This window comes from Arachis stenosperma, chromosome 8 (assembly GCF_014773155.1).
Source record: "Arachis stenosperma cultivar V10309 chromosome 8, arast.V10309.gnm1.PFL2, whole genome shotgun sequence".
NCBI classification, from domain to species: domain Eukaryota; kingdom Viridiplantae; phylum Streptophyta; class Magnoliopsida; order Fabales; family Fabaceae; genus Arachis; species Arachis stenosperma.
Window position 1 is genome coordinate 50759258 of NC_080384.1, and position 120797 is coordinate 50880054.

The 120797-nt window shown below is 30.3% G+C and overlaps 7 protein-coding genes and 1 pseudogene across 9 annotated transcripts; 5 read left to right on the plus strand and 3 right to left on the minus strand.

Moving 5' to 3' along the window:
• Window positions 1-3872: 3872 nt before the first annotated feature.
• Window positions 3873-4540, plus strand: LOC130946630 (defensin Ec-AMP-D2-like). Its single transcript, XM_057875435.1, has 2 exons — window positions 3873-3996; window positions 4126-4540. The coding sequence occupies exons 1-2, from the start codon at window positions 3942-3944 to the stop codon at window positions 4290-4292; spliced, it is 222 nt and encodes a 73-aa protein (XP_057731418.1). The 5' UTR covers window positions 3873-3941; the 3' UTR covers window positions 4293-4540.
• Window positions 4541-12330: 7790 nt separating this feature from the next.
• Window positions 12331-13801, plus strand: LOC130946815 (myb-related protein 308-like). Its single transcript, XM_057875673.1, has 3 exons — window positions 12331-12581; window positions 12664-12793; window positions 13089-13801. The coding sequence occupies exons 1-3, from the start codon at window positions 12449-12451 to the stop codon at window positions 13780-13782; spliced, it is 957 nt and encodes a 318-aa protein (XP_057731656.1). The 5' UTR covers window positions 12331-12448; the 3' UTR covers window positions 13783-13801.
• A 15329-nt stretch (window positions 13802-29130) lies between these two features.
• Window positions 29131-33735, minus strand: LOC130943991 (uncharacterized). The gene is made up of 3 exons (XM_057872104.1): window positions 33339-33735; window positions 31832-31903; window positions 29131-31434 (listed from the first exon to the last, which is right to left on the minus strand). The coding sequence occupies exons 1-3, from the start codon at window positions 33346-33348 to the stop codon at window positions 29303-29305; spliced, it is 2214 nt and encodes a 737-aa protein (XP_057728087.1). The 5' UTR covers window positions 33349-33735; the 3' UTR covers window positions 29131-29302.
• A 7274-nt stretch (window positions 33736-41009) lies between these two features.
• LOC130946164 (uncharacterized) lies at window positions 41010-62568 on the minus strand. The gene is made up of 6 exons (XM_057874837.1): window positions 62054-62568; window positions 60996-61043; window positions 60712-60784; window positions 53201-53279; window positions 53018-53083; window positions 41010-41378 (listed from the first exon to the last, which is right to left on the minus strand). The coding sequence occupies exons 1-6, from the start codon at window positions 62566-62568 to the stop codon at window positions 41356-41358; spliced, it is 804 nt and encodes a 267-aa protein (XP_057730820.1). The 3' UTR covers window positions 41010-41355.
• Window positions 62569-76977: 14409 nt separating this feature from the next.
• LOC130943560 (probable manganese-transporting ATPase PDR2) lies at window positions 76978-88538 on the plus strand. 2 transcript variants are annotated; one of them, XM_057871484.1, is made up of 21 exons: window positions 76978-77433; window positions 77528-77620; window positions 79304-79506; window positions 80025-80097; window positions 80193-80365; window positions 80449-80620; window positions 81441-81545; window positions 81649-81759; window positions 81857-81943; window positions 82045-82227; window positions 82337-82387; window positions 82467-82592; window positions 82866-82945; window positions 83301-83409; window positions 84253-84381; window positions 84570-84635; window positions 84716-84808; window positions 85881-86032; window positions 86271-86382; window positions 86475-86591; window positions 87106-88538. In XM_057871484.1, exons 1-21 carry the CDS (start codon window positions 77185-77187, stop codon window positions 88189-88191), a joined length of 3570 nt encoding a protein of 1189 aa, XP_057727467.1. In that variant the 5' UTR covers window positions 76978-77184; the 3' UTR covers window positions 88192-88538. The 2 variants fall into 2 exon arrangements, with proteins under 2 accessions (XP_057727467.1, XP_057727468.1); XM_057871485.1 differs by having other exon boundaries at window positions 84737-84808.
• Window positions 88539-90479: 1941 nt separating this feature from the next.
• LOC130943321 (protein DYAD) lies at window positions 90480-94363 on the plus strand. 2 transcript variants are annotated; one of them, XM_057871150.1, is made up of 9 exons: window positions 90544-90723; window positions 91502-91639; window positions 91905-92253; window positions 92335-92718; window positions 92803-92860; window positions 92943-93026; window positions 93155-93441; window positions 93618-93732; window positions 93831-94363. In XM_057871150.1, exons 3-9 carry the CDS (start codon window positions 91967-91969, stop codon window positions 93924-93926), a joined length of 1311 nt encoding a protein of 436 aa, XP_057727133.1. In that variant the 5' UTR covers window positions 90544-90723; window positions 91502-91639; window positions 91905-91966; the 3' UTR covers window positions 93927-94363. The 2 variants fall into 2 exon arrangements, with proteins under 2 accessions (XP_057727132.1, XP_057727133.1); XM_057871149.1 differs by lacking the exon at window positions 91502-91639 and having other exon boundaries at window positions 90480-90723; window positions 93831-94362.
• A 2585-nt stretch (window positions 94364-96948) lies between these two features.
• LOC130943506 (protein DYAD-like) lies at window positions 96949-100818 on the plus strand (annotated as a pseudogene).
• Window positions 100819-102309: 1491 nt separating this feature from the next.
• Window positions 102310-116104, minus strand: LOC130944883 (uncharacterized). Its single transcript, XM_057873464.1, has 20 exons — window positions 115661-116104; window positions 115411-115549; window positions 114597-114928; window positions 113941-114022; window positions 113577-113868; window positions 113157-113215; window positions 112814-112903; window positions 112344-112435; window positions 112080-112178; window positions 111903-111980; window positions 106074-106158; window positions 105885-105943; window positions 105688-105757; window positions 105260-105351; window positions 104626-104688; window positions 104404-104470; window positions 103963-104232; window positions 103610-103732; window positions 103311-103463; window positions 102310-103054 (listed from the first exon to the last, which is right to left on the minus strand). Exons 1-20 carry the CDS (start codon window positions 116074-116076, stop codon window positions 102959-102961), a joined length of 2757 nt encoding a protein of 918 aa, XP_057729447.1. The 5' UTR covers window positions 116077-116104; the 3' UTR covers window positions 102310-102958.
• Window positions 116105-120797: the final 4693 nt, after the last annotated feature.

Sequence of the window (120797 nt, forward strand, 5' to 3'; positions counted from 1 at the left end):
TAATTTATATTTTAAAATTTGAATAATTTATTTATGAAAAATATTCATGAAAATAAATAAAAATAAACATAACTTCTTAAAATTGATTATATTTTATGATAAAATATATAAAAAAAATATTATATAAAGGTATTAGAAAATATATGAGTTATATTTAAAAAGAGACCAACTTCACAAAACTTTTGTTATTATTGTTGTTTATTTTTATTTGTTTTTTATTTTTAAATAATTATATTAAATTATACACAAATTTTAAATTTTTTTATAAATGAGTCTTTAAATTTAATATTAATCTATATATTATCTAATTAATTTATAAACAATATAATATTTTTAAATTTATAATATATAGTATAATTGATTTACGAATCTTAATCTAATTACTATAACTCTATTAGTAAACCCTAACCAAAAACCAAAAATTCTATTTCTACCACCATACTTTAAAAAATACTTTTTCTATTCTGGAAAATCAATGATCAATGATTTCATCTAAAACAAAAACTAATTGTCATCTCACATTTCATGATATGCCTATTAAATTAAACTAAACCGAACTCTCTTACTAACTTTTATATTTTCATCATAATCATGAATCAATATAACAATAATAATTCCCTTCATGCCACATTCATTGGTAATGATAAATAAAACAAAAACCCAATAAATTATCCTTTATGGCCCTTATATACATTTCAAAATATGAGTTCCTAAGCCCACAAATCAATGGCCCATTAGCCTAACACCTAATTATAAAACTAATTCATGTATAATTAATACTTTTCCTATTCCACTGTGTCTCACAACCATTTCTACCCCCACGTGTCATTTTTTAGTATTGCCAAGCATACTATACTGAAAACATGTATAAGCACGGTAGAATTTTCCTTATGAATAATCTCAAGTTATCTTTCAAATGTTTATGAAAATCATTTTGAAAATTTATGAAATTTGATTATCATAAAAAAAAATTGATGTACTGAAACAAAGGACTAAAATTTATAATTTCTATGCACCCATAAATATTAAGAGTAAGTGAAGAGATCAAATGATTCGAGAACATCGCTCTTAGTAAGGTCTTGTATCCACAAGGACATATAGGATTAATCCTCAAAATTAGGAATCGATTTACACTCTATTTATATTATAAGCCTCTCATTTCGATCATATATAACTCGATTTAAAAAATATATATTTTTATTTAAATATAATATTTTATCTTTTCATATTTCATAATATATATTAAATATTATTTATGTATTATAAATAAATTAAATTACTAACTTGGTGAATATTCGTGGTGCAGATAATGCTGCCTGTCCTAGATACATGCCAATACGTGTATGCACCAAATTAATATAAAAACAAAAATCATTATATATATAGAAGATAGTAATTAATAATCTGTGATTAAAAAATCTCACATTATTTTACAATATATTAAATAAATTTTAAATAATGTAAAGGACTTATAAATCTATTTATATATAGTGTTAAAATCTTTTATTAAAATTATTATAAAATTATATATCTAAAATATTTAAATTAGAGAGATACATAAAAAATAAAAAATATGTTTTTTTCTTTTTATTTGTCATATTCTAAATGTTGTTTTAGATAATAATAATAATAATAATAATAATAATAATAATAATAATAATAATAATTAAATTTTAGACAATTTAGTGATAGAATATCATGTCATAAAAGTGTTTATCTAAAAAATTTTAAAGTGATAGAAAAAGTTAATAATTATATCTCAAATTAAAAAAAAAACGTCTCATGTTATAATTTAATTTTAATTATTTTTCAACTAATTTATTATTCATTTAAAATATCTACCAATATTCAGCTATTTTTCCAATTACTTTTTTCCTCCAATTAACCAAATTGCCATTTGAGTTAGATAGAGATATTATATAGAGAATAATACACTTTAATATTTTCTCACACATTTTAAAAGTGTTCTTGGATGGTAGTTCAAGTAGTTTTCTCATACTTTTTATTTAACTCTGAAATTATTTGGACTATCATCCAAAAATATTTTTAAAGTGTGTGAGGAAATATTAAAATATATTATTCTCTATATAATATCTGATAAAAACTCAATTGTAGTCGATTTTATATGAAGTTGATAGTTAAGAATCGTTAGATAAAAATTTAGTCAAATCAATCAAATTATTTAATAATTTTCAATTATCAACTTCAAGATTTAGTCAAATCAATCAAATTATTTAATAATTTTCAATTATCAACTTCACGTAAAATCGACTGTATATGAATTTCTACCGTAATATCTCTATCTAACTCATGTTATTTGTGTTAGGAATTGAATAAAGTTAGCATCACCGACCCACGCTAGCTTTACCCACTCTTGCATTGTGATGTGTTCTCAATTCTGATCCTACTTTCAGAATTCCAAACAAATATTTTTCTTTTTTCACCCTATGAGCATCAGTGCATGTAAGCTCTGTATTCGATGAAAATTTCAATTTAAATAATGTAAAGAGATATATTATTTCCTTTTACATAAATTACCCAAAATACACTTCAAATATTCAACCACACAAGAGAATAATAATAATAATAATAATAATAATAATAATAATAATAATAATAATAATAATAATAATAATAGATAAAAAAATTGAAAAATTAGTATTAGTTTGATAAAAATGTCTAAATATAAGAGACATTCTTTCAAAAGGCTCTAAAATTCGATTGTAACTTATTATGTTGCAAGTATATATATAATTTGAATTTAAACTTTATTTATTGCACCTTATTTATATGTTGTCTTTTTAAATTTGTTTAAAATAAGTTACTTAACAATGAAATACTGGAAGATTATTTTAGTGCTGTATCTAGATATTTGTACAACAATTTTCGTCATTTATTTATACATACTTCCAACCGAAAAGAAATTAAAGTGAAGAAATTACAAAGATGAGTAGATACCTCGAAACAAAAGGCATTTTGACTATTACCTTAAATAATAATTTTATTTTGTTTTTATTTTTAAATGAAATTTATTAAATAAAAAATTACTTATATATCTATATTATATTGCATTTTGCTGACCAGTCTAATTTTGCATACTCTGACTACTATTAAGACATAGTATCATAATTTTATATTTAAAAAATTTAGAATTTAATTTTTGATAAAAAAACATAAGATAAATAAAAAATAAAAAAATTTATACAAAAAAATTCAAACTGATCTAGAAGAAATTCTTACTTAAAGAAACATATTATTGATATAACTCTTTATATTACTTTCTCTCATTAGCTTAATTTTTAAGAAAAGTAGTATTATGATACTATGCAAAATTGAATTATTGTATGTAAAATTGCCATATAATACACAAAAACATAAACTCTTCTGTTATTACATAAATTAATAACTAAAATTTTTTATTTAAATTATTAAATAATCATGAATATTTAAAAATATATATTAAAATATATTGTTAAATTAATAAATTAAAAAATAGATTAATAATTAAAATTAATAGACAAAAAGAATAAATTTTAATTATCTTCTGACAAAAAAAAAAAAACCCTGTTACTTTGTCTTGTATGTATTGAAAGTTTGAAACAGAAATGATTGTCATCATAAAAACTAAAAAGTTAAACCAAACCCCATAGAATGACGCTCCCCCTTCACGTGAACACTGAGTAGAGATTCTCTATATGTCACTGTACCCAAGTAAATCAAAGTACATGTAACTCATACCATATACACTACTTAATTTAATTTATTTTATTTTATTTTTAATATATATTTTATATTACTTAATATAATTGTATAAATATATGAATCCATGACCCCGCAACCTACTTGTTCATTTTTTCTTATATATACAAGAAATCAGATTAACATACATACTCTTATTAGCTTGTATCAAATTTATTTTGAGTGTTTAGGTCCAAAGAATCATGGAGAGGACACGATTTGGGCTTTTCTTCTTCCTTCTCTTTCTCCTTGCTTCTCGTAAGCCTCTCTAATAATTTATTATTTTTTTTCTTTTCATGTTAGTTGTGTATACATATGTAAATTAATTAATTGATTAATTATTAGTAATATAATGTAATTAATTATCAATTAATGTGGCGTGTGTAGAGATGGTGGTGCAAAGCGAGGGAAGGCACTGCGAGTCAAAGAGCCACCGGTTTAAAGGAATGTGCGTTCACGAACGCAACTGTGCTTCGGTTTGTAACTTAGAAGGTTTCTCCGGCGAAAAGTGCCGCGGCTTCCGTCGACGCTGCTTCTGCACCAGGCATTGCTAACACGGTTTAAACCTAAGATCTGAGATTTTATATTATTTGAGTCAGCTCGTTAGTAGTCGTAGTAATGTTAAGTAATAAAATATGTACTAATTAATTGGTACATGCAATCTATGCATGCATGGTGCTAATTAATTAATTAATTAATTACAAGTACCAACTATGTATGTTTTATTTCTGTGGTTTCATTATATTTATTTCGCCTATTTCTAGCTAGGATAAATTTAATTTGTAACGAATAATCTTGTTCTTCTTTGTCGTGTTGTGTTGTGTATTTCACTATTTCCTTTAGTTATATGTTGGTTGATTTTAGGAGTCTCACAAATTTAAACCATTAAAATTATTTTGTTGTTGGTATAAAAGTAAAATTAATAATGTTTAATGGTTTTATTTTTTTTAATTATATGAAGTATTTAAGCTCTTTTTATTTGTATAATAATCATCAATACATACAATTTATAAACAGCGCATGCCAACCATATATGATTAAATATATTTACATGTGGATCTATTTAGGTGTACTTAGAGGTATTTTGAAAAAATTCAATAAACCTTTATCCATTGAGACTATCTGGACTTCCATTGCGAGCTTCCTTTTTAAGATTATTTTGGGCCTTAACGAATGCGTCATTTCGGTAATGGGCCGAACTACTTTAACTTTTCAGTCCAATTTAAGCCCAAGTTTTTTACCAGACATAAAAAAGGCTTGTTGTGTATGTTGTTCTATTTTTGAAGGATCCGTTGACCAAACAGAACACTTCCTCACCAAAATAAAAAAGACAAGAACACTTCTATAGCATTAAAGAAAATCTTATTCTTAATCAAGTTAGGTTGGTTTAGTGATTAGTTTATTAATCTACTTAAATAAGTGTCGGGGTTCGAATCCCGCCAAAAACATCTACCATGCTATGTCAAAGAGTATTTTCTTAATAAAAGATTAAAGTTGTTCTTTTTATAGTAGAAAAACAAATAAATAAACTAAACACATATATAATATAATATATATTTTCTTAAAAAATTTAATTGCAATCTCTACTCTTTATGAAAGAAATGTCTTAAATCAACAAGAATGTTTAGTAGTTCTTTTCTTCATCACCTTTTAACAAGGATTGGTGAAGCATATTTTTTGCGTCAGTGTTTAACAGAATTACTATTTTAAAAATTTTGTGTAATGTTAGAGATTTTTTTTAAAATAAAAAAAAATTAGAAACCATTTTAATTTTCAGCCAAAACCCTGATGAATAAAATTGTACTTGAGCAAAAATCACTTATTTTATATTGCAATGGATTTCTTAGGTCATTTTACCAGGGGAAAATTTACAAATAATTTGTCAAGAATTCTCTCTCCTAAAAGCATAAATTGTTAGATAAAAACAAACAAATAGTTATATATCTCACACAAGATTTTTTTTTTATCTAGAAGCGTAAATTATATATATATATATATATATATGGATTTATTTTTGTTTTTTATATACTAAAATTATATAATATCTTTAGTTAAAAGAATATGGCAATAATAATGATTAAATTCTAAACTTTTTGGTAATAAAAGTTTTGATATAATGTTGAGAATTATTTTTTAAAAAAAAATTATTTTATTAGATAAAAATATATGAATAGTTATATATTGAACAACTCATCTATAATCAATAAATTATCAAATAGAGAATGATTATATATATCTAGCTACTCCCAAAATATTAGTTCAATTTAGGCCTTAAATAACACAAATATTTGTATAATAAAATACCGAATTCCGCTTTATAACAATTTATTGTTCAACAACAAATTATTAAATAAAACTTAAATTTGTGATAAATTACTTAGTTCTTAATTTGTCGGATTAAAGAATACTGTAAAAAAAAAATATTTTTGGAGTATATAAATTTTATCCATCGAATTTTTATTTTTTCTGTTTGTTTGTCCTTTTTTTGTCAGTAGGTCAAGAACACCAAAAACTATACTATATATTTTTCAACACTCTGATTTTAACAAGTTGGAATCCGATTCTGCATATCTATTTCGGTGGTTAAAAAGATTTTACAAAAGATATATATTTATATAAAAACATATCCATTCTTTGAAGAAACGAGAATGAATATATGACATGTCCGAATTAGGCACTTTAATTAAAAGACATGAACACACAACACATTCATGGATTGGTTGTCAACGTGGAAGAAAGTTTCAACGAAATTATGATGCTCTCTTAATCATTTTAGAATTATTATTATTATTATTTATTATTAATATTATTATGGAATATATGCCACATGCCTTTGAACTGTTTGAGAATTTATATTGCTACCATCACTTTATAATGATTTTTTTATTATTTTCGGTGTTCCCTAATCTAATCTTCATCACGTGGACCCACATCAGAAAATCTCTCGTTCAGTGGTGACAAATTAATAGACTCATGGTTACAGTCAAAATGCCACAAGATAAGAATAATTCCAAATTTCCAATTGCACAAAACATTTTATTTTATTTTATTTTAGTATTTTGGGTATAACTCCATAACCTTTTTAATAACAACTGAAGCTAGCTAGCTAGGATAACAAGGGTTGGTTTTTAGGGTTAAAATAGTTATTCATGGATAATTATATATATATATATATATATATATATATATATATATATAGAAATATTATAATTAATAATACTTGAAATGAATTCAACACCAATTATTTATTTACAATATGTTATCAGAGTACTCAACGAATGTTTATAAATTATTTATGAATTGAAAGAACTCATATATATATATATATATATATATATATATATATATATATATATTGCCTACTGTATTTTTATAATTCGTCACAAATCTAAAGTCTAATTTTTAATTGCTGCATATACAAAATAGAATTTGAATATCCGACACTTATTTAAATAAATAAGTGACACTCGACCAACTCAATTTGATTAAAAATTAAAAAAATATATTTTTTACTACTTATCAGAGTTGGTTTAATTGGTAACTACCAAACCCATATATCAACGAATAACGATTTAATTTTGGCAATTGATACAAAAAATTTTGGAAAAAATATTATTGATTTTATCTCTAATGTTTAATTATATTTTAAAAAATTCTCCTAATAATTTTTTTGCATTAATATATTATATTTAAGTATTTTATTTTATTTATATTTTTTTATTTCTCATCATATTTTTTCAGATAAAAAACTTATTTGTTACAAATCTTATCAATGAATTGATTTATATACAAAACATAATTTAAATTTAAATATTTGTTTTAATAGACAAATAGACTAATCACTCGATCAATTTAAATTGATTTTTCATTCTATTACGTTTATTTAACATAATTTCAAACTTAGGAAAAAGGATGATACTAAGTGAATTACATGAAATATTTTAAGTGTAAATACTTTATCCAAACCTAATTGATTGGGTGATTCTCATATATCCACCAACATACCTAATTTTTTTTCCTTCTTAAAAATAGAAATAATAATGAAGCTAGGTAGAGAACATGAAAAGCATGAGAGTATGTTATAGAGTGTGGAGTGGGGCAAACAAAACGAATGGACCAGCTCATTCCAAATAGATCATGAGGTGGGAAAATATCCATGGATGAGGGAGAAAAATGAGGTGGGTCACCAAACCTCACAGATTCTTCACGTTATTTTTAAGTTATATTAATTCTTTTTATATTTATTTTTTTAATTTTTTTCTCTATATATATATATATATATATATATATATAGTGCTTCTAGAAGCAAAAAAAAAAAAAAAAAAACTATGGTAGGAAGGTGAGGCTTACCAACCATGTCCATAAAAATTGACATGCTCAGCTTAAAATGACATAACTGTGTTGGATGAGATAGAGAGGTTGGTTGAAGTTTGAAAATGACAAATATAGGTGAAGATACCCATCATCATTACCTATATAAATATATTTATTTTTTTAATTTTATATAAAATATTTCTAAAAATTTAAAGGAATCATGTATTATTGTTGTGACCTCATATACTACCATACTACACCATAACCATATCTTATATCTTATCTATTTTATTCTAATGGTGATTTTTGTTTTCATGAGAGATTATCTCACATTATACTCCACCCATGAAGGAAGGTAAGGTAAGGTAATGGGACCACTCCAAAAGGAAAAATAACCAAATTCATTTCTCATTATTTGCAGTAATAATACCAATCATCTTATGTATATTGTACTGATGTACACAAAAATAATGTATGTATTTAATATTTTATAAACATTTAACTTTTTATCTTACCAATATAAATAAATTTAATTATTTATTTTTATGGCAGGATTTATTATTTTATTATAATAATTTTGGTTATTCTTGTGATAAATTATTTAGTTAAAAAAATATGTATGTAAAATTAATATATATATATATATATATATATATTAAATATATAGTATTTTTTTGGTGCAATAAGAAAAGAAAAAAAAAGAAAAAAATAACAATTTGTGCTAGAGAATTCAGTTCGAAAAATAAACTCCATTAGATAACCAATATCTAACCGCTAATTATTGGCCAACTTGTCATTAATTGGTAATCCTAATTTTTTAAATTATTATTAATTAGTAATTATTTAAACTTGATTGATTAAAAATTATTTATCTATATGTTTTTCTCAAAAAAATACATAAATAATTAGAGATTTTTTGGGCACTTCTAGTCAACCAGTGACTATCACAATTACACAAAACACAACCATAATTCGTCCTTCTTAAATCATGAAAAACGCTTCTAGCTTAGCACAGTTAACTTTCACAAAATCCATATTATGAGGTATCCACTTAAGCCACCATGGTTTATTTTAGTTTATGCAGAATATTTTTATAATAATAATATGAAAAAAAAACTCTTCTATTATAGCTAGCCCCATACACTTGTATTTTTGTAAGTGTTTTCTAAATCTAAAGATTATGGCCTTTTGGTTTATTTTATTTAGTGGTATTCATGCAAGGTGATTTCTCTAGTGGTAGGTTTGGTAGGATCTCTTGTAATTTTTTAAATGTATTATTATTTGGTTTGTTTGTCCTTTCAAAATTATTGAAGTTTTTGGTATATCAAATTTTATGAGATTATATATAGAATAGCATGATACAAGATTGCCATGTTTTGAGATGGAACTTAATTAGTCAAATTGTTAACTTTAAGTAATATTTTATTTATTTATATATAATTTGGCTAGTGGGTGGGGGAAAATTAGAAGAAAAGGATAGTACTATTGATGATGAGCACTAGTGCTAATATAATCCCAACCATGGATGGTTGGGGAAGTTAGTTACTCATATCCAACTTGAATTGACATGAGCAAGTGGAGTGAGTTGAGAATGCTTCTAGAATCCTTTAATTTATTTGGGGACCAACATTATGTATCATATAATATAATATAATAAATAAAACAGGTAGTTAGAACTTATATTAGAAGAACAGCACTTAAGAAGATTTGAAAGTTACAGACATGTTTGTTTTGGAAACAATTTTCCGTTTCTATTTTTATTTTAAAATTTATTTATTTATTTTTGTTACAAAGAAAACAAAAATGTAAAAGGAAATTAATTAAATACAAATCAAATCGCCATAAATATTTAAAACCTATACAACAAAAATTCAGCAAAGTCCAAGGGTGAGTTTTTTTTTTTTTTTTGGAAAGTGGTGAAGTAGTTTGGTATGCATTGCCTAATTTTAATTAATACTTCTCAATCAATGAATCATATGAATGTGGGCATAAGAAGCTTTTTGCTCTGGTAGGTCCTTTATTTTTTCTAAATTTATTATTTACAATTTGGTCCTTACACTATAGTTTTTTATACAAAAAGTAATAAGGTGCGTGCGGCTTTAAGCCTTAAGGTCATATTCGACTTATAATTGTGTGATAATTGATGCTTTAACGGATTAATTAACATTAATAGTCGAGCACAATACATACTAATATTAACGTGCTATTTAGATAAAGACAACTAAAATATTTTTTAGTAATTAAAATTTATTACATATTATCAACTAAATCGTATTATTTTGTTAAAATTAAACCGTACAAATCGATTTAACTAAAAAATTCGATAAATCAAACTTTAAACAGATATAAATTAATATTTTTTTTATAAAAAATATTACAATATTTCTATTATAGAAAATAACTAAAATATTTCTATTATATATATAATAAGAAAAATTTTGTTATTTTTTTTAATAAGAGTATTGTAATTATTTTCTGTAAAAAAATATTAATTTAAATCAATTCAAAATTTAGTTTATTAATTTTTTATTATATTAATTTGTCTAGTCTAATTTTAACCAAAATAATATAGTTTAATTAATTATATATGTTGAATTTTAATTATTAAAAATATCTTTATTTTAGAAACATTTTAATTTTTAAGCATTTTTATCTAAATGGTGATATTATTGTTTCCAACTTTCTTTTTTTTTTCTTCTTCATTTAATAACTACCGTGAATAACACACTTTGTTCAACAGGAGAATTATATAACAGTACACCCCGTTTCCAAAATAAATAAAAATTTAATTAGGAAGCCAATTTTATCATTTTTAAAAAGTCAAAATCTCATTTCTTTATTTCTTTCAAAATTATTTTATAAAAAATATCAGCCACAATCTACTTTAACCTACAACAATCAATTTATTTCTTGGTGAGTTGTTTTATGCTTTTCATAATAAGTTTCAAAAAATGATTTCTTTCATCTGTGTGTGACTTTCCTTTTACTAAATGCAAGGAAATTAAACCAAATTAGCTAAAAGTTTGAACCAGTTTTATCTTAAGGAAATAGAGTTTAAATTTTCTAAAGGGAGATAAAATGCAAGTAATTAATGAGAAGAAAAACAACATATTTCAATTTTGTTCAGATGGAAAATTGTTAATTTTTTTGGAAATTTGAATTAATTTTAAAATGCAACAACTGGTTTTAAAAAATTAAATCAATTTAATTTCACGTTTATATTTATTATTGGAAAGCAGCATTTTGTACAGTGAGAACTGAGAAGAACACCCAATATAATACAAATTTGTATATGGGTCAGTGGGACACACACTTTTGATTCCATCATATCTGTAGAGCAAGACAGAGGCACATGTAAAATAAATTAAATTATATCATATCATATAATATAATATGATGAAGAACAATGTTTTATAATTAAAAATTACTATACTATTTCAGATAAATTAAAATTAAAAGTATTTATTTATTAAAAGTTCAAGCTTTTTTGTTCTATTAATAATTAAAAACATTTACCCAGATTTATATCTTATACAACCACATAGTAAATCTATGAATTAATCGTTTTTATTTATATGAAAATACATACTTAAATATTAATGTAACAATATATAACATAATTAACTTCATTTATTAATTAATATAATAAAAGAACTAAACGACATTTTATTTGTATACACATCATATATATAATTAGCAAATGAATTAACGAATTATTAAATTTTATAATTATTATTCGATATTTAAGATATAATCACTAATTTAATTTAGTTAGTTTTCAAAAGATCATCACTTAGACCATTATTTAATCCTCAAAAGATATTAATTATTCTTTATATAATTATATTCATCATTCATGAAATAACTTCCCTTTTAATGAAGTTTTATTAGCAAATACATATATTAAGAAGTTACTAAACCGGAACAAGTATTAATTAATATTTTACCGCTGCGTGACTATATTTGTCTGTTATAATAATATTTTTTTATTTATTTTTAAATTTCTTTCAATTTTTTCATTATATCAATATAAAAAGATAAAAAATGGATACTCGCAAAAAAATAGAGATTTGTGAGAAATAAAAATGAGATAATATTCTTTCACTACAAAAATTAAGACAAAAACAGAAAATAAAAAGATATCTCCCGACTGCCATCCTTAATAGAGATAAGGAAAAGGAGAATTAATAAGGGGAGAGGGGTAGAGGTGATAAATAAAAGAATATAGGATGAAAATGCAAAAAGGAAGAAAGCACATGAAAAGTAGAGCTACCTACCAAATCCAGCACTAACTTAAATTGTAACCACTCGTCTTTCTCTACCAACTCGGTCAAATAATTATACACCTCCTCCCATTTTATATATTCATTCCCCTTTCTCTCTTCCACTTTCCATCATGGGTAGATCTCCTTGTTGTGAGAAAGAACACACAAACAAAGGAGCTTGGACCAAAGAGGAAGATGAACGCCTCATCAACTACATCAAGATTCATGGTGAAGGTTGTTGGAGATCTCTTCCCAAAGCTGCTGGTAATTATTAATTATTATATAATTCATTTAATTAAATATAAATAATTATATCTCTAACTCTGTACTTCTTACGTGTCTTCAGGTTTATTGAGATGTGGAAAGAGTTGCAGATTGAGATGGATAAATTACCTGAGGCCTGATCTAAAGAGAGGAAACTTCACTGAAGAAGAAGATGAACTCATCATCAACCTTCATAGCTTACTTGGAAACAAGTATGAACAAACACACACTACTATTTCATTGCATTTCATTTCTTTACAATTATCTCAAATATTTTCAATATAATTAGCTACTAATAATACCATCATATTAATTACTCTCATGTTTTATATAAATGTCACATCATATATAGAACCAAAAAAATATTAATATTCTAATAATTTTATTCGTTAATTTTAATAACTTCAATCATATGAAATTAAAGATTAACAGTTAAAATTTTTTTCATAATATATATGTACATATATATACTTGTTTTTTATATTATTATTTTTTTTTGAAATTCAGGTGGTCTTTAATAGCTGCAAGGTTACCCGGAAGGACAGATAACGAAATAAAAAATTATTGGAACACTCACATCAAAAGAAAACTCTACAGCCGGGGAATTGATCCTCAAACTCACCGGCCGCTTAATGCGACCGGAATCACAGCCACAGCCACAGTCGCAACCACAAACAATAAGAAAAGCAAGGAAAAAAACGATAGCATTATTTTAAGCACCAACATTATTAATGACAACAATAATAACAAGTTTCAATTGGTGAGTGAATTGGTTTGTGAAGATTCATCAAATAGTAGCAGTGGTGTTACCACCATTGAAGAACAAACATACCCTCTTCATAATCATCAAAATAGTAATAATAATAATCATCATCATCGCCAACTCAACTTGGATCTTTCCATTGGTCTTCCCTCTCAACAAAATAACCAAGCTTCTTCAAATTCCATGAACCAAGAAAACAACAAGAAGTTGAAGCAAGAACAAGAAGAAGCGCATGGTGTTTTCTATCATCATCAATGGTATGGCAATAGTGATAATAATAATAATAGTAAGAGTGTGTGCTTGTGTTATGGTCTAGGGTTTCAAAGTAACAATAACAAAGTGTGTAGCTGCAAAGGTGCCATTGTTGGTGGTACGGCGGTTACTACAACCGCCGCAGATAATAGCTTGTATAGATTTTATAGACCTATGAATATATAGTTTTATTTATTTATTTATTTATTATTAGAGCTAATATTATTTGATTCGGAGCTTTTAACTTTTAAGTGTAATATGTTTGTGACTGTTCTGAATTTCTTAATTAGTTGATTAATATGGAAATATATAGTGGTGGAAAGAAAACGGGCAAACTTTTGATAAATTTATATATATATATGAATGTATAAAAATATTTTTTTTATGCTAAAATAAGTCATTATATATTTATAGGTGTATTTTATTATATTAATAATTATTTTTGTGATTGATTAATTTTGGTATATACCTAGCGTGATTGATGAATTTTAACTTAATTTTGTTTCAAATGTTTAAAATCTTTCATATTTTTATCGTTTTAATTTATGATTTATCTATTTTTGTCACGATATTAATTTATTGAGAAAATATTTATATTATCATTTCACCAAAAATCACTACTTGATCAAGGGCTTTTTGTTTATCATTTGTTGTTAACTAAAATAAAATATAGCTTTCTTATTTAGAAAGTAAAATTGAATTCTTATTAATAAAAACATGGTGTGTACAATTCGAGTAGAATATTTTGAACTTCTTGCATGCTTCCATATATCTTTAAATAATTAAGTTAGAATTATATATTTTATTTGAATTATGTGATATTTAATACTGCTTAATTAATTATTTATATATCTAAAATAACCCTCTAATTAAACTTTAGTGGGTAGGAATGTGAGTTGTTAGGCATTAACTATGTTTGGTAAATTACAGTAAGTTTAAGAAGATATGTATATGCTCAATTATTAACACACAGCAGTTACTGGTCCTGAATATAGCGAACCCTTATGATAATAAATAATATGATAAATTATCTAATATATTAACATATATTATTGATGTTAGAGAGTTTAGGTAGGAGACACATATGCAGATTTTGAATGCACAAACCTACCACTTACAGTGTCACAAGAAGAACAAGACAATATGGGAACACTGGACTACATGACAAATAAACTTTCTTTATAAGGTTAGAATAAATTATTCAAAATATTTTTGAATTATTAAAATTGTTGATAAAAATGTTTTTTAAATTTGATAAGGATAAAAATATTCTTAAAATATTTTAAAACATGATCGAAAAATGCAAATTTTTTAGTAAGTGACTAATGACTTTTTTATTTAGCAAATTATTTGTGTATTTCATCTGAATTTTTGTAAGAATATTAAGATAATTATTTAAATTAAAGTACATGAAAAAATTATATCAAAATCCAATTATTATGTTTTCTTCATCTTTTAGAAACATTTTTTGCCATTGACAAAAAGAAAATTTACTTGGTATAACACCAAATTTAAAGATACAAAATAATTTTTTTACTACAAGAGAAACGGAATTTAGCGACAATTTTTATAAGGATTAGTGGTGTAAAACGAGTTATCAGCGCTTCGAGATACATTACCGTTGGGGTATGAAAATTTAATTTTGCGGTGGTTTTACTGAACTACTGGCACAATAGTAACGAAATCTCTTAAATAGTATTAGTTGATTTAGCGACAGTTTAGAACCGCCGTTATTTAACCTTAATAATATATTTAAAAATTTTGTATTTTTATCAGAAATTTGATAATCTAAAAGCTTTTTTTATTAGGTTTACCCTTAATTAAAGTTATTATTAATTATTGATCTGTATACGATATGCTAATTTTATAATTTAAAACTCTTTTACAATTTAATTTAAAAATAACTATATTAATAACTACTTCTAAAACAAAAAAAGAGAAGTACAATAATATATGTCATTACTCATTACGAAAAAGATATATCATTTATCCGTTATAACTCCACTTGATCTATTATTTATAATAAGTTATAACTCGATTGGTATTTATTGTATATGATGGGTTATAATTTGCCTTTGATTATGGTTTATTTTTAGTTTGTAACCGTCGACATTATTAGTCATGATTACTAACTTATTGAAATACTAATCATAATATCAATATCATTTCTAATTTAATTGTTATATAAGTCATTATTTATCTCTATTTATTATCTCATTCCCGAATATTAAAAATATTATAAATACAAAAATTAATAACTAAATTAGTCATCGTATATTTATTTATATGTTATATATTATACATATATATAAAAATTCACAATCAATCAACCACCGTATAGGAATGCATATTTGGTGATTCATAAATTTTTTTATTTTATTATTTGTTCCTGCGTAAAAAGAGTTTTTCGAGGTATAGCCTGTTCTATTAGTACTTGAACTTGCTTTCCTTAGAACTAAGAGAGATGAACTTGTAAGGACGATGGTGTTGGGCACCTGCAAAGGGACTCCCACGCTCAAGTTAGTAAGAATATAAGATAAATATGAATTATTCAGAATGAATAACGTACCTCTTTCATGTCAGGAGTGAATATATTTATAGAATTATTGTGCTACAAGCGGTTACTTAATGGATCTAATATTGTGGAGTTATTTGGGTGATAACTGCTCTTTAGTGCTCTTCTTTAGAGAGATTTACGAAAAAATTCCTGTACTCATCTGAGTTGGCACGTAGTTATTTAATTTTATAGGATAAATTCGTTAGAAAAGTAAAATATGTACTCTTCACGTATTCCTGATATAATACGTGTGTATTTAATTTTAACCGGATTCTAATTTATAATTTTACCTGAGTTGAATTATAGCCCACGAACGGATTATTACTATAAAATAATTTGATTATTTGTTTATTGGAGGTTAGATTATCTCATTGTGACAAGTTTATTTTAATGGTTAATTATTAGAAAAATATGTAAATTAATATGAATAAATATACACATGCTTTTTAGTGTATATATATAATCTTTTGTGAATATATAAATGTCTTATTTTATATATTTTTAATATGAATTTTGTATTTTAATATGTATTTTATATTAATAATTAATTTGATAACAGATTTTAGTGTAAATATATATTGTTGAAAACAAATATATAACAAGATGATATATACTAGTAGAAATTAAAAAAAAGTGTTATTTTATCTGGTATAGTTGTATTTTATCTTATTTGTTATTTTAGTTTTTAATTAAATTCGTTCTTTAAAAATTTTAAGTTAGTTATTTTAATTATTCTGTTACTTGTATTCGTTAATTGCATTAAAATTTATTAATATGACACATTAAATAATGTTACAATACATACTTAGTAATCTTATAATTTCTTCTCTTTGCTTGAAAGGCTATATTGAGGCATAGCATTGAGTATTGGACCTGGAGGTTTCTGTTTTTGTATGGCAGCCCACTGTTTCTCCTTCGTTTTAAAGAGGGTTAAGCACGATTTTGTCTTTTAACGTAGAGGTCGAAAATTTATTTTATTTTTTTTGTCTTTTTTCTGCTATAAAATAGTCTCAAAGCTTTAACTTAATTTTAAAATCGTCTTTCAAACAAAAATACCATCTTCCGCTCTTCCCCAAAATCAACCAAAAAGCAGAATAGAAGCTAAAGCTGAAGCTGAACCAGAACCCACCACCACCATCATCATCATTAGAAGAACAATAGATAATGACATTGTAAGAAGAAATATGAGAAGAACAACAACAATAATAAATAATAGAATCATAAGAAGAAACATCAGAATTCAGAATCCACCACCACTCCCCTCCCACCCACTACCACTCCATCACCATCTGCATCTTCCTCTTTCATTAACAAAATTTAGATGCAATTATAATAATAAAAAATCCCCAAATTCATCTTTAATTACAAGAACAAAAAATCCATAAATATAATTACCAAAACAAACGACGAGACGAGGTGCGACGGCGAGGCGATGACGTCAGCAAAGGTGGGGAGAAAGAGCAGAAACGGCTCGCGGCGCGCGACGTCCACCCTCATGGTGAGATCCAACGGCGAGGACTGAACGGCGAGGAATAAGAGCGGTGGCGACTTCCCCTTTCTCTTAATCAGTGTTTTTTTTTCTTTTTTTTTTATTTTTTATTTAATTTTTTTAGTTAAGAGTATTTTCGAAATAAAAATAAAAAATTTAGTTAAAAGAACGATTTTAAAATTAAGTTAAATTTTTGGGATTATTTTATAGCAAAAAAAAAAGTCGAAGACAAAATAAATTTTCAATCTCTACTTTAGATATCAAAATCGTACTTAACCCTTCTAAATATCTTTTGGTTTAGCTATATATAAAGCATTATAAAATTATATGTCTCTTAATATGCTGCATTTGAGTTCAAACTTTGACAAATATTCTAAACATTGAATATAAGCCTTTTAGTATTATGTAGATAAATATGTATTGATACTTAAAATTAGAACTCGTCCAATCCATCTTAAAAAAACTTTGTATAATAACGGTAATGTACAATAGATAATATGCTACATTATAGAGTAATATGAGTTGGGGTTTTTCTCTCTGTTTTAGTGGTATTTATCTTGGGTCTATTACTTTTGTAATATAGTATCATGTCCATCCCCTCTCTCTATCTCTCTCTGGATTCTATTTTTAAATTTATTTAGATTATTTAAAAATAATAAAAAATGAGAATTTTGAATAAGAGATTCTATTTTCTAATTAATACTAAGTGATGATTATTGCTAATTATTGATTTATTGTTAATTATTTTTAAAAAATTCATGCAATTGATGAAGATTTTCATTAAATTTGTTGTTAATTTTTTGAGAGAAAACAGTTTTGGTTAGAATTTAAAATTTTTTAAATGAGAAAGTTGATAAAATAGTATAATGAATGATTAATTATCATTAATTTTATAATTTCTATAAAATATATATTACACTATTTTAATTTAAGAGTAATTAACTTCACATTTTATCATTTTGTCAACTTTTTTACTTCAGAGGATATTAATCGTTTGAGCTAAGAGATTGATAGTAATAACGAATAAGGAGTGTGGTTAAAAATACAAGAAGCACGTTTAATTTTTTTGAACGCAAGAATTTTTTGTTTGAAAAACTTTTTTCTCTAAATACAAAAAGAATTTTGGATTTTAATTCCTGTTCACCAAAAATAACAAATTCTAACTTTTGCGTTCAATTATTAAATTAAAAAATTAATTAATTTTTTTCAATTTTATCATTTAATCTCATTTGTAATAAAATATACTAATAAACAATCATCAGAATTCTTGAATTTTTTTATGGCTATGCCTTAGAAATAAATAATTTTTTAATATCATTGTTAATTTTCTTTGTTAAGTTTTGATTTTTTATCAATTTTTTATTTTTTTTCATAATATAGATATTTTTGTTTATATTTTTTTATATTTATTGATGTATATTATTGTATTTTTAATAGAATTTTTAGTATTTATTGTTTATATAATTTTATATAATTTTTACTATGCATTCTTAAATTAGTATATATTTTATTTACTATTGTTATTTTTTGTAGTATAAATTATTGATTTTAGTAAAAAAAATTAATTAAATATAAAAAAAGTGCTAAAGAAGAGTATTAAAAAATTATGATTAAGAGAATACTAAATTTCAACATATAAATGTAAGTTGTTTTAAAAAAAATAATTAAGTAGTATTAAAATAATCAAATCTGCTACACATCCAAACAGGTCCAACACCAATAAAAATCGCTTTCATAGTACACGCGCTCAAAATTTTCCGAACAAATACCATTACTCTTCGTGCTCTTATTGCCGCTTTTTCTTTTTCTTCTTCTTTCAGATTCATGCACCGCAAGTTCTTCTTCTTCCCTCCTTCTTCTCCTCCTCTTCCTCCTTCTCATTTCTCTTTGATGCGGTGTCTTCTTCTTCTTCTTTTCTTTTTTCGTTATCTTTTTTTTTTGTTATCGTCATCACTAACAACACCAATATTTTGCTAATATCTTTATTGATTCTAATTCTCTGTGGTGACATCATTAAATAATTTTGGAACCGAAAATATTATCAAAACAAAACCATTATATAATACCAAATGAACAAAAAATTGTTCATTATATAAATTCGAATTCAGAAACACCTGCATCTCGAATGAACCGAAAATATTATTAAAAAAATCGTTGTATAATACCAAATGAACCAAAAATAGTGTTCATAAACAACTGGATTTAGCAATTGCATTCCATTCCATTCAACTCAAAATTGAATAATCCAAACCTCGTCCACTTGATTTCGATTCAGAAGAAAAATCCAAATCGCTCTCATTCAACTTATTTAAACTTGAATCATTTATTGTTTTGATACGCTATTGAAATCTGAAAACGAAGAAGAAATCTAAAATCTGAAAACTAAAAACGAAGAAGAAAACAAAAAAATATAAATGCAATACAGATCAAAGTCTGAAAACGAAAAAAATCAGAAAAATCATAATAGAGAAAAACTACGAAAAGCTTTACGTTAAAGAAGAGAAGTTCTATGTTGAGAAAGAAGAACGAAGAAAAACTTTACATCAAAAAAGAGAAGCTTTACGTTAAGAAAGGAGTTTTACGTTAAAAGATGACAAGCGCATAAAGCAAAAACAATTTTATTGACTTGGTTAAAGAAAATACATAAATACAAAGTATTAATCTAAAACAATATAATTTTAAATGATATAAATTTTATGTTTTTTCTAATAATTTTTATTTAAATATAAATTTAAATAATAAAATTCAAATAATATTTATTTTATTATAATTTATTTTAATATAAAATTAATAAATATAAATAAAATTAACACCAACTTATTTTTTATCAAAATCAAATTTATAAAATTAATTTAATATAAACTCTCGTTTACAGATTTAATCATACACTAAATAATAACTACTAACAAAATAAGACTACTAACAAGATAGAAAGCTATTTGGTAGAAGGTAGGACTCACAAGAAAGAGAAGAGAACGGTAAATAATGCCATAGTTTATAAGAAAATAGATTTTTTTATTTTTTAAAAATAAAATGTAATTTTTTATTATTAATTTTATAAATAAAATAAAAAATATAAAAATATATTAAAAAGTTAAATATCATATTTTTATTTTTTAATTAAAAAAATTGAAAGAACTCATTTTCGATTTATAGCGATTTGGTAGGTAGAGATGTTGGGTACGTATGCTGCCACAACCACCTTTTTGTCTTTTCTCATAAGTTCCCCTCTTCCCTCTTTGTTTCATTCCTCCAGTTACTCCATTCATTATTCTATTTATTTTTTCGGACTTCTTATTAATACAACTGTTTTAACAGTATTTATTAATGACATCAAAAATAGAAAACTTATACTGGTTATTAAATATATTACTTTCTATTAAAAAATTATTATTTTTAAATATTATTTTCATTAGATTTAAATGTTAGATTTATAAATATATACTTGGCTAATTAATTTATAAATACCTCAATAGATAAACATTTGCCATACTATGTAATTAGTGATGATGAAGATAAGGATGTGAAGGTTTGGGAAAAAAGGGTAGATAATAATTAAGGAAAAAAAAAAAGTAGTGGGAGTTAACGTTAATGGCACCTAATTCCTAATTCTTTCGCTTTCAACAATGTGACAATTCTTGTTTCAACAGTTCCACGCTACATCATATACACTCATACTATCTCTCTCTCTACGATTATTGTAGTTTGGTCTTATCTCTCCCACTCTATTTTATTGTTATTACATGTGTTTTTGCTTCATCATCATTCAATCCATCACTCTTTTTTTATCAATTCTTGTCCTTTCCCAGCCGAAATAATAATGCATAGTGAAATCATCATCATAACCATCACATATGTTATTGGTGAAAACTCAACTCCAGTTGACTTTATATGAAGTTGATAATTGAAAATTGTTAGATAAAAATTTAGTCTAATCAATCAAACCATCTAACCACTCTCAATTATCAACTTCACGTGAAGTTGAATATATCTGAGTTTCTTATTACTACTAGTCTACTACTACAACTATTTATTCATCTTATTCACTACTAATCTTATTAGATATATATTTATTTATATATTTTTTAATTTAAATTTAAAAGAATTATAATATAAGGTTAAAATATTATAACTTAAAGCTAAAGATTTTAAAATTTGATTAATAAAAAAATTTCAGTATAATATTAATAAAAAAATTTATACAAATCTAAAAGAAATTCTTATATGATGAGAAAGGTCAGACTATTAGAAATCGATATAATTATTTATATATTTTTTGTTCAAGTAAAATTTTTTTTAAAATAATTTCATGATGAATTTTATCTTCAAAACTATATATATATATTCAAAGAGAGAGGGAGTAATTTATTTTATTTACTTAGCTAGTGATGATCATGAGTCAATAATGTATAAACACTTATAATTATTTAATGAGTATATATGGAAGAACTAAATTAAGGATAACGTTGTAAACATTTTGTGATTCGTTGCGTGTGGAATGGTTTGATTAGAAACTACACATGATTTTGATGGTTATCCATTTCATTCAAAAGTAGTTTAAATTGATCGATGAGTAAGAATTCTTTTTAAATTTAAATAAATTTTTATATAGATTTTTTTTCTTTTATTGGTATTATGCTAATAATTTTTTTGTGTGGATCAATAATAATAATCAAATTTTAAATTTTTAAATTATAAAAATTTTAATAATATATATTATAATACTACTTTTTAAAAAAATTTAAACTAATAAAAAATTACATAAATAATTATATCTCTAGTATCAATACCCAATTTAAATAAAGAGAACTCATCAATCATTATAATATATCGTTAAATTTTGTTAGAAGGATCGGATGACATTGTTATGTGTGAATAAATATGTTATATGCATCTTTTTTGAAATCTATACTTTGCTTCTTCATATTATAAAACTATTTTTATTATAATAACATTTATAATAAATTAATAATACATATACATGATATGAAGATATTAAAAGAATATTATAGTTGTCTATTATATATGGTTGGACATGTAGTGATGATGTAGGAGTTTCCACTTTCCAGAACCTGGAATTTATGTGCTTAATCACATGTTGCACACAACATTATATTTGACTCTAAAATTAATTAATTAATTAGTTGTCTGTGTAACACATGTTATACATTGCTCCACCTTTTGAGTTTGACCACAACATTATATAATTCGGAATACCGAATTCTACCCAAAAATTAGGTTGATATTGTCCTTTTTCCTCAATATAAAAATAATCAGAAGTCGGTGTATATAATTTTACATTAAAATTTTTTTCCCTTTTATATATAATATTATTGGTTCAAATGAAAAGTGTTTTTAATTTTGTACATTTGAAATAATAAACATATTTTAGACATCAATCTTGCTGAATAATGAATTGTATTTTAAATTTATTAACTATTTAAAATAAAAAAATTATTTAATTAATTTTAAATTTAATTTTTAAAATTATTTTTTTTAATTTATTATTTAAGTTATCCCAAAAAATTGTTATTCTCCAATACTTTCTCTCTAGACATAGTTGATGCTTGATGGTCATTTATTATCTTTCATTTTTCAACATCATCAATTGCAACACAAAATCGGCATTCCATGTCTATCTCTAATACGTGTCATGTATAGAGACAATAGTTGGTTGAAATTTGTACTCATAAATTTTATTTTATTTTATTTTTTATTTTTTATATATATATATTTTTTGGTGTGTGTTATGGTTCAAATACCATTACTTATTTATAGACTTGTTAGTGATGATATATGTACCATATTATATAATAATAATCTCTTTCAAATATTCTATAAAAGATTGAGGAATTTTCAATAATGATTGAACAAATGGTTGACATTTAAAGTTTGGATAATACACTATGATAAAAAAAAATAAAAATAAAAATAATTTCTTTTAGTAAAAAAAGTTTATATTATGAAAAAAAATTATCACATATAATAACATATTCTTTATAAATTTAATAAATATTTTTACCCTTTATCTAATTATACTCTTTACTAAAAAAACTTCCTTAAGATTTATATGAAATAGAACAATTAATCCTTCATAAACAAATTCTATATATAGATACAACTTACAAGACTTAAAGATAAAAGAAATAATATATGTAACTCTATGCTATACGTACAAATTAAAGCCTGCAAACATAAAATACAATCACAACTAAACAGTATATATATTACACAAAAATTGTTTGAAATCCTTATGCTTATACTTTATAGTCATGGTTGACTTCCAAAGGTTAAAATTATAAACATTTTTTAAATTAAACAAAAAATATAATCAAAATAAATAAGACTCGTTGGACTCAATTTACATAGAGTGAATTAGATCTAAACCATATTTTTAGTGTTTTGTCATTTTCACTCAATATCATTTTTGTTACGGATTCAAGTCATATTTAAGATAAATCCAATCTAAACTGAAGTTATATTTTACAATTAAAATATATATTTTATGTTAAAATTAATAATAAAATATTATATTTTTATATTTCAATTAATACTTTTATAATGTTTGGTATTTTTTGTTTAAAATAATTTATTTTAGTATAAACATTATATAATATTTATTAAATTCAATCTTACAAATAAAATTTTATTATTAATTTGTTATATAAAATTTTGAGAAAAGGATAAATAGGTCCTTAATTTTTTGTCCTGCGGACATTTTTGTCCCTGACCATTGAAAAATACTTTTAAGTCCCTAACCTTCACAAAACTTGGACAAATCAGTCAAAGTTTTAATAGGCATTTGGACGGAAGGACTGATCCGTCAAAGTTTTGTGAAAGTCAGGGACTTAAAAGTATTTTTCAATGGTCAGGGACAAAAATATCTGCGGGGCAAAAGATCAGGAACCTATTTGTCATTTTCTCTAAAATTTTTAAATTACATATTCTAATTATGTATCAAATCAATCAGGTTTAACATTATTTATTTCGGATTAATTTAAGGTCAAATTTAAAATTTTAAAATGGACTTTATAAAGTACTTAAATTAAGTCTAGATCTAAACTCTGGTCTGTGTACACAATTAAAATAAATTATCATTTTGATCACTAAAAAAAGTTAATTTTTGACAAAGCAGGTTTAAAAAGAAGACCTTTCTTCAAATATGGATTATTATTGTATTAAAAGTTAAATTTTTTATAAAATGCATTAAAGTGTGTTTTATTTATTTAGTTACACTTTAAAAAAAATAATATTTTTATAACATATCAAAATTAAATCCTACAATTTATTATTTAATGATAAAAAATATCTTTACATAAAGACAATTAAAAATTTTTATAGTAATATCTATCATATTAATAAGCTTTTAGCATTTTGGTTTTCTTTTTTTTTAATTAAAAAAAGTCGTAATAATAAGTTTTTTGAAGGAAAGACAGAATCAGTTCCTTGCAAGTTGCAGCAATTGAACACCGACCGTTTTTTTACATTCTGTCTATTAATAACGTGGCTAATTTTCCTGTTTAAAATGTCATTATTCTCTTTATAAGCCACTACTGTGAATGTTCTAAAAAGTTTGGAAAATATGAATAAAGTTCTAGCCAATATAATAATATGTGAGCCAAAAAAAAAAAGTGTCACTCTTAAAGTTTTATAATTGAGAATTCAATTATATTCCTAATGCATCAAAAATTTTGTAAATGCACACTTTTTAAAACTTTTTATGTATTATTCTCTTGGAAAAAAAAAGTAATACTTAGGAGTTCTAATTAATGACTGATATTCGTTCTCTTATTCTTAAATGAGTAAAATTTAAATAAATATTTTATTTTATAAAAAATAAAAAAATCTAAAACTATTTATTTAGAAATTTAGGAGAATAATTAAGAGGATAATATGTTATGATTCTTAATTATTTTTTTTAAATATACTAATATACTATTTTAACTTATTGAATTCTTCAGTTTACAATACATAAATTTTCTCAAAGTATATATCATCTTTATAAATTTAAAAAATTAGGATTAAATGAGCTCCTTAGTAAACTTACTCCCTAAATCACCTTAGATAATAATAATAATTAAAAAAACCACCGAGTATATTTAATTATGAGTGGTACTATTGCATGTACAAATCGTTTTGTAACAAAATTCAATTAAGTCCAACGAAAAAATTATATGCATACACATTATTATTTCTTTTTTACAGTTTTTGTAACACACAAATTTTTGTTGGAGAACACAAAAATTTATTAACATGGTACACAAATTTTTGAAGACACCCAAAATTTTACACATAATATAAACTTATCGATATAACATATAAATTTTTACTCATAATACATATATTTTTGCACAAAGTATAAATTTTTGTTGCGAATGTATTTTGTTAGTTGGGTGAGTCAATATTTTAGATATGTGTAGTCCTTCAAAAATTTTAATGTTGCACATCAAAAATTCTATACTATACAACAAGATTTTTGTGTTGTTCAAAAAAAATTATGTGTTGTACGTATTTCATTGGTTATGTGTCAATATTTTGGGCATGTGGTCTTTAAAAAAATTTTATGCTGTATACTAAAATTTGTGTTGTGCATCAAAATTTATGTGTTATATATTAAAATTTTTATGCTCTAATTTTCAGATTATTTATAAGAGAAGAAGATGAAGACGATGATAATGATAATAAGAGAGGATAAAGAGGAAAAAAAAGAAGAAACTAAAGAAGAAGAAGATAATGGTGGTGACGATAGCAGTGATGATAGTGACGACGACAACGACATTAAAAAAGAAAGAATAACCATAAGAAGAAGAAGTGACATGCAAATATATCTTTATTTTTTAACAACTTAGTTAAATTTAGGTACTTAAAAAACTTAGACACCTAACATTTTTATTTAATTATTATTACAGAATTGATTGCTACTATATTTTTTCGGCATGAAATATACAATGTAGCACACAATTTAATTAAGGATATGATTAACTTCATTATCCATGTATGATTCCATAGGAACAAATTAAGGGCACTCTTTTTTTTTTTTTTTTTCTATTCTTTATTTTATTTTATTTTATTTGAAAATGTATAAAACATGTGGTTGAGGAGGTGAGCTGAAAAAAAGAATAAAGTAATGTCTACTGAAGTCAACAAGATGAAAAATTCTATTATCAAATCCATAAACTATATATTGGTACCATTTATATGCTGATGACGTTTGATTTATATTAGAAGAACAAAAGTACTTATTCTACTTATCAGTTCTTTTTTTTTTCTTTTTTCAATTAGATGTGATTAAATCTCTTCAATTCGAAATAATACAGGTTGTCTTACCTATAAATAAATAAATAAATAACATCAGAATATTTAAACTTTTTGTCTCTCTGATCTTAAGAATGCGGTTTGTCGTCTATTATAAGATCTTTATTCTTCCCTTGACTTATTATATTCCTGCCACACTTAAAACTTTTTTTTCTTTAGTTTTTTGTTTGATATCTTTATTGTTTATAAGAGAAAAATACAATTTTACCTATTTGAATTTCAATGACTTATTATATTTAGTAAATTTTGAGAATATAAGTAGTATAAACACAATCTATTTTGTATCAAATAATTTAATATATATATATATATATTATTCAATTAAATAGTTAATACAATAAAATACTTAATTAAATTTAAATATTTATTATTAAAATAATAATTATAATATTGTGAGATACATTTTTTATAATTTAATTTAAATTCAAACAAATTAATATATATTTTTATTGGATAAAAATTAATAAATCTTATTTATTAAATTATATATATAAATTGTGCATATAGACAGGGACGGACCCAGGGTATATAGGAGGGGGGCACTTGCCCCACTAAAATAACAAAAAAATAATAATTCTATATATATATATATATATTTTTAATATAATTATATTTTTTGCAACACAAAAATTTATAAAATTTTGTGTTGAGATTTATGTTAAAAATAATTTTTTATTAAATTAAATATGTAATAATATTTATTTTGTTAAATTTGATTTAATATAAAAATAAAAATAAGTAAATAAATTAACCCAATAAAAAATTAATGAATAGTACTAATATAATTTTTAAAACTAATTAATTAGTTAATTACTAAACTAAAATTCAATTTTCTAAATATAAGTAAATTATTAATTTTTTTTCAAAAATTAGTTGAAATAAGAAAAAATAATATCTATCTACTAGTAATTAATATTCTTTATTTTAAAATTATATAATACTTTTTAATTTTATCTCTTAAATAATCTTACTTGCAACAATTATTTTAAATTAAAAAGTATTTTATGTCATAAATATTATAATAAATAAACTTTCTAATCCAATGAATGGTAATTAATATTTGAAAATTATAATGAGTAGTAGAACAATTATTTAAAAATATAGAAGTTAATTTTGATATGTTAAAATATGTATATTATTTTACATAATCATTTAATTATATTTATTCTTTTAGATAACTATTTAGGTGATAAATGTAAAAAATTATATTTTTTAATTATAATACATAATTAAATAGATATATAAAATCTTTAATCTGACAGTATATCAAAATTAAATTAAAAAATATATAAAAATATAATTATTTAAAAAAAATTATAAATTAAGTTTTTATTATTTTATATAAACATACTTTTTATATATAGTTTTTTTTGGTATTTACTATTTATATATAAATCTAATTTCAAATTATAAATATTAGTGTATCAATAAGTGCTAACATGCCAACTAATTTACTCTTTTTCTTATTGAATGTATAAAAATAAATAAAAGTAAAGTTAGTTAGAATGACAAGTTATTTAAAATTTAATTAAGATGTTTTAAGTTTAAAATGACAAGTTAGTTAATTAGATATTTTTGCCTTCTTAAGTTTTTCTGGATCCGTCACTGCATATAGAGATATGACAAGTGAACTGATTTACTGTACTCATTGCAGAACTGATTTACTGTACTCATTGCAAGACATATATGATAACCACTAGACCAAGATTTTGCATGCCAAATTACTTTTTTTAATAAAAAATATCTTACAATTTTTTTTTAAAAGTCCAATCCAAATGCACCCTTTATTTTATTCTACATTGATTTGAGTCCTGATCTTAATAAGTTCAAATACAAGAACCAAAAACAGTTATCAGCATTAGAGTGCTTTAATCTTTAATACAATAATTCTAATCAACCAGATAAGTAAACTAGTTACTACATTGATTTTCTTTTGTTATTCACATCCACTTTGCAAAGTACTAATAACATGCTCCAATTACAAGGTCTTACTATATATCTGTCCAATTAAACTTTCATTAATCTTGCAACACAAAAATCACCATCATGATAACAAAATTAGTCATGAACTAGAACATATTTTTTTATATATAAAAAAAAGAAAAAAAGAAAAAATGCATGAACTTTGTTATTACATTTTATGCAGATAAAAAAAAAAAACCAGTTAACACCCCAAAGTAAACCTTGCCAAAGAAGATACCAAAACAATAAGATATGAACCATTTTAACCTGAAAAGTCATACATATATAAAATGCATTTGGATTTCCCAATTGCACTTTACAAAAATTAAGCAATTAATTTCTTTAAAAAGAAAAATAAATAAATAAAACTCTCCAACAAGAAATTAAGAGCCAGAAGCTCCTGAAGACTCTGCAGCATCCTCTAATCTCAAAGTTATGGCCACTTCTTCAATCATTTTACCCTTATCTGCTGAACCTTCCACAGCCTTATTCAACCTTTTCAACCATATATCATAGTCTACAGGGTATGGTGTTCCGCAAAGGCTATCGACATAGTCGGCGAAAGCTTTCAATAGAGCCGAAACCTCGCCGAGATATTGCTGGATCACTCTCTTCTCCCAGCTTCTCTCCCTCCATTGTAATGCAGATTCAATGGAATCTTGTTGCTGCATGGTTCCTCCACAAATAAAATAAAGGAGGTAAACAATGCTTTCAGCATCTGAAGAAGGACACAGCTTCCCATGCTGAAGTGCATGAGATGATGAGAATTGCAAGTTTATGGCAGGGCTGTCCCTATCTTCTAAGACAGCACGGCCCCACGAAACAGGAATAAACATAACTTGGTTTCTAGTCCCTTGTCTTTCGATGACACGTATTATGTTCTCGGGGCAGATATCGCCATGCTGGACATTAGCCATGGCTGCACTTCTTAGAGCAGCTAGGCAGTCCCGGCATAGGCGAATCGCTTCTTCGGCCGAAAATGACCCCTCATTAGCAATTACAGATGAAAGCAGCTCCCCTACTGGAGATGTCACTAGTATTGGAGCTCCACACCAAGGATGATCACACCTTCCTCCAGGGCTCTCTTTCGTGCATGGACCGGAATGTAGAATCCTACCGGAGGCAATGATTTCCGGTAAATATTTGCTCAAGATTCCTTGGTTTCGCAAGATGTTTAGAACTTTCGTTTGGCGTTGAACTTGGTACCAGAGGCTCATATCCTCCCATGAAGGTTCAAGTCTAGAAGGATGTGAACCAACATATAAAGTCAACAACTGTGAGGGATGATCAAGACACATTGCACTATACAGATAATAGTTCCCTCCGACGAGCGATTCGTGAATTTGGAAACTTTTCTGTCCTTGTTGGGGATCATCCAAGATCAATATGTCATTATGCTTGAGCTTTAGGCGCCATGCTCTCTTTTCAGAAGATAACTCATCTGGGTCATATTCAACAATCTCAGTTCCTCCTTGATAAGGAACCAGTGCATTTTCAGCTTCAACAATGCAGCATTCTGCCCTGCGTTTCTGAAGCCGGAGACTATGATCGGAGATCAATGAAGCAACTGACTTTCGTGGCGGTCCACTCCACTGAGCAATGGAGTAGAATGTTGCTAATAGTACCTGCAGGGTCCCTATATCCCCCCAGTTTGCATTTCCCAATCGGTTCCATATCGGTTCCACACGGGTGAGACTAATTTCAGCATGTGTTTTGAACCATTCAGCCACAGATAGATATGGATTGCTGGAGTTCAGCAAATCAAGTTTGCCAAGGTCACCGCTGAACTTCATCACTGCTCCACACTTGGAATCTAGAATTAGAAGGAAGACAGAGTCACTATTGACTGAACTAATCTTACTCAAGCTCCGAGAAACAAGAATATGGAACCCATAAAGGAGAGCTTCACAAATAGTGCCGGCCGATACTTTGAAAACATTGTCCAATAATGTTTCTGGCTTGAATAAGGCAAACTCTACTACTTGATCCCATTTAGTCTTTAGTTCATTCTCACTTTTAGATATCAAAGCTAAACCGCGCAGTTCCCTCGCCCTGCTCCTCGATATTGCCTTTTCGACACTACAGAACTTTGAACCAACATAAGAAGGGCAGGACACACATATTGGCAAGGGTCCACTTCTATGCCAAAATGTGCGCCAGAGGCCGATGATAACAGCATGAAGGAAATCTTCTGCTGCAAGATACTGATCTTCTAGAAGGTCATCACAATCATCGGAGAAGACCGGCATTCGGACTAGCTGCTGAAATGGAACTCCCTCCAATGCTATATCAAGCTTGTGCAACTCATCAGTTGTGAAAGGTGAACTAAATCTTTGCCTCCCATCTGCCGAATCGCCATTTAGATTCTCCGAGATCCACTCCTCAAGATACTGTGTAAATAACTCGAGGTCAACCAGTTTCCTTCCATAGTCCTTGAGCCCCTTTAACACTCTTCTGGAAATAGGAGCAAACTTCGCCAATCCCGATGCACCAGAGACGGTGCTGGCAGAAATAACTGCAACATAGCAAACCTAACCGTGTTATAAGAAATACTAACAACTATATATTTGACTAATATGGGACAAAACCTGCATGCTTGTACATGGTAAAGCTACTTCTAGATTCATTTCAAGAAAGACTAAGTTAATAAAGCCTCAAAAGAAGAGAGATTCCAACGAAAACAATCCATACAGTACATAAGAAATGTTACAGAAGGTTGCTAGAATCACACAAGAAATTCTGGATAGTATATGCACTATTACCAAGCTTTTGTAACACTTAGTTAGCTCCTTAAATATCAATAGATCAATTTTCATGAAGATATTAAAACAAGTTCATATGAAACTTTATCAGAGAACACAAACAAGACACAAAATCTCCAGTTCTGAAGAAAGTTTAAAGAAGATACAAACCGGAGCTAGACTTCCTGAAACTTCCATCAACACTTTTCGCTGGAGACGAGTCCAATCCATTTTGCAGAAAACCTGAGTTGCGTGATCAATAAGGTTAAGCATTACTGGATTAGATAAATCTGTAAAAACAAATATTTTCTGATATTATAACTAATTTAGCATCCTAAAAAAGTTATATGTAAATTATATAAAAAAAATTATATCTCCGAAGTTGAAGAAACAAAAGTATTCAAAGGGCATATGTAATCTTTCCAATTTTCCTTCAAATATAACCCTCAATATATTCCTTTTTCTGTTAAGGAAACAGGTGAGGATACCGAGGTAGCCATTGTGGTGGGAGAGCCTATGGCCCTATAAACCCGAAACCGGAATTCATACTTCCAAAGTGTAACTATAGATTAGATCCTAACTGAGGAAAACATAACATGAATCAATTTATTCAATCTTATGTCCAGCGACTCCTCGCATTTCACAGCCAGATTACAATTGTTGAGGGTTTAGCAGACCAAACTCATCGGTTATCAGACGAGGTGCTTTTCTCTCCTATTGTTCTGTTTTCCCTATTTGACCTACATTTTGTAATTGGCATCTAAAAGCTTCTTGTTCATTTTTTTTTTTTTCTGGTCTTTTCCATTGGTATCCAAACTATTACTCGAAATCTGATGTAATTCAGCTGTAGGAATTGCGATCGCCTCTTCAAATACAGGTTTCTTATCATCTCTACATCTCAAACTCAAAAAATATATTCATCACAAAACAATTCTAGAAAGGTCATCACACCAAGACACACCCTCCCATCTCCTAACAATTCTAACCCACAGAAGGACAAACTTAAGGACCAAAATCCAAATTGCAAGTTCATAAAATCACACCCAAAGTGATTCCAGATAATGCATGACAAATGAAGCATTCATGTAACAGAGGACATAAGATGTTCACATCAAAACATCTACCAGCATTGCCTCTAACTCCTAACTGGTGCCGCGATCATTATCGATATGTGCCACCAAAAATTAACAATGATTACCACAAAGAATAAACTACAACCAAAGAATGGAAGTTTGAACACCAACTTAGCTAAGTTTGGAAATTGAAAGAACAATAGATGATGTCAATCAGCAAATCACTCAAAAAACATTGTTTAAGCTTGTTTCATCACAAATCCAATCAAGAAGAGGTATACACTACATAGTAGAAACCATAAACAGCTGAAATTGTTATCATTTCAGCATAAATAAACTCCCTTTAGTAAATCACAAAAAAGTGAAAAACCTCTAAATTAAACCCCAACAGAGAATTAACAATTAGCAATACCATACAAATCAATTAGTCAATCTCAAATTTTGCCACATTTCCCCCTAAAACAGAAAATGGGGGTAGGAACACATAAGATAAAAGAGGCATATATATACCAAAAAGAACCCAAAAACAGAAAAAAAAAAAGCTTAAAATTTTAAAAAAAGAAAATTAAAAAAAAAAACACTATAAAGCCATAAGTTGAACTCACCTAATTGCATTGCGATTCTGAAAAAAAACACACAACTCAAAAGCTGAAAACACTCTCAAGGACCCAAGATTTCTAAGATCCCCAGAAAACCTTCAAAAGCCAAAAACAACAAAATCAACATCCTTCAAGCCACACGAGGCAATGGCTGTCGTGGAAGGTGACAATGAAATCCAAAAGAAGAAGGAAAACGTGTGAAAGTGAGAATGGAGAACGTGAGAGATGATAATGAGGTTGTCATCTTGTTGAAACTGAAGAAACAAGAAAGACAGAAACTTTAACGTTTTTTTGAATACCCTTTGAGAAGAAAACAAAGAAAAGTGGGAACTTTGCTATTGGGTAAGTGTGAGTGTGTTGTTATGGGATGTTGCAAGTTTGAAGCATGAGAACTTTTTCTGAGTGTTGGGAGATTCAGACAAAGAAAGAAAGAAAGAAAAGAAAAATGAGTGTGCTGTTGTGGCTTTGAAGACAAGTAGGAACGACAAAGATTGATTGGGAAGCAGTAAATTAAAAATAAAATAAAATAAAAATGAAAATCTTTTTTATTTATTTTCTCTTTTCTCTTTAGATTTAGACAAATATTTATACAAAATTATTATATACACAAAAAATTAATTATTAAATCAATCTTTTGAAATGTGTACAAATATATATATATTTATTTTAATATATATTTTATATGCATATAGTATAATTAATATTTATATATATTTAGAATTTATTATTTTTTTATTATAAAAATTTATTTTAAATGATACGTATATTCAATTATATAATATTATATTAATAAAAATAATTATTTTTTATATTAACTGCATAAATAATTATCCAAGAGAACAAATATAATCTTACAATTATGTAAAACGTTTTACATAAACTCTTATCATAAATAAAATGTATTAATTGAAAAATATAGTCTATATACTCTATATTTTGTTGACAAAAATAATAACTCTTAAGTAAATATAAAAAAAAAAAAAAAAAGCTGCGGAAAACCAATGACCATGTCTGACCGGCTGACCGAAGGGGTGTTTCATGGGCAGTTGGTCCTCTCAATAGAAAATGACGTGTCTATGCATCTTACTATGTTCTGGCGCGTTGATTCCAATCCCTCACGGGTCATTTGACTTTCAACAAATGACTCTTACCACTTTCTTTAATTAACTTCCATTTTCTCTTTGGAAAATGGAAAGGATGTGTGACTTCATTTATTGAATTTAGTTTTAATAAAGCATCGGTATAAAGAAAAAGTATACAATTATTTAATTAAATTTATTTGGTTAGATAATTTTTTAAATAACAAATTTAAAATTTAATTAATTTTTATGGTTTGACAATATATAATTGATTATAATTATTAATGTATAGAAGAGTTTATATAGTTAGTCTATAAATATTAAATTTTTATTTATTTTTACTTAGAAAAATTATTTGAAATTTAAATGTTTTTAATTATTTTTTAAATGTTTTAATGAATATGTTCTTTTATATTTTCAAAATTAAAATATATATTTAAATTTTTTTATTTAAAAATATGAGGATTAATTAGAACTTTTAAATTTTAATTATAATACTCTATGTTCTATTATCCTCTCTAAAAATTAAGGATTTTTTTAAAAAAAAAAATACTAGGTACATAAATTATTTTTGTAATTAAACTAAGTTTTTCTTCTTATACATCTTCTTTTTCTCTTTTTTTCCTCAAATAAATTTTTAAATAATCAATCCTTAAATTAATTATTTGACTAATTTAATTGAATTTAGCTATTTAAATAACTTACTCATGTAAACATATTCTTCTCTAAATATATATTCTCTTTCTTTTTAAATAATTTTAGGGTTAATAGTTAAATTAGTCCTTAAAAAATAAAACATTTTTTAAATTCGTCTCTAAAATTTTGTTTAATCAAATTGGTCCTTCAAATATTACAAATTAATTATATTTATTCTTCAGTTACTCCACTCACAATTTTCATCAACGATTGATGATATGAAATGCTAACTAATAGCATATATGATACATAACATGTACAATTAGACGTTAACTAAATATTTTTTTATGAAAATCTATTAATTTAGTCACTATGTCATATCAGGAATAGAATTTTTGTAATTGAGAAAAATAATTAAATTAATAAATTTTCATAAATATATTTAATCAATATCCAATTAGACATATCAAGTATTATATATGTTATCAATTAACGTTTTACAATATCAATCTTTAAAAAAAAATTGTTAATAAAGTAACTGGAAGACAAATATAATTAATTCGTAATTTTTAAATGACTAATTTAATTAAAAAAATTTAAAAAATGAATTTAAAAAATGTCTTATTTTTAAAAAACTAATTTGATTATTAACTCTAATTATACAATTGAAGTATTGAACAAAGTAAAATGTTTTAAAACTAATGTACATAGACAAAAATTAATAAAGTAGCTAACTTGTTTATTACCATGACTTCCACTTTCCTATTTAGAGGATCAACTTAAATATGCACATACCCTCTCTATTATTATTGTATATAATAACCAGAAATAAATATACAAAGATCAGAAGAAAGAATTTCAGTGGAATAATTATTAGTACTATTTAGTATTTGTATTAAGTTAAGTCGTTAAAGGTAGGTGTGGCACAGATTCTCCTTTTGGAGCGTTAAGCGTTGAAGTTGATTATGAAATTTGGTAGCATGTTATGCTAATTGCTATCTCTATTATATGTGAATTTTATAATGAGTGTCTTGGTTGATCTGTCAGTTATTTTTTACGCTGCATTTTTGGGAATATTTATAGGTTATGGACCCTCTTCTTCCAAGGCAAGAAAAGACCAAAACTTTTTGGGTGGGTGCTTAGACCTAGAATATTATTATATTTCTTATTCCATAGTCTTTGCATTATTATTATACTTCCTTCTTTTTAAAATAAATATTTTTTTCTTTAGTTTTATCCTTTTATTAAATGAAATATCATTTTTAAATTTTAAAAATTTATTAGTTAATTTATATTTTTTAAATTCTTCAAGTATTTATTAAAAAGAGAATATTAATAGATATTATAATTAAATTAATTTTTAAGATTAAATTAAATTTATTTCATTTTTAATATAGTATTTGTTTAAAAAAAATATTATTGAACTATCTTCATTACATACACAATTCCAAATTTAACAAAAAAATGTATTAAGTCACATATTCTCTTAAATTAAAAGCATATTATTGTGGTTTATTTAGTTTTATGTTTTGTTGTTTGTATATTTTATTTTGTTATGTTGAATATTTTCTACTCCATATAAGCTTTTTATTAAGAAGTAATTTAAATATTAATTATATTTAATTTGTATACATGTGTATGTATTATGTAAGATTATAAGTAGATAATAATTATATACTCATACAATCATCATCACTAAATGTATATTCAGTGACATTTATTAATATCAATTACACTACATAAAAAATAAAATAAAATAAAATAAAATAATATTTTTTTTGTATTTTTTGGATAAAAAATAATAAATTTATTAATTAGATTCTTATATACGTATTTATAATATAAAAATGGCTTTTGCATAAAAAAAAGTATATATATATATATATATATATATATATAGTTACTTAATAATAATTATAATAATAATAATAGTAGTAGTAGCAATATTGTTCAATAAAGTTAGAGATTATTTTACGAGAAATTTAAAGTTGAAACTATTTGATTTTTTTATATTTAATATTATTTAATTTGATGTGAAGAGATAGGTAGAAATTAAGTATCAAATTTATTCTTCTATTTTTACTTAAATATCAATTTGATCATTAAATTATCAATTGACTTAAAAAGTTAACTGAATTTTGACTTTATAATTAGCCTAACTTAACATATACATTCATGTGACACAAACATATTATTTTTCTTTAATTTATAATGTACGTAAAAATTATGTTAACAAAAAAAGTGTGCCAAATTTGCAACATTGCCAACAAGAATCGGACAATGTCCTATTTTAAAAAAATATATTTATATTAAAAGAAAATATTTTAATTTAAAATTTAAAATATTATTATTCACTTTAATTATTTGTTTTTAACAAAAATAATATATCAATATATTAGTATCATCATTCACATACACAAAGTTAATCTAATAATAATAAAGATTGACATATAATAAAAGTAAAACAAATATTTTATCTTATTAAGATATAAATTTAAAATAACTCTCCTACAAGTTATTAACTTATTAAGTCTCATCTACTAAAAATAGAATTTTCATTTTAAATGAAAAATACTATGTTTAGTTATTAGTATGATTTTATCTTTTTTTACCATAAAATAATAAAAGGTTATATATTTTATAAAATAATTTATTCTATTATTTGATTTATCATGCAATATTTAATTTATTAAATATATATCATAAAATTTAAACTAAAAGTTATCACGTTATTTATTTTATCATGAAATTTTAATTAAATAAATTAAACACATATTTCTCATTTAAAATAGGGCTTCAATATATTCTTAAAAAATACCATTTATTATTATTAAAAAATAACCCAACATTCATTTCAATATTTAATTGAAAAATACCAAATCTCCATTTTAATGGCCATTTGAATAATAAAAAAAAAGTAAAGCTAAACAAGTCCTGTGTTGATATGTGAATGGTGAATAAAAAGCCAGGAAAATTACCTTCCTTTTTATAAAGATTTATATATACAAGTTGTCATTGAATCTGAAGATATGTCTAAATTTTAATAGGTTGAATAATGTTATGTATAATAATATTGTGTAAAAAAAGTTCACTATAATTTACCCATTTTTACGTTCTTCTTGAACTTGAATTATGGTACATACGGTCAAAAATTCGATGAATGAAATAATATTTTGTTTTTAACTAAATTCGATTCGTCTAGTAATTAGTTTATTAGTTTGCTTAAATAAGGATTGGGGTTCAAATTTTGCTTTATGCATGCAACAATTTATTAGTCAGCAATAAATTCTTAAATAGAGTTTAGTATTACAGCAAATTAGTCTTTAGTCTGTTGGATTAAAAGATACCGTAAAAAATATATATATTTTTTGTTTGTTGTTATTTTAGTGAATGGTTTTTTAATGTAATCACGTTAGCCACAAAGTTAATGTGGACCTTGATAGTCCACTTTTTTGCCAAAGGCCAATGAAGATATGATGTTGGAAAAACAATTATAATGGCGTGCAAAGTTGCCCACCATGCCCTACCTGCCCTCTAGCTCGTAGCGGAAAATATTTTTTTTTATATTATTATTATTTACCAATATAAAAAAATTAATTATCAAATTAATTATTATAAATTTATATATATTTAATTTTATATTTTTCATATCATGGAAAAATAATTAATTTTTTTATAGAATCATAATTAAATATTTTTATAATATTAATTATGTATTATTATATAACAGTTAATTAATGACTGATTTTTTATGTTTATAAATCATCATTATATTTTTATTATATTTTTTTTATGTTTGTATGGTACAAAAATATGCACAAATTGATTGACTTCTTTCTTAATGATTCATTAATATTTAGAGTTTGATATTTTTTTTTTAATTTTGGGATAATTCTCCTTTTCATCAACTAGTCGTTTTTTTAATTCGTGCAACAGCTGTCTATTAAGAAGGAAAATTTTTTCTTATTTAATTTACATTGTGCAATTGCTTCTTGTGATTAAGATCTGATTTGGAGAGTTTTTTTTTTTGTGTTGTATTGATAGTGTAGAATAATCTTTTCTATCATAGTTCAATTTCATCTATAATAATATTCCCATTAATGTAGATGATTTGGCATTATTCTAGGTTATTTGATTAATTATCCTTGATTAATTTTTACATTGTTCATCATGAAGATTATAATAGGAAGTGTTCAACCACCCTCGTTGTGAAATCAGATATGCTTTGATTTTAGATAGTTTTGCATTGGCACCCTCAAAATAAGGGGTACTTAGTCTTTTCTGTTGTTGGAATTTTGGTTTTCTCTAATTTGCGATTTTTGTCTCTCCTCTTTCACCAAAAAAAAAAAAAAAAAAAAACCTTGTCTCGATAATCTCTCTTTTGATGACAAATATGATTAAACATAATTAAAAAGAGAGTGTATGAATAATTTGTCTCAAAATTCAGCAAACTCTTTCCTATTTATGATTATCTATTAATCAAGTTTAATAGCTTAAAACTGTGAAACTTAATCATTTACAAAAACACCAAACATATGCCAAAGAAATATTAGAAATAGTTTGAGATGTATGACCATTAAGTATCAAAGCAATATGATAAAATATATCGGAGCAACAAACAAACATATATAAAGTATATATCAGATCTTAATCAAGAGAGATATCAAAAATTAAAATAATAAATTAATAAGTTCATAAGATCATAAAATACATAAATCAAATAATAGCTTAGTTTAATCTTTATTTTTTTTCCTTTTTTATCATTAAAGAGGAAAATAAAAAAAATTTCAAACATAGTGAAAAAACTATGAAAGATTTAGAGACATTTATAATTGATGTAAGATTAAAATCTATCTATTCTATTATATAAAAATTGGGTTTTTGCACTTAATGATAGAGCTGATGTGGCATGCTCCGGAGAGTATTTTTCGATTTAATTATTTTAACTCATTCAATACAATTTATTGCAATGACTTAATTATTTCAACTAATTGATTTGATTAAATATTTAAATATGAATATAATTTATTATAATATGTATTACTTAATTAATTATACTACAATAATTGTAATTCATTATATTAGTGAATTGGATTTTTCATTTATGAAGTCTAAAATAAAATAAATAATTTATTATTTATTCTAATTAAATTCATTAAATTTAATTATATATTATATATGAATTAACGTTAATTTATAAATTATTTTATATTATAATATTCAATCAAATAAATTATAAATTACTTTAAATTATATATGCACCGAAAAATAGATTTAAATGTGGTTTATATAGTATAGATAGTATTTAATTAAGAACAGTACATTTTTAAGTGTTTTAATATGACTTAATTATATCAGCTAATTAATTTGATTAGATATTTAAATATTAATATAATTTATTATCGTATATAATACTTGATTAATTATACTACATTAATTGTAATTCCTTATATTAGTTAATTGGTTTATTCATTTATAAAGTCTGAAATAAAATAAATAATTTATTGTTTATTTTAATTAAATTCATTAAATTTAATTATATTATATATAAATTAAAGATAATTTATAAATCACCTTATTTCCTTAGCTTTTTATATTCTGTAGATTGTTAAATTTTAAGTTTTATATTTTCGTAAGTAAAAGTAATATAAAGCAAAACTTTCTTCATTCTAAACAGAATTATTCTATATATTATTAACTAATATCATTAGATTTGATTTATTAAAAATATAAAATAATTTTATATAACAAATTATTAATTAAACTCATTCTAAAACATAAGCAAAATAAATTAATTTTCTAGATGGCCCAATATAGATCCATGATTTATACAACAATCAAACAAAGCATAGAACTTGTGAATTGTAATAAAAAGGGAATAAAAAAGTAGGGTCCACACCATGTTCGCTTGCTTGCCTCCATTGCATCTTAACAAAACATGGGCCTACAGAGACTAATCCCAATTCTAAGTTGGACAGATAGAAAACCTATACAGATCTCATACAATTAATTTCAACCCGCACCCAAAGTTCTCTTTTAGTATTTTTGGGTCTTCTCTCTCCCAGCAAGCAAGCATATATGCCACCAATGGAGACAGCGTTTTGGCACTAGCAATTTCAGAACAGCGAAGATGAGAAGATTGATTGCTCATACGGCGACGGGATGATGATAGGACTGTGCCGGCGAGGAGGTCGACGACTATCGAAGATGCTAATGTGAGCAGAAAGGTTAGATAGCGGACCGATAAGAGGAGACTTTCACTAATGTTGTTGTCGTTTAGATCGCTGTCGCACCGGGACGCTCCCTATCTATAACTGATGGAGGTAAGCTGCTGCAAGAAAGGCATAGATTCAGATCTTGTTTTCATACCCTTTTTTTACTCAGTACATTTTGATTTGCCAATATTTATGATGTAGAATAAGTGTTTTATTTTCAATTCAAATTTTTTTTCGTTTTTTAAATCATCAAGACAAATTTTTTCTTCTTTTGGATTATGGATGATATGTGATTTTGGATGCACTTCGATTTTAAAATGATTTACTCAAAAATGTACCTCTTCTTAGTTGCTAAAAAATCCTAAGAGATGTGGTCCTACAATTTTACCATACATACTTGTTAGAATTTACGTTTGCTCTTATTTTTTCATTAGAGAAAAATAGTTAGGCGATATGATTTGTTGGAGATGATTGCACCGCCAAAAAAATGTTGGAAGATTCATGTCAGAGTAATAAGACTTTGGTCTTTACCGAGATTCAAAGATCCCAAATTCATTAGCTCCATTAAAATGGTGTTGATGGATGAGCAGGTATTTCTAATTTTATTCATACATACAATTGTTTCTTTGTTTTCATACACTTAGTGTCATATTTCTATGATCCTCACCTCATAATTGTCATAATTTTAACCTCAACAGTTTATACTTTTCTTGAGACTATTCATTTAAAAATAGAACAAGAACAAAATTCAATTATGTGTTTTCCTGCAATAAAACATAAGCTTTTCATCATAAAAAAAATTCTATAGTCAAAAACGGATTTAATATATAGCTCATGTTGTATTCAGCCAATAAAGAGAGGGATTGGGAAACTTTTAACAAGATTTTCATAGACAGTTATATAAAATTATAAATTTTAGCTTGCAAGCAAAGACATGCACTAATGCCAAGATACATAATCACTAAATAATGTGGATTAGATATAAGAGTTTATGCCAAAAAAGAAATTTGAGTCACTCTTACTTTCACATCTCAAAAAAGCATAATGTATATCTTTGATAAGAAATAATAAGCACATCACAATAAAATTGAAAATCATATTATTCTTTACTTTTTTTATTATTCTCATCTAGAATACTTAAATTTTCTCCTCGTGTATGGGTGACAACTAACAAGAGAGGTTTGTATTAGAAAAATTTGTGCCAACATCTCCAAGTAGTGTTGACTGTTGGGAACCAAACAGTATAATCTCCACTGATTTAACATTCAAAATTTTAGACTAAATCAATCACATTAAACAAAGATGTATATGAAGGGGAAAAATAGAGAAAAATAATAAGAGCATGACTAACACATATGCATCATTGTCGTTAATCTTAATCCTCTTCTACATAACACTTAATTCTCATGCATAATTTCCATTGTCGTTAATCTTAATCCTCTTCTACATAATACTTAATTCTCATGCATAATTGCCATCACAAATTTTTTCTTTTAAATACCTATGGTTAAAAAAATAAATCAAAAATTTTCTCAACCTGTTTTTCATATGAGTTGCGTGAAAAAAAAAAGTCAAGTACAAAAATTTTATGCTCAAATGAAAGTCACTAAACAATAAAATTAGTCATTTTAAATTGAATATTTTAATTATTGTGTTAATATATAATTAAATTTTTGTGTAAAAGATAATTATAGTATACATTAAAGTATTAAATATTTAAATCCATTATATGTATATTCTTCCTTTTGGTGAATATAAATTCGTTAGTTAATACTTAATACTTAATATTTTGGAATTAAATCATATTTTTAATTTATTCAGTTATTTTTGTTGCAAAAAAATATTTCATATAAATTTTGTTTGTTTATTTAGTTGAACTTTATTGATACCGTGTGTAGAAAGTGAATAATAAAATAATTTGTTTTGTGAAAAAATAGAGAATAACTATGCATGCTTTTGTAGGTAAGGATCTGATATATGTGTTTGAATCATTGATATCGGAGGGAGCTATGTATGTTTTTACATTCTTTGGAGTTAGCAACAATTGTGGATTTTACCGCATAACATCACATCATTTTTTATTATTTTTTCAAAAAAAAAACTACTGTCTTGTCCTCTTTCTGTGATGCAATACCATTATATGGTATTAAGTTGGTCCCTTTTAGAAAAATTATGGGATACTCTCCTCAACATCATTTTTTGGTTGGTAAGTGTATGATTTATGACAAGTACATAAGTTAATTTTTCTTTTGTTTTTATGACAAAATATCACTAAGACGGGTGATTTGTGTACAATCTTCTATTTGATATTTATTTTAGACGTTGCTCGAGTTATGACCGGTGTAGAGGGCGAGAGAAAATATGTGAATGATAGCAAACTTATTGACATATCGGTCATTCATATTGAGAATAACGGGTACATTTTTTCGATATCCTTACTCCGCACTTAATATGTTTATATAAATAATTTTTTTATTTTTTAAATAATTTATATTTTCTCTGTCGTTTAAAGCTTAATATTACTGTTCTTGGAGAGATAGTGGACCGGATCAAGGGTCTTGTGGCAGCGGGTGAGCAACAGCTACTGGTAGTTATTTTTTAATTTGCAAGAGTAAAGAATTTTCGAGGTTTGTGAGGATTTGACCACTATCGAATGGTTATATTTTATTGTAACTATTTCTACAAATTATTGGGATGCAATTCAATAGGTATCTTTAGTTTTAAAATTTTATGGTGTGATGTTATATATAATAGTAATTTTTTTGTTTTTAAATTTTAGAGTGTGATACTACATGTCGTGGAAGTAAAATTATAAGTACTGTATTTTGTGTTTTAATACTTTTGATCTTGTGAAATTACAAGTGAAATTATAAAAAACACTAATAACAATTCCAGTAAATGGTTGGCGTTCTAAAAATTAAAATTTGAAATGATAAAAAATATTATTATATACACGTGGATAAATTGTATCACCAGTTTTTTATTTTTTTATTATAAATTATATGTTGAATTACTCAACAATTAATTAATCAATATATAATTTCAAATTATATTTTTTTATTATATAATACTTTTTATTATTTTATATTTACAATAAATATTTTTTGTATAGCTCATTGCTAAAACAGAAAATTTTATTAATTAATTAGGTTCACAAAAATTCAAAATATTTCGTCAATTAAAAAAAAATAGATCAGCAACATCTTGCAGAATCCTCCTATACCTTTAGTTGCAGCATATTGTCTAGTGCTATTTCAAACTTCTATATCATATGAAATGTTATTTTTTCGATGGCTATAATTTTTTTTTTTTCATTATCTCCGAAAATTACAATCCACTATCATATTCACTTAGGTTGATGAAGAATATAATGTAGACTTTTGATGAAGTGTCTTGAACATCTATTATCAAAATACTAAATGTTTTTGTTCCTTTTTGAATGTAAGGCAAGTTTATAATACTTTCAAGAAGTTTTAGATATTTAAACGAACTTTGATTCTTTGATGTTAATTTTTCTTAATTTCCAAGAGCATTATAATCATAAACAATATTATAAAAAAATTACTAACTAACTTTTTGTAAATAAAATATCGAGGTGAAGAATGTCCATCTCTATTATAATTTGAACAAATATTACTTCTTGCTAGAATTTGTGAATGATAAGGAGGATTCTTGGTTTTGAAAGAGGTGGTCTTGTGATTTTTATTAAAAACAAATTCAGCCTTTTTTGTTTTAGTAGAAAAGGGTTGAAAATCATTTTTTAAAATTGGGTTTCTCTCTTCCACAAATTGAAGACCTGATTTTATAAAAAGAGGCATTTAATTAGATAGAATTTTGTTCAAATTTTTAAAACTTTAAGCAAACTTTGTTAAATTAATGTTTAAGTTCTTAATTTTCTCACAATTTTTTATTTTCGGCAAGAACATCATTTATAGTAGTAGCCAAATTTCTCATTTTTAAATCTTCTATTTCTGTTTTTGAAAACTCATTTTCGTGTTTCAAATCGTTAAAGGATTTAGCTTTGCTTAATTATTCCTTGAGTTTGCCATTCTCCAATTTCGAAACTTCATTTCCTTTTTACATTTACTATATTTTTTAAAAAATTTTGCAGATTTTTTAATTAAATATTCAATAATAAAATGTAATTGGTCAATTATAAGTTTAGTAAAATCTACCTCATCATAATTGATTTGATCTGTCATGAGACAAATTTAGACTTTATGATCAAAATCATCTTTCTCAGTATCATTTTTGAGATCCTCCCATGATGCTATTAGCACCTTATTCTTCTCCCTTTTGTTGGTGTCTTTTCTTTTTTATGGATAGTCAAATTGATAATGGTCGGATTCTTTGCAGTAATAACAGATAATCTTAGTGTGGTCTCTTTTAAAATCCTTTGAAGAAGATTCTTTTTGTTTTTCACTTTATCTCATTATTCTCTTAAACCTTCTAGCGAAGGAAATGAGCTCATCATCAGAGAGAATATCTTCTGATTCTTCATTTTGGATGAGATCTTGGATTTTAGTGCAAGATCCTTTTTCTTTGGTTCATGATGAGTTGTTTCATATATCAACGATTTTTCTCTCATCATCGTAAGAGATTTTTTTCATATCATTGCCTTCAGCAATCACTATGCTCTTGGTTTCCATTCTTTGGTGAGACTTCTTAGAATCTTTCTCACAAGCTCTTCTTGAGTGTGTTTTTTCTCCATAACATCAAGATTATTAATGATTACAAAGAGTGAAAAGACAAGGATAAAATAGACTTTTTTCTTTACTTTCAAATAAGTCATAAAGAGCATTTAATGCTCTCAGCACGGATATCAAAATGACTCCCCTAGTAATGATTGGGGGCATCTCACGCACACTAAAGGCGTGGATCTCGTCAACAGAACCAGAGGCAGAGGAGAACCATTACCCGGGAAGATACGAGTAATTTGAACGTACCAACCATGAGCCTCACGGCTTGTCATGTTGGGGCACTGTTCAGGCCCAACCCAATAAGGGACAGGGGTCCATTCTACAGACTACCAACCCGACAAGTCCTCGACCCGTACACAAAAAAGTGACCCACGCGTCACTTTACCTATCAATAAAGACCTGAACAGTTGGCAGAAGTTTTCAGACGGACCAGCTCAAGTCAAAGGGCCCACTCGAATACAAGGTATAAATGGGGAGGGACTTACCCCTTCCCAGAGGTACGTCACCTTTACCCTAATTGGTCGCCTCATCATACGGACGCTTACCTTAGTATGGGAATATTCTTATAGGTGGCCCTATCCGTCGATCCACTGACGATCAGGACAACACCTCTTCTCGTAGAGATCGCGCCCAAATCCAAAATCCTTCCTACTCAACCCGTTGCTCACAATTCGATATCCATCTGACCCCTCATTCTAACGAGCAACCGAACAATTTTAAAATAAATAAAAAAAACAATATAACACATTAACTTAAATAAGATATTATAATAGAGTAAAGAACTAAATGTTTTGTCCAATAGTTAATTTGTTTATTATTTTTATCTGTAATAATTAGGACTTTTATATATGTTATTTAATATACAAATTTTGGCAAAAATTTAAAATTTAAAAAATAATCAATTATATAAAGAGAAATTTTATATAGCCGGTCCCAAGCCCGGATAAAGGAGGAGGGTTGTGTTAGGTTTTCGGCAACCAACATAAAAATATAGCCGAACCCCCATGACATGAATCAAAGATATTATTGCGCTAAAGCTAGGTCGTTGTCCGGAAGTAACGCGCCGTATGGCTCGAGTACGGTGTCAAAGTAAGAGCCGCTGCATCGGTGCCTAGATGTAGTGTTAAATGAGCAAGAGTTCTCGCATTTTCGTGAACGAACGAGGGTAAATAAGCTAGTTCACAAAGTAAAAGGTAATGCTCGAAGTGACAAAATGTTGAGATATGGGAAATGGAACATAGGCACTCTAACAGGAAAGTCCATGGAGATGGTGGATACCATGACAAGGAGGAAGATTAACATTATATGCCTACAAGAAATGAAATGCGTTGGTGCAAAGGATAGGGAGTTGGATACTTCTGGTTTCAAACTTTGGTATACAGGAGAGGTGAAGAATAGGAATAGGGTTGGAATAATTGTGGATAAGCAGTGGAAGAAGGACGCAGTGGATGTCAAGAGGGTGGGAGATCGGATAATCTCTATCAAACTTGTAGTGGAGGGAGGTACTTTCCATGTGATTAGCGTCTATGCACCGCAAGTGGGTTCGGACGAACAACACAAGATAAGGTTTTGGGAGGATTTAGAGAGTTTGGTTCAAGGCATACCTTTGGGAGATAAGATTTTCTTAGGAGGAGATTTAAATGGCCATGTTGGGATAGAAGTGACTGGATATGGGAGTATTCACGGAGGTCATGGTTTCGGGGTGATCAATACTGAGGGTAAAACTATTTTAGACTTTTCCTCAACCTTTGATATTCTCATTGCAAATACATGTTTTAAAAAGAGAAACGAACATCTTATAACTTATAAGAGTGGCATGACAAGCTCTCAAATCGACTTCTTCTTGTTGAGGAGAGTTGACCGAAAATTTTGCATTAATTGTAAAATTATCTCGGGAGAGAGTTTGACAACACAACATAGGGTGCTTGTCATGGATTTTCGCGTTGAGCAAAAGTTGATGAAAAGACATCATACGAAGAACCCAAGGACGAGGTGGTGGCGGATGAAAGGTAAGGAACAAAGAAGCTTCCTAAGACGGGTAGGAGAAGAGGCAAAGTGGGAAGGGAATGAAAGTGCGAAAGAGATGTGGAGGGAGATAGCAGAAGTTATCAGAAGAACAGCAAAAGAAAGTTTTTGTGAATCTAAAGGAATAGAACAAAGAGACAAGGAGTCCTGGTGGTGAAATGCGAGTATACAAGAAAAGATATAGATAAAAAGGGAATGCTTTAAAGAGTGGTCTTTATGCCACAATGCAGATAATTGGGAAAAATATAAGGCAGCTAAGAAAGAGACAAAAGTGGCTGTAAGTGAAGCAAGAACAAGAGCATATGAGGGTCTCTACCAGTCTTTGGGCACGAAAGAAGTAGAAAAAGGTATATATAGAATCTCAAAGAGCCGAAAAAGAAGAACGAGAGATTTGGATCAGGTTAAGTGCATAAAGGATAAGGATAGAAAGGTGTTGGCTCAAGAGGAGAAGATTAATAAAAGGTGGAAGAGCTACTTCTACGAGTTATTTAATGAGGGACAGAAGACTTTTCCGAGCCTTGGTCGATTATGCACAAGGGAAGAAGATCAAAACTTTGACTACTATCGAAGTATTCGATACTTCGAGGTAAAAGAGGCTCTAAAGCAGATGAAAATGGCAGGGCAGTAGGACCTGATAATATCCCGATTGAGGTTTGGAAGGGTCTTGGAGAAAAAGGCATCAACTGATTAACCAAGCTTTTTAATGAGATTTTAAGGTCAAAGAAGATGCCTGATGAGTGGAGAAAAAACACCTTGGTACCTATCTACAAGAATAAGGGGATATACAAAGTTGCGGAAACTATAGAGGGATTAAGCTTATGAGTCATACGATGAAGTTATGGGAAAGGGTGATAGAACGGAGGTTGAGAAAAGAGACACAAGTAACAGAAAACCAATTTGGATTTATGCCAGGAAGATCTACCACTGAAGCGATATACCTATTAAAAAGGATGATGGAGAGGTATCGTAGTAATAAAAGGGATCTACATATGGTGTTTATTGATTTGGAAAAAGCGTATGATAGGATACCAAGGGAGGTCTTATGGAAGGTTTTAGAAAAGAGGATAGTAAGGATCGCATATATTCGGGCAATTAAAGACATGTATGATGGGGCCACAACTAGTGTGAAGACTCAAGGTGGTGTGACAGAGGAATTCCCTATTGGTATAGGATTACACCAGGGATCATCCTTAAGTCCATACCTTTTCACATTAGTCTTGGAAGTACTCACAGAGCACATCCAGAGCCTGTGCCATGGTGTATGCTTTTTGCCAATGATATCATCCTTATGGGAGAGTTAAGGGAAGACCTAAATAAGAAGTTGGAGTTATGGAGAGAAGCTTTAGAAATGTATGGTCTGCGCATAAGCTGTAGCAAGACGGAATATATGGAATGTAAGTTCAGTTTGAGAAAGGAAACCCCCAATATAGAGGTGAAGATTGGAGAAAACATCCTACGAAAAGTTAAAAGTTTTAATTATCTTAGGTGCATCATACAGGATAATGGAGAGATTGAACAGGATGTAAATCATAGGATCCAAGCAGGTTGGTCAAAATGACGGAGTGCATCTGGTTTTATATGCGACAAAAAAGTGCCTTTAAAACTTAAAGGTAAATTCTATCGCATCGCTATAAGACCGACTATGCTGTATGGTACGGAGTGTTGGGCGGCTAAATGGGAGCACGAATATAAGCTGAGTGTGGCAGAGATGAAGATGTTGAGATGGATGAGTGGTCATACGCGATTGGATAAAATAAGGAATGAAGATATAAGGGAGAGAGTTGGAGTAGCACCCATTGTGGAAAAGATGGTTGAATCGCGTCTCAGGTGGTTTGGACATGTGAGAAGAAGACCGATAGAACATCCAGTCAGGAAGGTGGATGAGATGGAAGATGGACAAAGGGCGAAAGGCATAGAAAAACCTAAGAAGACCATCCAGGAGGTGGTCAAACGAGATCTACATGTAAACGGTCTCTCTGTAGACATGATACATGATAGAGCACAATGACGTCGTTTGATTCATGTAGCCGACTCCACTTAGTGGGACAAGACTTTGTTGTTGTTGTTTATATAAAGAGAAATTTTACATAGGATCTATTGGCTCCTCATACTTTCCATTTTACATAAATAGAATACTCCTTACTTAAAAGGAAAACTAATTAGTGTTACCATAATTATTAGAACTGAACGGTTAATTGAGATCGAATTATCGGGTTACTAATTTAACCAATATATCATTAATTTATTCGATTGGTCTGGTCATAATTAAAATAAAATATAAAATTATAAATAAAATTAAAATCAATAATTAAAATATGTCTTTATATATATATATATATATATATATATATATATATATATATTATAACAATTAAGTATTAATTTATAAATATAATTAATAATACAAAAATAGATAATAAATTAGTTACTAGTATAAAATATTTTCTTAATTTAAATGAATAAAAAATAACAAAGGATAATAGTATAATACCATCGTTAAAATTAAATAGTATAATTTTTTCATATTCACTTAAGAGTTGAAGAGTTCAAATCTTTTTTTTTTTTGGTAAAAAAAAATACAATGGATAAATCAAATACAAAAAGTGATCTCAAAGTCAGCTTCATAGGATAAATTTGGAGGTTGACCACATTTTCCTCAACAAACTAAACCAAATTTAAATCTATTTTTACAACAGTAAATTCATCTCATTGAAATTTTTTTTAACAATAAATTTAAAGTTTAATTATTCTATTGGTCCTATAGTTTCGCACAATTTTTAATTAGGTTTCTGTACTTTTTTTCTTTTTAATTAAGTCCTTACACCAATTTTTTTTAATTGCATCTCTACATTTTTTTTTCTGTACCAATTTTTTTTAATTGAGTCCCTATAAAATTAAGTCAATTATTGTTAAGAGTGACCTAATTAAAAAAAATTGGTGCAGGGACGACCCAATTAAAAAGAAAAAGGTATAGGGACCTAATTAAAAATTTCGCAAAACTATAAGGACCAACGGAGTAATTAAACCTAAATTTAACTATGAGAATTTTCAGCAACAAAAAAGTTTAGCTAAGTAATTATTCAATAAGATAGAAACAACTCAAATTCAACCACAAACAAATTTAATTAAGATAAATGATTATTTTGGTAAGACAATAGCAAATTTAAAATTTAAATTTCTGCGTCACATTCAACTTTCGGTAACAAAATCGGGAATACATGAATTTCATGAATTACAACAATAAAATTAAAATACAAAAAACAAAAAACAAAAATATTTGTGACAGACATAGAACAACTACCAACCAGCCCCTGTTGTTGCTTCTGCTTTATCATTATGAGTGTCTTTAACTTGACAATTTGATTTAATTTAATGCATTATTCTTGTTGTATGATTCCATTAACTAATTTATTACTTTACTTTATTTGATTTGCACTTGAAGCCGTTTGATTACTACTTCACATCATGGTTAATTGGTTAGGTTTGGTTAAAGATTTAATTTCTATTCTTTTTCTAACGAAATAAATGTAAAATTCTCAGTATATTTGGATAATTGGATAATAGAGAACGTTGTTGACATGACATAGTTGTTATCTTCCATTGTCTTCTTTATACTCTATTCTTTGATGATTAGAAAATATTTTAACTAAAACAGAATTCATATTATGTATGGATCAGACTCAAACATTATTCCCAAGTCATGTTGTATGAAGTTATATAGTCCTTTGAAGTTAAGTTTAGATTGATGTGATAACTTATAAAAGAGTGTAAGGTGGAATTGAAGAAAGAAGAATCAAATGCATAATCCCATAAGAAAACAAAACATTATTCTTATCTATGGTGAAGCTATCTAAAGTATTAAAAAATATTTTCCATCTCACTCTTTTTGTTTATATGATGCTATTAATAAAACTTTTTTTATTAATGTTATAAACCAGAATAAGCGACTTTTGTTAGCTGAGAAAAAAATTTAGAAATAAATTCTATATTTAAAACCCTATTTCCAAAACATAGGCTATATAATGTTAAAAATCATTGGAACCACTACAAGAAAAAGGCGCATTTGTAACAAAAAATATTGTTACAAAACGTCGAAATTTTGAAACAAAAGTTTTTTGTAACAAAAAAAAGGGTCCATTGCAGTAAGTTCCGTTACAAAAAGTTTTTGTAACGAAAAAATGGAACTGTTATAATTCAATACCATATTTTGTAACAATTTTTTCTGATACAAAAAACCAAAAGCCGTTACAAAAGTGGTAACAAATTTTGATCTTGAAGGTATTTATCGTGCCAGTCAATTTTTTTCCTATCAAAAAATTTTGTTACAAAATATAACATGATTTTGTAACATTTTTTTTCTTTAATTATGAAAGTAAATTAATTATTTTGTAACTTTTTTATTACAAATTACATGCATAATTTATTAAATTATTTTTTAAATTAACTAATATATTAACGATTTTAATAAGCAATTTTACATGTATATAATATGCAAAAACATACATAAGTCAAACAAGATCCTTTTAGCTAAAATTGTCTTGAAACAAAATAACATTAGCTAGTGAGTACATTGATTAGTTCAATCAAAACATAAAAGTTCTAACATAAAAGTTCAACCAAAACATAAAAGTTCTAACATAGATTAATGTCTCTATGCATCAAAACATTCTTGAGCTCTCAAGGTAGAAACAAAAAAGTTAGAAACAAAAAAGTTAGAAACAAGATATAACACTAATTATAATTTTTACACTAAGTTTTATCCAAAATGTTTAGAAAAATTTCGGCAAAACCTCCCCTAAAATTTGGATATCTCCACCGTCCACGGTTCCAACAAACACAACCAATTCACAACTTATTTCTCAGCCAATACACAACCAAATTTATCAAACCAAATAATAGGACATTTGTGATTTCTCAACCATGACACAAGTAAAATGTGATAAATAGATCCATATACAAATTAAACTATACTAATAATATAGGAATCATCTAGGAAAATATATTAAAACCATAAGCAATTTTATGAGTACCTTTAGGGTCTATTAGCATTTGAAACCCATGCGCAACAACATCCAACAATTTCTTCAGTACGTGTTCTGAAATTTCAGTTTCCAGGCACATTCTTAAAAAACAATTAATTCTAATGCATATCTGGTTTAAAAATTAAGAAAAGCTAATATAATACCAAAGCTGCATGGTGGTATGCCACTTACCTATGAACCATATTATAGCAGCAAGAAAGAAAATGGATGTTAAACAAAGTGCTGTTTTCCTCCAGTTATTAATATGATCCTGTGCAGAAAAACTGTTTTGTTTAGAATAAAAACAAATGTTAAAACAGGAACAAATACAGGCAAAAGGTTGGAACAGCCAACAATGTAAAGCAGGTCAGTAAATCATGAGTATGGCTGCATCAAAATGTAAAACATAAGGCAGCACAGTTCTTGTTACTAGTTTTGTCAACTTCTTTTCCATATATGTTAATTCAAGAGGGATGTTGAAAGTTGCCTAAACAAACTAAGATGTGAAACCCTTTTACATCAAAGGGAGAGATGAGAAAGAGAGAACAATTTGGCTAAGTGAGGTGTAACTAAAAGTAACCTGCAGGATGCCAACAATATCAGGAAAAATGAGGTGTAACCTGCAGGATGCCAACAAGTGGTGAGGAAGGCACATCACCAAAGATATGGATTGAAACTGTAGATATTGCCATGGACAGCGCCCTCAAAATTGGTTTTACACAATGAAGAGAAACATAATTTATAGGAGCTTACAAAAGGGGACACAAATTTAAGACTAGAGTTTTATGTTATATATCATTATCGGGTTCTTATGAACATGCAGTAGCATGCAAGAAGATGAAATACCAACCATCTGCATCTAGAACAGCTATAATATTACCTATGTCGCAAAAATCAGCAGTTCATCAATAGAAAAGAGTACTATGAAACCAGATAAGCTCCTAAAATAGAATGCAATCAAGCAGAAGATAGCACCTAAAAATGTTGCTCCAGAAAGAAGTTGTCATGAAGAAAGGGAACCAAAGAAGAAAAGAAACAAAATATGATAAAAGATCATGAAGAGTAGAACTTCCAAATGAAAGATGTATGTAAAATTCATGATAAAGATTCAACTCAAATGAAAGAGTAGAACTTAACCAAAATCTTAGCAATATTGACCCCAAAACACATAGAGTATGTTTTATTTATAAAATTCCAGTTCTCTTATGATATGTTCACCCAAAAATTCTGCTCCATGTAGTTTCCAATTATCACAATTTATCCTTATACTTTTAGAGTAACTGTTTTTATCTCTAAATTCAGATTTCATAAAAAGGTCAATTTAATAACAAGCTTCAATCTTTTAACAGTTCTCAAACGTAATTCTAATTAATCATGAACCAACATTAACAACTACCAAAACCAATTCCAACCAGTCACAAGTCAATTTCACGGCCATTCCGACATGTAAGAATACCAAAATCAACAGCAAACGCTTATTCTCAATAATCAAAATACAGCCACAACTCAAACCATCATTACAATAATCCCAAACCAAATACTCAGTTCATCAAATATCGATACAACAACTTTTCAAATTTCAATTTAACAAGTATTATCAAATGAATCACCATTCACAACCACATTTCTACCAATTCAGCAATATCACATAAGATCAGAATTTTCAACAAATTCATCAAAATCAGAAAACCAATATCAGTCACAACATTAACCAAAATTAACCTTGTCAAATTAATTACTCACAATAACAAAACCCAGCAACATTTACAGCCATAACCTAAACTCAATAAACTAATTAAAACACTAGAATATCATCTCAATACCAAACTTAATCCGAATTTCACAACCTCAAACCAAGCTTATTCCTATCAATTAATCGTATTCATGAATTATTTGCAATTACTCACTAAACCTCATTGGCATTCATAAGTTAAAACTGTTAATTTTAAAATAAATCTCCTACCTCAAAGTCGAAACTCACAAAAATTGACAAACATAGCAGCTCTGATAGAAGTTCCAACACTCAGTTTCATTACCTGGGCAGCAACCAAAGTGGTTCTGGGCAGTTCCAATATTGGTTTCCGGTGGCAGAGGGCTCCGATAACAACGAAACCTGAAGCAGAGGCTGAACAGAGCAGCACAGAGTAGTTCAGCAGCAGTTTCTTCTGTCAATAGCTACTTCCCGGGCAAGCTTCAATGGTGACAATGGCAGCGTCCTCCTCCAACCGCGGCATGATGAGACGCGGCAGCAACAGAGTGTGACAACGGCGGGGCTGCAACTCAGTAGCGGCGACGCGGTGGCAGCTCGTGAGGATGGCGACGGTAACCTGCGGCACTGACGGCGACAAGGCTGGTCGCGGGCTTCTCTTTGTGCGTCTCTCTCTTCGCGATTCTGTCCCCTCGACGACGGCTTGTGGACGGATCGGCACTAACGCAAGCTTGTGGGTCCATGGACGGGACGGCGCCGTGAAGCAGCTCGACAGCGAGCTCCAGGGCGGCGACGGTGACGGCAGACAGCATCTCTTCTCTCTCGGACGCAGCCTCTCTCCTCTCCACCCTTCACGCTTGACGGCGACGGTGACGGCGGCGAGGCCCCAGACAGCGCCGTCTCCCTTCTCTTCCCTCTCTTTCTCAAATCTCTTCCTCTCTGTTTCCCCATTTCTTCAGTTTGTATGCGTTTGTTATGTTGAAGGAAGGTGAGGCTGCGGCGGAAATGGATCCTCTCCAGTGCAATTTCTCACCTTTGATTTTAATAGTGGGACCAAAAATAAATAAGAGAGAGAAAATAATGAATAGTTAGATTAAACACTGCACACCATCCAGTTTTTTATTCACTGGAGAGGATCCACTCCCGGCTGCGGCTGTAAGGGTTAGGAATTGGGAAATTAGTGTTCTGAGTTAATTTTGGGAATTAGGGTTAAAAATTAGGGATTTTATAAAATAATATGAATATATATAAATAAATATTTTGATAAAATTGGAGGATAGAATAATTTTAAAATCAAATATATTCTATTAAAAATATTTAGAAATATTATTTATCAACATATTACTAAGTTCAATCAATTATTTTTAATTTAAATTATAAAATAAATATATTAATCACATTTTTATAAAATATAATTTAAACTCAATTTTAATTATTCAAATTAAATGATGGCTCCGACGGCTCCGCGACGCAACCTCTTCTCTCTTCCTCGCGAGTTCGTCTCTCTCCTGATGCTCTTGTCGACGACAACGAGACAATGGTAAGACATGATGGCAAGCTGAACGCGATGACACGACATCAAATCCCGCGGGCCATCTCTTCCGTTCTCTTGGAGGCGCAGAAACGAAGTTGAATGAGGCTTAGAACCTCAGAGTAAAGGAGTGATAAATTATGGTTTTTCTTTTTGTACAGCTTTACATTTTTTTTATACATTTTGTCTTTTGATTTCTTAGTTTTTTCTATCTTTTATATTTAATTATTATTGTTTATATTTATGATTTAATTAAATTTTTGTAAGTTTTACAAATTAATTTTTAGTTAACATTAAAAATTTTATTATTAATAAAATTTATATATTAATTTTTTAAAAAATATAAAATAATATCTATAAATTTTAAAAATTAATTAGTATAAACAATATTTAAAAAAATTTAATTTTTGAAACAAAATAAAATTATTCTAAAAAGAATTATATAAATAATTTTTTTTACTCTTAAAGTGTTTAACAGTTTAAAATAAATATTTTTGTTATAAAATATACTTATATTTTGTGACAAACAAATAATTTGTTATAAACAATGTTAAATTTTGTGACAAATTAATTTTTTGTTACTAAACAATTAGAGTTTTTGAAATAAAAAGATATTTTGTTACAAAATATTTCGAATTTTTGCAACTACTTTATTCTTTGTTGCAAAATATTATAATATTTTGTAACAAAACACCAATTCGTTACAAAAACTAACATAATTTGTAACAAAAAAAAGCAAGTTGTTATAAAATATTAGCATGTTTTGTAACAACTTGTAATGTTGTTACAAAACATTATTCTTCTGTAACAATTACCAATTATTATTACAAAAAATCATTTTTTGTTAATAATTTTAAATTTGATACAAATTTTTTGTTATAAATGTTTCATTTTCTTGTAGTGAACTGTGGAAAAGATGGGAAATATGTGCCAAATGAGAAAAAAAAAAAGTCAAAAAACATCCGAGTAAAGTAATACTATGTAAAAATCAGAACTCAACATATTCAAAGAGTGATCACTTATATTATAGGAACATATAACATATAATATATTTATTAAGTAGTTGATTCATGTATAGTGCAAGAATAAAATTAGTAGTAGGTATAACAAGAACATATGTTTGTGGTGTCATGAATCATTGTAATCTTCTTACTAGTTGGGTCAAAATGTAACACAAACTAAAAAAAAAAAAATTTACAATAAAAATGATTTATTTAAAGGCAGTTACTATATTTTTTCTCATTTTTTATTTTACTAAAACCATATTCAAAATAAGATGATAAATCAAAACAAGAATATATATATATATACCTGTGATCATGATGGACTGAAATGATAAATAATAGTAATAACATATATATATATCAACTAATTTAAAAAGCAATGTTTTCGGTAAAGCAAAGACATTATATGGTTTAAAGACATATAATCATCATTATTATTATGATTGGAATCTCCAAGGGTGAAAGTTGTTGAATCTAAAGATTCTACCAATCTAGGTATCCAAACAGCCTCTCTTACTTGCTTCAATGTTTGTATCTGCGATAAGCTTTCACCCATGCATAAGATATCAATCTACACTCAACAAAATTCAAGTTTATTTAGAATTAACTAACTAACATCAATTAATTAGACATTGTCTAATAAAACATCAATTTAATTTTGATGCACCGTGAGTGCAAAATAATAATTTTACACGTACATTCAATTACATAAAGTTATATAGTAAAAATAACTACTTTTTATATTAACAATGTGAATGATCATTTAAAAAGATAAATATAATTATACAATTGTACAAAATGCATTACACTATCAATGCATCAAAATTAAACTCATATATAAAACATATTTACAATATGTAATTGAAATATAAGAAAGATTTGACATATAACCTTCTTTTCTAAAATATGTTTTATTTTATTCAATTCATAAAACAAACTACTATTTGTAATGTTTGAATCTAAAATTTTTAGTTAGAATGAAAAAATATTTATCATCTTAATTAATCTCATTTATTATTATTATTTAAAAGGTAGATCAATAGATGCTAATATGTTTATTAATACACTAGCATATACATAGACAAGGACCCCATGCATGAAATTTGGTTAATTGACTTCATAATGGAACTAACATTTCAAAGTTTTATTTGAAGATTTTAAAACTTGGTTAATTTAATTGCAGCGATTAAAATATAAAAAATTGAATTATTATTGGGAATTAAATTTTATTATAAATTTATTTATTTCAAAATTTTAATCTGTTAGAAAAAAAACATATAAATTATTAGTATAATTCGACCTAATAAGCTCAACTACAATCAAACGAACCGAGTATACCTATAGAAAAGTTTATATCTAAGAAAATTGACTCGATTCTGTTTTACAGAGTTACACAACTATCTATTGTGAAAAAATCATTTCTTATTTGAACTAATAATTTATTAACACGATAAAAATTAGATTAAAAAAAGAGAAAAATACAAAAAGAAATTGATTAAATTTAATTACAAAAAAAACTTAGGCACATAACATTTCTTAAAATCTAATTCCACCACAGCTTAACAAATTCATTTTCCTTTAATTAGTTTATATTCTAGATCGTTTGCTTTGATTTATGTATTGTTTCTCGGTTTCTTATTAGATCCATTGCTCAATTATAAGAAGGAAAAAAATGCAATTACCATGGATGGATGTTGAAATCTAGATTTTAGACATATATAGTCATGTTCCTAACTCATCAGCATTTCCATTTGTTATAACTTTTTCATCACCCGATCGAGAAATACTTCACTTCAAACTTCGAGGCTTAAAAAAAAAGTAGACGAAACATTTCAATTTAAACCTTACCCTTCATATATATCCTAATATGGCATATCATTAACTATAATAAGCACTTGCTATGAAACTATATATATGAAAGATATAGTTATTGTTAATTATAATCATTCCGAAAAAAGATATATTTTTATATTACATCTAATTTTTTAGATAACTATTATAAAATGTAATTATTTTTATTATCATATTAATTATACGTAATTAGATAAACTCATAAACATATAAAACTGATTTATGAATTAAAAAATATTTATTATATATAGAATAATATTAAAAAACTTTTTTTTTATGTTAAAGTCAATCAATTTTTTTAAATTTATTTGATTTATTTTAAATTCTTAAACTTCCCCCCGGGGCTTACTCTCTCTTTCTCCTTCCCTTAGTTTAACCAGTAATTAACTCAACTAACAAAACATGAAAGAAAATTAAACACTTTTTTTTTTCCTCATGCTTCATTTGAACAAGTCTAGCTAGCTAGTAATATCTCATCCAAGTGATTTCCGTATATATACTCATCCAAGTGATTTTCATATATAATTATGCTATGTGGGTATAAAAATCAATTATTAAAATTAGCTACCAATATAAAATATATATTAAAATATAAATATATATTAAAAATAAATTAAATTATATATATATTTATACATAAATATATTAATAATTAATTTTAATATATAAATAATATTTTTAATATATATATATATTAAAAATATTATTAATATATATTAACATCAACTATTAATATATTTTTAATATTTATATATAAATATATTAATAACTAATTTTAATATACTCGTAACATAATCCTATTAATATAGGGGCTCTCATGCCATATAATAACCACATCTATGAGCTGAGAGAGGCTATACTCATAAAGAGTTTCGTATTTTCACTGATAGACTTCTTTATTATCAAGTGAAAAGTGATGATATATATATACATGAAATTAATACATTTCTCACCTTCTTTAATGAAGGTCATTATTAATCATGTGTAAAAGTATCTAGTATATATATTCATAAGAAAGAACTTTATTGTTCTCAAAACTTAATAATAAATTGTGTAAATAGTATATATTAGTATAAATTAAATATGGCAAGTAATAAATTAAAGTACTAGTACTACTATACTACTCTGTCATGAGTGACCTATGCTCGGCGCTATATGTACACTACCAGTACTATAAAGTATTTAATTAATTAAACCCTATTTTTTCAAGGATTATTGTGTAGTTATGAAGTATATATTATATTATTATGATAATTAAGAAAATAACATTTAGAGTTCATTATTATTTTTTATGTTAACCTTTAAAATTAAAATATCACTCAATAAGGGGTCATAATACTTTATGAACCCTATAATTTTGTGACCTACCTTAATTATTATTACAGAAAATTTCTCAACACTTGAATCTGACAATGCATGCTAGAAGATAGATCGATATATCATATGATCACATAACATGACACATGTAATGATGAGAAATTGTCATTTCATCACTGACCAAATGCATGCATGCTTTTGCTTTTTGTTAATTAATAATCAAAGTAATAATTAAAAATGGAATTTAATTAATTAATTAAATTAAATAAGAGTAAGGGAGAAAAAGTTCTACCTCAGCTTCGTTGGAGAGACCAAGTTTTCTAACAAGATATTTTTTAACCATGAAGACCGTCATGTTTTCGTCCCTTTTCCAACACAAGCATATATAAAAATTATTAAAAAGAAAAGTTGATAAAAATAAATAATTAAAAAAGGAAAATAATAAAGCCAAGGTTAGCTTTTTTTACCCCCTCATTTCAATGGACAGCATAATTATTGATTAGCAATGTGGAAAAATTGTGATGATGATGGATGTGATAAGTTATGCATGCTAACTTACACCATTATTATCATTACCTGATTCTAATGTACGCCTTTGGTATCTGAGGCAAAGCTTCTCCTCTTCTGACATAGTTGAAAGTTGAAACACCATCCATATATATTCAAATAATTAATATAACTAACACTCTAATAATACTAATAATCAAGTGTAATTTCTTATATATATATATATATATATATATTATTTAGTATCTTATGTGATGAGACCAGGAATACAGAATATACAAGTGAAAACATTGAACAATATATGAGTAATAATTATATATATTCACAAATTAATCAAATTCTATTGAGTGTGACTCGTAGTAATTCTTTATTAAAAAATAACTCTGATGATCAATGAGTAATTAAATAAAATAAAATAGTTTATTCAAAAAAAATTTATTAATTTTATTTTTCAGTTATTTAATCTTCATATTTTATTAAATTTTATATTAGTCAAATTAGTAGACATTTATATAAATTAAAGTAACATCTATCTTATTAGAAATTTAGAATCCTACACTCAATATATACACATATAAATAATTTTTATATATTAATAATAACAAAATAACAATGCTACATGATGTATAAATATTATTTTTTATCAACTTTAATAAATTTTGAATTCTAAACCTAATAGATAGTATAAAAATAAAATACTAACTCAAACTATTAGCTAGAATTGATAAAAAATATTGAGCCAAATATTTCTCAAAAAAAAAACACTAAATATACAATATATCTAGAAAAATTAAAATTGAACCGAAACATCTATATCAAATATTGGAAAAGTATTTTTTTCTTTTTTAATGAGAACCAAAACAATATATATATATATATATATATATATATATATATATATATATATATATATATATATATAAGAATATAAAGAGAGTAGGGTGTGATTGAAGATTGATGAACTCTTGTAGCAAGGTAGCAACTACCAAAAATAACTAGTATAAATAAGATGGAAACGAGTAGTGCAATAAATAAGAAATTAATTGTTTTATTTAGTACTTATCTCTTAATTGATGATGATGAGTTGAATTAGATTGAAGAGTATTTAAAGAAAAACATTCACTCACCGGTTGGTAGATGAACGTAGCGTAAACCACAATCCACACTTGTTGTAATGATGAAAATCACCACCACCACCACAAGTTGAATCAATTTGCCATGATGATCCATTTTCATCATCATCATCATTATTAGTAGGTTCAATCATCATCTTCTCCTCCATAGATCCTAATAACATTGAATCTTGTTGAAACCCTAACCCTAACCCTAATTTCAGCATTTCTTGTTGATGATGATGATGTTCACCATGGCTTCCTATATGGGATGATGAGGAATCAGAACATAATAAGACTTGTGGATTATTGTTTGATCCATGATGATGATGATGATGAACTACTTGATTATTGAATGATGATGTGTTGATGATGTCATCATTTCTTCCTAGCCCCAACCCTAACTTGAGCCAATTTTCTTCTTCTTGTTGTTGTACATGTCTTTGAGAGTTATGTTCCTTTTCTTGCTCCACAAAATTGTTGGTATTTTTGAAGTGGTTATGGGGGTGGGAGTGAGAAGAGGAAGCCATGGAAGAAGGAATTGAAAGGTATATAGCTATGGCTACTAATAACTATTTTACCTTATAAAGCAACCTTGGCTTGTTTGGTGAAAGATTAAAAAAAGGGTTGTGGTTAGGTTTGGTCCTTTTATGGAACCGGATGCTTTTCCACTCTTCTCTCATCTCAACTTCTCAACCCACCATTGCACACATACTTTTTTTTCTTTTTTGAGTATATCGGTATATTAATATTTTAATAATTTTTTAATCGTTAATCTTCTTAATTATAAAAAATATATAATATATATAAATAAAATTAACGGTTAAAATTTACTGAAACATTGATATATCAATATATTTAAAATTTTTTTAATAATATATCTACTACTACTCATACTCTTTGCTATATATGCACAATTAACAAAGAAGATTAATAATAAGAGTTTGGTGTATATACCTTTTCCCGTATTTTTATCTTATTATTTGGATTTAGCATTAGGACTCATATTAAAATTATTACTTTTAAAAGTTTACATCATTAAAAAATTATTTAATAATTTGCACATACAATCTTAACTAAAATTTTTTCTTCTATATATTTTCTTAGTTCGTTAGAGTAGTATAAGGTAATTTCAAATTAATTAATTAATTAATCTTGTATATATTTATGACTATATATGCACACACTGAATAAATAAAAAATAATATTAATTTACTCATATCAAATGAGAAATAATAAATTGCTACTAAATTTGTATTTATAAAATGTTAGAACACTAATAAATTTATTTATGAATAAATGAAATTAATTTTCTATTCATAAAAAAATATTATTTTTATTTATAAAAATTTAGAATATTAACAAATTTAATGACGACTGAAATTAATATTTACAACTTTTGTCAATAAACTAAACTAATTTTTACATTCGCAAAATTAATTTCGTATATTTATGAATAAATTTTTATTAACATTTTGAATTTTAGACATAATAATTTATTCTATTTTTTTACCTGATAATTTTTTGAAAACCTTGAGTTGTTACAGCAAAAAATAAAACATTTTACAACATATTAATTGTACGTCAAAAATCAATTATCAATTCGATTATTTGTATAAAAATATATTTTAAAATATAAAATATATATTAAAAATAAATTAAATAATATATATATATTTATTTATACGTATAACTGATTTTTAATGCGTAGGTAATATTTTTGAACATTATTATACATCTTTCCCTCGTAACATATATAGTAAATTTCTCAGCAAAATCCTTTAAAGAGTTGAAAGTAAAATTTGCATTGTTTTTATTGCTTTTTTATGTCAGTAAGTGTAAATTATTGGATATTAGTTGATTGAGAAGCCAAATAATTCCTAATTTTATAAGTCATCTTTATTCAATAAATAGAAGATTGACCACAAAATTTATGATATATTTATGATATATATGTTAGTTGTCTTTAAAAATCAAACTTGAGACATAATATATATTTAATCATTTTAAAGAATTATTGTTTATATTCAATCTTATAATTTATTTTAAGATTATTTTAATTATGACATTAAATTAAATATTAATATATCTTACTAAATATTAATCAATAATTTTTATATTTTTTATTTGACTATTAAATACATGTTAAAGCTCTTTTATTAAAAAATATTAATAATTACTTCATGTGTTTTAAATTAAACATTTAAAGTGGTTCTTAGGAGATTTTAAATTGAATCTTTTAAAATTAATTTAAATATATACTTTATTATCTATTGTGTTTAAATTAATATAAGTTAACTTTGAATTTTTTTTTTTGAGCTAAATATATTATTCTTCCTTTGTTATTTCAGGAGCTGCCATATTTACTTGGGTTTCGGGTTGCGCTGCTCCTCGGGATTCAAAAATAAAAGAAACAGAGAATAAATTTAGATGAATGTCATGGGGTTTAAAAAGTGGTATTTATTTATTAAAAAAAATAAAAAATTAATATTTAATTTAAAATATAAAGTAAATAACTTTTAAAAAATTAAAATTTATTATAAAAATTAAATTAGTAAGAAATTAAATACTAATTCATAAATATTAAATTAGATAAAATTTAAATACTAATTTATAAATACTATAAAATTAATCATAAAATAAAAAATTTTGTTATTTTGTGTCTTAAGAATATATATTATTAAATATTCATAAAAAGATATTTTAATATTATTTATTATAAAAATATTTTTTATATTTTTAAAATATAAAATAATAAATAATATTAAAATAGTTTTTTTGTATGTTTAATATATATTTTTAAAACATAACCTAACAAAATTTTAAAATAAAAAAAATTCAACAAAATTAATTTAATAATTATTTTATTAAATTATTTAAATAAATATTAAAAATTTAAATTTTATTTTATAAATATAATAATTTAATTCAATTTATAATTAATTAATTTTTGATCTGTCGAATTAAGAAATATTTAGCGCACATGAAAGGAGAGGAAAGGAAGGCGGGTGGGGAAGGTGAGATATGAATAAATAGGAGGTAATGTGGTTCTTTTCCAAGGCAGCAGGAGGCAGAGAGGTGTGTGCTGCATGCTTCTTTTCTTCTTGTCTCGTCACCGTGTGCCCTGATTGGCAGATAGCTTCTGCCACCACTCCTACCTCTTCACGCAAACGAATATTATTCTCTCTTCTCTTTTTTCATCTGCCTCTTCCCTTTTCGCTACTACTTTTGTAATTTTGTACGGACCAACTGCTTTTCCTTTCGAGAACCTTCTTTCTCTCGTGTTTACCGAGGCGGTTAAAATATCAAAACCAAATTGGGAATGGATAACTTACATGCTGAATGGATTATAATTCGATTATTAATTAAATAATTATATAAGATTTAATTTAATTTTTTATTTTTATAATAAATATTTTTTATATTAAATTACTTATTATTTTTAAATTTTAATAATTTGTCGATTAATCTATATTCGTTATATTCTTTAAGTATTTATAAAAATATAAAAATAATAATCATAAAAATAAAAAATATTCTGACTATTAAAATACTCTTAGATTTATTAGATAAAGACCAATTACTTTATTCGATTTAAACGAACGAATTTTTCTAGTTATAAAACATTAAATGGGCTTAGTAATTTTATATTTCAGATAACTTAAGACCCAATTCAACCCAGCTAACACGTTTAATCCTGATTAAAAAAAAAGCTGTGAATTAGTGTACTGATACTAATTTAAACAAAAAAGGGGGTTTATATGGAATTTTTTTTTCTTTGGAAAATTAACCTGTTTTCCACTTTTTTAATTAAATAAATTTGAGGAAGCCCGTATGATTTGTCGAGCTGATGTTAAATGAAATCAAACTTAAAATTAAAAATCTAAAATCACTTGATATAGGACATGTCGGTTTAAATGAATTAGGCCGGTAGATTGAAAAGGTTCTAGTACTTGCCATTTTCATTCTCTTTTAGACTTTGTTTGGATATAGAAAAAAAAAAAGAAAAAAAAATAAAAAATAATAAAAAAATAAAGTTATTTATCATTTTTTTATTTTTAATATGAAAAAGAGTATAGGATGATACAGTGTTATGAAAAATAGATGTGCTTTTCTAGCATATGGTGTCAGAAAGGCTGAAATTGGACTGAAAAATTTAGAGCAAGGAACTCGGACGATCGGGTATCTACAAAAAAAATATTTTTTAATAAAACTCGGAAGGTCCGTTTTGATTCTTAAAAAAAAAGTCTAAAAAACGGAGGGTCCATTTTCATTTTAAGAAAAAATTAAAAAAATCAAAATTCTAAACGGAGGTCCGTTTTCAGTTTAAGAAAAAAAAACCGTAAACAGAGAGTTCGATTTGATTTAAAAAAAAAAAACTAATCGAATGGTTCGATTTGTGGTCAACGAATTTTTTAACGAAGAATTCAGACAGTCCGATTTCTCCTTGCCATTGTTCAAAAAAACATGTTCCACACCTGTGTCTAACACCTGTATACACCATAACCAAGTACAACGCACACACTCCTCCAATATAAAAAAATGAGTCATTATTTATGTGTTGTTTAAATGAAGAGAAAATAGATGAAAAGAAAATAGGAAGAAAATTTTCTTTTGTTTGGATGGGAAAAAAAAGTAAAAAAAAAAGAAAATTATAATAGTATAAAATTATATTAATACCCTTATAATAAAATAAAATAAAATAAAAATATTTTTATTTATTTATATTTTATCGCATTTTATAAATATTTAAAATATTATAATTTTATATATTTAATTTGAATTATTTATTTAATACATATATAATATTTAAATATTAATCTTTATTATAATAATATATTAAAACTATTAAAATTAAATTTATATTAATAATTATTATTAATAATATAACTATGGTAATATTGTAAATACACAAAAAATAATCTTTCTCTCCTTGTTTTCTTGCTTGTTGTGAATGATCCACAAAAAAATTTTCCTTTCTTTCCATTTTTTTTGGATCCAAACAAAAGAAAATAACATTTTTTATTTATTTTTATTCCATCTTTTTTTTTTCTCTTATTTTTCCTTAAACCAAACATAGTGTTAAGCCTTTACACTTTGTTTGGATGTTAGAAAGAAAATGGAAGGAAAAAAATAGAAAGAAAGAAAATAAGAGAAAAAAAATAGAAGGAAAAATTGAGTTATTTGTATGTTGTTTAGATGAAAAGAAAATAGAGTGAAAATTTTCTTTTGTTTAGATGGAAATAAAAGTGAGAAGAAAGAAAATCATAATAGTATAAAATTATTGTTGGGTGTGACTAAGGGTAGAAATAGGTCAAGCAGCTGAGTCTATAACTTGGCTTATTATAAAATAGACACAAATTCAGACTTTTATAAAGGTCTTAATATGTTAATAAGCCAAGTTCAGACTCGTTAATTAGCTTTATTGATCTGTCATATCTGGACCTGTTAACACATAATTGCATATATAAATAATTTTTTATTATTAATAAAATTATGAGATATTTTAAATTTATTATATTTAATTATAAATATTTTTGTATATTTTAAATACTTTAAAATTTAAAATTCTTATAAATATTAAATATGACATATTACAATAAATATTTTATAAAAAATAGTTTTTTCTTAAATAATATTTGTATTTTAAAAAAAAATTATCAGAATTTTTAACAGATTTTAAGTCAAGCCAAGTTGAATAACAGGCTTAATACTTTAAAAAAAGTCTATAGCAGACTGAAGAGCAGACTTAGACCAATTAACTACATAATAGATCAAGTCTGTTAAGAGTAAAGTTTGGCCTGACCTGACCTATTTCCACTCCTAAGTGTGACTAATTTTTTGAAAGAAAAATAAAAAATTATAATTTAAATTTTCTAATTTTTATCTTATATGAATTTATTATTATAATTTAAAAATAATAAGTTTTTACTTTTTATATTTTAACATCTTTGTTTAGAAAAATTGATCCAAGTTTTTTACTTACAAACCTTCAATTTTGTTAAATGTATTTGAATCAAGAGAAAAGAAAACAAAAACTGAAAAGAGAGAAAATTAAAAATATGTAAATATAAGATATAACCTTATTATATGACAAAATATAAATATTACATATATTTGTATTTTAATTTAATTTCAAAAGTTATATAAATTAATTTTATAATAAATACTAATTTAGTTTTTAATTTTACTCTCTTGTATTTAATATAATTAGTTTATTTACTTATTTATTTATTTATTTTATTACTACTTATAAAAGTCATGAAAAATATTTATCAAATGAAAAATAAAGAACATAAATAATAGGGTAAAATACCTAAACAAACTAAATGAAAACCAATATTACATGATAGTCTTAAATGATATAATGTTATATTCATGTTCGATTTTGACAATAAAATTATATATATCGAAGTATATCAACTCAATTTAACCTTCCTCCATGTAAATCGAATTTAATGAATTAGATTTATCCATCCTCTATGTAAATCAAATTAATATAGTTCGATTTAGCCCTATAATATATAAATTAAATTTAATCAATTTAATTTAGCACTAGAACACATAAATCGATATTAATGGATTCAATTTACGTGAATAGGGTTTTGCATGGTTAAATCGAATCAAATATATTTGATTTACTGCATGTGGTGTTACATATATATAGTTGAGTTAAATATCAAAGTAGTTCTTGAATTTGCACTCAAGTCTCAAAGTAATCCTTGAAGTTAATAACTACTCAAATTCGTTTTCAAAATTGTCCTCTGAGACTCATAGTAGTCCCTAAAATAATTTCCGTCCATCCTTACCATTGGAGACCATTGAAACGACATCGTTTTGTATTTATTAAAAAAACGAGTCTCCCTTTCCCCTTCACATCCAAATTGTATTCATTCGCAAATTCCTCTCTATTGTTTAATTGTAACACACTAACGCTAAAGATTCAAGTACAATAATTGAATCAAATTAGTTAAGCTTGTGATGATCATTGAAAAAAAACAGCACATGCAAGATTCACATGAATAAAACAAAATTCACCTCATCATTTAATGGAGCCTGAGAACCAAAAACATTATAGAAGACTGAAAGTGCATAATTTTGTTCCTTGTTTAATGGGAGAGAAGGCAATACGGCCTTACAGAAGAAAACCATAACTTACATCTGATAGGAAGATAGGCTATGACTGTAACCTTTCTCTCTTCTGCTACCTCATCTCAGAAGAGGACGACAATTCTTTCCATCTTTCATGATCTCTCTGTGAATTAACAAATTATTATTTTGTTTCTTCTGAATTGCTTAAATAGTTATAAAGTACTGATTTTTATTGACAGTGATTATGAAAAAAAAAGGAAAGGAGAACTGGAGATGGGTTGGAGAAGGAAAAAAGGGAGCGTGGAAGAGAAAAAGAGAGGAAACTGGAGAAGGGAAAAGGGACCATGGAAGAAAAAAGGAAAGGAGAACTGAAAATGGGAAAGGGGTTGGAAAAAGGGAAATGGAGTATAGAAGAGAAAGGGAAAAAAGGATTGAGGAAGGGGGTGTTTTTCTTTAAAAAAAAAATAAAACGATGTCGTTTTTTGTGTTCCGATGAATGGAAAACACCTTGGGGATTAGTATCAGTTCTGGAGTACAAATTTGGGGATAAAATTGAATAACTATTAATTTCAAGAACCACTTTGAGGCTCGATTATAACTTCAGGGACCACTCTAAGGCTATATAAATAGGAGCTGAACGTAAAATCCTCATCATAGTGGGATTCAAAATGGCTAATGATGATAGTTTTTACACTATAGAGAGTCGATTAAAAAAAATGCGATCGGGAATAAAATTTACTAATAAGGATCCGTTGAATGTCTTCAACAAACCTTCTAAGAGTTTCATTGTGTTTCAAAATACTATAATCCAAAAACTGTGACTGTATGACATCAAACGGGTGAAAAAATTATTCTATAGAATTTTAATTTTTGTTTTACGTATGGTGTGAAGTACAATTCTTTCGTCATAAATAGTAACGAAGATTCGCAAGTTATGTTCCACTGTCATCATCAGTTTTTTGAGGAAATGACCCCCGAGCTATTGACCAAGCTTGTAGACGTGCTATGTAGTTCGGGAGGATTGAACCAAAATCCTCACTCTACTGTAATGCCTGCTGCATCTAGTTCAATGCCTGTTGGTTCTTCATCATCTCTGCCTGTGATTGAACCTGAAGCATTTTTCTCCGTCCTTTGCAGCTGATCTAAACCCATGTGTGACGGAGAAATAGGTGATAATCAACTCTTCGATGAGCTTACTATTGCGTTGGCAGGTACTCTTGTTATGATCCTGATTTTCGAGGAGGGTGGAGCACCAGATGGTGTTGAAGATGTACTGTGTGATAATGATGATGATGACGTAGAGCCCGACACGATTGCTAATGATAGTAATGATGATATATCGATGAGTATTCCAGTTGAGGGTGATGGAGCGTCTAGTTCAAGAACTCATCAGTATCCACCGTACTTTTCAACTTTAAATTTGGAGGCCATCATACAGCATGGGTTACCTGGAGTAACTTATGGATTTGGGGTCAGATATACACAGGATATAGGAGGTCTAGCTAAGTTCTAAGTTGGCCAACAGTTTCAGAAAAAAGAGGAGGTCGTCTTAAGCGTAAGGACTTATAGCATCCGCTGTGGGATCGAGTACAGAGTATTGGAATCTAATATTTGCAAGTACCATGGGAAGTGCAAGGATTTTGGCAACGATTGCACATGGTTGATTCGGATCACTCTCCGCCAATGAAAGGGTATTTGGGAGGTAAGACAGTACAATGGACCTCAGACTTGTTTGGCCACGTCGATACTAATGATCATAGGATACTTGATTATCATGTTATTCGGCTTTCATACTCCCTACGGTTAGAGCTGATGCTGCCGTGTCGATCAAGGTATTGTAGAATGCAAAAGAGGCACATTTTAGATTCATACCGACTTATAAGACGGTTTGGTTTGCTAAGTAGAAGGTCGTTGCATAGATTTACAGAGATTGAAAAGAGTCGTTAATGAGCTGCCGAGATGGATACTGGGTGTGCAGATAACGATGTCAGGTAGTGTTGCAGTGTTGAAGACGAGTCCTATGCAAGTTGGTGGGCAAGTCGACAAGTCATCAGGATATTTCCATCGGCTTTTTTGGACATCTCCCCGTGTATCGAGGCCTTCAGGCATTGTAAGTCATTGGTTAGTATTGACACTACAAGGAAAACGCTAAGTATCGTCAGAAACAATCAGACAGTATAAACCTCGCTGGTAAATATTTACTATTTAAATTTTTTCGTCCGATGGTAATTAATGTCGGAAATGGCGACGGATTATCGTCTCAGAAAACCAATTGGTTACCGGCAAATTCATCCAACGACATTATTAGCGCTAAAAAATGTTGTTTCGCGCACTATTATCGTCGGATTATTCTTACAGTAATTCCGACAGTAATGTCAATTTTTATCTTTTTTTAATTTGAAATAAATGGTCAAATTTAATTTTAAACTTAAATCTTTTTCACACAGTTAGTAGTCCATTCATAAATAATGAAAAAATTTTATTTAAAATAAATAATGAAATGTTCAAATAAATTAAAAGTTAAGTACATCAAATAAATACAATGAAACAATAAAATAAAAAACTAAAAACTACAGATCTAGGTAGTCGTTGTCGTCGGTACCATGGCCCTAGTTGGCGGCGCAGAAGGTGGTGATATCCCTATGCTACCAGCAGGAGAGTTGCCACCCACAGTAGAACCGCTGCCACTTGCAGGACTGCTGCCACCAGCAGGGTTGATACCAGCGGTATCTAGGCCTGGTACACCTCCATCTGAGCCTCTATACACTGCATCCGCTCAAGAGACTCCCTCCACTCCAGTATGAGCTCATCTATAGACGTCACGTAGGTGAGAATCTACTGATACCTCTCCCGATAATCATTAACCTCCTAAGCTTGCTGCTTTAGAGCTCATGCACTTACAGCTCCAAATCCACGCCTTCCTTGGGCTCGATGACTCGATTGGTGGCAGAGCCTGACGACGATTTGAATGTGGATGTGCGGAGACTGCTGGCGAAGAACGACCTCATCTCGTATATGCGGTTCTTGTTTGGTGCTAAGGCGGTCTCGTGCCAAATCGCATCGGGATTGACGACAACAGTTGCAAAGCCATCTACGGTATCCTCCCCACCTTGCTGAGACTGCTGAGTTGTGGCCTTTAGTCTTTGTATGTAGGACTCCTGTGTAATTAACACAAGTTATTGTGATTAGTACGCCACATATATACATTTAATCTCTAATAATTTTATAGTAGAAGATAATTAGATGTATATTTACTCACATAATGGTCCTGAGATTGCTGATCAGCAAATATCTCTTTGTTCTCCTTGAGCATGTGGGTGTACTTGAACATCTCTGCCAACGTTGCCTCACTATCCAACAACTTCAACTACACATGTTGCATTGAAACAATATGATTAGGATGTCGAGTATTGGTATGCAAAAGAATATAACTAAGTTATTAACAAAATTAAAGTCACTTTACATACCAGCTTGTCCTTCGTCTTCATGAAGATTGCTGAGCCGCCGGTACACTCGGACGACCTAGCGATGCCCTATTAGCTCTGTTGGTGAGACTCCGATACCGGAATTTCTCATCGGTCTCCCAAGGAATAAACACCTTCTTTTTGTCCGGTCGGAGCCACTGCGTCCGGTGGTCCCGCTCCTGATGAACATCATCCAGCATCTGCTGGAGCCGCCGACCTATTTTATGGTGGAATATCTTCCTGATGGTAAGGTTGTGTTCAGCGTCCCACATAAAGTGTAGCTACAACAAAGAAACTTTAAAATTAGTTAAGTAAGATAGAAGATATAAACTAGATAAAAAGGTTTGAACATAAAAAGTATTAATTACCGCCCATTTTTGAAACCGTCGCTCTTTGGTCTCAGCGGGGATCTTTGTGTAGTTGGGCCTGGGATGGTCGTACATCAGCTTGATGACATTGGTCATCTCCTAAGTACACGCGTTGTTATTGGTGCAAACCTAACAACCCACAAACAATAATTATTGAAACTTAAAAACAAAAGCCAGCCAACCAAATCAACCTAAATCCACTAAAAAAGAATCTATTTTTAGGAACTTTCAGCAACAACCATAATCATTGAAACAGAAAACACTAAACACGCAACCAAATTTACCTAAATCCACTAAACAGGAATCAATTAGCAGGATCTTTTATCAACAAAATTAATCATAATTTTTGAAACTTAAAAATATAAGCCAGCCAACCAAATCAACCTAAATCCACTAAGAAGGGATCTATTTTCAGGAACTTTCAGTAACATTCATAATCATTGAAACAGGAAACACTAAACAGACAACCAAAATAAACCTAAATCCACTATACAAGAATCAATTAGCAGGAACTTTCATCAATAAATTTAATCATAATCATTGAAACTTAAAAACACAAGTCAACCAACCAAATCAACATAAATCCACTAAAAAGGAATCTATTTCCAGGAACTTTCAGCAACAACCATAATCATTGAAACATGAAACACTAAACAGGCAACCAAATAAATCTAAATCCACTTGACATGAATCAATTATTAGGAACTTTTAGCAACAACGTTAATCATAATCATTGAAACTTAAAAACCCTAACCAGCATTTAAACCTACATCTGCTAAACTAGAATAAATTTTCAGGTACTTTTAGTGATAACCAATAAACACGAAGTCACGAAATACATGAGACTCAAATTGATATTTACCCCCATGTCGCCATCAGGTCAAATCTTCAACCGTACAATGAGAGGTGATAGTGGGGCATCAGTTGCTGACTCACTGCCATGGTTGGAATCCGGGACTACAGCATCTGTCACTGGAGGCGGCGTCAACATGGATGCGGGATGCTGAGCAGTAGGAGGCGGCGTCATTGCCGTAGAAGAAGGAGCGTAGTTGGGGTTAGGGACGATAATGAACGGTTGGTCCGCCAAATCTGCAACTTGTGGCGTCATCGAGGTAGTCAGAGTCGAGGGAGAGGAGGCCAAAATCCCGGGATTACTAGAAAAATCCTCCCTCTATCTCGGCCACGGCTAAGACCACGACTAGCAACCTGATTTGTAGCACCTCTACCTATCGATATATCTACAAATATCTCATTATCAAACAATTTCTCAGTAAAAGAGTCATCAACACAATAATTAATACAATTAGATAATTCCAAACACTTCAACAATTCAAAATTAAAAACTAAATCCACTAAGATTAGAAAACTAAACTGAACAAACTTTAAAACTGATTGAAAATTAAAATTAAAATTCTAATCAAATCTAAACTGAATTAAACTAAAATTAAACAAATCAAATTCCATAAGGTTCAGTGTATCAAACTTGCAATATTAAGTAACAAACCTCAAACGTTCAAAATTCAAAAACGTCGGTCAATGGGAAAACAAATAAATTTCATCATTGCAAATAGTCAAAACAAGAGGAGAACAAGTAATGATTTCAAGAGATTGACCAAAATTTTTAATAAAAAGCTTTTTGAGGTATATTTACAAACATTGGCCATCCAAAGTCATAAACAACATAACTTAGCATTAACAAATAATCTTTGCAACACCAATTCGCAAAATTCAACATCAATGACACCAAAAAAAAGTCAACATCATTGATCACAAATTCATTATATAGTAATCTAATTAATTCAAAATAGCAAAACAACAAAACAACATTTAACACAATGAATGAGCACAATAAAAAAATTAACCAAATACACTCAGCAACAATTTGTCCATTAATTAAACCAGCAAACTGAGAATAATTTCAAACACTTTCAGCAACAATTTAGAACCTGTGAATCTAAACTAAACTATCCTAACTACCTAAATCTACTAAAATAAAAATTAAACTAGCTAAACTAATTAAACCAATCTAATGGACTAAAACTAACTAACAGGATTTGAAAAGAAAAAAGTCCAAATAAAGAACCTTGAATGTAGGGTGTAGAAGGAAATAGAGAAGGAGGGAGGAAGGCAACGACACAAAATTGTTACCGACGCTAGAGGTGGCGGTCGTGAAATGCCAGAGCAGGGAGCTGCAGGCTATGGGCTGAGAAGGGCGAAAGGATAAGGAGAAAATGATCGCGGTGACGTTGAGAGAGAAGGGAAGAAGGAGAAGAAGGCAACATTGGCAGTGGGGGTTGATGGCGACGAAGAGGGTGGCGACGGCGGTGGTCTCTGTGGCGGCGGCTGGAGCGCAAGAGGGAAAGGGATGGTGGTGATGTTGGTGAGGGTTCGAATGAAGGGGAAAGGGTGCATGATTTGAATTTACGCCATCTTTACCATCAGAAAATTTCGACGGTAAACTATTGCGGGTTACCAAAACGCATTGTTTCACTAAATCGAATCAACTTGATTCGATTTATATGTAAATAGCATAAATCGAGTCAATTTGATTTGATTTATATAGAAATGTTCAGGACAAGGTGTGCAACCAAATCTAATTTAGAACATCTGTGTAATTTTGAACTCCATTCATTTTATTAGCGTAAATGACCTTTTTTATTGGAATATTATCTGTTCAGTTTGACTTGGTTCAGATTATTCCTACTAGAATTAAAAATCAAACCAAACTAAAAAAATTGCAAAATATTAATCTTTTAATTTTTTTATTTTGATCTATTTTATTTTATTTGTTCAATTAATCGATTTTGGTCTAATTGAATCGATCTTGAAAATCCGTGTATTTACAATTTTAATTTAGAGAAAGTGTTGGGGACAATGCTAATTGTGAATAACGTAAACAACGGGTCAAAAAAGAATGTTAAATTGAATTCAAAAATTAGATTTTAATTTAATTAGGAATAATCATATTTTTAAATTTGAATAATTAGGATTAGGCAACCTAACTTCTTCTAAATACACTTTCACACTACGTTCCGTTTTTTCTCATCCCACCGTCACACCGCATCCTGTCTCTGCCTCCACAGTTCTCCGTCGCTGCCAGAGAGAGTTCTGATGCGAGGTGCACGTTAAAAAGAAACATCCAGTATAGTTTATGACTATATGGATAGGAAAGAAATATTCGGTGTATATAAAAAGAAACATCTAGTATCTTATATACATGGAAAGAAACATCCATGGTATATAAAAAGAAGCATACAGTTTTATTTTCTCTGTAACATAAACCCCGAACTATATACTAACCTACTATATACCAATGGAGTGAACGAACACCTGCGACGCGCGGTGGAAGACAAGGAATACTCGATGGCGCGATGTGGAGGCTTGGCCAGAGATGCAGCATCAGAACAATTGCAGAACGAAAATTTCGACGCGTCGAGGTAGAAGAAGAGGTGCACATTTCGCGGGCTTCAACAGCGGATAAAGAGTGGCGCGGCGTGGAGGGAGAGGTAGCGATGTAGCGTCGAGCAGCGACGACAAACCATGTAGATGGAGCGGCAGCGGCGCAAAGAAGTTTCGTGACTGGTGACGGTGGACGACAGTACAGGGGGAGATAGCGCTGGGAAAGATGAAATTAGGGTTTAGTGCAGGTAAACGGTAAAAGTGAAAATAAGGATGGGTAATTAGGTTGAGATTATTGGACCTGAGAGTGTAGCTCATTATTTATATTATTCGTAATTTTTGTTATCTCCCTAGCAGAATTCTTTAATTTAAGGTTATATATAGGACCATTTATGTGAACAAAATTTTTGAAAATCTTAAAAAGTAAAAAAATTTTACAAACTTAAATGTTCAATCCAAAATCTGTTGAGATCAAATTGGAATCTAAAATAAATTAAAATGCTAAAATGTTAAGAATCAAAGAATTTGTGCAAGGTTAATTTAGAACAAGAAACAAGCAATGCAGCTTTACTAGTTAAGTTACTAAAATCATCGTAGTAACCGCAGTAATCAGTAATCAGTAATCAGCCCCAAAAAAGCTGGGAACTGAGGACACTTTTCTCTAACTTTCTTCGAAAACCTCAAAACCCCGAACTTATCTTTTCCCCAAATCTCAGTTTCCTCTAATTCCCTTCAGATCTGAACTCAAAAACCCTAATCATCCTTCGATCTTACGATTCGATTCCTCAGCTGCCGTAACCGTTTATTCTTCGGCTGCGGCGCAATGTCGAGCTTCCACGTCGGCGGCAAGGTGGTTGACCGCGTCGATTTGATGCGGAAGAAACAACTGCCGTGGCGACTCGACGTTTGGCCCTTCGCTGTTCTCTACGGCGTATGGCTCGCCTCGATCCTCCCGAGCCTGGACTTCGTCGACGCCGCCATCGTTTTCGGCGGCCTCGTTGCTCTCCATATCCTCGTTTGGCTTTTCACCGGTTGGTCCGTTGATTTCAAGTGTTTTGCACATTTCAGCAAGGTACGGCACGCGCGTGTTCTAGACGCTGTTGCTTTGCGTTGATGATCAGCGGAGTTTTTTTTATATCTTTTTCTTTGTGTGTTTTTGCATTCAGGTCAGAGATATTCACCAAGCTGATTCTTGCAAGATAACGCCGGCGAAGTTTTCCGGTTCCAAAGAGGTCGTGCCGCTCAGGTTTCGGAAAATTGTAAGCTTGCGGTTTAGGATCAATTTATTTTTTGTTTGAAATGGATGTACTTGTTATTATCTGAAGTAGTGTTTGCTAGACTTGCCTTTAAGTGTTTGACTGCGTTTTGAGTGATTGGGGATGAATTGAACTGCAGTTGTTAGACCTGATTTTGCGGTTTTGTTTTGTGATGAGAAGTGAGGTATACATTGGGATGTGCATTTCTTGGTGTTGTTGACTTGAATGAGGACAGTGTTACTGGATGGAAGACTTAAAGGTATATTTGGAATTCGACTGTGTGATAATTGAACACTGTTCGTGTCCTTATATTTGGACTATAGGATGGATGGGAGTGACTGTTTCTCTTCTTCTGGATATCTGTATTGCTTTATCTGGGAATTTGTGTTTATCGATACAAAATAATGAACTGGAGAATTTGGATGGTAGTTTGGTGAGTTGTGGAGTTTGTATGTGGAATTTACCTTGTAAGCTGGTTGGTTTTGAGTGAACTGGGATGGAAAATGGTTGGGTGCAAACTTGAATGAGAATGCAGGTCCCCAGGGGAAAAAGGGGGGAGGGGTTTGATTTATTTTATGTATTTTGGCATGTGGCTGTAGTGCAGGTATGGTTACTACTTACTAGAAGTCTAGAACTAATACAAGTTGTATACATCCAGGGATTTATTGCAACTCCTCATATGCTGATATATAGGTTTTGAGAGGTGTAGAAGACAGAGCTTTGATAAGTGTTATGCATTAACCAGATGCTTATGTTTTGTAAAGGAAGGCCAGAATTTTCAATGTCAGTTTTTTCTGTTACCTTGTTTACAGCATGGGTGATCATCTTAGATTCTTTATGATGTTGGGATGATGGTTATTTTAGAGGGTGTGCCTTGATCCTGGCATACGGTTGTTACATTGTGAATTAGAGGTCATGGGTTCAAATCCTAAAAGTAGCCTCTCCGACTTGTGAGGGTAGGGTCACGTATATCTACATTGGATCCCTCCCTCCCCACCCCACACAAAACGGCCATGCAAACCAAAAAAAATTCGAAGTGTTTTTAAGCAATTGATAGGGAATCACGATTTTCAGGTTTGAAAAGAATAGACAATCCTATTTGTGCAATTGTAGCTTAGTTTGTTTGACACATGCTTGTTATTGCATATCGGTATTTAGTGATCTTTGTTGTGCACTATTGTGAATTCTTACTTTGATAATTCTCCATATATCTAAAGTAGAATGCACCTTGAATATGCACGAGGTACTTGGTTGTCTTATTCTCTTTTTTCTTTGTTTCTTAAGGAACCAGCAGGTTAGCTTTTTTGGGTAAGAAAGGAATAAGTAGATGTGCCTATATGTACATATTTGCTTACCTTATATCTGAAATGCGTGTTTTGATATCATATTTGTATTTGCTAATTGTAGTTGTGCCCACTTGTGATTCCTTACTTTGATATTTCTCAACATGTCTAAAGCAGACTGCACTGTGAATATGCAATGCATCCTTTTGCTTGATATTTAAAATCAGCTTGTTGCATGCTAGCTCTGCTTACTAGTTTTGAGGTGTGCATGCTCTGAATCCATCTATCTGTTGCCTCCTGGACTTTCAGATGGAGTTTTTATTTTGTTTTACCCGTTTCATCTTTTAGATGCTCTTGGTTTGGTTGCCTACAAGGTTAAGTGTTTGCATCAATGCATCTGTAGCCTGCAGGTTCTTCATCGGCGACGGATCTGGAGGAGATTTACTTTGAGTTTAGAAAACAGTGTTTTGTATTTTCAAATGAGAAGGGAACATTTTGCAAACTTTCTTATCCTACAAAGGAAACATTTGGACATTATCTCAAGTGTAGTGGGCATGGCTCTGAAGCTAAAATCCTTGCTGCTACAGAGAAATGGGGGCGGAATGTGTGAGTTTCCTTTTACTTTGTCCTTTATTATAAATTGGCAAGTATGCTTTTTGTCCCTAACGTTTGTAATTTTTTTCAAAAGTACTCCTAACGTTTAATTTCATTTAATTTTGTTCCTAACTTTTTTGATTCATTCAATTTTGTCCCTAATGTTTTTGATTTGTTTCAAAACTACCCCATACGTTTTCAATTTTGTTCCTAATATTTTAGATGGATTCAACGTCCATGGGTAATTTTGATGCAAATAAAAAACATTTGTGTCAAAATTGAGTGCAATTAAACGTTAGGGGTATTTTTGAAGAAAATCACAAACGTTAGGGACATAAAACATACTTTACCCTTGTAAATTTCATTTGCATCTACTGCCCCGCATAACAATTTGTGGTGCTGAACTTAACTACAATTGATGCAATGGCCTACTTTTGACAATCTTGATTACTTTTTACTTTTTAATCCGTGCTCTAATCATTTTGTTTATTAGTATTGCCCTCTATAATGTCTGCATATCGATATTGCAGATTTGATTATCCTCAGCCAACCTTTCAGAAATTGATGAAAGAGCATTGCATGGAGCCTTTTTTTGTTTTTCAGGTATTCGTTCTGTATTGCTTTATTTCTTCATTTCTCTTTTATGTCTATATTTTCCTTGCTAACTCTTAACTAGTTTCTGCTTCTATCTTGATCAGGTTTTCTGTGTGGGTCTCTGGTGTTTGGATGAATATTGGTATTACAGTTTGTTCACTCTATTTATGCTGTTTATGTTTGAATCAACCATGGCAAAGAGTCGGTTGAAGACTCTTACTGAGTTAAGGCGTGTTAGAGTGGATAGTCAGATCCTTATGGTCCATCGTGGTGGCAAGTATGTTGTCTCATTTTGTAAACTCAATATTTAGTTTCAATGGAGTAAATTTTATTTTTCCTTACATATTGTGTGGATTATAGGTGGGTTAAACTCTCTGGTACGGATCTTTTGCCTGGGGATGTTGTCTCTATAGGACGCTCTTCTGGTCAGAATGGCGAGGAGAAGTCTGTACCTGCAGACATGCTTATATTGGCTGGAAATGCAATTGTGAATGAAGCTATTCTGACAGGCGAGTCTACTCCTCAATGGAAGGTGTTTCTCTTTTCTGATCTACTCTCTATGGATATATGATATTTAAAAATATAAAGTCATTTGTTGGGGTTGGTGATTATATTTTTTTTAACTGAGTAGATGACCCCTTACCTGTTTGGCAAATTGGAACATCTATTTCTTTCCTGGTTTAGACATTGTTGCCTGCTGTAGTAGTAATTTGTTGACGGCCCCTTGGAAATGGCATACAATTCTGCTGGTTATATATCCTGTTTGATAGACAATTATGAAAATTCAGTTTTAACATGTATGCTGAGCAACTTGTTTAGATGGATATTACTGGTATGATGTGGTTTGTTGCCCAGCCTCCTTTGCAAACTGCTAAGCTCTAATTGAGTTTTAACTTTTAAGCTGATCAACTTGTTTAGATGGATATTACTGATATGATAGAAAATTTTGCTCAATATGTGGTTTCTTGTCCAGCCTTCTGTGCAAACTAATTGAGAAACCTGTAAGCTGAGTAACTTCTTTAGTCGGATGTTTCTGATATGATCAAATATTCTGCTCAATATGTAGTTTGTTGGCCAGTGTCCTATGCGACCTGCTGTGTCTGATTGGATCGCCCCTGTTTTCATGTCCATTTTTCTATATATAACAGTGTTGATCCTATGCAGTTTATGATTTTGTTCTTTCATAATTTTGAATATCTATGCATGTCCAGCTGTCCATGTTTACTTGTGACAATGTATCTGACTATGAGGATTCATTATTGTCCCCGGCCCAAACGTTCCCATGAAAGAGAGAGTGCTGGATCATACATTGTTCATGGATGATTCTCATTTAGATTTGAACATCCTTGTAGGTTTCAATCACGGGAAGGGGAAACGAGGAGAAGTTGTCAATAAGGCGAGATAAAAGTCATGTCTTATTTGGTGGAACCAAAATACTGCAGCACACTCCAGATAAGGTGATTTCAGGCTAGGAAATTTATACATTTTCGATTGATGTGAAGGTGGTTATTCTCATGCTTTCTGATCTTGTTTCTTTTTGGCAAATCTTGCTGGATTCAGACTTTCCCTCTGAAAACGCCTGATGGTGGCTGCCTGGCTGTTGTGCTTAGAACGGGGTTCGAAACTAGTCAAGGAAAGTTGATGCGAACAATCTTATTCTCCACAGAAAGGGTAAATTGATGCAGTTTATTTTGCCCAAGCTTGTAACCCCAGTGCCTTTTTTTATGAATTGATGTATTTTCTTGGCTTTCTAAATTTTATATCACAGGTTACTGCCAATAGCTGGGAAAGTGGACTGTTCATCTTATTCTTGGTTGTATTTGCTCTGATTGCTGCTGGTTATGTGCTTATCAAGGTTTCCCCCTCTCCTCTTCACTTCTTATACGAGAACTGAAAGGTCACAGTTGACATGGCTTGGTCTGAATAGTGAATTGTGATGTTAATTGTATGGTGCAGGGATTAGAGGATCCCACAAGAAGCAAGTACAAACTTATACTAAGTTGTTCACTTATTGTTACTTCTGTGATTCCGCCCGAGTTACCGATGGAGTTATCAATTGCTGTAAATACTTCCTTGATTGCATTGGCGCGACGTGGGATTTTTTGCACAGAGCCTTTCCGAATACCATTTGCTGGGAAGGTACCTGGAGTATTGCCACTATTTTTTCTGCTCTTGTACATCCTTTCCTTGTTATATGTGGCTTATATATTCACAGTGGTACTTGTTGAATTTTTGAACTTGCCAATAGGTTGATATATGTTGTTTTGACAAGACTGGGACACTGACATCTGATGACATGGTATGCTATCAGCGGTGGTATTTACCTAGCAATTGAGACCATACTCTGTTCCATAACTTTTCTCCCCACTATGATGTAGGAATTTTCTGGAGTTGTTGGTTTGAATGGAACCACGGATTTGGAATCTGACATGAGTAGAGTGCCAGTGCGAACTGTGGAAATCCTGGCTTCTTGCCATGCTTTGGTATTTGTTGATAATAAGCTGGTATGCATCTCTCTCTCTCTCTCTCTCTCTCTCTCTGTCTGTTCTAGTGCTTAGTAAAATACAGTAGCTTGTCACATTTCAGAGAGAGAGTGTGTTTGTATATATAATGTAGATTTTTGTAAGTAAACTTGATCATTATTAGTTTTTTTTAACGTTATCTTTCATAATTCTGGATAGAGAGCTAGCAGGACTTGTATATATGTTTATTTATCCTTTCTATTGTTTTTTGTTTACTATGTTCAACATTCCTATGCATTCCTTAATGTTCCACAGGTTGGTGATCCTCTTGAGAAGGCTGCACTTAAGGGAATTGATTGGAGTTATAAATCTGATGAGAAGGCTATTCCAAAAAAGTAAGTTAAATCTATTTTTGCTGTTCAATTCTGCATGTCCTCTCTATGATTTAGATAAATAATTTTTCAGTTCAGTTGTCTTTTTAATTCATGTGAGATTTATGACATAGAAACTTTTTATGATTGGGTTGATACAGTTACGATAGAACAATGACATAGTTTTTTTTTTCTTTGACTGGAATGACATATAGTTATTGTAAAAGATTATGTGATTGTGTGATTATGTTACAAATAGCCTTTATGATATCTTTTGGTTTATATTCATGTTTTCTCAGATTTTGTGCTTTTCCTTTGTAACTTTTGCAGCTCTCTATACATTGTGTTTGATTTGTCATGATATGTTTTCAAATTGTAGGGGTAGTGGCCAACCTGTCCAAATTGTTCAGCGGTACCATTTTGCATCTCACTTAAAACGAATGGCTGTTATTGTTCGCATTCAGGAGGAGTTTTTTGCCTTTGTGAAGGTTTGCTGGTTGCTTATCGTCCTGTTTTAATATCTGTAATATTCTATTCATGCATGTTACATAATCAAATCCTTTCGATTTAAGTTGGGGCACGTCTCTTTTGATTCTAGAATAGGATGATGATAATACCCACTGTTGTTTCTTTAGTTCTTTTGTTGTTTTCTTGGGTCAAAGTGTTGGTTGCCAGTTAAATATAACATGTTTCACTATTTTCGGTTATTGCAATATTTTTGTTTTATATATGCTGATACTATTGTAAAAAAGTTATTGTAAAAAAATTCACATAAATCTTTGGCCATCCTGTCTTGATTGAATTATATTTACATGTATTAGCGCTTATTATATGTTTATTTTAAAATTAAACCCTACTATTTGATTACAAAACGCTCATTTTCTATTGTTTCTCTCTTTTGCTACCTGAACTTATAACTAATCCATTCATGTTGAATGCTGCAGTAAGTGTTGGTAAATAATAGTTAATGTCATCACTGCAATTATTTATCTTGTTTTGGTGGAATGGGGTTTGGCAGTTGGGTCTATTGATTTTGGCTGACCAGTAAACTTAACCTGATTTATGTAGAGCTTTTATGGATGTGGCATTCTACAATGAAGTATGTGTAGGAACTGGTGCCAGTGCCATTCAAAATCCTGGAGTCTTTTCATTCTGATTTCCAAGTTTTTTTGTTCCTTTATTTTTTCCCTATTACTCTTTATTGCTTGGTTGGTCAACAATGAACCTTACTGTGCATGCATCTTTATGTTATGGAAGATGTTTAAACTCTAGGAACTAGTGTGCTTTGGCCTTTAACGAATCCATCTAATGAAGTCATTATGGACTTTCAGGGTGCCCCAGAAATTATTCAAGATAGGCTCATTGACGTACCACCATCATATGTTGAAACCTACAAGAAGTATACGCGTCAGGGGTCTCGTGTTCTTGCTTTGGCCTACAAGTCTCTTCCTGACATGACAGTATGAATCTCATGGGTTCACTCTTTTGACATATATCCAACTTTCTTTTTTGTTTCATGTTAATAAGTGTATTGGACATTCCTTTTTCCCCATTCTGCTTCTCCTCCGCTCTCCCTTTGTTTTCCTTCATCATTAGCTACCACCTTTATGCTTTCAACTGTTGCTAACTATATCTTTAATTCTTGAAGGTCAGTGAAGCTAGAGGCTTGGATAGGGATGGAGTAGAGAGTGGACTTACTTTTGCTGGTTTTGTGGTAATTAATCTACCTCCTCCTCATATTCATTAATCATTATCGTCAATGCACATAATTTTTCTTGTTGACATGATACTAAGTTGGTATCAAGTTATTTTCAGGTATTTAATTGTCCTATAAGGTCAGATTCGGCCATTGTTTTATCCGAACTGAAAGGGTCTTCACATGACTTGGTAAGTAGGCTTTGATTCATCAACTTCTCTTGGAAAAACGCTAGTTCATTCTTGGCTGTGAAAGACTTCCTTGTAGACAACCTAAAAGCTCAAGTATCTAGTGGGAGTCAGCTTCCCTTCTTGAAAATTCGCTATTTTGTTTTATGGTGTCAATATCTGTGTCAGAGGTGCTTCGGATTATTGATTGATTTGTATATGATCAACAAATTTGGAATTGAGCACATTCAGGCCAGTAGAATCCATTATTTAACTTTCTTGTAGTAAGGCTCTATCAATAACACCTTAAAAGGACAGAATCATACACATGAATATATCAAGGTGGATGGGCACACCAAGTTCAGTAAGAATAATAAGATTAGAGATTAGATCATTAAAGAGAATGAAGTGTTTATAATAGAACATCATAACATTGTTTTATCCGTGTAATTAACCATAAGTGAGATAAAACTGGGGTTTGTGGATACAAGGTTGGGGTAGCTCGTATAAAATAGAAGACATTAATAATGCGAAGTCAATAACAGATGATGTGGAAATGTGAAACTGTTCATGGGTAGAGGGAAACCATTAAAGATGTGATGTTGAACCATTAGGAATTAGTCTTTTAGCAGGACCAAATCCTTGTTAATTTTTTTATTGTTCAAGTAACTTGCATCAAAATAACTTTGTTGCGCTCTCCCCCTCCCCTTTTTCTTTTTTGTGTTTCTGTGTGTGTATAACCCATTGAGGAATAGTAGAAATTTGAACTCCAAAAATTTTTAGTACAAAAGTTTTATGATTAGAGTTCAATCAAGAATGGAAATACTGCCACTCAATTACTTAAATAAACACTCATACATTTTTATTGGGGTATTGTCTTTTGGTTAGCTTGCCTGCTTTTTTTAATAATACTTGAGGATTTTGGTAAGCAATGTTTGATCTATTGTATTCTATTGATTTATGTTAACCACCTCTGAACCCCCTTCTTTTTTGGGTGGGGCAGATGGATAGCTTGGTATGCTATATTTAGGAGCTTCTTGGTCCTTACTTAACTGTAACAACTAACCAAAGACATCTTTCTCTACGGAATTGATAGGTGATGATTACTGGTGACCAAGCTCTGACAGCTTGCCATGTTGCCAGCCAAGTTCATATTATATCAAAACCTACATTAATCCTTGGCCCAGCAAGTGATGGTGTGGGATATAAATGGATGTCCCCTGATGAGACTGCAAATATTCCCTACAGGTACTTTTCTCATTTTTCCTGGTTGCACTATCTTCTCTCTGATTTTTTGTTGCGTTGTTTTTAACTTCTATAATTTGCTTTCTTAGTTAGTTTTCTGTGTTTTGTGATAAAGGTATATTATATCCGTCTCTCTGCCAAATAATTAAACTCTAGTTCTTGGACCCTACCGTTTCCAAGCTTATTTTAGAAGTCATGCGTATCTCATATTCTAAAACGATCACATATTAATTGATTTCAGCGAGAAAGAGGTTGAGTCTTTATCGGAAACTCATGATCTGTGTGTTGGAGGTGATTGCTTTGAAATGTTGCAACAGTCATCAGCTCATCTTCGAGTTATTCCTTATGTGAAGGTTCTGATCTATTTTTAATGACTAAACATTAGAGCTGAGTTTTTGGTACTGCAATTATCATGAGTCATGACATTGTTGAATTGTTATTTCAGGTGTTTGCTAGAGTTGCACCTGAACAGAAAGAACTTATCCTGACCACTTACAAGACAGTGGGACGGATAACTTTGATGTGTGGGGATGGAACCAATGATGTTGGGGCATTGAAACAGGTTATTGGTGTTTATAGCTTTTTCCCCCCCATGATTTTGCTAAGAAAAATGACAAGAGAAAATATAGAAAGCACTGAAAATAAAAACAAAAACCAATCAGGCCCTAAGTTTTCAGTCTGTTGACAAATTACAACTTCTGCATCTACCAAGAAATCAAGCATATTCAAAAACCTCATATGGAAGTAACTGCAACTATTTTTGGATATCTAAATGAGATTGCTTTCTTTTAATAAATCTCTTGCATTAAGACAATATGTCTGCATGGTTTGTTTTGGATTTAAAACAGCTTATAATCACAAGTTTTTTTAGATGGATTTTGAAAGTAAGTGATTATGACCGCTCTGATATTTTTCTTAGTTAGTCAAATATATGTTTGCATCGACATTCTATATATTATCATTGGTTGTAACCTGTGATACTAATAGTCTCATACTCGCATCATAATAGCTCTTTAGTAACTTGCAAGTATCTTTTACCAAGAAGCTGAATAACTCAAGTCTAACTTATAATTTAGGCCCATGTAGGAGTTGCTCTTCTAAATGTGATGCCTCCAACTCAAAGTGGAAACTCCTCTAAAGAGTCAGCTGGGGAAGAAGGTTCAAAATCTGTCAAAACGAAGAAATCCAGGCCTGCACTAGAAGCGCCTGGAAAGAGTGGAGAAGGCACTTCAAAAGCCACAGTTGTTTCAAAATCAGATCCTATCAACCGTCATCAGGCAGCTGTTGATATGCAACGACAGAAGCTCAAGAAGATGTTTGAAGAGCTTAACGAGGAAGATGGCCGTGCCCCCGTTGTCAAGCTTGGTGATGCGTCAATGGCATCCCCTTTCACTGCAAAGCATGCATCTGTTGCTCCCACCACTGACATAATTCGTCAAGGTCGGAGTACCCTGGTGACAACCCTCCAGATGTTTAAAATTTTGGGCCTCAACTGCCTTGCTACTGCATACGTGTTGAGTGTCATGTATCTGGATGGTGTCAAACTAGGTGATGTGCAGGCCACAATAAGTGGTGTCTTCACTGCTGCGTTTTTCCTCTTTATCTCCCATGCCCGCCCTCTTCCCACCCTCTCAGCTGAACGTCCCCACCCCAATATCTTCTGTGCTTATGTTTTCCTTTCCCTTATGGGGCAATTTGCCATTCACTTATTATTCTTGATCTCATCTGTGAAAGAGGCTGAAAAATACATGCCAGATGAATGCATCGAACCAGATGCAGATTTTCATCCCAACTTGGTCAACACTGTTTCATACATGGTCAGCATGATGCTTCAGGTTGCTACTTTTGCCGTGAACTACATGGGCCATCCCTTCAACCAGAGTATCTCAGAAAACAAGCCGTTCCGGTACGCTCTTATAGCAGCCGTAGGTTTCTTTACAGCGATTACATCTGATCTCTTCAGGGACTTAAATGACTGGTTGAAGTTGGTGCCACTGCCAGTGGGATTGAGGGACAAACTATTAATATGGGCACTTCTAATGTTTTTGATATGCTACTCATGGGAGAGACTATTGAGATGGGCCTTCCCTGGCAAGATCCCTGCATGGAAGAAGCGCCAAAGGCACGCGGTATCTAACTTTGAAAAGAAAAAAGAGGTCTAAGTGGTGGAGAGATGTGATAAAAGAATACGGTTACCATGGGCAATGCAGTGATGGTTAGGTCAGAGACTTGAGCTAGTTAGGAGAAATACTTGGCACGATGAATTTTGTTAGTCTCATAGTTATTTTCCCATTTGATGGACGGAGAGATTATCTAATGTCAAAATCATTTTTGGGAGAAAGGTATGGATTTTAGAGCTCGTGCCCTCCCTAGTTATCTCAGATGTTTTGCTTAGTACAGGAGTTTTTTATTGTTTAAATGCTACTATTCATTTTACCAAACACAGGAACGAACTTAAACTAATTTTCCTTTGCAACTTCTTACCAAGTTAAACGAGTTTATTTGAATATTTGGATCAATGATAAGAACGTGTTTAATTGCATTTGTTAAGTATGGTGTTAGAGATTTACTTCTAGCTTGGTGGAAATTACAAGACCTATTTTGAAATATGTGAACATGAGAATTCGATTATATAGACATTTGTATAAACATTTTTTATTTTGGGTGTTATAAAGAGAGAAATAAAGCAAAGTAACTAGGCAAAGTATTTGACCAGGTTGTGTTAATAATTGCTGAAGAACCCCTGGTCCTATATAAGTATATAATAATGTCTACATTACTGGTTTACAACATCTACAATTCTACCTGCAAAAGATGAGGAACACTGTTGAGAGGAATGCTCCGTCCTCACATTTGAGCAGAGATTCCGTGCCAATAGGAATTTGGAAAGAAAAATACCATTTGGATTCTCAAAAGGATTTAATTTTAATTTTTGGCAAAATAATTTTGAAAGGAAAGTAATGATATTTTAGTTTTTCAAAAACAATCTCAATTTGACAAATTGCACTAATCACTAATTATAGAGATATTCAAAATAGGAGTTTAGGGATTATATTTTGAGGCGATTTTTTTGTAGAACTGCTTTGAAAAATAATTTTATGTCAGAGTGAATGTTTTTTTGTTAGTTTTTATGTGAGTCGTAAAAAAAAAAGGTTGAAAATAAGATGCAAAGATCAATTTTTGTATGTATCTTCTAAATCTTTTTTTATATATTTTAATAAAAAATTGGAAGTCATGTCACTTATGAAAAAAAGTGATGTATTTTGTCACAACAATTTTTGGATGACAAAATGTCATTTTTTAAGGGATTATTTCATAAAATATAGAATCTTTTGTAGATAAAAATATAGTTTACTTGGATCAAAACATGCTCAATTCACATATATGATGAGATTACGTGAATAATATTAAATTGACTAATTTTAGGATTTGTTTGGGTGAGTTTTTAAAAAAAGATTTTTTTTTAGAGTTATCTTTTTTTAAAAAAATTTATAGAAAAGTAAAAATAATTTTATGTTTGGATATCTTATACAAAAATATCTTTTTATTTATCAATTATATGTTTAGATATAATGATATAAAAGTACTTATTTATTTATTTATTATATAAAAAATATCTTTTTTTAAAAAAAAATCTTTTAAAAGAAATATAAATTACAATTTTTTAAAAAAGATATATTTTTTTATTTTTGTAATATTTTTACTTTTACTATTAAAAATTTATCAAATATATTAAAAAATAAATTGTTTTTATCAAAATAATAATGCACAAATAAACATTTAATGTGTTAAGAATGTTATTAGGTCAATTTATCATTTATTGAGTTAAAAGTTAAAACAGGCTAACCCAACCCACGTGTTATAATTCGTATATACATTTACTCATAAAACTTGTGGTATTAAACTTTATTATGTATAATAAAAAGTACATAACTCGTAATTTTACATAAGAAATAAACAATTTTATTGTTTTTGTCATGCAAAAGTAATTATATAATAATTATTGAATGTACATTTCCTATATATAATAATTATTATATTATTTTATATAAATTCTTAATCAAATACCAAGTAATAATTATTTATAACTAATTTTAGTCAGGATAATAATAATGAAATCCACGTTGAAAATTTGAAATAGAATAAACTCAACTCTACGGATCCTCCCGAAATGTGAAAAAGGAGAGAGAGCACCGCAGGCGAATGCGGCACCGTTTCGCAATTTTGGCGAAGGAAAAGGGCTTTTACTATAAATAAAATAAAATTTTCTGCGGAAACGCCACACGCCATTAACAAGAGTCCAAAGCAAGTGGACCCCACACTCAGTGCTGATTAATGATTTCAAGCTTTTGTGGGGTTTTGGCGGTTAGGGTTTAGTTTCGGTATTTATTTAAAAGGGAGCCAGAGAGAGTGAGAGAGAGTGCGAAAAAAAAAAAAAGAAAAGAAAAAAGAGTAAGTGTGAAAACTCTCTGAAAAGTGAAAACCCCAAAAAACCCACAAGAAAAAAAAAAAACCTTAAAAACAATGACACAATAAAGAGAAAGAGGATTCGTTTTCTCCAAACGTTATTATTTGTAGCAGCGGCTGCAACAACAATTGGGGTTTCTTTCGTTTCGTTTCGTTTACTTGGACACTGTCACTCTCTCTCTCTCTCTCTCTCTCTGAGCTTCAATGTTTCGTTGATGCACCGATTGGTAGGGTTTCTCTTTCTCATCTTTCGTTTTCTATTTTGATTTCACGTTGTGTGATTTCGATTGTTAGGTTTTCTTTTGGTTTTAAACATCTGATTTTCGTGATTGGGAGTTTGGATTTGGGGGTTTTCGGTGTTCCGATGCAGTTAACTCGTTGCATTGTGTTTGAATCCGAAATTCTATTTTCCTACTTTTTCTTTTCAAGTTCTTTTTTTTATGTGGATTTGTGTTCTGACTTCTGAGATTTGATGTTGCTGCCAATGTGTTTTGGACTTTTGTGTAGGTAAATTTTGTTTCTTAAACTTTAGAACTTAGGGTGGGGTTTTGCTGAACCCTTGAATTTTTTACCGTTTGATTTGGTTGTTAGGGAATGTGTGCTAGATTGGGATGGAGTTGATAGATCTTGAGTTAGGGTTTGTTCACCTGCTCTTTTGGTTTCGGATGCGTAATTTAACAGTTATGGAAGCTGGTTGGGGCAACCTTGTGTGTCAAGAAACCTGTTGTTCTTCTTCAGTGGAAAGTTAGTGTTACTTAAGGTATGGGCTACTGGGTATGCTTTGCTTTCCGGGGTTTCTTTGTTTTAAGGTTTGTGAATTGTGAGCATGATTTATATTGCTAGCGAAAAATTGTTGTGAGGATCGACTTAAATGAAAACCTGTCATTGTTAAATGCTGGTTGTTGATCAGGTTTTTTTAATCATCACTGTTGACCGTTTTTATGACTTTATGTTGATAAAATTCCCTTTTATTTGTTTGCCGCTCGTCATATCCGGTGCTGTCAGGTTATTAGATGGTCAACATTGATGCCTATCGATCATTATGGAATGAGGTCATTATGGGGGTGATGATGAGACGATCTGATCCCACTTCCCATATGTCTCGTATAGAATCTCAGGGCTAAAACTTCTCTTTTGGCCGAGGTGATTAATTTACAAAAATTATCGTCCTGATTGGTCAAATTTGTTTTTCCTTTGTTTATTTGTGCTCTCCCCCCCCCCCCCCCCCCCCCCCTCCCCCTTCTCTCTCCCCTCTCCTCCTCTCCGTCTCCCAAAACGCCAAAATCCCTTGTATGCTTGCACATGTTGAATAGTAAGGACACTTCCTTGCATTAACATTAGGGATTTCAACATGGACGAACACTCACTCAATCCTTTCTCTGAATTAAACATTTATGTGCATATGCAGTGTACAGAACTTCCGAGGGGCCTAACAGAACAATTGAGATAGTTTAACGGATACCTAGTGAGATGGCACAGTGGGGTGTTCGTCATCGATTGCCATTCATAGGTCAGCACGAGGATGAGGGATATGAAAGTCAGCTTCCCGACTTCCCTAAGGAAGAGGAATCTAATGATGAAGAAGGAGAAGAAAAAATCATTAATACTGAGTCGTTATTTTTGTCAGAAACTAAGAAGAGGAAGCGAATTAGCCTTAGTCAGCTCAGAGAGGTAAAAGAGGAGCCATGTGGGAGGCAAAGTAGTCGCAAGCTTAAGACAAAAAAGCCTGACAGTAAGGATAGATGGTCAACTGAGAGGTAAAAGAAGACAATAATCTTTTCTGTTGTGTGCTTTTATTAGCAAGATATATTAAGTTTTGATGCAGTTATGTAACTCAGGTATAAATTGGCTGAGCAAAGTATGTGGGAGGTGTTAAAGGCTGAAGGTGCAACTTTTGAAAAGCCAATAACCCGACCTGCATTAAGAATGGCAGCACGTAAGCACATTGGTGATACTGGACTCTTGGACCACTTATTGAAGCACATTGATGGTAAAGTGGCACCTGGAGGTACTGAGCGCTTCCGAAGATGGTTCAACACCAAAGGAATCATGGAGTATTGGTTGGAAAGTGCTGACTTGGATGATGTCCGCCAGCTGGCAGGGGTGCAGGATCCTTACTGGATACCACCGCTAGCAATTAGGGCTGGCGGTGCCCCTTCTCAGAAGACTGATTCGTCTGATGAATTGAAACTACTTAAAATGGAAATGGCCCAACTGAAGAAGTATAGAACTTGGAAACTGAAATCCCAAAATATTTTTCTCTAGTTGCTATTATATTTTCTTTAATGATTTTATTTGCACAACAGAGATATGCAGCAGCTCATTGCCAAGCAGCAACTGAAAAGTGAAGTTAGTCTCATGGAGGTAAATATTTAATAATTTAAAAGCTCTTTGATTTGCATCTCTCATATCACGTTGTGTAGTTCTTATTGAACATCATTTTCAGGAGTCTCACAAGGAATTGGTGAAGTGGAGATCTGGTATTGATCATCACCTTACTGAAATCATGGCATCTCTGAAGGGTGTGCAGGTAACTAATTGTGTATCACCTCCAGTTTTCAGCCTGTTTAATAGGATTCAATGAGAAACATGCATGTTGAACTTCTGTCATATTTGAGTTTTACATTTTTGCAATTTGATGAATTCATATATATTCAGGGCAAGTATGGTGAATTTGCAATTTGGAAAACTAAAGTTGAGCAACAGTTTGCCGAAATAACAAATAAATTGAGTGATCTCAAAGCATCAAGGGAATGTGTTCCCCCTAGTTCTCCTTCAGACAGGTGGAAAGATTGGATAGAAAATACTAACCTACCGGAAGATGAATTTGCAACTTGGATTGGAAGTTCTGAGCTGCTTAATGTTCCACCAGAGATGGTACTTGATGACCCCAACACATCCCTCCCGACGCACTTACTTAGCGAAGGATTGGTTAACAAGCGGAGGTAATACTTTTTTAGTCAATTTTTATAAATAATGAAACAAGCCTCTTTATTTGAATTCAAACTCCAGTCCCCTCCCACTCTCACCTTGCCCAACTTTGGGTGGGAAAAAAATTGAACTGAACCAAAGTGTTTTTTCTACCTATGTATTCCTCATTTTCTGGCTTCCAAAACATTAGTGATTTGCTGGAGGTGGTGCCTTTCAAACAAGAAGATCCTCCTAATGTGACCCCTGACTCGTCTACGACTGTTAATTCTAAGTCAGACCATGACAACTCAATGATGATGTTTCAGGTGATAGTCCGTACATTCTGCTAAAATATTAAATAAATTTTTGAATTTTTTTTCAGTAGCATATATATTCATGATTATTTTATAATCTTCCCCCTCAGGAGATGTACATGGATATATTCAAATGGAAAGAACAAATTGATAAGCAGATGATGGAGTTATCAAACACTGTATACGGTATGCTGGCAATGAAGTAGACATCATTTTCAAAGCCTAGGATAGGATTATAACCACCTCGTCCATATGTTTTTTTCCTCCACTGTGAAAAATGGTAGAGTTTAGAAATTGTACAGCATTAACAATCTGATCCTGAAAAATCTTTGCTAAACCTCCAAAGTTAATAGAAGAGGTTCTAGGTCTCACTCTCACATGCTTAACGAGCTGCAAATCATTGAAATTTTATTGGCATTTTGCATTAGGGTAATCAATCTAGATAGGGTACTCATTGGAGCTTCTATTTTAATGTTACTGTTTTCTTATTGACTTGATTAATGATTATGCCAATTTCTTTAGTTTAGTTTAGGGTTTACCGTATTTAACTAATTAGCTACTACAACGATCTTTCTTCAAAACTTGTACTTCAGATATTTGAGGGACAAGTTGTCTCATATTTATATATACAGTTTCTATAGTATCGCTGATCACATATTTGTACTCTTAATTTTAATTTGCCCATAATTCTTTGCTCAACTCCCCTGCTTCTATCAATAGAATGAGTGATGGAAGAAAGTTTGTTTCTGCATTTTAAAAAATTAAAGGTAAATGAAAATTTTGTTATTATTGAAAAATGTTTGAATTAATGTTTAAGTTTAAAATTAAAAAATAAATATGGTTCTTACATAACTAGCCTTTCTGCCAGGAATTGTCAACATCAGTTTACATTTTTATTAACTATTCCCCTAATCCCTTCCCCATTTTTTCAACATTGGAAGTTGTGTTTGTGTTGTGTCACGATCTTTTGAAGGTATTTGCTTAGACGACGCTTGAAGAAGGAAGGTTTTTTTTTTCCTTCTCCTGTATTTAGATTTCCATTCCCTCTCATTTAATCTAATTATATAATAAATAATCAGTTTGAGATAATTTTTGTTCCATTTTTCTCCATAGCTATTTTTCTCTGATGTTAATGTAATCATTATTGGCAATAATCTAATTAAGGCACAACATGGACGTATCGTTGGAATTATTAGTTATTGTTATTATTATTATTGGGATCTAGCTATCATGTCTTCTTAAGGCATAAATTAAGATTATTATTAGTATAAAAATTTACATATTAGATGATTTGATATATTTTGACTAAATATAAAAAATAAATATAAAAAAAAATTGTATGTGAACAAATTTTAAATATTTTTTTAATAGATGTACAATAATTGTATTGAAAATTAAATTTTGTACAATTTTTTATAATAAATTTTTTTATTAGTAGTTTTAATATTATTAACTAGACTCATTATTATTATTGGACATCTAGACAAGACTTAACGACGTTGACAAATGCATAGGAGATTAATGTATTCATATTTCCTATGTTGAAGCTCCATCAGAAATTGAAGCAATAAAGCCAATAAGATTGAGAGAGAAGCAAAGAACAGTAGCATAGAAGCTTTCAAATAGACATTTTTTTTATGTGATATATTCAAGTTTTTTTTATAATTATATTTAATTAAGTTGGTCTAAACTCAATAAATAAATTTTATTAGTGGAACTTGAATACACATTTTAATTATGTGAAACGGTTTTTGTGTTCTCCTTCTCCTTTGGGGGCTAATATGAGTAAGGTCTAATTTGGGTAGAGAGTTTAATTAAATTTTTTTAAAAAAAATCGTATAAATAATAAATATTTATATTTTTAAAAGAAATGTGATAAAACGTTTTTTATTATGAGAGAAGTCATTTTTTTAATTTCTCTATAAGCTCTTAAATAGCTTCTTAGAAATAGGGGTGGCAACGGGACCCGTGCTGTCGTACAACAATTCGCATAGAATTTGTCCCGCTTCTACTCACAGATAGTAAAACGTTGAACTCTTATCCGTCCTACCCCTACCTGCCCCTATAATTATTAAAATCTAATAAATAAAATTAAATTTCAAAATTTATATAACCATTATCACATAAATAACATAAATTAAAGTAAAAATTTAAATATAATATAATATTATTAATTATTTACTAATTATTTTACATATATTATACATATTATATATTAAAATTATATATATTATATATATAGCGGGGTGGGTATTACCTAAATCTGACCTCGTCCCGTCCCGCTAAAAATCTGCCCCGCTCCATCTCGAACAGGGTAGGGGTGGGGTGGGTACTCGCAGGTTCGGATGGTATTGCCATCCCTACTTAAAAAATTACAATTTAATTTTAAAAATTGCATCAGATATTAATACTCCTACTTTTCATAAGTCAAAAGTTTAAAAGAGTTACTTTTAAAGCTTTCCAAATGAGTCTTAACTATTGTAAATTTTATGAATTGAGTCAACTGTAATTTTAAAAGTCAATTTGAAATCCAACCTTAAATTTCAGAGATCAAATTGAATATTAACTCTATTATAATTACAATTAATAATTTTAAGCTAAAAAATAGTTTACAAGCGAAAGCATTATTTTGAAGTAAGGATTATAAATACAAGCTTATGTTTTTGAATTGTAATAATTCTATTGATTTTAACAGTTGATCATAAGTATAAAATATTAAATAGTATAAACAATTATTTTGTACTTATTTTTGTAATTATATTATTTAAGAATTTTTTTTATATATTCCAAATTAAAAGATTACTTAGCTAAAGTTCCTAACTTAATTTCATTGAGTGGGTAGTTTATTTATTTCTTAAGTAAGTTTTAAGAGATTCAAAATATACACTAGAACTAAATTTAAAAAATTATTCTTTACATTGAACTATAGTCTAATTTTCGATCTTCAGAGAGAAAATACTACAATATTATGGTGAAGGTAATTATGCATTGAAAAAAATAGAGTTAAGTGCATTTTGAAAATTAACATGTTATTAAAAATAATAAAAATAAAAAATAAAATATTTTAACTTCAAAATACTAAAATTTAAAATATTATATAAAATATCTTTTTTTCCCCCTTCGAATAAAGAGAAACAAAACACAGCATAATAATAATAATAATAATAATAATAATAATAATAATAATAATAATAATAATACGTTAAAAGATTATTGAAACTTTTTTTGGTGCTATTATTGAAACTTACAAAAAAAGCTTCACCGTCTTCTCTTTCTTTCTTCGCTTCCTTGCTGCACCGATTGGTAGGGTTCTTACTTTTATGTTCGTTGCCACTATTTTTTCTTCGATTCACGTTTCGTGCCTTACTGTATTAGGTTTTTAGATGCGTTTATTCCAATAAATTTGGGGGATATCCGTGTTCCGATGCAATGAACTTGTTGCATTTTGTGTGAATCGGCTACATTTTCTTATTCCTTCTTTTTTCAGCTGCATAAGCTTTTGTTGCATTGCATTTCTTTGTTTTCCTGTGAAGATTAACCTTGTTTTAATCATTAGTCCGTCCTGCTGATTTTTTCTTATCAGTTTAATGTTTGATTTGGTTGTTGTTGATGCCTGAGAGACTTTGGTAGAGTGAGAGATATTGATTTTAGGGTTTGTTACCTTGTTTTGCGTTTTGCTTAAGTGCGTGATCTTGTTCTGTGTGTTTTGGTGGTGTTACTTAAGGTATGGGATGTATGCTTTGCTTTATTTACTGTTTTCTTCGTTGAAATGTACTTTGGTTGGCGAGAATGATTTGTAAATATACTGAAAATGGCTGTGTCCGTTTCAATTTTGTTGAAGGTAGCAGATCCTATTTTGTTGACTCAATCATGTTAAAATGCTCATGCTTGATCCGGTTTTTTTTAGTTGAACAATGCTTATCATGTTTGCGTCATGTTTCATTCTCACCATTCACTTATCTATTGTGTTTGAAATTTTTATTTATTATGAGCAAGCATTTTGATGACTGATGAGTGTTGAGTGATGTCTACTATTATGACATCTTTTAATTTAACGTTCTTAGTTGTACGAATATTTTAGCCAATATGTCAAGTTGGTGGCCATCTATTTGTGTACTATTGTTTTGTTATGAACAAAATTTTGGTATTTCAGTGTTTTCTCTAATGTCCATAATGTATACACACAGAATAGTACTGATACTTGCGCTTAAGAACTAAGATTAGGGAATTGGAGTTGTAACTGAGGAACCTTTTGGAATAGAACTATTTCCACCCTTAAGAAATCTCCCCTAAATTGGAATCTTTTGGAATCTTAAGAACTATTTGGTTTAACGCATAATATTTTTGGATATAATACAAAACAATGAGTTATTGTGGTCATCATTTGGTACTAGCCAAATTTATTTAACTCGTAAGAAATGATGCCATGTTGCAGTATCTTAGATTCATAACATGAAATCTTAAATTAAATTAACCTATATCACCTGATGTATTACTGAACAGAACTTTTAGGTTTGTTTAATTATTATTATGGTTCTAATCCTAATGCAGATTTACTGATCTCAAGATCCATATTTTTAGCAATATACTGATCTGGCGAAGGATGGTTTAATTGATAGCTGTTAAGATGGAACGATTGGGTGTTCGTCATCGAATGATGTTCACTGGTCAGCATGAGGATGAGGGATATGAAAGTCAAAGTTCTCTTGATACTTGCGAGGATGAGTTACTGAATGATGAAGAAGAAGAAGAAATTATTAACAATAAAATTTTGCCAGAAATTAAGAAAAGGAAGCGACTTAGCCTTAGTGAGCTTAGGGAGGTGAAGGAGTCATGTCAGAGGCAAAGTATTAGCAAGCTTAAGACTCACAACTATGAAAGTAAGAATAGATGGACATCTCAGAGGTATGAAAATATGGTATTATTTTTATTGTGTTCAATAACAATGTATACTAAGTTAATGCAGTTATGTAATTTAGGTATAAAGTGGCTGAGCTAAGAATGTGGGAGATTTTAAAGGCTGAAGGTGCTACTTTTGAACATCCAATAACTCGACCTGCATTAAGAATGGCTGCTCGAAAGCACATTAGTGATACTGGACTGTTAGACCACTTGCTGAAACACATTGACGGTAAAGTGGCACCTGGTGGGACTGAGCGGTTCCGTAGGTGCTTCAATACCAACAGAATCATTGAGTATTGGTTGGAGAGTGCTGACTTTGGAAGGCTGTACCTCCTCTTCGGCTTCTAATTCATCTGATGAACTGAAACTTCTTAAAATAGAAATGGCCCAACTGAAGAAGTATAAAACTTGGAAACTTAATTTTAAAATACTTTTGCATGTTAGCTACTTTATTTTCGTTAGTGATTTTTATTGTTGCAGATGTATGCAGGAGCTCATTGCTGAGCAGCAACAAAAAACTGAAACCAGTTTGATACAGGTAAATGTTGAATAATTTGGTGTCCAATGATTTACTCTTTTATAAATCACTTCATGGTGTTACGTTGCTTATGTGTTGTGATTCAGTTTCAAGAGATTCGCAAGGGATTTGTGAAGTGGAAAGTTGTGATTGATCGTCATGTAAAGGAAATCATGGCTTCTCTGAAGGATGTCCAGGTAACTAATTGCATAGTTGGTTGCGCTATCACACAAGGAGACAGATTTTTCCTTATTTATTTTTTATCTTTCTTCGTTGCTCATAACATAATATTATTAAGGTTTATGAAGTTCATGTTGAACATATACACTCCTCAATACTCTAAAGCAAGAGGGACTTGCTTTTACATTCAATTTCTTTATGAGGAGTTGAGTTTTTCCTTTGCATGCTACTTTTTTTTTTTTTTTGCTCAACTAATATTTTATTGTGAGATTTGTAACACAAGCGACTCTTATCTATCCTGTATTAATTAATTATTTATATTTTTGTGTTTCAATTTTTTTCTTTTAAAAAATAATTTTACCAATAGTGACATTAATTTAAAATTATTTATCGTATGTTAATTAAGACTCTCAACTTACTTCAGCTAAACATGTTTAAGTACTTTAGATCCATTAAGATTTAATGGGCCTCGTGTTTTGTTCAGTGAGTTCAATTTTGGATTGTTTGTCCATGTGATTTCTGCCTTACTGCAGTGTTGTGTATTGTATTGAAAGGGCAAGTATGGTGATTTAGTGGTTTGGAAAACTAAAGTTGAGCAACAGCTAGCAGAAATAACAAATAAATTGAACGATCTCAAAGACTCAAAGGAATGTCCAACTTTTCATCCTCAAGAAATCTGGAAAGATTGGATAGGGAGTTCCAATCTAGACCATATTCATGGAGACAAATTTGCTCCTTGGATTAGGAGTTCTGGGGTGCTTAATGTTCAACAAGAGGTCATACATGAAGATCCTAACTCTACCCTGCCAATCCAGCAGCTTAGTGAAGATCTAACCTACGCAAAGAGGTAACAATGAAGTCAAACTCTTAAAATCCGTTCCCCGAGTCCTCGCCCTCTTTCAAGTTGGAAAATTTATCCAACCAAAAGACATGTTCTTGTGCTTTCGATAATTTTTTTCCCTCTCAAAATGGTAGTAATTTGATGGAATTGATTCACAGGAAACAAGATCAACCAAATGTGACCCCTGATTCATCTACTACTGTTAACTCGAAGTCAGAGCTTGACAACTCGTTGGTGATGTTTCAGGTGATGTTGATAGTGTGTACATGCCACTTTAATAATGTTTATAAATGGTTTTTCAGCAGAATATTTTCATTTTTTATCATCTTTTCTCACAGGAGATGTATAAGGATATATTCAAATGGAGAGAAAGAATTGAGCAGCAGCTATTGGAGGTCTCAAATGCTATATTTAGTCTGCTGGCAATGAAATAGAGATCAATTCCATCTATGAAAGCTAAGGTAGGATTATAAGAGCATAGTTATTCTTTGTTGAACTTAAAGTTGTTATAGTTTAGAAATTGTACGGCTTTAAGAGTCTGATTCCACAAATATTTTGCTAACCACTTACCTTCAAAGAGGTTCTGATGTTCACATTTTTGTTGTAAAATCGGTTATAGTATGTAGATCTTCTGTCTTCAGTGTGGTTACCAATCAAATTGGCTATTTTCTTCGCCTACTTAATATTATGATAAATAAATTGTGTGACAACAAACAACGACAAAATCTTATACCACTAGTTGAGTCGGCTATATGGATTAGAAGACAGCATTGAATTTTATCTTGTAAAAATCAAAATACGTGCATAATTTTTCGTATATCACACCACGACAATTGATCGAAGTTCTAAAATTAGATTTTTTTTGTGGGACTTGTAAAATGAGATGTTTAATATCAACTTTTAGAAATGAACCCTATACCCCTACGGATGTTGTCATCGGAAAGGATATGTAGCTATCATTATTCGTAATTTTCAGTCCTTCGCATGAGTGAGTCTAAAATATTTCGAAATTCATTTCTTTCTTTTTAAAGTTCTTCAACCATTCCTTACAACTCTCCATGTCTGCTAGGATTTGTTGAGGTGAGAGTGAAAATTTCAATGGCCAGCTTTTAGTTAAATAACCTATTTTGATAATTTTATCAGAATTTCTTCTAGAGTAGTATTTGGATTATACTATTCAAAAAGAACATTTTATGGTATATAAGACATTTTCTATCCTCTCACTTTTTTATCAATCATTTTTAATACTAAACATAAAAAGGTGTATAAAACAGTTGTATACAGATGGACTTGAGAAAAAGGCATATGGCTTCGACGGGATTTAAGATCTTCATAAATCATGTGTCAATCTTTCTCGTGTTGAGTTTTGCTAGTGAACAAACCATATTAGTATCTACTAGTATATTTATGTTTTTCTGAGAGTTAAACTTAACTCTAACCAAACCACGCATTGATTGAACGTTTAGTACCATATATCCCAGCAGCAGCTATTCTTGCAATCTAATGTGAAAAATACAAGTCTTAGGGCTTGTTTGGATGGAAAGATGGAGATAGAAAGGAAAGAAAAGAAAGGAAAGAATTTGAATGTATTTTTATTTTTTCTTGAGTTGTTTAGATGAAAGAAAAATGAAAAAAAAGAAAAGAAAAGAAAGAATAATTTTCTTTGTTTGGTTAGAAAGAAAATTAGGAAGAAAGAAGAATAAATTATTAGTAAATAATATTTTTGTCCTTATATTTATAAAAATGGTATTTTATGTATATGATTTAGGAAAGGACAAATATGGAATAATGTTTTTGAGTTTCATTTTCCTCTTAGTTTTCCGTCCATAGTTGGGAGGAAAAATTTTGAGTGGAACCCACTCTTAATTTTAAACTGTTTTAATTTTCCACTCAAAATTTCATTCCAAACAAACAAGGAAAAATAAACGTTTTCTCTCTCATTTCCTTCCTTTTATTTTCTTTCCCTTGATTTTCAGTCCAAACAAACAATACCTACGTGTCTTACTGTCTTTGTTATATAGAACAAAAATTCGAAGAAACGTTGGCAAATATGTCTATAAAGAGAAGAGGGGTTGCTGCTGAAAACTGGATGTTACTAATGAATATATGTATTTGCTCTAAGCTTTGCTATGTTTTTATTATGCGGTTTCTGTTTCGGACCTTACCAAGCTCTTGCTTGGTTTTTATCTCCACTATGTATGAGTTTCTATCGTGTATAGTACTTATGTCCCTAATTCTTCATATGTATGGATGTTTGGTCAGGCAGAGGAAAGAGTAAGGATGAATGCATGATAACGAGGATTCTAAAATATAATGCATGGCAAATTGGCAACAATGTATACCTTGATCTTTAGATTATAAGTGTGCACTCTTTAGTTCATTTTCTCAAATTGCAGATTTTGTGTGTATTGCAACCTTCACCAACTGAATATCAAAAACACGTCTTTACTGTTTATTAAAAATCATCTACATTGAGTATTATAACTCTCTTCATGTAATTTAGTGATAAAGATAATCATGCTATTACAACATGTAACATTGTTACAATAAGAAGATATGAATTTTGCATCTATAAACATCACAAAACATAACGCTTCTCTCACTTTTAAATAGAACATACATGATATGATACATAGGCACACCTTGATTACTTTCAGCATATATCATCCAAATCAAGGATTCTATAATCAAGCTTTAGAGTTTAGACTACTTCTGTTGATGGGTTAGCCTCTAATCTTAGGAATACCAATGAAACCTTAGAAACAACTTATTTATTTGATCATGTTTCCACTAGTATTTTAGGTAGGCGTTGAATTCGATTGGAGTTTGATCTTCACTTCTTCATGGAAAGCCTGAAGATCCCTAAACTCTTCTGTATCAGAGAAGCTCTGAGCCTGAGAATATAAATAATAAATTAAAAAACTTTAGAGGATGAGCAACATGCTGGAAAAGCATATTTCTATATGTAACATGAAAGCGGGCAGAGCCCATAAACTAAAAAATGTTGTCCAGTTTCTATTTTCAGGTTTCAAAGGGCTTGTTTGTATTTGTAATGCCATTGGATCTTGCAACATACAACTGAAACTGCGAAACCATGGCTTATATGTGGTAAAGAAGAACTTGATATTAACTTCAGAATAAGCATCTTGCCTGTTTGATGATGTTCTTCAGATGCATGTCAGCTGTATATAACTCTTTAGTTCTGCCGGCAGATGAGGAAATTTCCATGTACACCTTGCAAAGTTCCAAGGATGCTATTGCAAACTTCTTGAAGCGATCTCTGTCTTTCCAAGTATCAGATCCCTAAGAAAACATAATATTATGATAAAATTGAATTTCACCATAGTTGTAGCGATACAAATGCACAGATTCTTTGATACCGGACATAGGTATATAACTCTTACTCTTGCGTAAAGGTGGAACTATCTAACCAACCATGTGAGACATACCTGGAGTGATCTAACTTGCTTTAAAAGGGCTTCAGAACACATAATGAGATCTCCATTCATTCTATGCCATTTTGCATATAAGCCCCAGATATCAGGTCCATATCCACTCCCACTTTTAACTATCTGCATCAGAGAATTAAATATTAAACTGAACATTTCTGTGTGCTAACTATCCCCTGCATCAACTTTTGAACATTCATAGGAAACATTATTACAGTTCAATACTATTTATAATAAGCAGATGATCCACTTTTCCCATGTCCCCATCTGGAGGTGTTGGCAGTGCATATTGGCCACACTCTTCGTTGAGTAAAAGGAATCTACATAAACAGAAGATTAATATAATCGTATACCTGCTGTAGAACTCTTCCAAGTAACAACATCAATTGCTCAGTTTCACGTGATCTTCCATCATCAGAAGCTTGTGATTGCTCTTGAAGTTCTAATTGAGAATCATCTAACTGAAGTTTATCTGTACTATGTGTAATATCAGTTGCAACAGAAGGCACCGAATTACTTATTGAGCGCCTCTTTTCAACCTCCGTTCTGATCCTTTCTAGTAGTTCTGTATCTACTCTTTTATTGTTGGACATTTCCAAAACCATCTGCACACCTTCCAGAGCCTAAAAGAATTCTTAAAACTTGATGAGTGACAAAGAACAAAAGATAATGGAACAGCAGAGAAAACAAATCTCATCTTTCATACTTCTTGTTACATAGAAGACGATATCCATATGTAATGAAAACTAATACTGGTTTTGATCAACAGAAGAATATGGGAAAGCAGCAAATACCTGACTGATATTGCCAACATCAATAGCAACATGACTATAGTTCTCCCAGAGTTGCCAGCTGTTCCGTCTGTCATCAAGTATCATTATGTTACTATGAACCCCAAATTTTAATGATTGTGAACTAATACACATGCTATGCTGTATACACACAACCGGGTATACGAGCATATTTTTTCCAGAAATATCTTTAAAGCAGTTTAATAAAAGGGATGAATATAATACTTGAATTTCAAGGCTTCTTTAAATGCAATGAAGGCCTCCTTGTTCTTTTTCTTGATCATATGCCTGCATGTAAAGTGAAATGCATAATAAGTAAACTCTAGAAGAAAAATAATTAATGAACCACTTTTGAATCTCTCTCTTTTTTTTTTCTGAAAAAGAGTTCTGTTCGTACAGATCACAACAATGAAACCATGGTAAAAAGCAGTTTGAAAATGAAAAATTACTACAATGTCAAACTCACTTCGGAACAGTTAGATTGACTTTGTATATATTAGTTAGGTAGCTCAAACTATAAGGATGCAAAAAGGAAAAGATACTTATGCACATGTTGTAAATGCGAGCGCATTTGCTGGAAAACAAGTCATGAAACAAACTAAGAGTTAACTCGGATTCAGAAAACATTTTCTATTTTCATTTTATGTTTCCAATTAATGATAAAAATGCACATTTTTCTTTCATTTTGCTTTATATGTTTAAGATTTTTGAAAGAGAATACTGAGAATTAATAATTATTATTTATTCCTTCACAAACTACTAAATAAGACACCGAAGGGGAAAAAAAAGGCACTCAAACTAAACAGGCTTAAGCTGTTTTATAATTTGTAAATATGACAAGAAAGCTAGAATTCCATACAAGCAAGCAATGTTATTCCAAGCTTCCCCATTTTCAGGATCAAGTTGAACCGCACGGGTAAATGCATCCAGAGCTTTTTCAATATCCCGTGCCTGTAAAATTTCATGGTTAGTTTAAAGTACATGAGATACCAAAAATGTTTTTTTTTTCTTGTTTCTTTTGTTTTGGGTGGGGGAGGAGGGAACAAGCCTAGTCAGCATAACAAATGCATGTGAGTAGTTTTGTTCCCATCCTAACAGGCCAAACAGGTGATGCCACAGATATACAATTGCATACACAACCATACACAGTTATGCAAGTGCTACTGTGCTAATCTGTGCACACATGCAACTAATTGTCAAATTATCCAAAGCTAGCCTAATACTAGTAGATTGTCGCCACATGTCAATGGAGGCAATAGCCACTACAATTATTAGTATTTCATTCACCTTCAATGCAGCAGCCCCAAATGCGAACCAACCATCTGGAAACATAGAGTTCATTGACATTGCAGACTCCCTGAAATTAGTGAACAAAAGCACGTCACACTAAATAGCAATGTTGTCAAAACACCAAAAACTATAAATATAATAATAGTTGACAAAGGCAAGGATCATAGGGAAAAGCTTCAGGTTACAGCACACACCACAAAATTTTAGATGTCTCGTAGTCTCCTCTATTGTATGCGCTGCGAGCCAGAGAACGCTATCGATCAAAGAATAACGAAATTTGTTAAAAAGATAATAATCTTAGTTTAAAATTTTCTAATATGGCATAAGAAAGTTTGTAGAGCACACAGGCAGCAACGAGCAAAAGAATGTAAACACAGGAGCACCTTAGCTCTAGCAGACCTACTATTTGAAACTTCCAGAGCCTTTTCGTAACAGGTGTCATTATTCGTAATGTCACCCAATGAACACCTAGAAATTAGAAATTGTTAGCACTAGCTGAAATAAATTATGCATAAAATCTTGTATAGTGCCAGCTAGCATGTCACCCATCATGATTGATTCATGATTGAATCGAATAAAAAACTCAATAACAAGATGAGCCAAATAATCTTTAACAAATATCTTCGGACCAACAAAAAGTACAGGCCATATGTAATCTAAATACAAGTCAGTACTCCATTAAAGCTTCCTATTTTGGGATATCTAAAAATTATGGGTGAGCAACTTCTGTTATAATAAGACTTCCTTTTCATAAATAGACGAACCAAAAAAAAAAAGACACAATGAGTGGGGAGAGCGGGGGAGAGCGCAGCGAGGGTGACAGGGTGAGAGTCTTGGAAGGAAAGGGTATCGATGATCATGGAGTGAAAGGTTAGAATGTTTTGGAGGAAGGTGGAGGGTCTGGAATCACGAAGGATGGGAGGCGAGAAGCAGTACTGGGTATGGGAAATGGAGAGAAGATTCTGAAGGACAAAGAGGCTTTCAAGGTCTCTTTTCGAGACAAAGTGGTGGGTGACTCCTCAGCTAGGGTTTCTCATGTGGTGGATTCTCTTGATGCAGACAAAATAGCAGTCATCACAGACGGGGAGATCCCTAGTGTGGAATTCACTGTAGAGGCGAGAGAGATCCTTTCCACACCTTATCGGGATGCCATTATCATTAAGGTCCTTGGCAAAACTCAGTTACACAGCCATTACTCACAAGCTGAGGGGAGTTTGGAGGACCAAAGGCGGCTATGAGGTGTTGGATGTGGGTTACGGCTATTTTTTCATCAAGTTCGACTTGTGGGAGGATAGAGAGTGACTTTTGCTTGGGGGGCCTTGGATGATCAGAGGGAACTACGTGGCGGCTAAGCCATGATGCTCTTCTTTCAAACTGTGTGAAGATACCTTTGGTTCTACTCTAGTATGGATAAGAATTACAGAGCTTAATATCTGGTACTACAGTAAGAAGGCTATTTTAAACATAGCAAAAACGGTGGGGAAACCTATGAAGGTTGATTTGGCCACCAAATCTGCAGAGCGTGGTAAATATGCACGAGCATGCAAATCAATCTTGGACGGCCAGTGAAGCGGAAGATTATGATCGATGGCTTTGAGTATAACATTGAGTATGAGAACTTGCATCTTATTTGTGGAAGATGCAATTGTTTTGGGCATGTGGCCAAAGATTGTGGCAAAGACGATGAGACTGGTATGGTGGCATCACCAACGGAGGTTGAGGGTGAAAAGATGGCATTGTTCCACATTCTACTACACCGTTTATCAAAGTAAGTTATAAGAGGAGGAGACCTCCTTCGCTACAGGGTTCACCGATTGATTCTGATGGAGGGATTAAGCATGCCCAAGACAAGAATGGCTGCAGTGCAAATGTGGAGGGGGAAACCAAGATGGGTGACAGAGGACCCTCAATGTGAGAGGCTAGCATCGACGTTCCATCATCAAGCCTGGTTTTTATGGATAGTGATTCTCTGAACTTGATCAGCTGGAACGTGAGAGGAGCCTCTAACAGGATGGCTCGAGTACACTGCAAGGAATTGGTAAGAAGGTTTAATCCTACTTTTGTTATTCTTGTTGAAACCCATGTTGTCTTTAGTACTATGAAATTGTTTTGGGAAAATTTGGGGTTTACTCCGGTGGGAATTGTGGAAGCCAATGGACACAAAGGGGGTATTTGGTTTTTATCCTCGGATGGCAAAGCTAAATGTCGAGTGATTGTGACCATGGAACAATGTCTGTCTGTTGCAATTGATAGGGGTGGAAAAACCTGGATTTGTAGTGCAGTTTACGGTAGTCCCCAACCTGCAAACCGTGGTGAATTATGGGAACATCTTTCTGTTCTTGGAACGACTATCTAGGATCCTTGGCTTGTAGTTGGGGATTTTAATGAAATTTTACATCCTCAATAAGTGAAACGGGGGCTTCTATAATGCTTCTCACAGGAGCTATTTTTCTCATGTCCTAGATAATTGTAATTTGTTTGATCTGGCAACAGGAAGGAATTTTACTTGGTTTAGGAGGGTTCAGGGGAATAGGGAGGTGGCCAAGAAGCTAGACAGAGCTTATAGTAATACCAGTTGGAGGATTATGTTTCCTGAAGCATTTACAGAAGTACTTAGTCGGTTGCACTCGGATCACTGCCCTTTGCTCATCATGTGCTTTGGAATTCCAGCCAAGAAGGGTAGTAGACCTTTTAGGTTCCAAGCTGCCTGGGCCACTCATCCTTCTTATAAGAGTGTTTTTCATGCCTGGAATGACAACAATTCTCACTTACAAGGAAAATTTATGAAGGTGCAACAGTCTTCTCTTGATTTCAACTCTCGTGTTTTTGGGAATATTTTTATCAAGAAGAGGGATCTTGAAAGCAAGCTCAATGACCTCCAAAGAAGGCTAGAAATATGTGATGATGTTGCTTGTAAAGAGGAGGAACGAAGATGCAGGGAGGACAGCCCAGGAAAAATTGCCCTGGTTTCAGAAGTCTCGAGAACAATGGGTGAGATATGGCGACAGAAACACGAAGTTTTTTCATATCCAGACTATTATTAGAAGGAAGGCAAATAAGATACATGGTCTATTTGTGAGTGACGGGTCTTGGTCCTCTGATCCAGCTCTTCTTCAACAAGAAGCGTTGGCTTTTCTTGTAAATCTCTTCTGTTCAATTGATCCGGTGGAGGTACGTTGTATGGGTGAGTTTCCAAAGCATTCTCTTAGTCAAGAAGCTTGTGAGAACCTGACCCGACCTGTTTCATTATTGGAGGTTAAAGCAGCAGTAGATTCCATGAGCCCTCTCAAATCCCCATGGCCGGACAAATTCCAAGCTTTCTTTTTTAAGGAATATTAGAAAGTTGTGGGGCACGATGTGTGGAGCTTAGTGCAGAGGGTTTTTCAGGGTGACCTGTTTAATCCCCCCGTGTTAGAAACTCTTATAGTGCCTATCCCTAAGATGGACTCCCCAAGTAGAATGAAGGACTTTCGACCTATCAGTCTTTGCAACGTCATCCATAAAATTGTGACTAAAGTGCTAGTAGGTCACCTGAGACCTTTGTTATCTGATATTATAAGTCCGAATCAGGGTGGTTTCATTCCCGGGAGAGGAGCCCCTGACAACATTATTGTGGCACAAGAGGTGCTTCACTTCTTGAAGAAAACTAAGTCGAGGAAGGGTGCTATGGCTTTCAAGATTGATCTAGAAAAAGCAATAAAGCATATGACAGGGTAGACGGGCAGTTTCTAGATTAGGTTGTTTTGGTTTCCCTACCTCTATTCGGAGGCTCATTATGAATTGTGTTCAAGCATCATCCCTATCGATTCTTTGGAATGGTAGTAGGTTAGAAGGTTTTCAACCCAAACGTGGGCTCCGTCAAGGGGCCCCGATGTCCCCTTATCTTTTTGTTCTTTGTATGGAGATGTTAGCCTGCTCTATTTCTTTCCCAGTGGACTCAGGAGATTGGGACCCGATTGCTATTTCTCCGAGGGGTCCTCATATTTCACATTTTATGTTTACGGACGACCTTTTTCTCTTCTGTAAAGCAAGCAGAACTCAAGTCCAACAGATCATGCATTCTTTGAATCTGTTCTGCAAGGCCTCGGGCATGAAAGTGAACATTGCGAAGTCCAGGGTAGTTTGTTCTAAGAGTGTACCGAATAGTAGTAGAGACATGCTGGCTGGTGTGTCATCTATCAGATTTGCCAATAATTTAGGTAAATATTTGAGGGTTAATCTTAGCCATCTGAGGGCGACTAGAGCGGTTTGCCTGGAGTCGGTGGAGAAAATAAAGAACAGATTGGCTAGTTGGAAAGGTCGACTCCTTAATAGAGCCGGCAGACTTTGTCTTATAAAATATGTGGCATCTTCTCTTCCCATTTACCAAATGCAGGTATCCCCAACAAGGTGTGCTCTAAGATTGATGCTATCATGTGTAATTTCTTGTGGAAAGGGAAGACGGATGAGCAATGCTCGAGTTTGGTGGGGTGGAATACGGTTACTACACCCAAGAGGTATGAGGGTCTAGGAATTCGAAATGCTCATTGTGTTAATATTGCCCTCCTTGGTAAATTGGTTTGGCAACTCTTTCATGGGAGGGACAAACTTTGGGTGCGCATTATGTTAGCTAAATATGTGCATGGAACGTTGAGTTTGGACCTTGTGCGTCCTTCGCAAACTTCAGGTATATGGCGTGACATCACAAAGGCAGCTGGTAGACTGAGTGATGGCTATGTTTGGAGTACTGGCCCTTTAACTCAATCCTTTTGGTATCATCCCTGGAGACCTTCCGGGAGTCTTGCTCATGAGGTCCCTTTTGTTCATATTTCAGACACTTGTCTCTCTTTAGGCGACATGTGGTTTGGGGGTGGATGGCACTTGGATGGTCTTTGTACGATTCTTCCGGAGGTTCTTAAGCTTGATCTTTCAAATTTTAACCCAACCGTGCAGGAAGGGAACACAGCTACCTGGGTTTGGAATGCTAATGCTACCAAGGTCTACTCCACAAAGGATGGCTATGAATGGCTTCTAAAAAGAAAGGTTGCCTGAGACCCTAATGAGAATTGGTTGTGGCTTTGGCATATGAGTATTCCTGAAAAAGTCAAGGGTTTGATTTGCCTGTGCTTGCATGGTGCCATCCCCACGGACAGCTTCCAATTCAGAAGAGGTATGACACCACCTGATCTTTGTCCTAGATTCAATGAAGCTCTAGAAACTATTGAGCACTGCCTCAGATTTTGTGATAAAGTAAAGCCAATTTGGGAAAGTTTGAATGTAGGATTGAGGAGATGGGATGCCTTGGTGGATTTTAGAAGTTGGCTTCATTTAAATCTCCAGAACAGCGAAGCAATCTTTGCGGAGCAGGCTTATGGTGGATTTGGAGGGATAGGAACAATGAAGTTTTCAATCTAAATGACGGTTGGAGCAAGGAAAAGGTTCTCATGCTTGCTCGACATTCAGCATCTAAATACGTCTTGGCTAAGGGGCTTAATCAGGTGACTACGCATACCTCTTTTATTGATTCTTGGTGCCCTCCGCCAACAAATGTTAAAATAAATTGTGATGCTAGTCTCTTTGAGCAAAGATCAACTTGCTGGTTTTGGGTGCGTGGTGCGGGATAGTATCTGTAATTGGTTGTTGGGATGTTCAGCTAGCATCGGGCTGTTCAGCTAGCATTCCTGTGGGTCCTATCCTTTGGTGTGAGCTCTTTGCAATTTGGAGGGGGTCTTTGTTTGACATGGTAAAATGGATACAAGGAGGTCATTTGCAAAACAGATTGTTTGGAGGCTTATTTGTGAATCAATAATAACCGAATTGTGTTGAGAAGGGAAGATAATGATATTCTTTTCAAGATCTATGAGATGCTAGAGCGCAATTGGGTGGTGCATGTTCAATTGATTCAGCGGACAGCGAACTTCGCAGCTGATCTTCTTGCGAAGACGGCGGCTAAACATTATCAATCTTATGCTGAGTTTTATCTCCCTTGTAGTGTTGTAGAAGAGACCATTAGGATGGAGATGGTTTCTCCCTTAGTTGTTCTTTGTGTTCCATTTATCAGTCACCAAAAAAAAATAGACGAACCAAAAAGGCGATTGTTATTTTTTGCTGATATTTGAAATAAGTTATACAAAGTCCATCAGCAAGTAATAGCAAACATTATATTTTAGTGGATCAAATTGTCTAGGCAATGACATACGAAAGATGAAAATAAAATAAGCCGAGAAACATACCATAATCTGGGGTCACTGGGTCGTTCTGAAAGACGTTTCTTGATGAGTTCAACAGCTGTGGCTTTCTTCTCCAATAAGCTGAGTTCCAAATCAAGTATAAAATGAGATTTCACTGCTTTGATGAGTGAATTGTAAGAGAACACAATTCATTCAACTTTTTCATCTCAGCTATCATACCTGTAGCAGTATATAAGATTATCCCATAATTCTAAATCTTCAAATACCTTCACTGCCTCCCCTATTAAACCACAGCGAACCAAAAGCTCACCATATTCCCTAAATTGGTAGGAAGGAAACATTAGAGATTGAGAATTATCTAACTTTTGATTATATAAGAAAGGAAATTGGTTTTTCTTTTTTTTGGGGGGGGGGGGGGGGGGGGGGGGGGGGCAAATTCAGTTCTCTTTTTATCTGAAGAACCTAAAGAGCAAAAGATCATACTTCCTTAATGCAGAAATACTGGGCATATAAACATCGTAACTAAGAGGAATTCTTTCTGCTACAACTGGAGAACATTCATAAATACGTTGCACCTGCAAAAGATGATGTATATATTTATCAACTGCTGCAGCTATATGAATCTAAGCCACAATGAACACATCAAGACAATTCACATGTTGAAACATTAGCACCAACAAAATAGAAAGGATGCTTACATAAATATGGATTCTTTCAATGCAAAATACCGAAAGAAACTTAATTGGCTGAGGTTTTCAATTCAAGGTAGTAAAGTACAGATTGAATGGCCCAATTTTGGTCAGCATAAAATGCAAGCATAGTATCTTCTTTAGTAGCAAAAAATTATAACATTGTCACCTCTAATTAAAAACGCATACAAGAGACAGATATGTCAGAAAAATTATATACACTTAGAGATCCCATATTGACATGTCAATCAACATAACTCGTACCAAATTCTCCATCATCAGTAAAGCACGCTCCTTTGTTCGACTTCGAGATGATTCCCATCGTATACGCAAGATATCGCAGAAACATCGTATCTGATGCAAACAAGAAAATTATCAAACAAATAATTTTTGGATAATACAAAATAAGAAGAAGATTGAAAGAAGAAATCTAAAAGCCTTTCGCTCTGAAAAATTCCTTCTAGGTACATTGAAAAGCCTCATTTTTAAAAAAAAAAATGAAGAAAAAACTAGGTTTTCACTCAGGACTACCTGAAATTTTATATTTAAAATATAAAAAAATCTGAATCCCCAAGGGAATATGAGAACACACTGACAGCATACTTACAATGAAATAAAACAAATGCTGGGAATCAATCGCCTCAATGTAAGGAGCCATATCCCATCCTGAAACACATTTCACAAGCCAGAAATTAAGTGAATTAATGTGTTTTATGAACTAGGTTATTTAGTATCTAAAATAGTTTATAGTAAAAAAAAAATCTTATCAACACAATAGCTATTTCATAGCAATTATCACCCCCTTCCCTCTTGCGCGCACCCACAATGAAAATTTATTCATTTGAGAAATAGCTCAAGAAAAAGGGGGCTTAGATAAAGACCTATAGACAGGTAAAGCCATTAATGTTCAACATTATCTAATCCAATTTCCATTCTTTATTTCACTTCTTAACCTTAGCCAAACACCATATATAGGCTAGAAGACCTCTTTATCCCCCAAAGCAGAGGTATTTTCAAGGCAACTTACGCTGCAATTCATCATGTCTGGAGCTCTTCTCAATTAGAAGGCAATATGCCAGAATTACAGCCTGTTGTGTTGCTGTCAAACTGGGAGTAGTCTGAGCACCATTTTCTATTCCTTGTGACCCAGTTTTAGTGTCATCGTAATTTCCTATCAATTTTGGTGTCATAAGTATGTCAGATGCATCACCAGAGCTGGAATCTCTTCTTTGTGTGCCATTACCCATCAAAGAGTGGTTATCCGCATTGTTTGATGAGCATGTGTTTGTGACGAGTACCATTTGTGCCTTTGGTTCTACCTATGCCCAAGAACTACATATTAGAAGGCATGCTCAGTCAAGCAAAATAATTGTGCAATTTACTAAGTTTACCTGATGTACAGTACGGAAACCCAGCACCCCAGTAACTGAAAGCTGAAGCCCAGCTGCCATCTCAGCTGACTCAAAATGTGTCCTGATGCAAGAAGGTACTTCAGCATAGAAAGATATCAAAGGAGAATCAAAAGTACCAGTTATTTAAACATTCAAATAGTATTCCCGAGGAAAATTTGATAACATAATTGTTTTCTAACATTATAAGAATCATGTTAATTTGAATATTTCAAACCCATTGCATTTCCAACCCATATTTTACTTCATGGAAAGTCCTTAAAAGTGAATAAAAATGTGAAAGAGGTCAAGGGGGTCAAACATATTGGGTTAGAACTTCCTGTTCGAAGTTGACAAGAACGAACAAATGCATGTCACCAAACCAATAAAATCAATATTCACTTCTATTAGATAGACTACTGCATTACACACAGAGATCGATCTTAAAATGTTCTCAAGTCCTTGCACTATATACAAGTACATAATGCAAGCCTTGAAAGTAACTTGGACTGAAGTGGACCTTCCATTCCCATCAAAAACAGCCAAACAAATTATACTAAGAATATTTGTCAACCTAATCATGCCAAAGAAAGAATTGACTATCAACCATATTAATAAAAACAATAATTAAAAAAGAATAAAACGTCAGAGTAACTAACCTGCAAGGATCTACTCGTCCATAGGCATATTCCATGATTCCAGCCTCTAAATGAAACATGGAGACAATATCTAAGCATTCTCTATCACGTAAATTAGCATCCCAATAACTTCTAACACCTTCTGAAGTGCCAAATTGTTGCAAAGCCTCACCCAAGTATACATGCAAAAGATCAAACAAAGAAGAAGATCGCTCATTCAAAATTCTCTGCTGAAGAAGCAAAACCCTTGCAAGCCACCATGAAAGGCTTCTAATCTCACATGCAGAAGATATGGCTCCTTGAAATGACAAATCTTTCATCCGCATAAGCAACATCTTAGAAAAAACTATGTACTACAAAACAATAGATGTGCAAAACTAAAATTAGAAAACAGAAAGAGAGAAGATGGAGAAGGAGAGAAAGAAAAAGGGAGGGGGATGGAGATGGCCTACAATTCTGATGGAATCAACCTATTTCAAATTCAACTACGATTAGAAGTTACTTTGTTAATCATTCAGCAACTCAAAAATTCAAATATTGCTCATTCAGTACCTACCACATTGATTTTGTTCCAGCACCCAAACAAAAAAGTTATTGCCAAATTATCAGCTTTTAAGTTTTAACAGCATAACATTTGTTCTTGCTACGCCAGAGTAGCAATTCACTCCAATGGCAAACAATACTAATGTCAACAAGAGATTTTGATGCTACAACTATCTCTCGCTCAACTAAAATATCTCCGTATTTCATTAAACAAAGCCATTTTTGTGATTAATATACAATGTAATCATGTATGCAATGTATGGAACAGTGACTTCTAATGCTTAAAATGTACCTGAAGATTGGAGAACTTTCCAAGCAAGTCAGAACCAGCAGCCATAACCTGATTGCGAGCCCAATTGTCCCACTCTGCGAATTCACCATTGCCGCCACCTTCCATAGGCAACGGGCATCGCGGTAAACCTTTCATAGGCCTAAATCCAAATCCAAATTCCAACTCATATTCAGCTAACACTTCTCAGCTAAATTAGAAAGAAACGCAAAAAAAAAAAAAAAAAATCAGTAGCATTTGAAAATTTGCGTACCCGGTGAAGTTGCATTGAGTGAACCCTAGAAATGCCGCGACAGCGATGCACAGCACGAGAATCGCCATGTAAGCCTTGTCGGAGTCGCCGACCGAGTCGTCCGCGAGGAAGAACTCGGCGCGGTGGAGCAACTCGGAGTAGAATCGTTCTGCCGAGTCAACTGTGTTGACAGGGTCCGGAAGGGGCGAGTCATTGGCGAGTCCGAAGACGAGTCTGGAAGCGTCGGAGGTGAGAGCTTGGTGATAGGAACCGGACTCGATGGAAGAAAGGAGGTGGTTGATGAGAGTGTGGAGATGGTGATCGGACGGCGGGGATTGAATGGGGGAATTGGAGGGCGGAGGAGGAGTGAGGGTGCAGCGGATGAGGCGGAGTTCGTAGGCGCGAAAGTGCAGAAGCTGAGGTTCAAGAGTGGACATGTTTTTTGGGGATTCAGACGCCGGTGGTTTCCACCTTCAGGGGTTTAGGGTTTTTACATATTAAATTAAACTAAATGTTTATATTAATATTAAGTTATTAACATTAAGGTAATGTTTGGTGAAGAGACAGAGACGAAAACATTGAGACTGAGAGACAGAAATTTAGAGAGAGTGATTGAAATAAATCTCAGTATTCTGTTTGGTGCAAAATGGGAGATAAAAATTGAAACAAGAATGAAACTCTAATTTAATTTGCACAAAGGATAAAATTGGAATTAATTAATTAAAATGAAAGTATTTTAGGTATAAAATGTTATTAAAGTTTCAGTTTCTATCTCTAAAAATTTCAATCTCCTATGTCCATATTTTTTGGAGATACTGAAATACTGAAATTTTAGAGAGAGAGATAAAAATTTAAAATTTTAATACCAATCTCTAAACTAACAAACACGATCTTTCAATCTCTGTTTCAATACCTCAAAACAAAAACTACTAAGTACCAGTTTATTCCAACATGACCTCACATAGGATCTTCGACAAACACACCTACAAATTGGGTAAACTATGGGGTTTTTTTTCCCTCTAAATATTCAATTTTGGGCAAAAAAATATTTATAAAAAAACATTATAATCTTTTAAAATTGATCTCAATTTGATAAAATGTTATTTTTTTATAAATGACAAACATTTTTTATATATTTGATTTTGATCTAATATTAAAAAATCTTAAAAAATATTTAAAATTAAATAAATAATAAAAATTTGATTGTTAGATTTTTTTAAATATTTTAAAATTTGTCATTTATGTAAAAGAAATTAGAAAAAATTCACTTAATATTTATATTTGGTTTATTTTGTCGATATTATTTTTGAAAAGTAAATGTAATTTTCTTTCAAATTTATTTTATCAAAAGTATTTCTTTTAAACTAAAATGATTTTTTTGTCTAACAAAGAATAGAAAAATAAAAAGAAAACAGTAAGTTCTTCAACTGAAAAATTAAAAGTTTTCTTAAATCCTTCTTGGATTAGCCTTTTGATATCTTCAATAGGAGTATTCCATTCTTTATAAGGCTGATTATGCCTTGCAGCTTCTTTGACTAAAGAGTCAACAACAATATTAATAGAACGGAGCACTGAATTAAGAGAAGCACACCAATCTCTAATTATCATATGTTAAATTTTTTCTACAATATCTTTACTACGAAAGCATTTGTAGCTTGTATAAGAAGAATAGTCTTGAGACAATTCATTTTATAAATGTCATCACAAAAATCCATCTTCCAAATCAAAGTTAAACACGGTCAAATAGTAAAAAACTCCCGTCTAAGAATTGAACTAAATAAAAAAGGACCAGCACAACATTTTATACATTTGCCAACTAAGGTTTTAATGATACAATTAAAATTCGTTGAACCAATATCTTCCATAAAATTAACATTACAATTTATTTTAAACTTATTTATTGGTAGAACTATCCAATCAATTAATAAAAAAAGAGGGGCACCAACTTTTTAAACATGAACTGATTTGTTAAAATCTTGTCAAGAATTATATACAAGTATTTGAAGCTTAGTTGGAGACCAAGGTTGATCAGAATTGAAAATGTCATTGTTGCGACTTCGCCAAATTTACCACACAACAGATAAGAAAATGAAATCATCTTTCTGAACATTTAAAGTAAACCAATCCTGCAAGTTATAGTTAAAAAAAAAGATTGAGAAGAAAAGCCGATCCTATGCCACATATTTTTAGCCATACTGCAATCACGCAAACAATGGAAAATAGATTTCACTCCATTGTAGCAACGAGGACAAATATTAGAATTAGCAAGATCTCTTTTAGTTCAGAGAGACGCAATAGGCAAAGCCTCATGAAGAGCAAGCCACACAAGAAATTTGATCTTCTCCAAAATCTTTAATTTTCATACCCACTACTAATTATTGTTATGCTACCAATTAAACATTTTCTGTGCAATCCAGTCATACCCATTTTTAACTGTATAAAAGTTAGAATGTCTCTAGATCCAACCAACTTGTGATCCACATTAAACAATAGAATTGTATCTATCGAGTCCAATTAACACATTATCCGAAAAAAAGAATAACACTTTTCTAAATACCTCCTGCCATTCTTCTAAACATCTTGCATCTTAAACTTCAAATCATTAATATGAACATAAGAAATATTAACTGCCAAAGGGTCTTTTGATTTCCATTAATTGTCATTTGTCGAACTAAAAAGATTGGTCTAACAGTCCAATACACTAAGAATATCCTTCTTTAAGCCATCCGTTAACTTTTTCAATGATAGTTTAGTCTATGCAAATTTATATAATTTGTTTGTTTGTAAAAAACTATACTAAAATTTATCTAACAAGTAATATTCCACATCTAAATTATTTTATAAATCAAATTTAATATCTAACTATCTTGATAGTTATTATCAATTTCAGATAATAATAATAATAATAATAATAATAATAATAATAATAATAATAATAATAATATGATTTTTGTCCTTCTAATAAAATTGCGTAATTAAAAATGACCCATTTATTTACAAAAAAAAATGAAGAACAGATAAATTTTTATTGTTTAGCATTGAGGGAAGTTAATTAACATTACATAAATAGCTTTCTGTCGTCACTATCTATTTATCTCTATGTTCCAAAGACTAATTCCTCTAATCTCTAAGTCATATTATTAAACCTATTTCTATTTTTATTATTTAAGAAAATTTATCAATACGATTAAGTATCTTTTTAATTTATTCTTTAAACAATCTTTTATTACACTAATTTAAAAAAAATAAATAAATACATCCAAATAGATTTAATATTTTTTTAATTTAAAATACAAATTTAAAAAATAATTTAAGTAAAACTAAAATTCAACAATTCAATTTTAAACCTTTTAAACTCTAACACATCCTAAAACACCACTTAAATATCTCAAAATAGATATTTCAAATACAAAGTCAGATACTTCTTCGATTTGTCGACAATCTTACCATCTTAGATCATTTTAAAGGCACCAACGGCAAAAGTGTCAAAATCGGGGACAAGCAATGAGACATAGGCCTTGATCGCCTCCTCAGTAGCAATTATGGCATCTTGGACATCCTTTATGATTTCTTTGTTCTTTTTCTTTATATTAGTGGCATCCAGGAGAACAGAATTTGCCGATCTCATGGCCACAGCCAACTCTTCTCCAGCTACTCCCCTAAGCGTCGTTGAGTTGTTTAGAGAGGGAAAGATCCTGATCAACGAGGCGACCGATCCCTTCGCTTGTTTTCTTAAGCCTCTTTTCGATTTTGTTCAGCTTGGTCCCCATAGTTTCCTCCTTAGCCTTCAACTTAGAAATCCCATGCTGGACCATCCTGTATTTCCCCTCTAGAACCTGGCACAGGGCCAAGACCGGCTCCACCATCCACGCAATGGTGGCAACTCGGAGAAGGCTCCAATACGTCCACCTCGCTTGGGCAGCCAGGTCTCCGTCACGGAATAAGGTTTCGGTACCCAGCAGCAGTTGGGAGTCAATGAAGCTACCAGCGTCAAAGTTTTTTTCCATCACGTGAGAGCTTGCCCCGGACTGGAGCTGGAGTAGCAGGGGAGTCGGAGGCATCGTCGTCCCCATCAGGGAAAAAAGGGTCATCAAATGGCTAAGGGAAGTGTTCCCAGCAGCCATCCCAACTGCAAAAGAAAAAGAAAGCTAGGTTACGAGGTCATTAGTAAAGTTGCAGTATATAAATCGGGAAAACTAATGGAAGAATAATAGCAGGAGAAATGCCTTACTTACCTACACAATCTTGACCAGTTTCCTGGTCACCCATTAGGAGATGAGGATCAAGAGGGTTATAACCAAATATCGCCAGCAAAATGTCGACGATCTACTGGTTTTGCCGACCTATGCCCTTATAGGTTACCTTAATCATATAATTGGATCCGGCGCCAAAGTTCCAGTAAGTTGGAACGTGCCTCCCCTTCAAGGGTGAGCCAAAAAGGGTGCTGACCTCGAGCCGGCGTCACCTTGAAAAAAGTTTCTTTAAAACAATGAAAAGAATCTTCGAAGAATCCAAAGATTCTTCAGTTTTGAACCGTCTGCAAGGAGAGGCATCCTTTCTTGTATTTATCCTCTTGGGAAGGATTCACGAGAAGAAAGAAGAAGAGAAAGACTTCTACAGTAGTCGGGAGTTCTAAATACTCACAAACTATCTCAAAATACTAGATGGCAGCCCAACTGTTCGGGTGAAGTTGAGATGGAACAACGTCACATCTATTCAAGAGGGTCAGAATAAAGGGGGAGAAGGGCATCTAGACCCCTGAAGTGGTGAACATGGCTTTGTACACCCACATCCAGTCAAGGACGCAAAGAGCGTCAATGTTGAGTTGACAAACGCGTTCCTGGACCCCGGGACTAAGAGCTCATAGTTTACCTCCTCGGGACCACCTCCGCATAGTGCTCCCGATTCACGGAGCTCTTGCAGCTCTTTCGCAGTTAACCTGGAAGAGGTATTGGTGACATCGGTTGTATACCATGCGTAACGATTCACAGGAGATCGCATCGCCATATCTACAGTAGGGACACCACTTAAGTTAAATCGTAAGGTCGGAGGCAGGTCTTAGGCTAAACATAAGTTATTCTACACTAAACCATTATAGCCTAAATCATGGAAAAGACACCTATGACACCCCCCTAAAAGCTATCTAACAAAACCAAGT

What these genes read in the sequence shown, in the direction of transcription:
- LOC130943560 (XM_057871484.1), top strand. Translation starts at nt 77,185, where the DNA reads ATGTCGAGCTTCCACGTCGGCGGCAAGGTGGTTGACCGCGTCGATTTG. An exon ending in ATGGTCCATCGTGGTGGCAA is followed by an intron (nt 80,366 to 80,448) that starts GTATGTTGTCTC and finishes TGTGGATTATAG; the next exon opens with GTGGGTTAAACTCTCTGGTA. An exon ending in TGCAGCACACTCCAGATAAG is followed by an intron (nt 81,546 to 81,648) that starts GTGATTTCAGGC and finishes TGCTGGATTCAG; the next exon opens with ACTTTCCCTCTGAAAACGCC.
- LOC130946630 (XM_057875435.1), top strand. Translation starts at nt 3,942, where the DNA reads ATGGAGAGGACACGATTTGGGCTTTTCTTCTTCCTTCTCTTTCTCCTT. An exon ending in TCTCTTTCTCCTTGCTTCTC is followed by an intron (nt 3,997 to 4,125) that starts GTAAGCCTCTCT and finishes TGGCGTGTGTAG; the next exon opens with AGATGGTGGTGCAAAGCGAG.
- LOC130946815 (XM_057875673.1), top strand. Translation starts at nt 12,449, where the DNA reads ATGGGTAGATCTCCTTGTTGTGAGAAAGAACACACAAACAAAGGAGCT. An exon ending in ATCTCTTCCCAAAGCTGCTG is followed by an intron (nt 12,582 to 12,663) that starts GTAATTATTAAT and finishes ACGTGTCTTCAG; the next exon opens with GTTTATTGAGATGTGGAAAG. An exon ending in CATAGCTTACTTGGAAACAA is followed by an intron (nt 12,794 to 13,088) that starts GTATGAACAAAC and finishes TTTGAAATTCAG; the next exon opens with GTGGTCTTTAATAGCTGCAA.
- LOC130944883 (XM_057873464.1), bottom strand. Translation starts at nt 116,076, where the DNA reads ATGTCCACTCTTGAACCTCAGCTTCTGCACTTTCGCGCCTACGAACTC. An exon ending in GGACGAGTAGATCCTTGCAG is followed by an intron (nt 114,023 to 114,596) that starts GTTAGTTACTCT and finishes TTCTTGCATCAG; the next exon opens with GACACATTTTGAGTCAGCTG. An exon ending in AGTATTTCTGCATTAAGGAA is followed by an intron (nt 112,179 to 112,343) that starts GTATGATCTTTT and finishes CTACCAATTTAG; the next exon opens with GGAATATGGTGAGCTTTTGG.
- LOC130946164 (XM_057874837.1), bottom strand. Translation starts at nt 62,568, where the DNA reads ATGGCTTCCTCTTCTCACTCCCACCCCCATAACCACTTCAAAAATACC. An exon ending in CTACGTTCATCTACCAACCG is followed by an intron (nt 61,044 to 62,053) that starts GTGAGTGAATGT and finishes CAACTATGTCAG; the next exon opens with AAGAGGAGAAGCTTTGCCTC. An exon ending in AAGGCGTACATTAGAATCAG is followed by an intron (nt 60,785 to 60,995) that starts GTAATGATAATA and finishes GTGTTGGAAAAG; the next exon opens with GGACGAAAACATGACGGTCT.
- LOC130943321 (XM_057871149.1), top strand. Translation starts at nt 91,967, where the DNA reads ATGGCACAGTGGGGTGTTCGTCATCGATTGCCATTCATAGGTCAGCAC. An exon ending in GATAGATGGTCAACTGAGAG is followed by an intron (nt 92,254 to 92,334) that starts GTAAAAGAAGAC and finishes TATGTAACTCAG; the next exon opens with GTATAAATTGGCTGAGCAAA. An exon ending in ACTCAATGATGATGTTTCAG is followed by an intron (nt 93,733 to 93,830) that starts GTGATAGTCCGT and finishes CTTCCCCCTCAG; the next exon opens with GAGATGTACATGGATATATT.
- LOC130943991 (XM_057872104.1), bottom strand. An exon ending in TTTCAGGAAGTCTAGCTCCG is followed by an intron (nt 31,435 to 31,831) that starts GTTTGTATCTTC and finishes GCTATGTTGCAG; the next exon opens with TTATTTCTGCCAGCACCGTC.